Source organism: Bos grunniens, chromosome 5, assembly GCF_055505025.1.
Source record: "Bos grunniens cultivar Pamir isolate PY7600 chromosome 5, Bosgru_T2T1.0, whole genome shotgun sequence".
Classification (NCBI taxonomy): domain Eukaryota; kingdom Metazoa; phylum Chordata; class Mammalia; order Artiodactyla; family Bovidae; genus Bos; species Bos grunniens.
In genome coordinates, this window is record NC_141169.1 from 102,498,865 (window position 1) to 102,643,043 (window position 144,179).

Genomic DNA, 144,179 nt, shown 5'->3' on the forward strand with positions numbered 1-144,179 from the left:
TGGGTTCGATCCCTGGGTTGGGAAGATCCCCTGGAGAAGGGAGTGGCAACCCACTCCAGTATTCTTGCTTGGAGAATTCCATAGACAGAGGAGCCTGGCTGGCTACAGTCCATGGGGTCACAAAGAGTTGGACACGATTGAGTGACTTTTACTCACTCAGCCTTCTTTATGGTCCAACTCTCACATCCATACATGACTACTGGAAAAACCACAGCTTTGACTATACGGACCATTTTCAGCAAAGTGATGTCTCTGCTTTTTAATACACTGTCTGGGTTTCTCATAGCTTTTCTTTCAAGGAGCAAGCGCCTTTTAATTTCATGTCTGCAGTCACCATATGTAGTGATTTTGGAGGCCAAGAAAATAAAAATCTGCCACTGTTTCCATTTTTTTCCCATTTATTTTCCATGAAGTGATGGGACCAGATGCAATTATCATTGTCTTTTTGAATGTTGAGTTTTAAGCCAGCTTTTTCACTCTCCTCTTTCACGGTCATCAAGAGGCTCTTTAGCTCCTCTTCACTTTCTGCCATTAGAGTGGTATCATCTGCATATGTGAGGTTGTTGATATTTCTCCTGGCAATCTGATTTCAGCTTGTGATTCATATAGCCCTGTATTTCTCATGGTGTACTCTGTATATAGGTTAAATGAGCAGGGTGACAATATACAGCATACTCCTTTCCCAATTTGGAACCAGTTCATTGCTTCCTGTCCGGATCTAACTGCTGCTTCTTGACTTGCCTACGGGTTTCACAAGAGGCAGTTAAGGTGGTCTGGCATTCTCATCTCTTTAAGAATTTTCCAGTTTGTTATGATCTACACAGTCAAAGGTTTTAGTGTAGTCAATGATGCAGAAGATGTTTTTCTGGAATTCTGTAGCTTTTCCTATGATCCAAAATGTTGGCAATTTGATCTCTGGTTCTTGTGCCTTTCCTAAGTCTAGCTTGAACATCTGAAGTTCTCGGTTCATGTACTGCTAAAGCCTAGCTTGAAGAATTTTGAGCATTAATTTGCTCCCATGTGAAAATGAGCAAAATTGTCCGGTAGTTTGAATATTCTTTGGCACTGTCCTTCTTTGGGATTGGAATGAAAACTGACCTTTTCCAATCCTGTGGCCATTGCTGAGTTTTCCAAATTTGCTGACATAATTTATTAGTTGATGAAAAAGTAATTGTGGTTTTGGACCGTGAATTTTAAATCATTATAACTAGGCTCAAGCTTTGCACAGTGGCAGTATCGTATTCAGTGAGGTTTATCCAAGGCATGGTTATTGCCTCCCCCCCCCAAAAAAAACCCAACAAAACCTAAGAACAAAAACATTTATTAATTCAAAATAGGAACCATTTCAATCAACACATTTTTGCCAATGAGAAATAAGTTGGTTTCATCCTGTAGTATAAAATCCATGCTTGACAAACTCTTGGAAAGCATTTTCTGTCTCCTGCTGACTGTGGAAGTGTTTTCTCTGCAGAAAGTTGTCAAGATGCTTGAAGAAGTGTAGTTGGTTCTCAAGAGGTCAGTTTAATATGGCAGATGAGGCAAAACTTCGTAGCCTAATTCGCTCAACTTTTGAAGCTTTGGTTGTGTGACATGCGGTCGGGAGTTGTCATGGAGGAGAATGGGACCGTTTTGTTGTCCAATGCTGGCTGCAGGTGTTGCAATTTTTGGTGCAGCTCATCAATTTGCTGAGCATACTTCTCAGATGTAATGGTTTCACCAAAGCTATAGTGGATCAGACCAGCAGCAGATCACCAAACAGTGACCATGACCTTTTTTTTGGTGCAAGTTGGTTTTGGAGCCTTTTCTCAGTCCAACCACTGAGCTGGTCATTGCTGGTTATTGTATACAATCCACTTTTCGTTCCATGTCACAATCCACTCGAGAAATGGCTTATTGTTGCTGTGTAGACTAAAAGAAGACAACACTTCAAAATGACAAATTTTTTTTTTGGTGCGGTCTGCTCATGACGTGAGACACTCCCTTATCAAGGTTTTTCACCTTTCCAGTTTGCTTCAAATGTTGATGACTGTAGAATGGTCGACGTTGAGTTCTTCAGCAACTTCTCATGTAGTTTAAGAGGATCAGCTTTGAGATTGCTCTGAATTGGTCGTTGTCAACTTCTGGTGGCCAGCCACTGCACTCCTCATCTTCAGTGCTCTCATCTCCCTTTCAAAACTTTTGGAACCACTGCTGCAGTGGTTCATTAGCAGTTCCTGGTCATTCATTAGCAGTTCCTGGTCCAAATGTGTTGTTAATGTTGAGAATTGTTCCTCCTACTTTACAACCCATTTTGCATTCAAATAAAAAAATTTACTTGAATTTGCTTTTTGTTTAAGATCATTTCCATAGTCTAAAATAAATATAAACATCAAGTAGTAAGTCATTAGCAAAAAACATAATGTGCATTAAAATGATGTATTATAACTTCAGTTCAGTTCAGTTCAGTTCAGTCGCTCAGTCGTGTCTGACTCTTTGCGACCCCATGAATCACAGCACGCCAGGCCACCCTGTCCATCACCAACCCCCGGAGTTTACCCAAACTCATGTCTATCGAGTTGATGATGCCATCCAGCCATCTCATCCTCTGTCGTCCCCTTCTCCTCCTGCCCCCAATCCCTCCCAGCATCAGGGTCTTTTCCAATGAGTCAACTCTTATAACATTGCTGCTGCTAAGTCGCTTCAGTCGTGTCCGACTCTGTGCAACGCCATAAACGGCAGCCCACCAGGCTCCCCCGTCCCTGGGATTCTCCAGGCAAGAACACTGGAGTGGGTTGCCATTTCCTTCTCCAATGCATGAAAGTGAAAAGTGAAAGTGAAGTCGCTCAGTCGTGTCCGACCCTCAGCGACCCCGTGGACTGCAGCCTTTCAGGCTCCTCCGTCCATGGGATTTCCCAGGCAAGAGTACTGGAGTGGGGTGCCATTGCCTTTCCGCTTATAACATTACCACATTTATTTAAGAATGTATTCCAATATCAAACAGCAAGTTCAATAATGCAAAACAGCAATTACTTTTGCACCAATCTAATATCTTAAAAATACCTATGGGACTTCCCTGGTGGTCCAGTGGTTAAGAATTCACTTATTAATGTAGCGCACATGGGCCCAGTCCCTGGTCTGGGAAGGTTCTGCATGCCACAGAGCAACTAAGCCCAGGTGCCACAACTACTGAAGCCCAAGTGCCGCAGAGCCTGTGCTTCACAGCAAGAGAAACCACAGCAATGAGAAGGCCAAGCATCGGAAAGAAGAGTAGCCTCCACTCACCGCAGCTAGAGAAAGCCTGTGCAAGACAAGGAAGACCCACCCCAGTCAAAACATAGATAAATAAAATTTTAAAGGAAAAAAAAACTTACTGTAAAGTCTCAAAAATCAAGGCATTGTGGTACTGATAAAAGAACAGACAAACAGATCAGTGGAGTGGAACAGAGAGCCCAGAAAGAGACCCAGATAAATATATACAGTCAAGTGATTTTTGACAAAGAAACAAAGGCAACAAATGCAGCAGAGACAGCCTCCTCAACAAACGGTGCTAGAACAGCAGGACACACACACACATTAATGCGGGCCCAGACCTTACACCTTTCACAAAAATTAACTCAAAACGGGTCATAGGTCTGAATATAAAACGCAAAACTATAAAACTGTTAGAAGATAACGGAGGGGAAAACCCAGATGACCCTGGTTATCTCTATGACTTTTTAGATACAAAACCAAAGGCATAATCCATGAATGTGGTAACTGATAAGTTTGGCTTTATTAAATTAAAAATTTCTGCTTTATTAAATTAAAAATTTCTGACTGTAAAAACACTGTCAAGAGAAGGAGTATATAAGTCACAGACTGAGAGAAAGTATTTTCAAAGGCACATCTGATAAAGGACCATTGCCCAAAATATACAAAGAACTCTTAAAGCTCAACAATAAGACATAATAAATGTTTTTTAATCATAAAAAGTCCTCAACAATAATAAAACAAACAATCTGATTAAAAATAGGCCAAAGACCTGAACAGACATCCCATCAAAGAAGATGTATTGATGGCAAAAAAGCATTTGAAAAGATGCTCCAATTTATATCATAAGGGAAATGCAAATTAAAACAACAATGAGATACCACAACACACCCATTGCTGCTGCTGCTGCTGCTGCTAAGTCCGTCAGTTTTGTCCGACTCTGTGTGACCCCATAGACGGCAGCCCACCAGGCTCCCCCATCCCTGGGATTCTCCAGGCAAGAACACTGGAGTGGGTTGCCATTTCCTTCTCCAATGCATTAAAGTGAAAAGTGAAGTTGCTCAGTCGTGTCCGACTCTTCGCTACCCCATGGACTGTAGCCTACCAGGCTCCTCGGTCCATGGGATTTCCCAGGTAAATGGGATTTTCCCAGGAGTGGGGTGCCATTGCCTTCTCCGACACACCCATTAGAATGGTCAAAATCTGAAACACTGACAAGACGAATTGCTGGCAAGGATGTGGTGCAACAGGAACGTTCATTCACTGCTGACAAGAATGTAAAATGGTACAGCCACTTTGGAAGACAGTTTGGCAGTTTTTTACAAAATTAAACATACTCTTATGATATAATCTAGCAATCTCACTCCTTGGTGTTTGCCCAAAGAAGTTGAAAATTATGTCCACACAAAAACCTGCACACAGATGTTTAGAGTAGCTTTACTCATAACTGCCAAAACTCAGAAGCAACCAAGATATCCTTCAATAAGTGAAGGTATAAACAAACAGTGGTATATCCAGACAATGGAATGTTATTCAGCACTGAAAAGAGATGAGCTATCAAACCAGGAAAAGACAGAATTATTAAATGCATGACAGTAAAATAAGGAAACCAATCTGAAAAGGCTACATAATGTGTAATTCCAGCTCTATGACATTCGACAAAGGGCAAAATGATGGAAACAGTGAAAAGATCACTGGTTGTCAGTGGCTGCGGGTGGATGATGAGAAGGGAGATGAGTAGTTGGAGCACAGAGGTTTGTAAGTGCAGGGAAAATATTCTATATGATACTGCAATGATGATGTCCATAGAAGCCCAAGTCCTTAGCATGTCCAAGTCCATACAAGACCAAGAATGAACCCTAATGTAAAGTCTGGACCTTGGGTGACTGTGATGTACTCTCACCAATTGTAACAAGTTCTGGTGGGAGATGCTTATAGTGGGAGAGGTTATGCATTTGTGGAGGAAGAGAGTGTATGGAAAACAATCTCTGTGCCTTTCTTTTAATTTTGCTTTAAACCTAAAACTGCTCTAAAAGAATAAATCTTAATATTTTTTAACCAATTCTTTATACAAGCAATTTTCCCCAATCTTGAAAGCAGAAACTGTGTTCATTTCATTTCTGCATCTCTTTCTCCAATACCATTTCCATCACCCTCTCAGTACTTGGCACAGTTCAGTACTTAGAGTTTTTTGGAGGAATTAAAGAATTTCATTTTAGAGGCAGAAAGTTCTATATGAAAGCAAAGGTACTCTTTATTCTTACTGGTAAACCACCATGCCAACTAAAAATTTTTAATTTGTCTCCTGTCAACTTTACCAACACAGCTCATCTTTTAAGTCTTACCTAATCATTCAGCAAGGCTTGCTCCTTGTCAATTTTTAAATGAAATCCAATTATTAATATCTATTGAATAATTAATTTGCAAGAATGTCTTATGAAGAGAAAATTAACTTTGCTGTTTAATACCATACCCCAAATTTCTTTGAACAAATTGCCCTTATTTAGTACTATCTTTTCAGAAACTTCATGTTTTTAAGTCTGTTGCCAATGTCAAGTCATTTTTATTTTGTATCGAGTATCTTTTTCCCCCTTTTGTGGCTGCACCACAAGGCTTACAGAATTCTAGTTCCCCCATGAAGGATTGAATTTACGCCCTCTGCCGTGAGAGCATGAGTCCTAACCACTGAACTACCAAGGAACTCTGTGGATCAAGTACTTTTTGATAAGTGGCAGAAATTAAATTGGCTCTACCATAGCATAGTGTCATGTTTATTATACTTATTGCTAATAATCAATAATGATATGTCAGAATATGTTCTAAACAATAGCTAGGAAGTTAAAACATCCTTATGGTTGACAAAGGCAGAGCTAAAGAAAAAGGAAGAACCAGGTCACTAAGAGGGCAAAGTGAGTGTCTATGTCACAATTCAAACCAAAAACAAAACAAACAAACCACACTACTTTATACAACAGCTGCACATAATTCAGCCCCAAACTCTCCCCAATGCCACCAGCATCCCACCAAAGATATTAAATGGAAAATTCCAGAAATAAACCATTCATAAACTTAAAACTGCATGCAGTTCTGAGTAGCAGGATGGAATCTCATGTCAAGCCACTCCATCCCAGCCGGGGAGTGACATGCCAGATTAATTCTGCAAGAGAAGCAGCACAGAGAAAAGCCTCCGGGTTTGTGTTATATCTACAGAGACCCTCTCCAGTGTTTTCATAGCTGGTCTTCTTCCAGGATTAGAGACAAAAGAGGCTCTCTCTCCTGGCTGAGCTTCTCAGCTCTCCCCTGAAATGACCACTCATCACTGAAGCAGAAGGTCCTTCTCTGACACCTTCCTGTACTGTGTGGCCTTGAGCAGGAATGCAAATATCCTCTCACCCACCGTGTGCCCTTTTAACAGCCAGCGGAGACTTGGCACTATTAAGTTACCAATTTCCTCTTGTTACCTAATAATAAGTGGACGAATAGGTAAGGCGAGAGAATAATTACAGTGGCATGTAGCTGATTAAGTAGAGGATTAGAAGTCAAAAGAGTGAAATCTGAGTCCAGGTCTGGAACATGAGCTAGAGGTTAGACATCTCAACTGGTCATTTAAACTTTCTCTATTTCCCAGTTTCAGTATATAACTGGAGGCCATGAGACCCAGATCAAAGAACTGTTGGGACAGTTAAATCAGATAATGCAATGCAAGTGAAAAAAAAAAAAAACCCTGATAAACTCTAAAGCCCTAGCAGATATTCATCTAGTCAGTCATTTATGCAGTTTTCATCAACTGTACATTGAATACCTACTGTATGCTAGCTGCAGTTCCAGGCACAAGCAGTACAAATGTCACTAAGACAAAGTCCCTGTCCTCATAGAGCTTAAAACATAATATAGAAGGTATATGAAAGGTTAATTTTATGTGTTGGCCTAGCTTGGCCAACTATACCAAGATATCTGGTCAAACATTATGGATGTTTCAGTGAGGGCGTTTTTGGATGAGGTTTACATTTAAGTGACAGATTTTGAGTAAAACTTGTCCTCCATAATGGGTGGGTCTGGTCTAATCAGTTGAAGACTTAAAAAAAGAACCAAAAACTGACCCCTTTCTCCCCATCTCAACCCTGCCCCCAGCGAGGAGGAGTCTACCAGCAGACAGCCTCTGACTTCAACTGCAGCACCAGCTTTCTTGGGGTTTCAGCTTGGTGGTCTTTGTACTTCAACCGCAGCACTGGCTTCTCCTCAGTCTCCAGCCTGCCAGCCCACCCTACAGATTCTGGACTTTGCAGCTTCTATAATCACATGAATAAATCTCTCAAAAGTAACTTTTTTGTATATACAACTATCCCCTGCTTTTCGAAAGTCTGCTTTACGCTACTTCACTTGCACGAAAGATCTACATTAGTACCTGTTTTCACTAACCAACAGAAGTCAGAAGAGGCTTTTCACTTTTAGGGGAAAAGGTGAAAAGTGAAAGTGGTGTTAAGCAAGCATTTGTTTTGCAACCAGTCGTTAAAGAGACAGCACACAGCCCCAGCTTTGACAGCGCCACAGCCAAGCCAGTTCCCCAGGACCTACACTTAGTATTTCAGCATCAAGCTGCCACAGCTTTGAACTATGTCTCTGAGCATCTCCACTTTACTTTATCTGATTTATTCTGTGCGCCTGTTAGCAAGATGCATCCTAAGGTAATTACCTCTTTGTTTTGAGCCATTTCTGCTTATGAAAGGTTTCATAGGAAGGCTCTAGTCCTGGATGACTGGGAAAAACCTGTATTTACACATTTTATTCATTCTGTTTCTTTGCAGAACCCTGACTAATACACATTTTGGTACCAAGAGGTGGGGTGCTGCTATAACAAATACCTAAAAATGCAGGTAGAGGCTGGAGGAGTTTTGATATACACACGAGAGAAAGCCTAGATCACCTGAAAGAAACTGTTGGCAGGAATACGAATGGTAAACGGGATTCTGATGAAGTCTCAGAAATGAGGAACATGCTATTGGAAATTGGAGGAAAGCTGGTCCTTGTTACAAAGTATCAAGGAACTTGGTGTGATTGTGTTTTACTGTTTTGTGGAAAGTAGAATTTGTGACAAAATAAGTTATTTAGCTGAGGAGATTTTGCTTGTTCTTTTGTTTTTAAAGTCTTTATTGAATTTGTTACAATATTGTTTCTGTGTTATGTTTTGGGTTTGGGGGGATCTTAGCACCAGACCAGGGATTGAACCCCCATCCCCTGCATTGGAAGGGGGAGTCTTAACCACTAGATCACCAAGGAAGTCCCGCTGAGGGGATTTCTAAGCAAACTGTTAAAGATATGATTTTCCCTTGTTGCTTATAGTAATGTGAGAGGAGGTAGATACATTGAAGGAGGAATTGTTAGGCAAAAGGGAACCAGAAATTGAAGATTTGTAAAATTCTTAGCCTATCCATATTGCAAAAAACAAACAACCCCTGCCCTCCCCCCCACACCATCCCCCAACTTGCTCTGGAGGGGATACCAAGGGGATGGCTGGAACATCATTTGATAAAGAGACTAGGGCTGAAATTCCTGGGTTTCATCATCCATCTCGGCAGAACCTAGCAAGAGAGATGGTATTACAGAGAGACAGCCAGCAGAAACACTGCCAGATGAGACTAAAAGGTAAAGAGATTAAGACAAATTGAAGGAAGGGTATGAGACTTCCAAGATTCTACCAGATAAGGCAGTAGATCTATCAACACGTGTTATCCTTCCAGGGAAGAATGACCCTGATGCGTGATGATACTGTGGGAAAGACACCAGAGAACTGCCGCTGCCCCCACAGACTCAGAGCACATGTGCTGTCAGGGCAAGGCTAACTAACTCCTCTTCAGTGTCAGTGCGTCAGGCCTGTGTCTGGGACCAAGGGGGCAACAGGGCCACCTTGGTGGGCCTGGAGGTCAGAGCACTGAGCCAGTGAGAATTATTTATTCCTGAGACTTAAAATTGACTGGAGTATTGATTTCGTGGCTATGATACCAGAGGTACAGACAACAAAACCAAAAATAAACAAATGGGACCACATCAAACTTAAAAATTCTTGCTCATCAAAGGACACAGTAACCGAGTGAAAAGGCAACCTCTGGAATGGGAGGAAATATTTGCAAATCATGTATCTGATAAGGGATTAATATCCAGAATACATTAATATCAAAATACTAAAATAGAATATGAGCAAAGGACATGAACAGACATATCTTCAAAGATGATATAAAAAATGGCCAACAAATGTATGAAAAGATGCTAAACACTATAAATTATCAGAGAAATGCAAATTGAAAACATAATAAGGTATCTCTTCACGCTCACTAAGATGGCTACACTAAAAATAAATAAATAAATAACAAGTGTTGGTGAGGATGTGGAACTGTTGTGCACTGTTGGTGGGAATTAAGAAACACTGCAACCGCTATGAAAAACAGTATGGTAATTCCTCAAAAAATTAAAAACAGAACTACCATATGATCTAGTAATCTCACTTCTAGGTACTGAAAGTACTGAAACCAAAAGTTCCAAGAAGTATATTCATACCCATGTTCACAACAGTATTATTCACAGGAGCCAAAGGTGAGACAACCCAAGTGTCCATCAATGGATGCGAGGATAAATGAACTGTGGTGTATGCATACAGTGGATTAGTGCTGTGCTGTGCTTAGTTGTTCAGTCGTGTCCGACTCTTTGAGACCCCATGGACTATAGCCTGCCAGGCTCCTCTGTCCATGGCGATTCCTTAGGCAAGAATACTGGAGTAGGTTGCCATGTCCTCCTTCAGGGGATCTTCCCAACGCAGGGATTGAACCCAGATCTCCCACATTGCAGGTGAATTCTTTACTGTTTGAGTTACCAGGGAAGCCCACAATGGAATAGTACACAGTCTTAAAAAAGAAGGAAATGCTGGCACATCCTAAACAAGGATGAACCTTGAGGACACTATGCTAAGTGAAATAGATCAGTTAAAAAAGATGAATACTCTATGATTGTACTTTAATGAATTATCTAAAGTGTTTCAAACTCACAGAAACATAAAGTTGCATGGTGGTTACCTATAGTTGGTGAGGGGGAAGAAAGGGGACCTGTGGTTTAATGGGTACAGAGTTTCAGGGTTTTGTTTTTAAATTTTATTGGATTTAAAATTTTGTTTTTAAATTTTATTAAATTTTGTTTTAAAATTTATTGGATAAATTTAAATTTATCTATCCTCGGTAGATCAGCTGGTAAAGAATCCACCAGCAATGCAGGAGACCCTGGTTTGATTCCCTAGTCGGGAAGATCCACTGGAGAAGGGATAGGCTACCCACTCTAGTATTCTTGGGCTTCCCTGGTGGTTCAACTGGTAAAGAATCCACCTGCAGTGTGGGTGACTTGGGTTTGATCCCTGGGTTGGGAAGAACCCCTGGAGAAGGAAAAGGCTACCCACTCTAGTATTCTGGCCTGGAGAATTCCATGGACTGTATAGTTCATGGGTTTGGAAAGAGTAGGACACAGCTGAGCAACTTTCACTTTCAATTTTTAATTGACAATGTTGTGTTAGTTTTAGGTGTAGCGTTTCAGTTTTGCAAGGTGAAAACATTTGGAGACCTCTTTCCCAACAACATGAATACACTTCACACTACTCAAATGTACACCTAAAAGTGGGTGGGATGGTGATTTTTACATTAGGTGTTTGTTACTACAGTAAGAAACAAAGAAAAAAAAATCTAATGGAATTTACCTCGCCAGGTTTTGTACTTGTCTGGGACTCTTCACCTCCTCTTTCTTCCTGATTTCTCCCATTTTAGAATGGGACTATCTCACGTCTATCTTGTGGTGTATTTTGGAAGCACGTACCGTGTCTGGTTTCATAGGTTCACAGCTGGAGAGGAATCCACTTCAGGTTGAATCACACCTCGAGTCTCACTCACACCTGATTTAGATGATTTCAGATGAGACTTTGGATTGGGTTGGCCAAAAAGTTTGTGCCGGTTTACTCACAAGATGGTTATTTGAAAAAGCCGTATGAACTTTTTGGCCAACCCAATACTTGAAATTGATGCTGGAATGGGTTAAGACTTTTGGGGAGGGGGGCTACTGGGTACAGGTACCTTGGGTTGGAGGTCCCTGTATTTTACATATGAGAAGGACATGAATTTTGGTGGGCCACAGGGTAGCATCGTACAGACTGAACTGTGTCCTTCTAAAATTCATATGTTGAACCCCTAACCTCCAGGACCTTAGAACGTGTCTGTCTTTGGAGATACAGCTTTACTGAGGTTATTTAAGTGAAGTCGTAAGAAGGGACGTAGGGACTTCCCTGCTGGTCCAGTGGATGAGACTTGGCACTCTCAAAGCGAGGGGCCTGGGTTAGATTCCTGGTCAGGGAAATACATCCTGCAAGCCACAACTACAGATCCCTCATTCTTCAGTTAAGACCCAGTGCAACCAAATAAATAAACATTAATTTAAAAAGTGATGTAATCCAATGTGACCAATCTCCTTATAAGAAGAGAAAGAGACACCAGGAATGTGATACAGAGCACAGGCCTTGTGAGGACACAGCAAGGAGGCAGCCACCTGTGGGGAGAAAGGTCTCAGGAGAAGCCAGTCCTAATCTTGGAATTGCAGGTTCCAGAACTGTGAGATAAGAGATTTCTGTTATTTAAGCCAGCCAGGGACTTCCCTGGTGGTCCAGTGATTAAGACTCCATGCTCCCAAAGTGGGGGGCGGGGCAGAGGTTTGATCTTGAAGTGGGGAATCAAGATCCCTCACGCATGCTGCTGATGTAGACTATGGTATTTTGTTAGGTGGCCCTAGCAGACTACTACAACAAAGCAACACATAATGTCAGGTCATTCTGAGGGAGCCCTTAGAAGAATACATAGTCAAGGTGAGGTAATGAACAGGAGGGTTATTAAAGACAGGATGGGGAGGGAAGATGTTAGTAGAGATGACATTTGAACGGAAACCTGTATGACAAGAGGGATTCATCCTTGGGAGCATTTGTGAGAACAGCGTTCCAAAAGGAAGGAATTTCAAATACAGAGATACCAAGTGAAGAATGTTTGCTTGGCATGGTGCTAAACGCAGACCTGTAGCAGTGAGTGGTGTGAACCAGGGCCAGGGCGGACAGCTGCTGGAGAGATAAGCAGGGGTCTGAAGACAAAGGGTGTTGTGAGCGATGGCGAGGATCCTGGATTGTATTACAAATGTGACAAGAGCCAGGAATCTACAAAGCCATTTTAGGTTTCTGGGTGAAGCCATAACAAAGGTTGATTCGTGTAGTTTAAAAATGTATTTGCTATGGAATGGAGAAGATGAGAGAGGTGTGCAAACATGGAAACAAAGACCAACTAGAGGTACTGGTCCAGGTGAGAAATGATGAGGGTTTGGACAACGGCGGTCGCAGTGGAGGCAGTGAGTCACTGGATTTGAAATGTATTTTCAAGGTACGACCAGCAGGATTAACTAACAGCCTAGATGCTTGGCATGAGGAAAAAAGAAAAAAAAGAGTCAAGAATGGGTTTTGGCCAGGATTACTGGAGAACTGGAGTTGCCATTTCATTCAGTCAGGGAAACAGGGAGAGCAGAGGTCAATTTAAGAGCTTTGTTTTAAACATGTGACGTCTGAGATATGGCATTAACAGCAGTGCTGTAACAATAAAACACTCTCTTTGCCTTTCCCAGATTTTGGCAACATAAAAATTAAAAGATACACTTCCTGCCTTTATGGTCTCATGGGCAGGGGAGTGGGGGTGCTGACTGAAGACACATAAAAAACAAATTTTTAACTTAATAGGCTTTATTTGGGGGGAGCAGAGTTATGTTTATAGAAAAATTGGTTAGAAAGGATCCATATACTTTCTCAACTTCCTATTATTCGCCTCTTGTGTTAGTGTGTACATTTGTTACAACAGATAAACATACACTGACATAGCTTAGTCACCCTAAGTCCATAGTTTACATTAGGGTTCACTCTTGCTTTTGTACATTTTACAAATTTGGACAAATGTACCCATAATTTCCTGAGAAATCTATATGCAGGTCAAGAAGCAACAGTTCTAATTGGACACGGAACAACAGACTGGTTCCAAACTGGGAGAGGAGTACATCAAGCCTGTATATTGTCACCCTTATTTAACTTATGTGCAACGTACATCATGTGAAATGTCAGGCTGAATGAAGCACACGCTTGAATCAACACTACCAGGAGAAATATCAATAACCCGAGATATGCAGATCACACCACCTGTATGGCAGAACTAAAGTGCCTCTTGGACGCGGGGTTGCTCCTCTCGGCCGCCGCCCCTGACCTCGGGCGTGGGGTAGCTCCTCTCGGCTGATGGTTTAGGGGTGTCCAGGTACTCATCTTTGTCTGCATTTGGGACCATCTGTGTTTTTTTGAGGTGCAAATGCCAGCATGAAATAACTGGATATTCTTCTGTAAGAAAAACTATACCTCATTAAGTCTTTCTCTTCAAGTCTTTCTCCTCAAGCATCTAGCGCTGGTGTTGCCATAGCTCGTGAAAAAGCAAAATGGCTGTCTGAGGAGGCGTTAAAGACAGCTGTGAAAAGAGGAGAAGTGAAAAGCAAAGGAGAAAAAGATATAAGTATCTGAATGCAGAGTTCCAAAGAATAGCAAGGAGAGATAAGAAAAGCTTCCTCAATGATCAATGCAAAGAAATAGAGGAAAACAACAGAATGGGAAAGACTAGAGATCTCTTCAAGAAAATTAGAGATACCAAGGGAACATTTGATGCAAGATGGGCTCAATAAAGGACAGAAATGGTATGGACCTAACAGAAGCAGAAGATATTAAGAAGAGGTGGCACGAATACACAGAACTGTACAAAAAAGATCTTCACGACCCAGATAATCACAATGGTGTGATCACTCACCTAGAGCCAGACATCCTGGAATGTGAAGTCAAGTGAGCCTTAGAAAGCATCACCAGGAACAAAGCTAGTGGAGGTGATGGAATTCCAGTTGAGCTAGTTCAAATCCTGAAAGATGATGCTGTGAAAGTGCTGCACTCAATATGCCAGCAAATTTGGAAAACTCAGCAGTGGCCACAGGACTGGAAAAGGTCAGTTTTCATTCCAATCCCAAAGAAAGGCAATGCCAAAGAATGCTCAAACTACCGCACAATTGCATTCATCTCATACGCTAGTAAAGTAATGCTCAAAATTCTCCAAGCCAGGCTTCAGCAATACGTGAACCGTGAACTTCCAGATGTTCAAGCTGGTTTCAGAAAAGGCAGAGAGGAACCAGAGATCAAATTGCCAACATCTGCTGGATCATGGAAAAAGCAAGAGAGTTCCAGAAAAACATCTATTTCTGCTTTATTGACTATGCCAAAGCCTTTGATTGTGTGGATCACAATAAACTGTGGAAAATTCTGCAAGAGATGGGAATACCAGACCACCTGACCTGCCTCTTGAGAAACCTATATGCAGGTCAGGAAGCAACAGTTAGAACTGGACATGGAACAACAGACTGGTTCCAAATAGGAAAAGGAGTACGTCAGGGCTGTATATTGTCACCCTGTTTATTTAACTTATATGCAGAGTACATCATGAGAAACGCTGGGCTGGAAGAAGCACAAGCTGGAATCAAGATTGCTGGGAGAAATATCAATAACCTCAGATATGCAGATGACACCACCCTTATGGCAGAAAGTGAAGAGAAACTAAAAAGCCTCTTGATCAAAGTGAAAGAGGAGAGCGAAAAAGTTGGCTTAAAACTCAACATTCAGAAAACGAAGATCATGGCATCTGGTCCTATCACTTCATGGCAAATAGATGGGGAAACAGTGGAAACAGTGTTAGACTTTATTTTTTTGGGCTCCAAAATCACTGCAGATGGTGAGTGCAGCCATGAAATTAAAAGACGCTTATTCCTTGGAAGGAAAGTTATGACCAACCTAGATAGCCTATTAAAAAGCAGAGACGTTACTTTGCCAACAAAGGTCTGTCTAGTCAAGGCTATGGTTTTTCCAGTGGTCATATATAGATGTGAGAGTTGGACTGTGAAGAAAGCTGAGAGCTGAAGAACTGATGCTTTTGAACTGTGGTGTTGGACAAGACTCTTGAGAGTCCCTTGGACTGCAAGGAGATCCAACCAGTCCATCCTAAAGGAGATCAGTCCTGGGTGTTCATTGGAAGGACCGATGCTAAAGTTGAAACTCCAGTACTTTGGCCACCTCATGTGAAGAGTTGACTCATTGGAAAAGACCCTGATGCTGGGAGGGATTGGGGACAGGAGGAGAAGGGAATGACAGAGGATGAGATGGCTGGATGGCATCACTGACTCGATGGACGTGAGTTTGGGTAAATTCCGGGAGTTGGTGATGGACAGGGAGGCCTGGTATGATGCGATTCATGGGGTCACAAAGAGTTGGACACGACTGAGCGACTGAACTGAACTGAAAAGTGCCTCTTGATGAGGGTGAAAGAGGAGAGTGAAAAAGCTGGCTTAACACTCAACATTCAAAAAACTAAGATCATGGCATCTAGTCCCATCACTTTATGGCAAATAGATGGGGAAACAATGGAAACAGTGACTTTATTTTTTGGGGCTCCAAATCACTGCAGATGGTGATTGCAGCCATGAAATTAAGACACTTGCTCCTTGGAAGGAAAGCTTTGAGCAACCTAGACAGCATATTAAAAAGCTGAGACATTAGTTTGCCGACAAAGGTCCATCTAGTCAAAGCTATGATTTTTCCAGTAATCATGTACAGATGTGAGAATTGGACCATAAGGAAAGCTGAGCACCGAAGAATTGATGCTTTTGAACTGTGGTGTTGGAGAAGACTCTTGAGAGTCCGTTGGACTGCAAGGAGATTAAACAAGTCAATCCTAAAGGAAATCAGTCTTGAATATTCATTGGAAGGACTGATGCTGAAGCTGAAACTCTAATACTTTGGCCACCTGATGCGAAGAACTGATTCATTGGAAAAGACCCTGATGCTGGGAAAGACTGAAGGCAGGAGAAGGGGATGACAGAGAATGAGATAGTTGAATGGCATCACCGACTTGAAGGACATGAGTTTGAGCAAGCTCTGGAAATTGGTAATGGACAGGAAAGCCTGGCATGCTGCAGTCCATGGGATCGCAAAGAGTTGGGTATGACTGAGAGACTCAACTGAACTGAACACTGAAGGACATCTTGGTGGCTTCCAAGTTTTGGCAGTTAAGAACAAAGCTGTTATAAATACTCGTGTGCAAGTTTTTGTATAGATGCAGCTTTTCAACTCATCGATAAATACCAAGGAATGTGATTGCTGGATTATAAACAAGTACTTTAAATGTCAATTTCTATACATGTGCCAACAGGGAACCCAGACTATCGCTTGTAGGAAGCAAAGAGCTTTTTTTGAGTTCCTTAAGTTATTCTAGCAATGCTCTAAAACTATAAACATCCTTCCTTTTCTGTATGACTATTAGTCTGACACTATATCATCAGGATACTCCTGCAAGGCTCACTTACAGGAAGGCAGCCACTAAACAGATAACCAAAGTGTTCACGCTGACTCACATCCACCCTTTCAAAGAACCATACACAAGTGGCAACCTACTGATGAGGGCGGAAGTGAAGTCACTTTCAGTACAATATTTCATAATTAAAGGTCTGTGTTCTTTGAGCAGAACTCTTCCCTAACTCTGGTAAGCCTAATTTCTCAAATAAATTCCATTAAGTTCCAGATGAAGAAAAAGGCTATTGAAGCTCTTTGTTGTTGTTTTTCAGTAGTTCAGTTGTGTTCAACTCTTTATGACCCCATGGGCTGCAGCACGCCAGGTTTCCCTATCCTTCACCATCTCCCAGAGTTTGCTCAAACTCAGTGTCCATGGAGTCCATGATGCCATCCACTGCCTTTCAAGAATGTTGAAATGGCGAACCACTTCAGCATTCTTGCCTTGAGAATTCTATGAACAGGATTGAAGCTCTTGGGTGGTGTTTATTCACAGGGAGTTCTAAGGCAGACCAGGCAGATACATAAGCCCCCTAAAAGTGAATAAAAATATTGTATTTCGGTACACTTTTCTGAGGGGAAGGGGTCCACCAGCTCTTATCACAGTCTCAAAAAAAGTGCAAAACTGAAAAACAGCCAAAAAGGGCTGCCAAACCCTGGGTGTGGAAGAAGAGGGAGGAGAGTTCTGACCTCCCTGACCAACTACAGAGTAAAGGCCTCAGGCATTGTCTGTTTTCACAGGGCTTCACCGCCCACTCTTAGGAAGGTCTGGGCTCTAATCCCCCTCCCAGGAGTGGGGGAGGGTAAGAGTCTGAAGTGCCCCACGAGTGCAGGGAATAGTGCTCCTTACTTCCAGTGTACTTTAGCAAGGAGCAAAATCAATCCTCAGAACAGGGAGTAGCTGGACAAAAAATCTTCGCCTTTGCTCATCCAAGTGCTTGCTGTAATATTTTAGCATTGCCTTTAACAGGCAGTTCTTCCTCTGCCTTTAGGAGCTCTGAAACAATAAAGGCAGAGCTCTTTTGAGCTAAACTGAGAACTGTGAGTTTGCCTCATCAAAACTGTTCACACTTCATGCAGTCAACAGATTTTGTCCAGGGCCGAGCAGGTGCGACAGGGTTCCAGCCACTGTTGTTCTATGTCCCCCACATATGCTTGCTTTACCAGCACCATGTGTGATCTTCCTGTGCTGTGAAAAACCAGCTTCCCTAATTTACACAACTTTCTTATGATAACTGAGGCCATTCTGACTTCTTGTTTTCAGCCACAAACTGAGTCAGGCAGTCACAGAAATATTTGGATGAGGCGGGCTCAGAAACCCAAGAATCTCTTCTGGTCTGTGCCCACCCCATAGGGGAGCCCCGCCTGCCCGCGTTTTTTCTGTTTTTTTTCTTTAGGTGGCTGCTACGTCAGAGAGTGTAGACGTGCTTTGTAGACCGTACACCGTCAGCCCCATCTCCGTGGCGACCACTTCCATCACTCAAGTCTCATGACCCTTTATTCTTCAGTTTCTCCCCTCCTCCAACGGCATTTATGTTGTGCTAATGCTACCCAGGGATGCAGGCAGTATTTTATCTTTCTTATTGTCCTGTTTCCCTCATCCTCTTTGGTTCTTCTCCCTTGGACATGAATCTGCACAATCCCATGGTGTAAAATCCTGAGTCCTTCTTGCATGGTGGGATGCCAATTTGTTGAATGAAAATGTACTTATTTCAAAAACTCTGATGGCCTGATGCTATAATCCTATAACTGTTTAAGTGTTCAAATGGGGGAAGGGGAAGGAGTTACTTTGATTATAATCACAGTCTAAATTCTTTAAATATTAAGTTCCAGGTGGACTTTTTAATCCAACTTAATTCCAATTACATGTAAATGGTTGTTTTAAGCTACTTGGAAATAAACAAGTTTATACATGTTTTTATAAAATTAAGAGGAACAAGATAATCCCTTAAATCTCATACTCAGACAAGTGGACTTTTAGGAGCTTTGAGCCTTAGCTTCATACTCTCTGGCCAGCTCCTTCTCCATACCATTAGCACAAAAAGATCAAGCTACTGAGAGCAAGAGTGAAGAAGACACACAAATAGCCTTAAAACCCCACAATGGGATATAGATCTGGGTTAATTCATCTATGTCTTCATTTGGATCTACTATGTTGCCAGGCCCAATTTTAGATACTGGGGATATTGTGGTGGTAAGAGAACTCATTTCCTGCTTTCATGGAGCTTAAATTCAAGTGGATTGGGGTTATGCACATGTTTTTACCTTTTATTTCTAGTTTTTTAAAGTCTTTATTAAGTTTGTTACAATATTGTTTCTGGTTTATGTTTTTGTTTTTTGGCCAAGAGACATGTGGCCAAAAGAGGAGAGACAGCTCCCCAAGGAGGGATTGAACCCGTACCCCCTGCACTGGAAGGCAAAGTCCTAACCACTGGATCTCTAGGAAAGTTCCCTATTTCTATTTTATTATTATTTTAGAGAGTTCCCTGGCAGTCTAGTGGTTAGGATTCGGCAATTTTACCACTATGACCTGGATTCAGTCCTTGGTCAGAAAACCAAAATCCCACAAGCTGCGCAGCACAGCCAAAAACAACAACGACAAAATTATTTTCAAGCAAGTATAGCCAAGAACATGAAGCCTGGAGCCAGGCATCCTGGGTTTGAATCCTAGCTCTTGCATTATTGTGGTTTGGGGACGATCATTTGGCCTCACTGTGCTTCTGTTTCCTCACCTGCAAAATGAAGGCAATAATAGAGTCTACTTCATAAGATCTGTTATGAGGATTAAATTAAATCATTTAATATGAATAAAGTACTCAGAACAGTGCCATTAGTATGTTAAGTGTCATGTAAGTGTAAAATTAAAAAAAAAAGAAACACATATATCTATTTAATTTCATAGTGGAGTAACATGCTCAGAGATAAAGAAGCTCATGCAGGTCATGAATTAAAGAATCCATGCAGGTCATGGATTAAAGTCTAAAACCCCATTTTTTAAAAGAACCTAAAGACTTTCCACACATTTTCCAATTACACGGGATAAAAGCTCAAACAAATAATCTCAGAACTATTCTATAGTAATAGTTAGTGGTACTTGATAAACTGAGGGCTTCCCTGGTGGCTCAGATGGTAAAGAATCTGTCTGCAATGCAGGAAACCTGGGTTCAATCCCTGGGTCAGGAAGATCCCCTGGAGGAGGGAATGGATCCCGTATTCTTGCCTGGAGAATCTCCTTGGACAAAGGAGCCTGGTGAGCTACAGTCCATTACTAAGTGCCTGGTTCTTATCATGTGACATCATTCACACTAGTTTAAATTTCATATTATCATTTAAAAAAATTATTTATTTGGCTGCTCTGGGTCTTAGTTGTGGCCTGCAGGATCTTTAGTTGCAACATGTGGAGTCTAGTTCCCTGATCAGAGATTGAACCCAGGCCCCCTGCACTGGAAGTGTGGAGTCTTAGCCACTGGACCACCAGGAAAGTCCCTTGATCATCCTGATTTGCCATGAGAAATCTATAAATAATTTGCTCAAGGACCCAGGGTTGGGGAAGAACTGTCTGACTACAGCATATTCCTGTAGATTAAGAGAAAGGTACGGCCAATATAGCTTCAGAGAAAAGTATGTAGGATATAGCTAGTGTTTCCTTATTTTTACCCCCTACCCCTTTCCTCTTAGGAAACGGGGCCTATTCTTCCTCTCTTCTTAAAACAGCTGATCATAAACAGGACGCCCAGCTGGTGTAGTAAGTCTAGGGCTGAGGATAAGTGGCTTAGGCAGACTTCCTCCTAGGTGGAGCCCACCTGAGGGTAGAAAAGCTCCTGCTACCTGTCAGGGTTGTCTCTGTCAACAAGAAACACCAGAAGGAGAAAAAAGAGGAGTATTCTTCGGGAATGATGGATTTGGACATCCAATGCCTGTTTTTGTACCACTCACAAACTAAGAATCATATTTACATTTTTAAGTGGCTGGGGAAAAAAAAAAAAAACTTTCATGGCTTGTACAGACTGTATAAAATCCAAATTTCAATGCCCACAGGTAAGGTTTTACTGGTACCCAGCCACACTCATTCATTTATGTACTGTCAATGGCTGCTTTTATTCTACAAGAGTAGAGCTGAGTAGTTATGACAAAGACTCTGTGGCCCACAAAGTCTAAGATATTTAGTATCTGATCCTCTAAGTAAAGTTTGCCAGCTTCCAAGTTACACAGCTAGCTGATGAATAACATGGAATAGAGCAATAAAGTTGTGAAAACCCACAGACAGGTATATACTAGGCCCAAGTCAGAGGGGGGCTTCCCAGGTGGCGCTAGTGGTACAGAACCCACCTGCCAAGGCAGGGCAACTTAGGAGACACCGGTTCCATCTCTGGGTTGGGAAGATCCTCTTGAGGAGGGCATGACAACCCATTCCAGTATTCTTGCCTGGAGAATCCCATGGACAGAGGAGCCTGGAGGGCTACAGTCCTTGGGGTTGCAAAGAATCAGACACAGACACGGCTAAAGCAACTTCGCATGCACCCAAGTCAGGGGAAAGAACAGATGGGGCAGTGCAGCAGAAGACAGTGAAGAGAGAGGGAATGCATCTGAAAGGGACACAGACATCTCAAGGGAGTAAAAATCCTCTGAGAAGAGAATGCAGCAAAGTGGGCCCCCCAAGATGGAGATGCCAAAGGCTGGAGACCAGGCAAGAGGAAATTATTCTCCAAATTTCTCGCATACTACATAATAGGGACTGGGAAAGACACTTCCCAAGGTTGAGCATGACCTCCCAAACCTGTTCCCTAGGTTCACTCCCAGCTCACACTTCCACCTGTTCTTTTCATTTATCTAGACATACAGTGCCAGCTTCCCTGGTAACTCAGTTGGTAAAGAATCCACCTGCAATGCAGAAGACCCTGGTTCAATTCCTGGACCGGGACAATCCCCTGGAGAAGGGTTAGGCTACCCACTCCAGTATTCTGGCCTGGAGAATTCCATGGATTGTATAGTCCATAGGGTCGCAAAGAGTCAGACAAGACTGAGCAACTTTCACTTTCAGACACACAGTACAGATATTGTCACACACCTAAGTCCCTAAGCGGTTACTCTGAACATAGTGCTACCTTCGAAACATTTTTTTTCCATTTGACTGAGATATAACTGACATACAGCACTGCATGAGTTTAAGGTGTACAGCATAATGATGTAACTTACACGTACATGATGAAATGATTATCACAGTAAGCTTTGTGAACACTGATCACCTCATATAGACCTAAAATTTTTAAAAATTGAAAAAAACTTTAGTGATGAGAACCCTTAAGATTTACTCTCAACAACTTTCATTTAAAACATTTTCTTGTTCAGTCGCTAAGTTGTGTCCAACTCTGCAACCCCATGAACTGCAGCCTGCTAGGCTTGCCTGTGCTTCACTATCTCCTGGCGTTTGCTCAAACTCACGTCCACTGAGTCAAAGAAACCATCCAACTATCTCATCCTCTGTCGCCCCCTTCTCCTCTTGCCTTCAATCTTTCCCAGCATCAGGGTCTTTTTCCAACATGCAGCAGTGTTAATTATATTTACTTACTTATCTTGTGACTGGGAGTTTGTTTCCTTTGAACATCTTCATCCTGTTCCTCCTCCTGTCACCCCTTCCCTCTGGTAATCACAACTCTGATCTCGCTCTTTTTTTTTTTTTTTTAAGAATTTGCTTGTTTTTTTGAAGTATAATTGACTTACAACTGCCTTCCAGTTACTAAGGAGAGGAAAACTCAGAACTGGTTTAGAGAAGTGGCTAATCTAGTGGCTAACTTAGTGGGCTCATGTCTAATCTTCAAGTTCAGTCTCCCTAGCTTCCTTAACTACATGGTCATTTTCTGTGACTCCCCCCAAAAGGTAGCAGTTGTTCGGCATTTTATATCAGTGTCAAAGATGGTGCAGGCAAGTGAGTGTAGGGATGGCTGGAGTGTACAGTGATGCACTGTTAGACTGTTGCCAGGAATTTCTGTGTCTTCTAGTATTTCTTTTTCTAGCTGGAAAGTAGAAGTCACAAAAGTTGGGGCTGGTAACTGGAGCCAAAATGTTACCATCTGCACCCAATTACCTAATGAAATCAAGGGTGAGGAAATAGGATGTGGAGACTAGCAGAGGAGCAAGGACATTAGTGAAATCAGGTTCCTCAATAAATAATTATATACAGAATATATTATTAAACCTAGATCACTGATCTGCTTATTCTAACACTTACTGATTTCTATCACTCCTTGCTGCTGAGTCCTATTTTAAAAAGCACACCATGGGCACCTGTTTTTAAAAATAAAGCCAATCTCCAAAAAAAAAGTCCAACAAAAAAAGTCAACCTCTGTATAATTTTTAAAAATCCTGTATAATTCTATAATATAAATGATTGTTCTAATTAACTTTTTCAAAAATGCAGATTTTAATGTGGCACAATAGGTGGGTTTAGTGTAGAACATGCTTGGATTTTCTAATGATTAACTTTCCACAGTATGTCAGATGCTGTTTTGAAGATGTATGCATTACATGCTGATTATGATTACCAGAAGTTCTAAAAAGTTTACATGACGTGTTGTGAAAGGGCACCACCAAGTCCGTAACTAAACTATAAGGCACAAAAACAATGGCCTGATTCTCACTTGCATAAATCGCCTCATTTTAAAAACACGTGGCGCTGCTTGCTTTTCTCCAGGGAAACACCAACAGAGGAATTTATTTACATCTCACCTGAAGGGAAAGTGAGGGAGGTAAAGAAGAGTCCTTGATTTAGAGATATTTTTTCCCCCTTCCTCAGATTCCACAGGTTCCTCTCAGGCCCCTCTTCGGCCATGGCCTGCAACCTGTTTTTTATCCATTTCCCTACACATATTTACGCTCGTCTTTGATGCCGCCGTTAATTCTTAACGGCTCTTGCTCTGCCGATCTCGACACATCTTTCTCAGTGTTCCGATTCGTTCTAAATCACCTTTTCTCTGGGTACCAGCTCTGTTTCCCTTCCCCTGAGCGCTCCCTCCCTCTCCTCCACCCACGTCTCTCCACGCGGTTTCCAAGCCCCCTCCCCGCTCCCTTGCGCTCTACTCTTCTTCTACCCACCCCACCCTCGGCCCCCTCCCACTGGCATTTCTCCCGCAATGGCCAAAATTGGCACGACACAAGACTGAGAGCCGACGCGCACGGGAAAAACGTGCGCAGGGACCGTCTGGGCGGGGGCGCCGGGTCGGGGGCGGGACAGGATGCTGCGCCGGGGGCGCCGTGTCTCCCCGCACGTCCGCGCCCGCGCCCGCGCCCCGCCTCCGGCCAGATGCTGAGGGGGCCCGGCTGGGCGCCGCCCGGGTCGGCGGGGAGAGCTCTAATTTCCTGGAATCTGAAGCATCTCTAGGGAGATGCAAAAGGTCGCACAAGGGTTCTGCCTCTAGGGCAGGTTTTTGTTCCAGGCAACTAATCCCAAACCGCCCTTTCTGCCGCTCTCACCCTGACTGTTTAGCCAGGGGTCTGCCTGGTCTGGTCTTATTTTCTGTTCTTTTCTCTGCCCTTCTCCCTCCCTTCTCCCCTCTTTTCTCTTCTCTATATATTTCACATTTCCACACGGCCTCGGATCTTTACAAAATCGTCCCCTTCTTTAAGAACCTGCAGTATCCTAGTCTGTTTTGTTTTGTTTTGTTTTTAAGTTAATTTTGTTTACACACTGGGTGTTCAGGTCAATGACTTCTGACAGATAAATGCACCCATGCACCCACCGCCCCACAGATTTGCATCTTAGGAAGTTCCCTCAGCGCCCTGATTCCTGCTGCAGTTCTGTCATTTTTCAGTCATACTATATAGTTTTAGTCTTAGGCTTTCATTCACCTTTTTCATATATTGGCAAATATTTATTAAGTACCTTCTATGAAACAAGCATTGATGTTACAGAAATTAAAAACTAGAACTAGTCGGTTTTAAAAGAAAAGACCGAGTGGGACTGCTGTCCTTCCACCTACTTATTTCTGATAATACTATCCACCACCCCCACTCCCCCATCCACCCCCCTATCCCCTTTCGGACCCTTAGACAACTTGGTCAGCTGACCAACCCTTCCTGAGAAATAAATTGACTTTTTTCCTGTTTTCTTTTTTCCTCAGGAAGGCTGAAGGTGAACGAAACACACTAAACGCAGAATAGCTGCTGAGGGGATAGCACTAAAATGTGTGGAATTCCCTGAAGGGCGGGCGGGAGTCCTACTGAGAGAGTGGGAACTGTCACAGGCACTGTTCCCAAACCAATGAAGTCTGAGAATGCAGCTGTAAAGTCTTCTGGGCAGGGGGCAGGATGTGAGTGCTTGGAACAGACACATAAAAGAAGTTGCAGCATATGCCTTTGAGTTTAATGAGACACACTTAGAAAAGATGGGGAGGTAGTCTACTGACCAGAGATGAAGAAGATTTGAAGACTGCACCCCTTCACCCCACCAGCTCTCACAAAGAGTATGCTGTTTGGTGGGAAGGGCGAAAAATCAATCTAAGAAAAGTAAGCATGGGAATTCCCTAGTGGCCCAGTGGTTAGGACACAGCAGTCTCACTGTACAGAGCCGGGGTTCAATCCCTGGTCAGGGAACTAAGATATAAGCTGCACAGTCAAGAAAAGAAATGAAAGCAAGAGACAGAGGCAGAGAAAGAAAGATATAGAAAGAAAGTAGGTATAAGGACACAAAATGAAAAATAAGAAGGAAGGAAAAATGATAACAAAGATTTGTTGCGATATTGTTGTTAACCTAGCCCTCTTCCTGAGCCAGTGACACAGGGTTTCCACTTCCCTTTACTGTCACACGTTGCTCAAGTCTAGAAACTGAGAGATCTGAAAACTAACTCCTACCAAGGGGATAACCTCTAGACCCACACAGTACGTGTTCTAATTACAAAACCGTGCTGAGCTGCTTAGAGTTGAAACGTTTCAACATAAAGAATTTGTCTTCTAGTGGTGTTAGAAGTGAGGGTGAGTTCTTTCTTCCTTTTATGTCTTGTTCTCTGTTTACTGAAGTACAAATATGCATACAGTAAAGCAGGTAAAACTTGCATTAATGTTTAGTGTACAGCTGGGTGAATATTTACTACCCAGATTAAGATCTAGATTCTAGAATACTTCTCCCCAAAAGGTTTCCTTGGGCGTGTTCCAGTCTACAGCCTCCCTCCCCAGAGGTACCCACTATACTGACTTCTGTCATCATCAATTAATTTTATTGTTCTTGATCTCTAAAAAAATGGAATCATATAGTATGCTTTCTTTTGTGCCAGGATTTTTTTTTTCACTCAGCATAGTGTCTGTGAGTGTTGCATGGTATGAATCAGCAGTTCATTCCTTGTTACTGCCAAATACTAACCATTTATGGATATGTCAGAATTTATGTAGCCAGTCTCCTGTGGATGTATACATTCACGCTCCTCCATTACTGTTTTTAGTTTTTAGCTATTATAAAACATCCCTGTCATTTGCCACACTTATGGATTCTTTTCTCTTGGGTATATATTTAGGAATTGCATTGCTGTGTTGCTATTTTTTTGGCAATAAATAATACATTTTATTTATTTATTTTTTTTAAAACATAGTATGATTATATTTTAATACACAACCAAAATACAAAACACCACAGTAAATTGACAGCAATAAAATATGGTATTTCATTTGCACTACACTTAGACATTGATATACCAAGGAAAATGAAAGGAAAAAAAAAAACAGAGCAAAATAAAATAATGCAAGAGACTGTAAGGATTAAGCATATATGAAGATGACAGACTGAACAGTTACAGAAGAAAGGCAATTTCTTTGTAACATCATATTGCCAAAAAATAAAAATGTAACATTTATACAGTTTTAGGAAATATATCCACATAAACACTTGTAGATAAGATTGATGAAATCCTGTCTATATAATGGGGTAAATAATACATTTTAAATACAAACAAGTGAGCTACTTCTCTGTCTTAATATGTGTACAATATTGTAATATAAATATTTTATGTACATTGTTTCAAGTGATCTTCAATACCTTTTTGTGAAGTAAGAAGAGTAGGTAATTCACTGAATGAGTTTCCCTAGCAGGAGCTGTATCTGGGCTGCTAGTGTGTGTTCCCTTACGATTTTGTGTAATTTGGCTGGTATCTATCTACATAGTTTGTCTGTACTCTGTTTCAGGACTCAGTCAAAAGGTCACCCTGTAATTCCAATCCAGCTTCTCACTGTCCCTCTAATTCTAGGCTCTCTCTTCCTTCCTGTTCCCCTCATTTTCCCCCAGAGTGGAAATGGGGATGGAATCACAGTAAGCCAACTGATAAAGAAAGCAGTGACAGAAGTAGAATGGGAGAATGCAGAGAGAAAAATAAAAGACTAAGGCAAAAGGAAAAGGCACATAGAGGAGACTTGAGGCAGTCAAAGAGGAACTGCACAAGTGATAAGATACCATGAACAACTTGCAGAAATGAGCAGAGACATCTTGCCCACAGTTCGAGGAACAGAGCAGAGGCACCAAGGCAGTGGGCGTCAGCAAACCCAGGAAGTTGAAACCCAGGGAGTCGAAGGAGGGGAAAGACGTAGTCAGGTCTTGAAGTAGGTCATGTAGGATTCTGGAGAAAACAGTTGCAGCTGCTGACGGAACCTTGCTAAGAACAGAGACAGTCCCAAGGAAGTATTTATTTATTCTCATATGCCTCTCTGAGTCATTTCGATTTCCACGGAAGGGACCAGCAGGAGGTTATAAAGAGGGTACTCTTACTTCTGTATTGTTTTCCATTTCCTTTTCTAATGTGTAAAAAGGAACCTCCCAAAGACAAGCAAAAGCTAAGATCTTTCCCTTAGATGTAACCCTTTCAGTCTCTTGACTGTTCTTTGTCTGTCTCAATATTTGTATCTCAAAATTTCAACAATTCCTTCTATTTCTTTTCTTTCCATTTCTCCAGATATAAGCCACTATCTTCAGCCTCCTTCAGTCTCTCCTATTCTCTTTTCCAATATTCCCTGCATCTATAGTCAAACTTGTCCTCACATCTTAGCCAGAAACTTCGCTTCTTCCAAATCCATTCTCTATTCTTGCCTCTAAGCTGCATTCTTGGACCTCTTGATCTTTGGACAAGACAACATCTGATAAAAACAATAAGAAACAGCAGTTTTCTAAAGCTAGGATTTTTTTTTTTTTGGCTGTGCTGAGTCTTCCTTGTGGCATGCGGGTTTCTCTAGTTGTGGCGCCCAGGCTCTCTACTTACAGCTCCTGGGCTTAGTTGCCCCTTGGCATGTGAATCTTAGTTTCCCAACTAGGGATTGAGCCCATGGCCCCTGCATTGGAAGGCGGATCCTTTCATTTATTTATTTTTGGCTGTGCTGGGTCTTCACTGCCGGGTGCAGGCTTTCTCTAGTTGTGGCGAGTAGGGGCTTCTCTTGTTGCAGAGCACAGGCTCCAGGCACTTGGGCTTCAGTAGTTATGGCTCCTGGGCTCTAGAGCACAGGCTCAGTAGCTGTGACACACAGGTTTAGCTGCTCCATACCAGGTGGAATCTTCCCAGATCAGGGAGGGAACCAGTGTCCTTTGCATTGCTAGGCAGATTCTTAACCAATGAGCCACCAGGGAAGTTCCCTTAAAGCTAAAATTTACTTTTTTTAAGGCAATTTTTAGAAAAATTAAAATATATACGTAACATAGATACTGAGAGAGCCTATAAAATTGTGCAGCACTTTGCTGAACAATGCAAAGGCCCCCAAGTTCCTGCCCTCGGGTTGATCAGTCTGGTTCATGGAAGGAACCAGAAAACAAAGTCAAAGAATCCAGAGATTTTATTCATGTGGGAACAATCCAGAAAGGCTTCTGAAATTAGAATCTTCCAGAAGTCAGAATCTGAACTAGTTCTTAAAAGATGGGTAAGAAAAGAGATAGGCAGAGGGACTTTCCTGGTGGTCCAGTGGTTAAGACTTCACTTTCCAGTGCAGGGTTTGCAGGTTTGATCCCTGGTTGGGAAGCTAAGATCCCACATGCGCTGAGTTCAGCTCAGTTAGCTCAGTTCAGTTCAGTCACTCAGTAGTGTTCGACTCTGCGACCCCCTGAGCTGCAGCACGCCAGGCCTCCCTGTCCAACCAACTCCCGGAGCCTACCCAAACTCATGTCCATTGAGTCAGTGATGCCATCCAACCATCTCATCGTATGTTGTCCCCTTTTCCTCCTGCCCTCAATCTTTCCCAGCATCAGGGTCTTTTCAAATGAGAAAACTTGCCCTGAGACCAATAACCAAAACATCATACGTAAGGAATATTGTAACAAATTCAATAAAGACTTTTAAAATGGTCCACACATTAAAAAAAAATCTTTAAAAAAAGAAAGAGAGAGAGATTAGAGAAGGGCATCTCAGGAAGATGGAACAGCCTGGGCGAAGTAATTGTGCTAGGAGGTTTGTGCAGAAGTTCGGAGAAGACTGCTTTTTTGGATCTTGCTCGAGAGTAGAGCCCTTATAGGAATCCAATAGCAGATTATGTTTTTCTAAAACCAAGCTCAGGCTCTGCTATGGCAGTCTTTAAATACCAGACATGCTACTTTGGCGTAAGCCCTTAGGTGACGCAAAATCTTACTGCATATTTTTCTTTTTTACAATATCAACATACCGCTTGCACTCCAGAGACACCAAATATGTCACTTTATCTTACATGCTTCACAACAACTAAAATACGGTCTCCTTGCTCTGTGCTTTTTCTAATCTCTTTTCTCCATTGCTTCCCTCCCTCCCAACTATGAACCCCAAACTCTGCTGCTTCATTTCATTATCCTATCTACTGTGTCAGCCAGACGGCTTTCTGGATAGAAACCAACTTGGTACAGTAGTGGAAAGTGTTTCCTGCAAACAATCTTCTCTCATGTCTATTTTTAGAACAAAGACAAGGCTGAGAGTTAGAAGACCCAGGTAGCAGCTCAGACTATGGCACTATCTTGCTGTGCTATGGACTGTGCTAACATTTATGTTGTTAAACCTCTGTCTCAGTTCTCTAATTCTAAAAAGTGGTCTTGGACTTCCCTGCAGGTCCAGTGGTTAAGACTCCGTTTGATCCATGATGGGGGAACTAAGATCCCATATACTGAGAGGTATGGCCAAAAAAAAAAAAAGGTGATCTTAGGGCTGAAGGGGAAGGACTCCAACTGATTTATTCTCTGCCACCTCCAACACATCACCTACACAAATACCTGGGGATTCATGCATGTAGAGCAATCTCCCCATGGGAGAAAGGGGATAAATTATGTAAATATTTTGACTACTAATTAAGTATGCACTTATCATACCTCTTTCAAATACACACTCGAAATTCCCAAATCTTTCGAAGTTTCCCTGGTTCATTTTTGTGCCTGGTACATATAGACACATTCAGCAAATATCTGAATGAATGAATGACTCTCCAGCTCTAAAACATAAAGGTACTGGGGAAGTCACTAGATTCTGAATGATATCACAGTTGTAATTTGAAATATCAGAAGCACCTGAAAGGAGCTAACTAGTTGCTGTTTCTGGGTCTGGCTAAAGAAAGAATTTATTTTTCTCCTTGCATTTCAAATTTTCCACCAACTTTTGCTCCCTTCAGGTACCCTGAGAATGAAGCTATTTACCACTATCTCCCTAGTTCTTCTTTGATCTTGACAGCTGCCATCAATATCAAGAAATCAAACAACCCCAGGGAAAAACTGGACCTGTTCCCACCATGGTGCACGTGCAGTAAGGAGCATTCTTCTTCGTTCCCACACCCCTGCCTCAAAGTACAGCCAGTGACAGGACAGCGGCTCTGCTTTCAGCTCTCTCACTACTGGCCAACTAGTGAACCTGTCAGCACTGCCTCGTCCCAGAATAGCTGCATGCCTCACTGGGGCACCTGAGCGATAAGGTGAAGAGAGCGATAAGGTGAACGGGTTTCAGTTGTGTTGTATTTATCGAGTATTGAGATATGAAAAAGAAAAGCAGGATTATTCCTCTTCTCAAGAAACATGACCTTTCTGCTGGAAAGCATGAACAAAATATGGGGAAGAGAAAGTAAAAGTTCAGAAAGGGCAATGAAAACATGATTTTGCTTTATTTATTAATTTTTTTGGGGGGGCTGTATCTCAAGGCTATCGGGATCTCAGTTCCCCCACCAAGGATTGAACCTGGTCCACAGCAGTGAAAGCTCTTAATCCTAATCACTTGACCACCAAGGAACTCCCTGCTTTTGCTTTGAATAAGAGCATATGAAAATAAAGTCCAGGGTCCTGGTGGTCCAGTGGTTGAGAATCCGCCTTCCAATGCAGGGGATGCAGGTTAGATCTGTGGTTGGGGAACTAAGATCACACAAGTCCCTGGGCAACTAAGCCCTTGAGATGCAACTATGGAGCATTTACCCTTCAGAGCCTGTGCTTGGAGACAAGAGAAGCCCATGAGCCATATTGAAGACCCAGCACAGTCAAAATTTTTTTTTAATTAAAAGAAAAAGTCCTAATGTGATCACTGAACATTGTTAACATTTCTAAAAGGATGAGATTGGGAAGGGTGACGGAAAATTGGGACTATGAAAACATCTTCTTGGATGACAAAAAGTGCTTCAATATTGTCCTATTAAATTATAGAAAGATTATCAACAGATGGTTGGCACATGATAAAGGGAAAGAGCAGTAATTAGTTGGAAGCAGAATTAATTCATTGAGCTTAAATTGTGTTGATTTTTTCACACAGGTTTTACTAACCTTATTTCAATGAGGTTAGTAAACAAGATTGGGGGAATACCTGACCAGAGTCCTTTCTAAATAGAGGAACTATTGACGTTAGGGGCCAGGTAACTGTTACTGGGGCTTGCCCTGTGCACTGTGGGATGTTTCACACACCCCTGGGCCCTCCCCAACTACATGCAGGTCGTGTTCTCTTTGCTACAAGCCACAGCCACCAAACAAGTCTGCAGAAATTGCCAAATGTTCCTGGAGAGCAAAATCACTGCTGGTTGAGAACCAGTGCCCTAGACTGAGAAAATCTCTAACCAGATCCTTTTGTAAAGGACTGAAATACCTTACCCACCTTGAAATCAACTATTTGGAAAACTCACTTATTTTGAATATAGATTAGAAAGGCAAAGTAAGGGAAAATTTTTTTCTCACTAGAGTTCAAAATTTTACTCATAGAAAGGCTCAGGTGGCCCCTCATAGAAAGCACATTCTCTCCCTTTTAAATTACTAGAAAATATTCCAAGCATACAAAGCAAAATGTTAATGTCTGATACAGAGCATAAGTTGGTTATTTGAGTTTCAAACCAACAGCAGATTAGAAGAAAATTAGAAGAAACGTGTATGCCTCAGGCAAGGACCCTAACATACTAATGACAAGACAGAACACAGACAAGTTATTAAAAGTGAACATATTTCCGAAAGAACAACAAATTAGAGGGAAATTTTGGGCCATGTTATTCAGGTCATTTTAGTCCTTGGCATCCCACTTTAAAGATATGACCAGGATGTTGAAGAATCTGGAAACAAGGTCATGCAGAGCAGCTGGGGAACTAGGGTTATTTAGAGAATAGAAGACATTAGGGGAGAACACGCTAATTTTCTTAAAATATTTGCTATGTTTCCTAAAACATAGGTAGTAAATTTCTCACTGCTGACTCACCTCCTGATTTCTGGAGTCATAGACCTATAGCCTGTTTGATATCTCTTTTTGAGTGGCCATCAGGCATCTCAAACTAAGCATAGCCAGAATAGAAGAATTGGTTTCTCTTCCAATTCCCCAAATCTTTTCCTTTCTTAGTCTTCTCCATCTAGAAAACATTATCACTATTCACCCTTTTGCTAAAGCCCAAATGCTAGAAGCTCTACGGGATTTCTCTCCCACCTCCCACATCTCATCCAACAGCAAGCTTTACCTCCAGAATCTACCTAGATTCCTTCCTCTCTATGTCCACCACAGCAACCTTGTCAAAACCATCAAAATCTGCCATTTGATCCACCACAATTGTCTCTTAATCACTCTTACCGATTTGATTCCTATTCTTCTATTACTCATTCTTTACAGAGGACTCAAAACCATACCTGGCCTCTTCCCCTTTATACTGCCTTATTATTTATCACTATTCCCCTGATTCATTAAGTGCTAGCCACATTAGGTTTGGTGGCTTTTTTTCCCCCCGTCCATCTATTATATCAAGTTCATTTCTGGGACAAGACCTGCCTGGAGATGTCTTCACAAGATTTTCAAATGTTTGAGTCCTTCTTGTCATTTAGGTCTTAGCCCAGGCCTGTTTCTTAAAGAGGCCTCCTTTCTTGGGCTGTCTGTGTTATCCTTCTGCCCACTCATGATTTATCACATTTTTCTGTTTTAATTTTTTTCATAGGTCTTATCACTATCTGGAATTATTCCTTTGGTTATTATCTGACCCCATTACAACAAGGATCTTGTCCATCAACCTTATTTGTTCCATATACTTAACATATAGAAGGAGCCTGTACAGACTAGATGCTCAATTAGTATTTGTTGGATAAATGAGTAATAATATAGATTTATTAATAATAATATAGATAAACTGGATAATTGTTCCTTAATTTGGTAAAAATTGGATTAGATGATTACAGATTTCTGAGCATTATTAATTTCTTAGTGAAATGGGTGACTATGAATTTATAACGGTTCCATGATCTTCTAAGTTTATGTTAAACCAATTCTGCGGATTTTTCAGGTGGGTAAAACACAAGGACTGTTGGCCAAGGGACTCATTCAACCAAGCAGTTATCTTTGCAGGTTTTACTGCAGGAAAAGACATCTCTCTACAGAAGCACTACTTAAGGTGTTAGGGTGTGGGGAAAACACTGCATTCAGAAAAACAAATGTTTTCCCAGCCTCTTCAGATTTTACTCTCAACTCTGTTTTCTCCATTTACCCAGATGACCAGACTCCCTGTTTTTTTTCAGCAAACAGATTTTGCTAATTTTCATTCCTTATGCGCACCTCACCTCTAAGTCATTACTTCTAGAATCCTGCTTATTTTAGAGATTTCCATCCTCCTCTCCGTATCTTACCTCACCCACACCTCAGGACTCTGTTCTATCCATTATTCCCATTTCTGCCTTAAATTTTTCACTTCCTGCTCTGTCTCCCTGCTGCTAATGGGATTCTAAAGCACCCCCTTCCTGAAGCTCTCTCAGTCTGCCATTCCTCTGCTTCCCATAAGGTCCTTCACTATCAAAATCCCCCAAGGAACCACTTACACTCTGTTTCTATTTATTTCCCTCCCATTCAGCATCAGCATATTTCAGAATGTCTTGTGGATGCACAGAAATTCAGCCCTCTATGTGAAATTACGCATCTGCTACTAACAATATCTTGGGCACAATGGGAATTATTTATTTCACTGAAATAATGACTATCTTCCTTTGGCCACATCCTGGTACAATTTCTCCCTGAATTAAGTGGACATTCCCATATCTAGAGAAAAGAGGTGGGTCCACAGAAAGAAAACCAGAACTCTCACACATATGTATAAAGAAACTTGACCTTGCTCCCTTAGACTTTAAGTTTAGATGTGTTTAAGGACCCTCCCAAGGGGTACTAGGTAACAGTGGTCTCTGATAAATGGAACTAGGCTGGAAGCTTCTCAGGAAGATAGCTCTGTAATGAACCACCTCACTAGAAGAGAAACATCTATTGTCTATAACTCTCATATTCTTTTTTTTCTTCTTTAATCTCCTCCTGGTCTTTAGAAAGTTTTGCTGCAACATTCCAGGTTTATCTCAGTTTTGTTAAGTATTGGACCATGAAGTCACAATCCAAGGAAAAGAGAAGCATTTGGCATTTTTTGTGCTCCTGCCCTTAGGCCACTAAGATGGTAGTTATAGTCTTTAGAAATAATTTCCAAGGAAAACATGTTCTTTTTTTTTGCTTAAAGGTTCAAACACTCTTCCTCATATTCCATTGCAACCTCTCTATTGAAGCTTTAGCTGCAAAAAAACAAACACAAATGACCTAACTGTAGAACCTCCTTGGCTATAACCTCCTTGGCTATGATCCTAATCAAACTCTCTTCATCATTTAAATTGCTAATGAACTCCCCTAATCTCTCTTAGCATCGCCACCATTCTTCAAGGAGCCTTCTCAGCTTCTCTCATTCTTAATTCTTTTTCATTGACTCTTCCCCGTCAATGACACTTAAATGTCAGGTTTATCTCTGTCCGGATTCTCCATCATCTCAACCTTTCCCACAGAGGAACTACTGCTACTGCTAAGTCACTTCAGTAGAGTCCAACTCTGTGCGACCCCATAGACGGCAGCTCACCAGGCTCCCGCATCCCTGGGATTCTCCAGGCAAGAAAACTGGAGTGGGTTGCCATTTCCTTCTCCAATGCATGAAAGTGAAAAGTGAAAGTGAAGTCGCTCAGTAGTGTCCGACTCCTAGCGACCCCATGGACTGCAGCCTACCAGGCTCCTCCATCCATGGGATTTGCCAGGCAAGAGTACTGGAGTGGGTTGCCATTGCCTTCTCCCCCTACAGAGGAAGGGGATTTCAAATCTGTGGTTTTCACTCCAAATATTCTTTTGAATTCCAGACCAAATTTATAATTGCCTGTTATGAACTGCCACATGACTATCCTGTAAATATCTCAAATTAAACATGCCCAAAGTTCAGTTCAGTCACTCAGTTGTATCTAGCTCTTTGTGACCCCATGGACAGCAGCACGCCAGGCTTCCCTGTCCATTACCAACTCCCAGGGTTTACACAAACTCATGTCCATTGATTCGGTCATACCATCCAACCATCTCTTCCTCTGTCGTCCCCTTCTCCTCCCACCTTCAGTCTTTCCCAGGATCAGGGACTTTTCCAATGAGTCAGTTCTTCGCATCAGGTGGCCAAAGTATTGGAGTTTCAGCTTCATCAGTCTTTCCAATGAATACTCAGGAACGATTTCCTTTAGGATGGACTGGTTGGATCTCCTTGCAGTCCAAGGGACTCTCAAGAGTTGTCCATCTCCCAAAGCTGCTCCTGCTCCTCCTCCTCTACTTGATTTGCCCATATTGGTTAATGGTATTACTAGTTATCTAGTTTCTAAACAAAAAAAAATTTCATTCTTCTATCTCCTTAACCTTCTAGTTGTCAAGTCCTTTCAAGTCTGCTTTCAAAAAATGTACCTCAATACCTGACTAGTTATTGACAAAATCAAATCTTGTGTTGAAATGATGCTGTAACAATTGACTATCCATAAGCATAAGAATGAAGTTGGATCCCTTCCTCACACCATAAATAAAAACTAACTCAAAATGGACAATAGATCTAAATGTAAAACTTTCTGACCTGAGTTAGACAAAGCCTTTGTGATATGACATCAAGAGTGCAAGTAACAAAAGAAAAATTAAATTAACTGGATTTCATCAACATAAAATTTTTTGTGCTTCAAAGAATATCACCAAAAAAGTGAGAAGACAATCCATACAACATGAGAAAATATAACTCATAGACCTGATAAAGAGCACAACCAGAATATGTAAGACTTTACAACTCAACAAAAAGACAATCCAGTTAAAAAATGGATAAAGACATGTCTTCAAAGAAGGTATACAAATGACCAACAAACAAAGAACATGCTCAAGATCTTTAGCCACTGAGGAAATGAAAATCAAACTCATAATGAGAAAGCACTTTACATCCACTAAAGTGGCTGTAACTTTTTAACAAAGATACATAATAACAATTGTTAGTGAGGCTATGAAGCAATTAGAACCCTCATACATCACTTTGGGTATGTCCCATGGTACAGTGCTTTGGAAAATAGTTTGGTAGTTGTTCGGTAGTTCTTTATAAAGTTAAACAGAATTACCATATGTCCCAGCAATTTCACACCAATACATATACTCAAGGGAACTGTAAACCTGTGTCTGCATAAAAAACTTGAACAAGAATGTTGATAACAGCATTATTCACAATAGCCAAAAATGGAAAAAACCCAAATGTCCATTGACTGGTCAATGGATAAACAAATGCAGTAATAACCATCATGCAATGAAATATTATTTATTCATAGAAATGAAGTAGTAATACCTGCTACAACATGGATGAACTTTGGAACATCATGCTAAGTGACAAACAGGCCAGTCACACTAGATTACGTACTTTATGATTCCATCCATGAAATGTCCACAACAGAGAAATCTATAGATATAAGTAGTTTAGTGGTTGCCAGAGGCTGGAGGCAATTATGGAGGAATGCAGAATGATTGATAATGGTTATGGGGCTTCTTGTGGGGGGTGATAGAATGTTCCAAAATTGATTAATGGTTGCAAATCTCTGTGAATATCCTTAAAAACCCCAAGAACTGCAACACTTTAAATAGGTGTATTGTAAGGTAAGTAAACTATATCTCAGTAAAGGTGTTATACTTTTTTTTAAAGTCCCTAAATTTATCTTCTATTTCCCATGCTCATAGCCACAGCCTCAATTTACAGTGAATAACTAACTGATTTCATTTTCTTAAATTTCCCCAACATACCCCCTTACCCATCAAATACCACATAACTATATTTGCTTTTTTAAATACAGATCTTTTTTAAGCAAAATATGTAATATGTGAATTATAAAAGACAAAAGTTATAACTACGTAAAATTAAAACTTCCTATCGTGATAAAATGTTATCAAAAAATTTTTAAAGAAAAACTGGCAAATATGTGTCCAAATCATATGACTAAGGCTTCATTTACATAATACACAAAGAGAAAGGAACAATAAAATAAGAACTATATAATAAGAAAATTGAACAACAATGGACAAAAATAGGCTAAGCACGGAACAAGCATTCATAAGGAAAGAATCAGTAACTGTCAAAATGAAAAAATATCCAAACTTACTAAAAAATTATTTTTTCTTCCTACTTCATAATTTCTTCCTACAGAGATGGGTAAAAATTATGAAGACTGAAAATACTTATGCCTGGCTAAAGTTTTAGAAAACAGACAAAGTGAATGTAACATTGTTAACTTTTTAAGGAGGCAGCTTGACAATATCTATTGAAATTTATCAAGAGGCAGATCAGGTGGTCTGGTATTCCCATCTCTTGTAGAATTTTCCACAGTTTATTGTGATCCACACAGTCAAAGGCTTTGAAATAGTCAATAAAGCAGAAACAGATGTTTTTCTGGAACTCTCTTGCTTTTTCCATGATCCAGCGGATGTTGGCAATTTGATCTCTGGTTCCTCTGCCTTTTCTAAAACCAGCTTGAACATCTGGAAGTTCACAGTTTACATATTGCTTAAGCCTGGTTTGGAGAATTTTGAGCATTACTTTACTAGAGTGTGAGATGAGTGCAATTGTGTGGTAATTTGAGCATTCTTTGGCATTGCCTTTCTTTGGGATTGGAATGAAAACTGACCGTTTCCAGTCCTGTGGCTACTGCTGAGTTTTCCAAATTTGCTGGCATATTGAGTGCAGTGCTTTCACAGCATCATCTTTCAGGATTTGGAATAGCTCAACTGGAATTCCACCACCTCCACTAGCTTTGTTCGTAGTGATGCTTTCTAAGGCCCACTTGACTTCACATTCCAGAATGTCTGGCTCTAGGTCAGTGATCACACCATCATGATTATCTGGGTCATGAAGCTCTTTTTTGTACAGTTCTTCTGTGTATTCTTGCCATCTCTTCTTAATAGAAATTTGTATGTAGGTGAGGAAGCAACAGTTAGAACTGGTCATGGAACAACAAACTGGTTCCAAATAGGAAAAGGAGTATGCCTAGGCTGTATATTTTCACCCTGTTTATTTAACTTATATGCAGAGTACATCAGGAGAAATGCTGGACTGGAAGAAACACAAGCTGGAATCAAGATTGCCGGGAGAAATATCAATAACCTCAGATATGCAGATGACACCACCATTATGGCAGAAAGTGAAGAGGAACTCAAAAGCCTCTTGATGAAAGTGAAAGTGGAGAGTGAAAAAGTTGGCTTAAAGCTCAACATTCAGAAAATGAAGATCATGGCATCTGGTCCCACCACTTCATGGGAAATAGATGGGGAAACAGTGGAAACAGTGTCAGACTTTATTTTTCTGGGCTCCAAAATCACTGCAGATGGTGATTGCAGCCATGAAATTAAAAGACGCTGACTCCTTGGAAGGAAATTTATGACCAACCTAGATAGCATATTCAAAAGCAGAGACATTACTTTGCCAACAAAGGTCCGTCTAGTCAAGGCTATGGTTTTTCCTGTGGTCATGTATGGATGTGAGAGTTGGACTCTGAAGAAGGCTGAGCGCCGAAGAATTGATGCTTTTGAACTGTGGTGTTGGAGAAGACTCTTGAGAGTCCCCTGGACTAGAAGGAGATCCAACCAGTCCATTCTGAAGGACATCAGCCCTGGGATTTCTTTGGAAGGAATGATGCTAAAGCTGAAACTCCAGTACTTTGGCCACCTCATGTGAAGAGTTGACTCATTGGAAAAGACTCTGATGCTGGGAGGGATTGGGGGCAAGAGGAGAAGGGGACAACAGAGGATGAGATGGCTGGATAGCATCACTGACTCGATGGACGTGAGTCTGAGTGAACTCCGGGAGTTGGTGATGGACAGGGAGGCCTGGCGTGCTGCGATTCATGGGGTCGCAAAGAGACACCACTGAGCGACTGATCTGATCTGATCTGATTGAAATTTAACTCTTCCGCAGTTTGCAGTCCATAATTTCTATTCTGGAGGGGTTCTACAAAATACTGCCACAGCTTATATGGATAAAAGTATAACCATGATCATTGTGGCATTATGTCATATGAAAAATTTGGAAAACAACATAAATGTCTAAGAGAGTTTGTTTTAAAAAATTTATGTGCAATCTCACTTGCACTATTACACTCTTTTTATTTACCAGTTACAACCACACTGATATATACTTTTAGATTAATTTTTTGTTTTTTGCTGCACTGGGACATCATTGCTGCTTGCAGGCTCTCTATAGTTGTGGCGAGCGGGGGCTACTCTTCGTTGTGGTGCATGGACTCCTCATTGCAGTGGCTTCTCTTGTGGAACACACAGGTACATAGGCTTCAGTAGTTGCAGCAGGGGCTCAGAAGTTGTGGCACTCTGGCTTAGTTGCCCCTGGGCGTGTGGAATCTTCCTGGACCTGGGATTGAACCTGTGTCCCCTGAATTGGCACGTGGATTCCCATCCACTGCACCATCAGGGAAGTCCACACACTGATGTTTTTTCAATTCTGCAGGAAACACCAAGATCTTTTCACCTTCAGTTCAGTTCAGTTGCTAAGTTATATCCGACTCTTTGCAACCCCATGGACTGCAGCACACCAGGCCTCCCTGTCTATCACCCAACTCCCAGAGTTTACTCAAACTCATGTCCATTGAGTCGGTGACACCATCCAACCATCTCATCCTTTGTCGTCTCCTTCTCCTCCCGCCTTCAATCTTTCCCAGCATCAGGGTCTTTTCATGTGAGTCAGTTCTTCGCATCAGGTGGCCGAAGTATTGGAGTTTCAGCTTCAGCATCAGTTCTTCCAATGAATACTCAGGACTGATCTCCTTTAGGATGGACTGGTTGGATCTCCTTGCAGTCCAAGGGACTCTCAAGAGTCTTCTCCAGTTCCACAGTTCGAAAGTATCACTTCTTCAGCACTCAGCTTTCTTTATAGTCCAACTCTCACATCCATACATGACTACTGGAAAAACCATAGCTTTGACTAGATGGACTTTGTTGGCCAAGTAATGTCTCAGCTTTTTAATATGCTGTCTAGGTTGGTCATAGCTTTTCTTCCAAGGAGCAAGCATGTTTTAATTTCATAGCTGCAATCACCATCTGCAGTGATTCTGGAGCCCAAAAAAAGTCTGTCACTGTTTCCATTGTTTCCCATCTATTTGCCATAAAGTGATGGGACCAGATTCCATGATCTTAGTTTTCTGAATGTTGAGTTTTAAGCCAGCTTTTCCACTCTCCTCTTTCACTTTCATCCGGAGGCTCTTTAGTTTTTCTTCACTTTCTGTCATAAGGGTGGTTTCATTCACATATCTGAGGTTATTGATATTTCTCCCGGCAATCTTGATTCCAGCTTGTGCTTCATCCAGCCCAGTGTTTCTCATGATGTACTCTGCATAGAAGTTAAATAAGCAGGGTGACAATATACAGCCTTGACGTACTCCTTTTCCCATTTAGAACCAGTCTGTTGTTCCATGTCCAGTTCTAACTGTTGCTTCCTACCTGCATTCAGATTTCTCAAGAGGTGGGTCAGTGGTCTGGTATTCCCATCTCTTTCAGAATTTTCCACAGTTTGTGATGATTCACACAGTCAAAAGGTTTGGCATAGTCAATAAAACAGAAATAGATGTTTTTCTAGAACTCTCTTGCTTTTTCCATGATCCAGCGGATGTTGGCAATTTGATCTCTGGTTCCTCTGCCTTTTCTAAATCCAGCTTGAACATCTGGAAGTTCACGATTCATGTACTGTTGAAGCCTGGCTTGGAGAATTTTGAGCATTACTTTACTAGAGTGTGAGATGAGTGCAATTGTGTGGTAATTTGAGCATTCTTTGGCATTGCCTTTCTTTGGGATTGGGATGAAAACTGACCTTTTCCAGTCCTGTGGCTACTGCTGAATTTTCCAAATTTGCTGGCATATTGAGTGCAGCACTTCCACAGCATCATCTTTCAGGATTTGGAATAGCTCAACTGGAATTCCATCACCTCCACTAGCTTTGTTTGTAGTGATGCTTTCTAAGGCTCACTTGAATTCACATTCCAGGATGTCTGGCTCTAGGTGAGTGATCACACCATCATGATTATCTGGATCGTGAAGATCTTTTTTGTACAGTTCTTCTGTGTATTCTTGCCACCTCTTCTTAATATCTTCTGCTTCTGTTAGATCCCTACCATTTCTGTCCTTTATTGAGCCTATCTTTGCATGAAATATTCCCTTGGTAGCTCTAATTTTCTTGAAGAGAACTCTAGTCTTTCCCATTCTACTGTTTTCCTCTGTTTCTTTGCACTGATCATTGAGGAAGACTTTATCTCTCCTTGCTATTCTTTGGAACTCTGCATTCAGATGGATATATCTTTCCTTTTCTCCTTTGCTTTTGGCTTCTCTTATTTTCACAGCTATTTATAAGGCCTTCTCAGACAGCCATTTTGCTTTTTTGCGTTTCTTTTGCTTGGGGATGGTGTTGACCCTTGCCTCCTGTACAGTGTCATGAACCTCGGTCCATAGTTCTTCAGGCATTCTGTCTATCAGATCTAATCCCTTGTATCTATTTCTCACTTCCACTGTATAATTGTAAGGGATTTGATTTAGGTCATACCTGAATGGTCTAGTGGTTTTCCCTACTTTCTTCAATTTAAGTCTGAATTTGGTAATAAGGAGTTCATGATCTGAGTCACAGTCAGCTCCCAGTCTTGTTTTTGTTGACTCTATAGAGCTTCTCCATCTTAGGCTGTAAAGAATATAATCAGTCTGATTTCAGTATTGACCATCTGGTGATGTCCAAGTGTAGAGGTGTCTCTTGTGTTGTTGGAAGCAGGTGTTAGCTATGACCAATCCGTTCTCTTGGCAAAACTCTGTTAGCCTTTGCCCTGCTTCATTCTGTACTCCAAAGCCAAATTTGCCTGTTACTCCAGGTATTTCTTGACTTCCTACTTTTGCATTCCAGTCCCTTATAATGAAAAGGATATCTTTTTGGGGTGTTAGTTCTAGAAGGTCTTGAAGGTCTTCATAGCACCATTCAACTTCAGCTTCTTCAGCATTACGGGTTGGGGCATAGACTTGAATTACTGTAATATTGAATGGTTGGCTTGGAAACAAACAGAGATCATTTTGTTGTTTTTGAGATTGCATCCAAGTACTGCATTTCAGACTCTTTTGTTGACTGTGATGGCTACTCCATTTCTTCTAAGGAATTCTTGCCCACAGTAGTAGATATAATGGTCACATATACTCCCATGGTGACACTACAGAAGACTGTGCTCATGGTGTCTGTAGACCCAGATGACCACTCATATCACAGTTCATGCTATCGTTGCCTCCCCTCCCCCAACCCGGTAGTGCCTGACTTCTGGTCTTGGGTGGAGGACTTGGGGGAGAAATACAAAAGTCAGGCTGGAGGAAGGGGTGTGGTGGTGTCCGGAAGGCTTCCCCTTTGAGAAGGTAGGTTGAGAAAGACCTGAAGACTCCGTGGCAGTTCCCCTGCAAAGTAGGAGGGAGGGAGATAAGAGAATGAGGGTACAGAGTGAGAAAGGGCTGGAGAGTTAGACTATGGTGTGTTTGTGGTCTTGCAAAAATGTCCACATGGCTGAGGTGCAGTGGGCCAAGGGCAGAGAATAAACTGGAAGTGAGCAGGGATTGTATTACAAATGTCCTGATGCCAGGTGAAGGTGTCTGGACTATGAACTTTATTCTGAGGATGACAGAGAGGCAGTAGGTTAAATACGGTAAGAACGTGAACAAAAATTTTAGAAAGATGATTGCCTGACTGTACTAAAACTAATTAGGAGCCTTCTATAATAGATGACAATGGCTTGAACCGAGGTACTGGTAGGAGACTCCGAATATTAGGCATCAGAAAGACAGAAAAAGTACACTGAATGCAAACCTTTGTTTTCGAGGAAATTTCTTTAAGAGGCAGATCTTTATATCTTTCTATTTGATTTTGCTTTTCCAAAACTACAGATGGGAAAATACAACAAAGAAATAGTTGTAACAAAGCAGGAAAAAATACAGAACCCGACCTTGGGGAAATCATTCAATAAACATCTACTGATCAACCACCATTGATACATACTGCTCCTTGGAACAATTCTCTGTATACCCTAGAAAGTTATAGAAAGGCTTAAATTCTTTGCTAAGCTTCAGGATATGTGCTATCTGATGGAAAAGGGCATTTCTGAGCGCTGGGGGCCCTTCTTATAGGATAAAATCTTTTAGAAAATATTTCAGCTATTTCTCAGTTTGCTTCACCAGAACAGAGGCAAGCTTACATACTCATGAGAGATTGGGAGCTCCTCTTTAACATTCTGGATCTCGAACTGGATTTGGAAAGATAACCTTATGTTTATTCACTGCAAGAAGCCTGAGTGAGTTGACCTTCCCTTCTCTTTCTCCTATGTTGGAAAGAGCTATTCCTCCTCCAACTTGCCACAGTTTTCACCAAGGGGACTTGTCTGGGGCAGGTTTATTTTCATCTTGAATTGTTCCATGTCACTTTCTCTTTCCTGCTTATCACCGACCCAGTGGAGCCATAGATAACACTTTATAATTTAAGAACAACAACAAAAAAAGAAGAGCAAAAGATATTTGGAATGTTAGGTACTGAGACAAGGAGAGATGTCTGGGATGGATAGTAGGCAAGAAAAAGGGAAAGGTGAGGTAGGCTGACATCTCCTGGCCGTAGGTGCAGGAATCCCTATCTACAAAGTCCTCCTTCTCCTTGCCGGGAGACACTGGTTCTTGCTTAAAGGTCTGGAAACTTTAAGAATTAGATGATCTCTAAGGTCCTTCCCAGTTTAAAAATTTTACAACTCTCGTTGGAAGATTTCAGCAACATACCTTTTTACAGGGATGACTTGTAAAGAAAGCTAAATGATTCTTCATTAAAATTAGGCCTGAGGACCTGAGACTCATAGATAAACCTGGAAATAGAAGTTAAATCTCTGGGATCTCCTACAGTCCCTTCAGTCGATTTTTATAAAAGTTACCCCAAACATCAACAACATTTTGCTTCTAAATTTTGGCCTCTCTTACTAAACCAAACACCAGTAGGACAAAAGAGTATGAGGGAAGGGAACTGAAGTTGTGCAATGTGTTTTGAAGAAAGTAAATTATTTTTAATATGTAGGATAAAAGAAACTGGCAGAGCTGTCAGATCTAGCAAAAAAAAAATGCTATTAAATTTGGATTTCAGATAAACAACGAATACTTCTTTTAGTATAAATGTGCATTTATATTAAGTCACTTTAGTTGTGTCCGACTCTTTGCGATGCTATGGACCGAAACCCACCAAGGCTCTTCTGTCCATGGGATTCTCCAGGCAAAACAAGAATACTGGAGTAGACTGAAACTTCTTTTTCCAATATGTCCCATGAAATGGTTGGAACATATCTATGCACAGAACTTGGAGAAGTATTTTATGTCACAACTCTAAAAAAGTAGCTAAAGTTCTGTTCCATCTCACAGGTTGTTAGAAGGATTAAATCAGATCAAGTGGAAGAAGTGCTTAGCACCATATCAATAATTAAAAGTTCTTTTTGCTTTCTCCTTAAGCTGAGGAATATATTGGTCATTTTCAATTGTCCATGTATAGACTCGCTGTTAAAAAAGTCAAACACCAGTCACCCTGCATACATCTGCTTCATTTTCCCCTGCTGTTCATCTGTCTCAGCTACAGAAATGAAAAAAAAAAAAAAAATACTAAGCATTGGATGAAACATATTTAGAAAGGGAAATCTGCTAGTGGATATTAAAAAGTCATAAATTATTATAGTTTAGTCACGCAATGGGGCTTCCCTGTGGTTCAGCAGTAAAGAATCTGCCTGCAATGCAGAAGACGCAGGAGACCTGGGTTCGATTCCTGGGTGGGGAAGATCCCCTAGAGGAGGACATGGCAATCCACTCCAGTATTCTTGCCTGGAGGATCCCATGGACAGAGGAGCCTGGAGGGCTACAGTCCATAGGGTCGCAAAGAGTAGGACACAACTGAAGCGACTGAGCACATATGCATGCAATACTTCCACAAAGTATTTCACAAAGCACAAAGAACTGGCTTTATATGGGGGCAGTTTCAGATGTTAAAAACATTTATGGTGTAAAGCAAAAGGCCCATTCCCAACTGCATGACCTTGGCTGATCAGTAGAATGGTGACAGGCATGGAGTTATTGGGAAGATTAAATAATATAGATTCAAGTTCTTTGAAAACTGTAAAGCAGTAAGTTGTCACCGTGCTGAATCCCACACAGTACAGGAAGTCAGGATCCCTTGAACCAGAGGTCATGCAACGACTGATCCCACAGGCAGACTTTTCTCAAAGGCACTTTTCTCTATATGTAGCTTGGGAAGTCAGTCAGCGTCATTTGCCCAGTAAGTAGCATGACTTCATCACTCTATCACTTCCCAGAATAACCTCTTAACTACCACTCTTTACATTAGGCAACCTATCTTTACATCCTGTGAAGACAGTTGTGTCAACTCCAGTTCCTGCTTGTTTTCTGATGACTACCCACCCACCCTTGTTCCCCAGATGGTTGATCGGCAATGCTGGGACCATAAGAAGAAATCTAAATAGGTCATGGGATATACCCACAGCTTCATATTCTTGATCTGGCTGTGAGGCCTTTTTACCTTAAACATTTACCACTGTTCCTTCTAGTCCGTAAATGCTCTTTGTTAAGACATCAGCCTAATAACATGAAATACACAGACTTTTAAAAAAGTTGTAATTAATTTGTCGTATTTCACACACAATTTTACTACAGTAGGCTTCAAACTGGGCTTTTTAAAAAATACATTATCAACACCCCCACCAGAATGGTACACTGCTTACAGTGGATAAGCCTGCACAGTTTCCATTAGCGTTTACTCTTGGTGGTGTACAGTCTATGTGCTGGGACAAACGTGTAACGACTCAGATCTAGCATGCTGGTGTCACACAGTGTACTTTCACTGCCTCAAAAATCCTCTATGCTCCACCTAGTCATCGCTCCCTGTCTTCTCCACCCATTTTTGATAAAAATAATTTCCCAAGACTTCAGCTTTCATGAGTTTTCTAAAATTGTTTTTCTTAAGAATATGCCTGGTTGACCCTTTTTTCTTTCTCATCTTCCTTTCCACTGCTTTCTCCTACTTTGTAAAAAAAAATAGGATATCTCTAACCCATCTTAAGTTTTTACTACGGTGCAACAGGCACAATTTAAGAGTGCATAGTTACTGAGAGATAGAGATCTGACAGTCAATATGGTATTGATGGGAATAATTAAAGGGGGAAGAGTCTTCCCAGTGATAGTCAGAGGGTGACCATCCATGGATGGGTGACATTAGCATCTCCTGGGGGCTTGTTAGATGTGAAAACTGACAGTTCCACTCCAGACTTGCTGGGTCAGACTCTCTGAAAGGTAGGGACCAAAAAACTCGTAGTAACAACACCAAGCCTTCCAAGTGACTCCTAAACATGCCAAAGTTTTAGAAGCATCAACTGGTAAAAAAAAAAAAACAAAAAAAAAAAGCCCTCAACAAAGTTCCGGAACATCTGTCTGAGTTGAGAAGTAAGACGGTTGGTACAGGGACAGAAGTTAACATTTTCATTTGAAATAAGAAAGTCAGAATTTTTCTGACACAAACCAAGTATGATTTGGCTTACTGGCTTGCCCATGGACAATGGCTTTGTCATGCAGTTGATAATTCTACATATGCAATGAGTTATGTTTGTAATCAAAGGTTTTTAAAAAACAAACAAAACTCTACAGGAACCCACGTATATGGTTGTAATTTCTTATTTTTAAAATCTTTATTTTTAAAGGATTATTTTTTATCTAATTTTGTCTCTGCCGGGTCTTCATTGCTGTGCGGGCTTTTCTCTAGTTGCAGCGAGTGGAGGCCACTCTCTAGTTGGTGCACAAGCTCTACGGTTTGTTGGCTTCAGCGGTTGCAGTTTTCTGGCTCTAGAGCACAAGCTTAGTAGTTGTGGCACATCGGGAACTTCAGCATTGGCAGGCTGATTCTTTACCACTGAGCCACCAGGGAAGCTCTTAAAGGTGGTGTTTTTTTGTTTTTTTTCCTCTTGGATGTGGACCATTTTTAAAATCGTTACTGAATGTGTTACAATATTGCTTCTATTTTATGTTTTGGTTTTTTGACCACAAGGCATGTGGGATCTTCGTTCCCTAAGCAGGGATCAAACCCACAGCCCCTACATTGGAAGGTGAAGTCTTAACCACTGGACCGCCAGGGAAGTCCCATGTATGGTTGTAGTTTAGGGGCAAGTGGAGCCTGAAATGCAGCCGCAATTACAGGCTAGCTCTGCTCCTCAACCAGAGGGAGGGGCACGTTTTCTCTGCACAGAGGGAGGGTCCTTAGAATACTGTCCATTCCGCTTTTCCCCCGAGGCACCTTTTCCTAATCTGCACAAAGGTACCAGAAAGGCTAACAATAGCCCTGAAACCCATCAAGACAGCAGAAACTAATCCCGGAAAGTAATTAAAACATTTTAGATGTCAACTTAAAAATGTGTGTGTGTGTGTGTGTGTGTGTGTGTGTGTGTGTGTGTGTGTGTATGTGTTGGGGGTGGGGGGGGGGGAAGGTGGGGGCGGCGGGGGCAGGTTGCATAGTTTTTCAAAATTATTTTCTGAGTAAACAAGCCAAAAGGGAGATCACTGTATCTGTCTCTCCTTCCATGTTGCTCAGGCACACACACCCCTGCCCAAGTCTCTTCCTTTCTCTGGTTGTTATGCCACATCAAAGCCCATCCTTTCCTTTAACCTTCTGCCTGATCTTTCGCCTAAGCGTTCTCAAGTTTATTCTTTTCTTTTGCGGGCGCTGCCAATTCACTTCTAGGACCACACACTTGAGCCTAACTAAATACACCAACCCATCATTAGCTCATCTCGGCTGGATTCTCATTTCCAACTCCTGTAAATCCACAAGAGCAGGGATGGTGCCCCAAAGGCACACACTGCCACCTAGCGGCCGACGGTTTACCAGGCGACTGGGGCGACGCCGGGACAGGCCAGCAGGGGCGTTTGGCAGGGGCACCAGCGCGGAACCGCCAGGGTTAGCTCCCTCCGCTAGGGTCATGGCCTTATCTCTGGAAACATCTTTCCAAGTCTATTTCTCTCAAAATTTATTTCATCTTTCAAAGTCCAGCGTAAACGCCATGATTTCTTTTTTCTGATCTTCCAAGGAAGAGGACCCCACTCCTCTACAAGTCTCAGAGTGGGTTCAGCTGTTTCACTGTAAGGCCTGGAGAGCCACACTGCCTAATCCCAACTCTTTCTCCTCCTCTAGTCCCTCAAAGACTCAGGGCCTCTGAAGTACGTGCCATCAGGATATTGCAGTCTGCTGATCCCCTGGGCCACTTCCCTTCATTCCCTGGAAATCTGAAAACCTGACTCATTCTCCTGGTTACACAACTCCTGCTGTCATCATTCCTAGTGGCTTCGTCATCCTTGGAAACAATTCAGCCCTGTATTGGCCTCAGTTCCTTATCCGCTCATTTCCAATCATCCTATTTTCCAGTCCACCTCGCACTCATTTTCATGGTGACACCCTAGCCTGAGTCATTAATAATAAATGCTTTTCTTCCAAAACCTCTGTTTCTTACATCTCACACTGATCACGGCCTCTCCAACAATTTTTTTCTTTTTAATGTGGACCATTTTTAAAGTCTTTATTGAAATTGATAGTGCTTCTGTTGTTTATGCTCTCATTTTTTGGCCATGAGGCATGTGGGATCTCATTAGCTCCCCGATCAAACCCACACCCCCTGCACTGAAAGGCAGTTTTAACCACTGGATAGTCAGGGAATTCTCCTTTAACCATTTCCTAATAGGAGCAGGATCTCTAAGTTATTAACTCTATTAATTTTCACTTCATCACCCTTCTATTTTTACTTTCCATATCCCCCAACTTAAATGGTTAGATTCATCACTATAAGCACTCCTTTGCAAAAACTTGGAACTCCTTAACACTTCTCTCCTTCCTGTTATGTTTCTGGGTAAAACCTCAACCCTTGGTTAAATCCAACTCTAGTTACTCTGCTTGCTTGCATTCACTAGCTAAATAAATATAACTGGAGAAAAACCTGCAACCATGCTAACTGGTATCACATTGAATTAGATGATAATCTCAAGTGAGCTCTCAAACTGCTCTGCAAAGCTTTATTTTCCCAAATCATTCACTCCCTATTGTCTAAGAAAACAATTTCACACCTTTTCCTCTCACCTCAAATTTCCAAGATGTCTTTGTCCTTTTTCACACTGAGTTGATAATCTCATTTCTTATTTCTTTGAAAAACAAAAGAAATTTCTCACCATTCTACTTCACTATCAAATCTACTGAATCCGTATCCACACTCTCAGCTTGCTTCTTGTTGAAATGGATGAACTGTCTCCTGCTCCCTGGGTCAAGAAGATGCCTTGGAGAAGGAAATGGTAACCCACTCCAGTATTCTTGCCTGGAGAATCCCATGGTCAGAGGAGCCTGGTGGGCTACAGTCTGTGGAGTCGCACAGAGTGGGACACGACTGAGCGACTGGACAACAATAACCCATCTGCTAAGGCTGGTCCCTCCACCACAGAACTGGACTCCTTTCCCTCTCACCTTACTCAAGAATTTAGTCTTAAACACATTTCCCTTATATCTTCACATTTCCCTTTCTACTAGATTAATACCATCATATCCCTTAACAACACTCTCCTTTAGATAGACAGACTTCAGAAAAGTAGATGCTTCTGAGAAGGTGAGAAGTTGGCAGGCTATCACAATACATACAAGATTCTATTTCTCAAGCAGGGTGGGTATCAGGGTGTCCATTTTAAAGATTCTTGCCTTTTTCATAAAGATGGTGCTGAAAGTGAAGGAAGTGGTGCTGAAGACATCTACATCTGCCTCTGAAGGCAGCCCAACACCCCTGGAAGAGCACTCCCAGGAGGAGCGAGCTTGACCACTGTGCCACCATCAAGGCCTGCTGACCTGGGTGAGCCATGAAGAAGACAGAAGACAACCATATACTTGTGTTCACTGTAAGGGTCAAGGCCAACAAGCACCAGATCAAACAGGCATGTCAGGGCCCTGGTCAACTTTGTCATCAGGTGTGATGGAGAGAAGTCCAACTGGCTCTTGACTGTGATGCTTTGGAGGGTGCTAACAAAATTAGGATCATCTGAACCCGACTCCAGCTGGTTAATTCTCAATATAAATTGACCATATAAAATTCTTATCATACATTCCTTCATAGTAGTGAAAGAAATAATTCTTTTCTGGACCTTAAGTTCCTTCTCAAGACAAGCGCCCTGCATCTGTGCTCCCTTTAAAGTAAATTCCACCGATTCCTTAAACCATTTTCTATTAAAAGTGACTTTTATGTAATATTATGTTAGTGATGACTTTTAAAATACTATTATGTGAGTGAAGTCAAAGTGTTAGTTGCTTAGCTGTGTCCAACTCTTTGCGACTCCATAGACTGCAGCCCACCAATTCCTCTGTCCATGGGATTCTCCAGGCAAGAATACTGGAGTGGATTGCCATGCCCTCCTACAGGGGATCTTCCCCACCCAGGTTTCCTGCATTGCAGGCAGATTCTTTACCTGAGTCACCAGGGAAGCCCATTCGCCATGTTTTTGTCCCTCCTGCTGTTTGAACTACTCCTGTCAAGGTCATCAGCAAACTCTGTCTTATCAAATCCAAGGCTCAATTCTCTATCCTGACTTGACCGCTCAAAAACATGACAACACTCATCACTCTCTTTTAAAAAAATTTTTGACTGCATCCTGAGGCATGTGGAACCTTAGTGTCCCAACCAGGGATTGAACCCTTGTGCCTTGCATTGGAAAGTGGTCTTAACCACTAGAACACCAGAGGTCCTTTTTAAAAAAAAAAAAAAAAAATTTATCACTCTGTTCTTCTTGGAATAAGTTTCTTCCCTTGGCTTTTCATACACCAATCTGTTCTGGTTTCTCATTTATCTTACTGCCTTTTCTCAGTATTTCTAAATACTGGAATGTTCCCAAGGTTGACTCCTTAAAACTCTTTCCTACACACTCTCACTCCTTGGGTTTTCTCCTCCAGGGCCATGGCTTTAAATAGCATTTACATCAAATCTCAGTCTCCAATTTGGGACCTGGTCTTTAGGCTGCAGACTTGCGTGTTTCCACATGGAGGGCTAACATAAGCCTGCTCTTATTTCTCCCTGGTCAAAACCCTTCAGCGGTGTTTCATCAGATTTAGAAAAAAAGGTGAGAGCTGCCTCCCTAACCTCACTTCCTGCCCCTCTTCTCTCTGATACATCACCCTCCGTCCCGCTGTTCTTTGAATGCAGCAGGCCAGATGCTGCCTACCCCATTTTTGTTGTTGTTAGTTTCGTTTCCTTAAGCTTTTCAGATAATTGTAGATCCCCATGTAGTTATAAGAAATAACACGGAAACCCCATATGCTCCTTACCCAGTTTCCCTTTCACAGCAACATCTTGCATCATACTCACAATATCACAGCCAGGGAACTGATAAATCTACTCACTTTATTCAGATTTTACCAGTTTTACATACGCTCATGTATGTGTGTGTGTGTTTAGTTTTATGTCACTTTATCACTTGTGTAAATTGTTATGACCACCATCGCAGTCAAGATACAAAATAGTTCTATAAGAAGGATACCCCTGAAGAAGGAGAAGGCGAGGAGGAAGTGGAATATTTTGCTTCTTTTTATAGCCAGTATCTCTTCTACAATCCCAATCAGTGGCAAACATTAATCTGTCCTCCATCTCTATAATTTTGTAATTTAAAAATGTAAATGGGACCTCTTTTAGCTTGGGTTGCCATAACAGAGTAGTATAGATGGTGTGACTTAAACAACAATCATTTATTGCCTACAGTTCCAAAGGCTGGAAGTCCAGGCTCTGGGTACTAGTATAGTTGGTTCTAGTTACAGTCCTTTTCCTAGTTTCTAGACAGGCATCTTCTCACCATGTCCTTTCAAAACAGAGGGAGACTGAGCTAGTTCTCTGACTTCTTTTAATCTATGATATTTTTAAAAAATAATTTTTATTGATTTATTTGTGTGTGTGTCTGTGTTTAGGCACAAAGTCACGTCCGACTCTTTTCAACCCCATGGACTGTAGCCCGCCAGGCTCCTCTGTCCATGGGATTTCCCAGGCAGAAATACTGGAGTGGGCTGCCACTTCCTCTTCAGGGGATCTTTCTGATCCAGGGATCGAACTGGCATCTCCTGCACTGGCAGGTGGATCTGCACCGCTGAGCCACCAGGGAAGCCCATTTATTGACTGACTGATGGCTGTGATGGGTCTTCATTGTTTCACTAGCGGGGGCTACTCTCTATTGTGGTGTGAGGGCTTCTCAAAATGGTGGCATCTCTTGTTGCAGAGCATAGGCTCGAGGGTGTGCAGGCTCTAGTAGCTGTGGCACACGGGCTTTAGTTCTTCCTCCACATATGAAGGAACACATCTTTTTGGACCAGGGATCAAACCCATGCCCCTTGCACTGGCAGATGGATTCTCATCCACCATACCAGGGAAGTCCTCAGCATATAAATTTTGAGGGAACACAGACATTAAGATCATAACAAGATCATATAACATATAACATTTTGAGGTTGCTTCTTTTCACTTGGCATAATTCCCTGGGATCCATCCAAGTTGCTATATATATCACTAGTTTGTTCCTTTTTATTGCTGAGTAGTATTACATGATATGAATGTACTATAGCTTATTGCTTAATCATTCATCTGTTAAAGGACAATCAGGTTGTTTCTAGTTTTTGGCTATGACAGATAAAGCTGCTGTAAACCCTCAAGTACAGGATTTTTATGATTATGTTTTTGTTTCTTTGGGATAAGTGCCCAAGAGAGCAATTGATATGCTAAGAGCACGTTAAGTTTCAGAAGAAACTGTCATATTCCATACCAGAGTCATTGCACCCTTTTACGCTTTCACCAGTAATGTGTGAAGGAGCCAGCTTTTCTGCATGTGCACCAGAAAATGCTGTTATTATTTTTCACTTTAGTCATCCTGAAAGGCATGTGGTTATTTCTTACCGTGGTTTTAATTTGCACTGCCCTAGCTAATGCTGCTGAATATCTTTTCCACGTGCTTACTCATCATTTGTATGTCTTCTTCACTGAAACATCTGCTGCATGTCTTTTGACCTTTTTTTTAACTGTTGGGTTTTTTTTTTTTTAAATAACAGCTTTATTGAGATATAACTCACATACTATGCAATTCACTATTTAAAGCATATAATTTAGTGGTTTCTAGCATATTCACAGGGTTTGCAACCACCACCACAATTAATTGTGGAATACTTTCATCACCCCCATAAAGAAACTCCATACCCATTAGTGGTCTTTCACCGATTTCCACCATCTACTCCCTTACTTTTTCTTCATAGGATTTATCACTTCCTTCACAAGAATAAGATCCATGAGGGGGCAGTCTCAGGCTCCAATAGTGCCTGTCATATAATATCACTTAAAGATTTAAATAAACAAATGAGTCACAGAGAACAATGTGGAAATTACATCTCTCCAGGAAAAATAATTCTACTTTTTGCTCTATTACTATTTTGTTAGAGGAACGATACTTAAAAGAACAATAGGTCTTATTCCCCTTGTGAACTGTATAATCATGTCCATGTGTCCTTCTGCCTCCATAGCTTTCCCTGATAATATGGAACTGAAGCACTACATAAGTCTTTACATTTGTTTTTTAACCCTGTACTCCTTCCTGATCTCCTTTTGAGCCTGAACTGAAATTCAACGAGTGGATGATAATGCGAAGTGAAGTGAAAGTCCTAGTCGTGTCCGACTCTTTGCAGCTTCATGGACTGTAGCCTGCAGGCTCCTCTGTCCGTGGAATTCTCCAGGCAAGAATACAGGAGTGGGTAGCCGTTCCCTTCTCCAGGGGATCTTCCCAACCCAGGGATCAAACCCAGGTTTCCCACATTGCAGGTGGATCCTTTACAGTCGGAGCCACCAGGAAAGCCCAAGAATACTGGAGTGGGTACCTCATCCTTTCTCCAGGGGATCTTCCTAATACAAAGTTACCTTTTTCACTCTATACTTGATTTCTCTTGATGGCTCTTGAATTCTGAATCTCTTGATCTGTCTATAGCTTTCCTGGGGGCTCAGATGGTAAAGAATCCGCCTGCAATGCAGGAGACCTGGGTTCGATCCCTGGGTTGGGAAGATCCCCTGGAGGAGGGTATGGCAACTCATTCCAGTATTCTTGCCCAGAGAATCCCCATGGAGACCTGTTTACAGGGGAATAATGTAGATCTGTCTATAGCGGAATAATGTAGAACAGAGGAAAAGAGAGTTTTCATGTAAAGATATTGGTCACAGGACACTCTCTTAGTGAAGCTAAGTTGTGTGACCTGAAAAATTTATCTCACGATCTTAAACCTGGTTTTCAGAGTAACATCTGCCTCACAAATCAATGCATGTAAATAATAATAAATTCTCAAGTACTTAACATCTTCTATATGCCAATGTGAGATAACAGAATATGAATATTGGTCTCTGTCCTTGGTTCCTGGCACAGAACTTCTAAAATCTTTATAATTTCCTAAGCGATAAGAACACTGGGAACATCTGTTTAATCATTGTCTTTGACCAGGTCCCAGGCTCCTTAAAGCCTTGTAAATTCCTCAGTGACAAGAGCACTAGGAGCATCTTTTGTTCTAGTGAAGTGGCTCAGGGTGGGCCCCTGGATAGGGCCAGTCCCCAGCAAGACCAAACCCTGATTAGAAGCTTGGGATTATCAGTTCACCCCTCATCCTCCAGAGAGGGGAGAGGGGCTAGAAACAGGAGTTACTGATTGACGGTGCCTGTGTGGGGAAGCCTCCATAAAACCCCAGTGGTAGGGGCTTTAGAGAGCTTTCAGGTTGGTAAACACATACAAGGGGAGGGAGACACACCTCAACTTCCTGGGGACGAAAGTGCCTATGCTTGCGACTCTGCTAGAACTTGCCCGATATATTTCTTTCTCTGGCTGTTCATCCGTGTCCTTTATCTCATTTAATCAACTGGTAAACATAAGTGTTTCTTTGAGTTCTGTGATCCATTTCAGCAAATTAATTGAACCCAAGGAAGCCCTCCCAATCTACAGCTGGTTGGTCAGAAGCACAGGTAATCTTGCAACTAGCATCTGAAGTATGTGTGTGTGTGTATGTGTATGCATACAGGGGGGCAGGGAGGACAGTGTCAGAATTGAGTTACACTGTAGGACATCCAGTTGCAGCCACAGAACATTGCTTGGTATGCGGAAAAACTGAGCTTTTCCCTTTGCAGCGAGATTCTTTGATAAGTGCTTAGACTATAGTATTAATTTAATTGTCAGCAAAGATTGATGTCATCCAAAGAGTAAATTACAGTGTCTGGCTAATAAGTATGAAATGGAACCAACTTTCATAGCTATTTGCATCTGGCTATGTCAAAATGGCCTTGTCAAAACTAAAGTTACTTTTGTTGTTGTTGTTGTTGTTGTTGCTGTTGGGGTGGAGCTGACATCAAATCACTGTTTTTAATGCCAGTAACAACAGCAACAACCATCTTAAACCTTTGCCTTTACCATTAATTCCCACTAAAATACAGGGGGCTTTGTCCTTTAATTTCTCTATTATTTGAGATGTTTCACAAGCATGTACTTCTTTTTAAATAAAATAACCACAACAATGATATATCTTAATAATGGTAAGGTTGGCGTAATTAGGAAGCCCACAAATAACAGAGATAAACTACTCTCGAGTTTTGAAATGGCAAAAACAGTAGCTCCCAATCTTAAATAGTCATATCTAATTATTAGATTAAATACACATACAGCAGTGGGGCTTAGTGGGGAGCTGGGGTGGGCAGAAGGCACAGGGGCTTTGCTCACCATTGGCAGAGGAATGAACACATAGAATGGCTCTTTGCTTTCTGTCTCACACCTCGTTCTCACAGTGTTTCCGACCAGTCTTTCCAAAATAGCCTTAATGACTATCATGTAAACGTACCATCCTTAAAAATGTGTTGAGTTTTTAGATTTTCCAAAAGATGCACTTTTTTTTTTTTGAAAATGTGCTAAGGAAGAGCAATTACTCCTCCTGTTCTTTCCCCCCAGCTCTGCTTTCCTTGGTCTGGCCATTAAAAAGACTGGAAAAGAATCTGGTCTGAGAAGACTGCCATTCAAGATCCCAGTAAATTCCGTGAGAGCAAAGCTTTTTAAAACCTTTCTAGATAATCACAAGGGGTCAACCCTTGACTTCAGGCAATAGGTCATAGTTTAGCTACCAGATAAGGCCTACCCTGCCCCCATCCCAGTCCAAAGAGTCATAAATTCTTTACTGTCTTTTTGTGAATCTTCATCACAAGGCTTTGTAAGTAATATGACTCAGTTACACTCTAGAGTCTGCTCTGTAAGAAGTCTTCTGTCTATCTGCTCATGGTATATGATTCTTCACCCCTCAAAAGTCATGGCAATTTTCAATGAAATTCCCTCTCATCCAGTTGTGTAGAATTTTACTGAGGCCTGTTTGCAATTACAGTGCTGAACATGGATAGTTTATCATGCAGATACTAATTGTGAATAAAAAGAATATGGGAAGGTACCAAGTCTATTGGCTCCAGTAGTCTCTCCCATCACCACTTATGTGAGTCCACATTAATAAGACAACAAACATTTAAGGAGATGATAGGTACTCAGATTATTAACATATTCATGACAAAACAAGCTGATACTAATCTGACATAAATTCTTAATACTCACATCCTGTTTGCTGCTCTCCATCTCTCTGTTATACTAAGAACTGACTCGCCCTCCAATTCTTCTTCAAGGTACTGCTTCCTGTAAATTGTAATTGGTGAGTTATTTATTCGCTTTATCTACTTAAGCTCCTTATGGGTGAGGCTGTAACTTAGCCCCCCAACCCACTGGCACACCAATAAAAAATACTTGTGGAAGAAGCTAAGACCTCATATAATTCTAATGTCTTAGATTAACTCAATTCTGGGGTCCTCCACAAAGCTGTTTCCAGTTGTTTAGTAGCCAGTGGGAAGAACTTTATCAAGTAAAGGGAGAGAAGGGGGAAAGAGCTGAAGATGGTGAAAATGGGACCTCTGTATTTTGAGTCATGGCTCTGGCACCAACTAGCACAGTCTCGCCATCAGCAAAAAGAGAAGGGATGAAGGGAATTCGCTGTTATAAAATTCTGTGATTTAATGTGGCGTATGCTGCCATATAAGATTATAAAACATTTTGAATAAGCCACCTCTTCAAAGCCTCACCTGAGCCTACACTGCCTCAGTGAGCTTCAGTGCAGTCAGAAATCAGGATTCGCCTTAACCAGTTATCAAGTCTGTGTCCTCCTCCACCAGCGCTCCTGACTTGAGGGCATAGTTCTGGGGCTCAGCTGGATGTATGGTGAAGCACTAGCACTGTTTCCTGAGTTTGTTAGGAGGAAGGGGACAAAGGACAGGCCATTCCTTTGACTGTGCCACAGCTTCCTTATTACACTTTCCTTTTCCCTTCTCTCTGCTGCCTTCCTCCCCACCTCCCAATCTCTCTCTTCCTCTGCTAGTTCTCCTCTTCCAGATCATCCTCATTTTGGGGAAAACACACACACAAAACCTCTACAACACTTCAAACTCAAATAAACATACTTTTCTTTGTACTTGCACTGAATAAGTGAACCATAATTTCCTAAGGAACTTTCAATTTTCATCTTGCAAAAACCGACAAAGTTATCATTTGCAAGGCACTTAAACTCCTGGTAGCTATCTTTCAAGGTCAGCACAGTTCCCTTCGCCTGGATGGCTTTTTCCTATGACTCTATCACTTTCTTCAGGTGTCTGGTCAAAAGACAGTTCCTCAGACCCACTTCGTCCCCTTTCTCATTTCTTACTGTTTTCTTCCTGAGATTTATCACTGTCTGGTATTTTATTACACATCCACGCATTTTCTTGTCTATCCCTTCCCTAGAATATAAGCTCCAGGAGGGCAGGGCCATTGCCCACCTCGTTCACGCGGGGTCTCCAGCACTTGGAGCAGGATTGGGGTTAGGGGAGGCGCTCAGGAAAGAAAGAATCAGTATTCTCTCTAGTACGCTCAGGCTACTTGCTCCGTTCTCCAGAGCCCCAGGACCCCTTCTCGCTTAGCACCGCCCAATTGAGAGTCCCCACCCACCTTTTTTGGGCTCTCAAATAACTGCAGATGGTGACTGCAGCCATGAAATTAAAAGACACTTACTCCTTGGAAGGAAAGTTATGACCAACCTAGATAGCATATTAAAAAGCAGAGACGTTACTTTGCCAACAAAGGTCCATCTAGTCAAGGCTATGGTTTTTCCAGTGGTCAAGTATGGATATGAGAGTTGGACTGTGAAGAAAGCTGAGCGCCGAAGAATTGATGCTTCTGAACTGTAGTGTTGGAGAAGACTCTTGAGAGTCCCTTGGACTGCAAGGAGATCCAACTAGTCCATCCTAAAGGAGATCAGTCCTGGGTGTTCATTGGAAGGACTGATGCTGAAGCTGAAACTCCAATATTTTGGCCACCTCATGCGAAGAGTTGACTCATTGGAAAAGACTCTGATGCTGGGAGGGATTGGGGGCAGGAGGAGAAGGGGACGACAGAGGATGAGATGGCTGGATGGCATCACCGACTCGATGGACATGAGTTTGGGTAAACTCCAGGAGTTGGTGATGGACAGGGAGGCCTGGCGTGCTGCGATTCATGGGGTCGCAAAGCGTCGGACACGACTGAGCGACTGAACTGAACTGAACTGAACCCACCTTCACCGGAGCCCAGCTCGGAGGCTAGTCCTCTCGCCTGTCCGCCACTAGGACAGCGCAGCGCTGCCACCGCGCGGACCGGGCAGCTGCGGTTGGGCCCAGAGGCGCCGCTCAACCGCCCATCTCCGGGCCCAGCCACACCGCTCCGCGGGTCCCAGGCCGCGGCGCCCGGGGGATGACAGCGATGCCGCCACCGCGCTTCCGTCCGCCTGGCTGCGCAGCCGTTAGGAGCCCCGCGCCGCCACGAGATGTCCAGGATTCTGTTTTGAACGATCCGTTGATGCGGGAGGAAAACGGGACTCGTTTGTCAGCGAGACGCAGGCACCCACCCGCGGCGTGGGCAGGGGTAGCGCTCGCGGGTTCCCTCAACCGCGGCACCAGCCTGACCTCACCTTCAAGCCAAACTGACTCGCTGGGCCGCCGCCGCCCACCCGGCTCCCACCCGGCGCCCCTGGCGTCTTCGCCGAGAGCTCAGGGAAGCCTTTACGGGGAAACGGCGCTGGGCCCCACTATCCTCAGCGCCGCCGTTAAGAGAATGTTACCATTTCTGTTTTAAGAGATACGTTTTCCCCCACAACGCCTCTGCGCCCGGGAGGTGGTGTCCCCAGTTAACTGCGGGAAGGGCCAGAGATGGGCTGGGAAGATCGAGGGCAATTTCTAATAGTTCTTTCGGACCGGTAGCTCTTTTCTGATGAAGAGCCCCCAGCTGTCTTTCTCTCCGCCTCCCGGAAAGGACTCTTTAAAATTTGGGATTAGGAATAATAAAGGTCATCCTCCATTGCCTCGTGCATGCTGCCCCAGTGGAGAGATTGTTTTTCCTTCTCCCGCCTACCCAATTTGGAATTGTTTGGAAACTCCTAACAGCATGGCCTTGAGCAAGGGTTGAGTCAATAGTGACACAAGTTTTTTAAAAGGTCTACACCACATTTCTCAAAAGGGAATATTCCCAGTGAGCAATAAACTCGTGAAAAGTGTGCAAGTGAATTGGTCATCGGGGACCTTCAACTTATTAAAACCACAGGAAATTCCACTGCACACACACCAGGATGGTTAAATGAAGGAGGAGGAAAAGGAGAGAGAGGTGGTGTTGGTGTTGGCGATGATGGTTGGGCTAAGTTGTGCCTGACTCTTCTTTGACCTCATGGACTATAGCTCTCCAGGCTCTTCTGTCCATGGGATTTCTCAGGCAAGAATACTGGAGTGAGTTGCCATCTCCTTTTCCAGGGGATCTTCCTGACCCAGGGATCGAACCTGCATCTCCTGCATTGGCAAAGGGGTTCTTTACCACTGAGCCACAGGGAAACCCATAGTGGAATATTACTCAGCTGTAAAAAAACAATGAATTAAAGTCATTGCAGCAACATGGATACACCTGGGGATTATCATATTAAGTGAAGTAAATCAGACCCAGAAAGATACAATATCATTTATATGTGGAATCTAGGGAAAACAATGATAGAAGTAAACATTTATGAAACAGAAATAGACTCACAGACATAGAAAACATGGGCTTCCCTGGGAATCCACCTTGCAATGCAGGAGACACAGATTTCATTCCTGGTCTGGAAAGATCCTGCACTCCTCGGAGCATCTAGGCCGGTGAGCCAAATCTAGAGAAGGCCCTCGCTGTACCAACAAAGACTCAGCACAGCCAAACATAAAAAAAAAGAACACATGCCTACCTTATGACCCATGATTCTATCCCTAGATATATACTCAACAGAAATGCATACACATATTCATCAAAAAATAGGTATTAGAATATTAATCTCAGCAGTATTTGTGACAATGCCAGACTGGAAATAATCCAGGGGTCCAGTAACAGGAGAGTGGATAATGACATTGTGGTATATTATGGAATATTATGGAGAATATTATACAATGGAATATTATGCAGAAATGAGAGTGAATGTACTACAGTATATGGATGAACCTCACAAAGTTGAGTGAAGGAAAACTGTCATGCTCCATGCGTGGGCTTGAAAACAATTTCCAGCCATGAGGCAGTATGAGAGGAGAATAGAGTTTATTAGAACAGGAGATGCTGTTAGAACAGTGGGCCAGCTCAAGTGAGAGCTGAAGCTTTCTGTGGGCTAGTAGGCAATTTTTATAGCTTCAAAAAGAAAATTCCTGCTGGAAGAGTGGCATTGGGTGACTGGTTCAGGTGCTATAGGGTGAGTATTTTTACCTAACATGGGATCAGGGAGCAGGCTGGTTTAGATGGGGGGCTCATGGCAACGGTTGCTGCGGGACACACTCTGTTCCAGAGAAGACCTTGGTACTGGGCTCCACATCTGTGGCCTTGGTACAAGGCTTTATACCTGTCACCTTGGTACAGGGCACCACAGAAACCAGGTCCAAAAGAGGACATGTTGAATAATTCCATTTATATAAAGCTTCAAAAACAGGCAAAACTAATCTATGGTGTCATAGACTTAAATATGTGGTTATACTTTGAGAGGCTGTAACTAGGAAGGGACACCAGGACTTCTGGGATGTCTCCAGTGATTTTGTCTGGGTGCCATTAGCTTTGTAGAAACAAATATCCAACTGAGCATTTTTCCATATGTGTCTCACTTTAAAATTTTTTTCAATTAAGAAACAAAAAAGTCTGAACTATTATTTGTCCAAGTTCTCTTCTACTCAATTCAACCTACCTTCATTTTATTTTTACTGTCACTATTGCCTTATTGCACACAGCACTAGGAGGACTGTGGAGTCCTGGAAAGATATCTCTGGCTCCCAGGAGTTCAGTCTACGAGGTAGTACAAATAAAAAGTCATTGCTTGGGAGTAGTCTTTGACATTATACGGTTAGGGAAGTCCCAAATAATTACCTTGGAAGAAAGTTTGGGGAGAGAATATGCATCCAAGAACCTATTTGCAGGGCAGGAATAGAAATGCAGACATAGAGAACAGACTTTGGACACAGTAGGGGAAGGAAAGGGAGGGACAAATTGAGAAAGTAGCACTGAAATACATTATCATATGTAATAGAGATAGCTAATGGGAAGTATTGGAAGAAAAGCTATGACAGACATGGTCCACTGGAGAAGGGAATGGCAAACCACTTCAGTATTCTTGCCTTGAGAACCCCATGAACAGTATGAAAAGGCAAAAAGATATGACACCGAAAGATGAACTCCCTGGGTTGGTAGGTGCCCAATATGCTACTGGAGAAGACTGGAGAAATAATTTCAGAAAGAATAAAGAGATGGAGCCAAAGCACAACATCCAGTTGTGGATGTGACTGGTGATGGAAGTCCAATGCTGTAAAGAGCAATATTGCATAGGAACCTGGTATGTTAGGTCCATGAATCTCTGTAAATTGGAAGTGCTCAACAGGAGATGGCAAGACTGAACACCAACATTTTAGGAATCAGTGAATTAAAATGGACCAGAATGGGTGAATTTAATTCACATCATCATTATATCTACTACTGTGGGCAAGAATCCCTTAGAAGAATTGGAGTAGCCCTCGTAGTCAAAATAAGAGTCCGAAATGCAGTCCTTAGGTGCAATATAAAAAATGACAGAATGATCTCTGTTCGTTTCCAAGGCAAACCATTCAATATCACAGTAATCCGAGTCTATGCCCCAACCACTAATGCCAAAGAAACAGAAGTTGAATGGTTCTATGAAGACCTACAAGACCGTCTGGAACATAAAAAAAAAAAAGTCCTTCTCATTCACAGGGGACTGGAATGCAAAAGTAGGAAGTCAAGTGATACCTAGAGTAACAGGCAAGTTTGGCCTTGGAGTACAAAATGAAGCATGGAAAAGGCTAACAGAGTTTTACCAAGAGAACGCACTGGTCATAGTAAACACTTTCTTCCAACAACACAAGAGACAACTCTACACATGGACATCACCAGATGGTCAATACCGAAATCAGATTATATTCTTTGCAGCCAAAGATGGAGACGCTCTATACAGTCCGCAAAAACAAGACTGGGAGCTGACTGTGGCTCAGATCACGAACTCCTTATTGCCAAATTCAGACTTAAATTGAAGAAAGTAGGGAAAACCACTAGACCATTCAGGTATGACCTAAATCAAATCCCTTACGATTATACAGTGGATGTGACAAATAAATTCAAGGGATTAGATGTGATAGATGGAGTGCCTGAAGAACCATGGATAAATGTTAGTGACATTGTACAGAAGGCAGTGATCAAGACCATTCCTAAGAAAAAGAAATGCAAAAAGGCAAAATGATTGTCTGAGGAGGCCTTACAAATAGCTGAGAAAAGACAGAAGCTAAAGGCAAAGGAGAAAAGGAAAGCTACACCCATCTGATGTAGAGTTCCAAAGAATAGCAAGGAGAGATAAGAAAGCCTTCCTCAGTGACCAATGCACAGAAATAGAGGAAAACAAAGAATGGGAAAGACTAGAGATCTCTTCAAGAAAATTAATTATAACAAGGGATTATTTCATGCAAAGATGGACACAATAAAGGACAGAAATGGTATGGACCTAACAGAAGCAGAAGGTGTTAAGAAGAGGTGGCAAGAATAACAGAAGGATTACACAAAAAAGATCTTAATGACCCGGATAACCACGATGGTGTGATCACTCACCTAGAGCCAGGCATCCTGGAATGTGAAGTCAAGTGGGCCTTAGGAAGCATCACTATGAACAAAACTAGTGGAGGTGATGGAATTCCAGTTGAGCTATTTCAAATCCTGAAAGATGATGCTGTGAAAGTGCTGCACTCAATATGCCAGAAAATTTGGAAAACTCAGCAGTGACTACAGGACTGGAAACGGTCAGTTTTCATTCCAATCCCAAAGAAAGGCAATGCCAAAGAATGTTGAGACTACCACACAATTGCAGTCATCTCACATGCTAGCAAAGTAATGCTCAAAATTCTCCAAGCCAGGCTTCAACAGTATGTGCACCGTGAACTTCCAGATGTTCAAGCTGGGTTTAGAAAAGGCAGAGGAACCAGAGATCAAATTGCCAACATCCGTTGGATCATCAAAAAAACAAGAGAGTTCCAGAAATACATCTACTTTTGCTTTATTGACTATGCCAAAGACTTTGACTGTGTGGATCACAACAAAGTGTGGAAAATTCTTAAAGAGATGGGGATACCGGAGCATCATTCCTGTCTTCTGAGAAGTCTGTGTGCAGGTCAAGAAGCAACAGTTAGAACCTGACATGGGACAATGGACTGGTTCCAAACTGGGAAAGGAATATGTCAAGGTTGTATATTGTCACCCTGCTTATTTAACTTATATACAGAGTACATCATGCAAAATACTGGACTGGATGAAGCACAAGCTGGAATCAAGATTGCTGGGAGGAAATATCAATAACCTCAGATATGCAGATGACACCACTCTTATGGCAGAAAGCAAAAAGGAACTAAAGAGCCTCTTGATGAAAGTTAAAGAGGAGAGTGAAAAAGTTGGCTTAAAGCTCAACATTCAAAAAACTAAGATCACGGTATCTGGTCCCATCACTTTATGGCAAATAGATGGGAAACAATGGAAACAGTGACAGACTTTATTTTCTTGGGCTCCAAAATCACTGCAGATGGTGACTGCAGCCATGAAATTAAAAGATGCTTGCTCCTTGGAAGAAAAGCTATGACCGACCTAGACAGCATATTAAAAAGCAGAGACATTACTTTGCCAACAAAGGTCCGTCTAGTGAAAGCTACGGTTTTTCCAGTAGTCATGTATGGATGTGAAAGTTGGACCATAAAGAAAGCTGAGCACCGAAGAATTGATGCTTTTGAACTGTGGTGTTGGAGAAGACTTTTGAGAGTCCCTTGGACTGCAAGGAAATCAAAGCAGTCAATTTTAAAGGAAATCAGTCCTGAATATTCATTGGAAGAACTAATGCTGAAGCTTCAATACTTTGGCCACCTGGTGGGAAGAGCTGACTCATTTGAAAAGACCCTGATGCTGGGAAAGATTGAAGGCCAGAGGAGAAGGGAATGACAGAGGATGAGATGGTTGGATGGCATCACTGACTTGAAGGACATGAGTTTGAGCAAGCTCCAGGAGTTTGTGATGGGCTGGGAAGCCTGGCGTGCTACAGTGCATAGTGTCGCAGAGTCAGACACGACTAAGCGACTGAACTGAATGGGAAGTATAACACAGGTAGCGCAACTGGTGCTCTGTGATATCCTAGAGGGTTAGGATGGTGTGGGGTGTGGGGGTGAGGTTCAAGAGGAAGGGGATATATGCATACTTACAACTGATTCACGTTGTTGTGTGGCAGAAACCAGTACAGTATTGTAAAGCAGTTATCCTCCAATTGAAAATAAACTTTAAAAAATAAATGGAAAAAAAAGGAATGTGCATCTACTCAGTTTCTAAGTTAGAAGGGATCTTCGTGTGTGCTCAGTTGTGCAGCACTTTGCAACCCCATGGCCAGGCTCCTCGGTCCATGGGATTTACCAGACAAGAATACTGGAATGTGTTGCCATTTCCTTCTCCAGGGGATATTTCTGACCCAGGCAGGGATCGAACTTGTGTCTCTTGCACCTCCTGCACTGCAGGCAGATTCTTTACCACTGAGCCATCTAGGAAGCCCCAGAAAGGATCTGAAGGACCTCATAATTTCCTGTAGATAGGGACCAGCATGATCAACTGTCTCAGCTTTCCTAGGACTCAGGGGTTTTTCAGGACAGGGGGCTTTTAGCACTAAATCCAAGACTGTCTTGGGCAACGTGGATGGGTGGTCACTCTAGCAGGGGCTGAGCCTGTTTCATTGTTGAATTTGTCAATGTTTCTAACACAAAGTCTAGCACATAGGAGATAATTAATAAGCTCAATGGATATCTGTTGAAATGAGGGAAAATGGTAACGTAAGTAAAGGCACCTACTTTAGGTGATGCTAGTCATTTTGGGGGCAGAAATTATGGGCAATATGGGTTAGGATCAGGTTGAAGACAATCTTGAAAGTCAAGCTGAATAGCATGTATTATAGCTTACTGATAATTGGTATCCACAGAACGTTTTCAAACAGAGTGACATGAAAAAATCTGTTTTTCCTTATTAAATCTGAATTGCTGAATGGGACCAGTTATAGAGTCTACAAGTTGAAGTTCAGGTAGAAGTTTATTAGGAGTCCAGATAAAAAGTGAAATAATACACCTTCAGAACCATTAAGGGAACTAAGAGCTTCACTGAGACCAAATTGCCAACATCCTCTGGATCGTGGAAAAAGCAAGAGAGTTCCAGAAAAACATCTATTTCTGCTTTACTGACTATGCCAAACCCTTTGACTGTGTGGATCACAATAAACTGTGGAAAATTCTGCAAGAGATGGGAATACCAGACCACCTGACCTGCCTCTTAAGAAATCTGTATGCAGGTCAGGAAGCAACAGTTAGAACTGGACATGGAACAACAGACTGGTTCCAAATAGGAAAAGGAGTACGTCAAGGCTGTATATTGTCACCCTGCTTATCTAACTTATATGCAGAGTACATCATGAGAAACGCTGGGCTGGAAGAAGCACAAGCTGGAATCAAGATTGCCGTGAGAAATATCAATAATTTCAGATATGCAGATGACATCACCTTTATGGCAGAAAGGAAAGAAGAACTAAAAAGCCTCTTGATAAAAGTGAAAGAGAGTGAAAAAGTTGGCTTAAAACTCAACATTCAGAAAACGAACATCATGGCATCTGGTCCCATCACTTCTTGGGAAATAGATGGGGAAAGAGTGGAAACTGTGTCAGACTTTATTTTTTTGGGCTCCAAAATCACTGTAGATCGTGACTGCAGCCATGAGATTAAAAGACGCTTACTCCTTGGAAGGAAAGTTATGACCAACCTAGATAGCATATTAAAAAGCAGAGACATTATTTTGCCAACAGAGGTCCATCTAGTCAAGGCTATGGTTTTTCCTGTGGTCATGTATGGATGTGAGAGTTGGACTGTGAAGAAGGCTGAGCGCCGAAGAATTGATGCTTTTGAACTGTGGTGTTGGAGAAGACTCTTGAGAGTCCCTTGGACTGCAAGGAGATCCAATCAGTCCATCCTAAAGGAGATCAGCCCTGGGATTTCTTTGGAAGGAATGATGCTAAAGCTGAAACTCCAGTACTTTGGCCACCTCATGTGAAGAGTTGACTCATTGGAAAAGACTCTGATGCTGGGAGGGATTGGGGGCAGGAGGACAAGGGGACGACAGAGGATGAGATGGCTGGATGGCATCACTGACTCGATGGACGTGAGTCTCAGTGAACTCCGGGAGTTGGTGATGGACAGGGAGGCCTGGTGTGCTGCGATTAATGGGGTCACAAAGAGTCAGACACGACTGAGCGATTGAACTGAACTGAACTGAATCTAATATATCTTATTTTTAAATTGGCATTTTCTTATTACAGCAGTTCCCTCTTATTCATAGGGGATACTTTCCAAGACCCTCAGTGGATTCCTGAAACCACAGATTGTACCCAACCCTATATTTCCTATACATAAATATACACCTATGATACAATTTAATTTATAAATTACACATATGATACATATATGTAATTACATATAAATTACATATGATACATATACACCTATGATAAATTAGACACAGTAAGAAATTAACAATAGTAACTATTAATAAAATAGAACAGTTGTGACAATATACCATAATAAAAGTTATGTGAATGTACTACTGTGACTGCTACTGCTGCTGCTAAGTCACTTCAGTCGTGTCCGACTCTATTCAACCCCATAGATGGCAGCCCAGTAGGCTCCGCTGTCCCTGGGATTCTCCAGGCAAGAACACTGGAGTAGGTTGCCATTTCATTCTCCAATGCATGAAAGTGAAAAGTGAAAGTGAAGTCGCTCAATCGTGTCCGACTCCTAGCGACCCCATGGACTCTAGCCCACCAGGCTCCTCTGTCCATGGGAGTTTCCAGGCAAGAGTACTGGAGTGGGGTGCCAGGGCCTTCTCCAACTACTGTGACAATATAGCTGAAAAAACAGCAGCTGCTAAGAGACTAATGGGTGGGCAGAAAATTCAGCATGGATTCATATATACACTGAACAATGGGATGTTTTCTGTCCAGGTGGGATGGCTTGAGATTTCATGATGTTACTTAGAATGGTGTGCAATTTAAAACTTGTGGACTGATTACTTCTGGAATCTTCCATTTAATATATTTTCAGGGAGTGATTGACCATGGGTAAGTGAAATCTCAGCAAGTGAAACTGCCAATAAGAGGTGCTACTGTATATGTTCTTTTTAGAAACTGTTTCTTCCATACCTTTCTTTCTCCTCCTTTCTTAAATGTTAGTATTTATATATAATACTAATTTTAGTTAGCAAGAAATGAAGGCCCAGCAGTAAGGTTCATTCAGCACGTCTTAAGCAGGACTGGGTAAGAAGAGGCTTTGTTTTTTTTTCCTGGCAAGGGGCAGTGATTTTACACCTGTTGTTGTGTAGTCACTAAGTTGTGTCTGACTCTGTGACTCCATGAACCGTAGCAGAGCAGTCTTCCCTGTCCTTCACTATCTTCCAGAGTTTGCTCAAACTCATGTCCATTGAGTCAGTGATACCATCCAACTGTCTCATCCTCTGTTGCCCGCTTCTCCGCTTGTCTTCAGTCTTTCCCAGCATCAGGGTCTTTTCCAATGAATCGGCTCTTTGCATCAGCTGGCCCAAGTATTGGAGCTTCAGCTTCAGTATCAATTCTTCCAGTGAATATTCAGGGTTGAGTTTTTAGGATTGACTAGTTTGATCTCCTTGCTGTCCCAGGGACTCTTTAGTCTTCTCCAGCACCACAGTTCAAAAGCATCAGTTCTTCAGTGCTCAGTCTTCTTTATAGTCCATCTCTCACATCCATACATGACTACTGGATACATAGCTTTGACTAGATGGACCCTTGTTGGCAAAGTGATGTCTCTGCCTGTCAATATCTAGGTCTGTCATAGCTTTTCTTCCAAGGACCAAGTGTCTTTTCATTTCATAGATGCAGTCTGTGTCGCCTGCATTAGCAGGCAGATTCTTTACCACTGAGCCATCTTATAAGCCCAACCTTACACTACTTCAGTGCTTTCATAGACTGCCACACCCGGACAAGGTGTTCACTGAGAAAGACAACCTACTGTTTTTCTTGAAGTTAAGTTTATCCAGTTCTTAAATTCTGCGAATGTAACCTTCCCACTTTTTTGGTGTAAAAAAGTATTACTTCTCTTATGAAATGATGGTCATAGTAGATCGCAGTTGGTAATGTCTTTCTGCAACAAAAGTCCTCTGCATCCCCTTATTGGTTTGTAAAATGAAAAAATCTTAAACTTCTGCTTCATTCTCATGCTTCTTCTGGCTCAGATTTTACATGTAGATACATATACATTTGTGATGGATATGACTGACCCATATTCTGTCTCCTTTTCATACACCTTCCTGTACTGCAGAGGCTAGAAAACCCACAACTATACATCACAGATTTTTTTGCCACTAGGATTCTGTTTCTAAATTATGATCTATCTGTAGTCTGCAAACCCAAGAGACTTGAAAAGTAGAAGTGAGGTAGGAGCCACCTCCTGGCTGCTTTGGCGCTTGCTGCTGGCCAGAACGATTGTGAGGTGCTGGGCTTTTGGCAGCAGTGTTCCGCATCCATGCACTAGCTCTTGGCCACTGAAGGCTCTGAGGCAGTGTTAGCAACATTGCCCTCTGGATCACAGCCAGAGCACTGTGTTCTTGAATTCAACAGTTTCAGCAATAAAGCTTTGTTTTTTAAAAATATTTATTTATACAAAGAGTCAGACAGGACTGAGTGACTTTCATTTTCATTTAGTTATTTGCCTGTGCTAGGTCTTTGATGTGGCATGTGGGATCTAGTTTTCTGACCAGGGGTTGGACCTGGGCCCCCTGAAATGAGTGCAGAGTCTTAGCCACCGGACCACCAGGAAAGTCCCAGCAATAAGTTGTGATTCCTCACCTTTCTTATTTTTTTTTTTAAAAAGGCTGTGCTGGGTCTTTGCTGCTGCATGGGCTTTTCTCTAGTTGCAATGAGCGGGGGCTACTCCCTAGCTGCGGCTTCTCTTGTTGTGAAGCACGGGCTCCAGAGTGAGTGGGCTTCAGTAATTGCTGCAGGTGGGCTCAGTAGTTGCAGCCCCCAGGTTCTAGAGTACAGCCTCAGTAGTTGTGGTCCACAGGCTTAGTTGCGCTGGGGCATGCAGGATCCTCCTGGATCAGGGATTGAACCCATGTCTCCTGCATTGGCAGGCAGATTCTTTACCACTGAGCCACTCAGGAAGCCTGATTGCTCAGCTTTCTGAAGCTCCCCTCCCGTGAGTGTGTTTACTAATCCCATTCTAGGAGCCATTTCTGGGAAACAGCAGAGACTCTGCTCCTTCAGTTCTTCAAACGATTTTGTAAGCATGCATGTCCCTGTATTAAGGTATTTTCTGTTTAAAATAAAAGTGATTTCTGTTTACTGCAAATAACCCTGACATATACAATACCTGACTGAGCAGTAAGTCCACTGTTTCTTCTATACTTCCCCTACTTGCCGCTCCTCATCCTCTGCCTTCCCTTTCCCTCTTCTTTCTATAATACCAAATGCAGTATAACCTGGTGTCTTCACCCTTGGTCTTTTGAGGCCCTGTAGCTGTTTCTTGAGCCTCCAGATAAAAAGAAACCCACGATGGGCTTCCCTGGTGGCTCCGTGGTAAAGAATCTGCCTGCCAATGCAAGAGACATGGGTTCAGTCCCTGAGTCAGGAAGACCTCACATGTGGAGGAGCAACTAAGCCGGTGTGCCCCAACGACTGAGCCCACGTGTTGCAACTACTGAAGTCCAGGTGTCCTAGAGCCCAGGCTTGGAAACAAAAGAAGCCATCAAAACGAGAAGCCTCCACACCACAATTAGAGAGTAGACCCTGCTCACTGCAACTTGAGAAAAGCCCTCGTAAAAATGAAGAGCCAGCACAGTCAAACATGAGTAAATAAATTAACTAAAAAAAAGAAAGTAACTCATTATCACAATATTTCACAAGGTGGGTGGGAGGTGGGAGCAGCTAGTCTCCTGGAGGTTGAGGTTTTCCCTGACACCCGAGAGGCTATCTGACTCAGTGTCTCAGGTTCTCACTAATCAAGATGCCAGTGGCTTATCTTTACCCACTGGAGGGTTTGGGTCTGTGATGAGGAACAATAGCAGTTTATTCCTTGGATTCTAGGTCCCCTGAGACACAATTTCTAGTTTGACTCACTGGGCATCATCATCGTCGGGAAAGTGACAGTGCTCTACGTGTATGAATTATTAACCTAAAACTAATATTATATGTTTCCATATTCTTTTAACATTTCTAGGAAAAAACGCTTTTCTCTCATAAACACAATTCTTTTTTTTGAAAGTTGTAATGTGTTTTCATTGATTAGAATTGTTTACAGTGTAATCATTCCATCATACCTATAATATACAGTCATAATCAAATATCTGATACTAAAGTAACTTACTGATAAATTCTAATATTGAACATAGAGTACTTCCATCTCTATTAACAATAAAAAACAAAACCACTGAGTTTATCTCGGAAAATTTAAATTCTGGCCATTATTTTACAAGTTGGGAATCTGAGTAATCCAACTTTGAGATGACTTTCTCACTGTAGAAGTTTGCTCTGTTGGTGAACGTTTGTTTTGGGATTTCCTCTTGTCTCAAGCCATTCTTGCAAACGACGCACTTTGGGGATGGGACCTTTCAATCGCCCTTGCCCTCTGCCTTGGTCAGTGTTCTGGACCTGGCCTCTCAATCCCAGCTTTTTACCCTCCGCCTGAGTATATTTGCAGAACACTCCTTGCGCCTTCCCCAGTGTTTCCTAATCCACTGATACCAGCGTGTCCTCTTCTGCCATGCTGATGCTCACCCCTCCTCATCGTCCTCTCATGCAGCCAGGACTGCCTCTGCAACCACTGTGCCAACGGTTCTCCCAGGTGCGCAATCTCTGTGCCCAGAAAGCTTAGACAAACAATTCTCCAAAAATTTTTTAAAATCTCCTTCCTCCCTTGTCCCACTCCTACTGCCACTTTGCTATAAGCAACACATAACAATACCTTATTATGCCAGAATGGTGATAGCCTATAGTTTTCCCATGGTACTCTTACTACTGCAAATACAGCTGCCTCTTGTTCCTTCTCCTATCTTTAAACTATGGCCATAGTGATACTGAAAGGCCAATATGATAGACTCCCTTGTAAACTACCTGGCCTAGGATATCCTGGACAATCATAAAAAGATGGGATCGCCTTGGACAAACTGAACATACCTGTTACTGAATCTTGACCCAGAGCCCTTGCAGGCTCTGCAGTGGGGATAGTTATAATACTAATGGAAGTCCTCACACTGGTCCCTCAATTTCCAAAGCACAATATTTAGACAATGTTAAAGCATTGCTGAAATTTAGCTCTAAGAAAAAGTCTGGACTAGGGAAAAAAATAAAAAAGGTCTATTAATGCTGGGAAGCAAAGGAATTGCATAATTTACAGTATAGATGTCATCTCTCAATTCAAATAGTTCTTCCTACCCTGGAATTGCTGATTGTAGGTTAAACACCTTATTTTTCATTCACTGGATCCATCTATCTTTTCAATATTTTTAGGAAGTTACCTTAAGGGGAAATCTGCTTCCAAATTTTAAATGCCTCAGGGTGTTAAGGAGAAAATGGCAGCATTTTCACTGGTAGCTTTTCACAGGTAGGTAGCTTCTCCCAGGTAGATTCAGGGAGCAGACTTATCTTTCAATTTATGGCTGGAACAGTCCAGGTGGTAAATGTGAAACATTTTTCCAGGATCATAAAACTGCCATCACTTCAGTTCAGTCACTCAGTTGTGTTTGATTCTTTGCAATCCCATGGACTGCACCACACTAGGCTTCCCTGTCCATCACCAATTCCCAGAGCTTGCTCAAACTCATGTCCATCGAGTCTGTGATGCCATCCAACCATCTCATCCTCTGTCATTCCCTTCTCCTCCTGCCTTCAATCTTTCCCAGAATTAGGGTCTTTTTCAATGAGTCAGTTCTTCTCATCAGGTGGTCAATGTATTGGAGTTTCAGCTTTAGCATTAGTCCTCCCAATGAATATTCTGGACTGATTGGCATAGACACCTTGAAAAACATATTTCAATGTCTGCAATATTTAGAATGTGTGCCACATACTTTTTAAACGTCTTATTTTCTTTGGGTTCACAACCTGCTGTGTATGAGATACTGCTAGGCACCGGATATGCAACGATGCATAATATACATTCCATATCCTAGAAGGGGACAGAGGATGAGATGGTTGGGTGGCATCACCAACTCGATGGACGGGAGTTTGAGCAGGCTCCGGGGGTTGGTGATAGCCAGGAAAGCCTGGCGTGCTGTAGTCCATGGGGACGCAACGAGTCGGACACAACTGAGCGACTGTACTGAGCCAAGTAGGTTTCTGTAATTTGATCAATGTCCTTCCTTCAGACAAACTTTTATAGTTTCCTTCACCTCCACCCAGCCTCTCCAATTATTTTGTGAATGGTTTCTTTAGGAACCCACCTGCTTGGATCCTGTCATCCAGTCAGTCCTTAGCTTTCTATACAAGAACCTCGGTTTCCCCATCCTTCCCTAAAGGCATGGTTGAACTCCACGTTTTTCCTTTCCTCCGTCTCATTCATCCTTTTGGGTAATACAAGTAAATGGGAAGTCTGGGACCAGAGGCTCATACGAATTTAACTATTACGTGTATTCCAGAAAACCACGGTACCCGCTGACTTCGCTGAGTAAACAGGAAACTATCGATCCCACGCAGGAAATGACCTTGTTTGAGGGCAAGGAAGGTTTCGCAGATGTCCCTTTCCCTTCAGCTCCCTACTAAACTCATTTCCGGGTTTCAATCCATTTGGTCCTTCACCACAACAGCCGACTCAGTCTAACTCTTCCCAGTCCCAGCCTAGACAGCGTCCCTCAGAGAGTGGCCAATTGGCCCTTCCCTTTAGTGGACATTCTTATGCCTTGTTTTACATCACTACGAATCTCAACCAATCAGTAGTTGGGATGGGAGGTACCAAAATAAACTTCACTTCCTTCCTAAACAGCCGCCCCGCGCTTGCGTCATCTTGATAGATTACTTGTGCAGCCAACCAGCAAGCAACCTTGGGCCCGGCCTACCTTAAACCCAATCAATTAAAATGAAGACGGGGAATTGGGCGGAGAATGGAAAACTTGCCCCCACTTTTGGAAATGGTTTGAAGGAGACGCGTACGGACCTCTTAAACTTAGAATTTGCGACCAATTTTGCCTACTGTATGTCTCAGACGCCCCAGTTCTGTCCCCCCTCAGCCGCACCCCAAGATGAGCCTCCCACCCCATGTATCTCCCCCCAGCCCTCATCTCAGTAGAACACGTTCCCATCCCGAGTCTTCAGGAAAAGGACCAAACCCCAAAGGGCCGAGCTGTCCTTGCTCCTCCCCGCGCCGCAGAGCAGGGGGAAGGAGAGACCCCGCAGACTCCCGCGCCAATCTTTCCATTCAGTGCGTCTCTCCTCCCATCCCCACGTTCCCGGGTCGGAGCTGACACGGGAGTGGGAGGAGCCGAAGGCCAGCAGGGCCGGCGGAGATGCTAACGCTTCTTAAGGTGGCGCCGAGCTGTGAGGTGCCTGGGCCTCCAAGCGACTGGGATGTGACGTTCTCCTGCCTCCCAACTTCGCTTCCCATGCAGTTTCTCATCTCTGGTCCCCTCACCTTACGCCTGATTTTATTTTCAGAAAGAATAAACAGGTTAGGTAGAGAATACAAACGAATTAAACTTACAACAATAAGTTACGTAAAAGAAAACCAAACCATGGAGAGAACTTTTACGAGTAATCTCATCTTCTGTGTTCTATTCTTTTCTCCCTGAGAGTTCCTTTTAAAGTAGCGGGTAGATGTGCAAATGTGGGCTCCAATTTTGTCTGATAAATATTTCTAAGTGAATCATTTATGTGTTTGCTTTTTGTCTCCCCACTAGATCTGACGGCAGTCGCTAAAGGAAGCAAGAGCCGGTTGCTTAGTGGCTGTGGGTTACCGCCTACTACTCTTACGGAGGGTCCCCTGGAAACTGGAAGAGCGGAGGTGGTATATTGGGCCTCCTGCCAGTCTTGCCTCTAATTCAGTCTTATCATTTGTAAAATGGGAATAATAATAGCTACCATATACGTTCAGTGTGAGTACTAAAATACTTCGTGTAAATAAAAACACATTGTGATCTGAAAGGTGTAAACAAACATCAGATAACATTACAAATATAAAGCATACAGTAAATATTTACAAGGGCTTCCCTAGTGGCTCAATCGGTAAAAGAATCCCCCTGCAATGCGGGAGGCCTGGGTTGGGAAGATCTCCTGGAGGAGGTCATGGCAACCTACTCTAGTGTTCTTGCCCGAAGAATCCCATTGACAGAGGAGCCTGGCGGGCTGCAGTCCATGGGGTCGCAAAGACTTGGACACGACTGAGCTACTAATACTAAGTACACGCAAATATTGACAATCGTTCGATAGCTTTTTAAACAGTATTAAAAAACTACCTTGTAAAAATTCAAACACATGCAGAAGTAGAATAGTATTAAAAACAGATGCTTGAAAAAAAGCCCATGTTGTCATAAGCAACATTTGGCTAGTTTCTTATTATCTATACCTCTTTCCTTTATCACTTGATTATTTTGAAGCAAATTTCAGGCATTCCATGACTAAATTCTTTAGTATGAATCTTAAAAAGATAAAGATCTTTAAAAAATAATAGCATAATTCTTTAACATATCTAAAATATAGCAATAATTCTTTTATATCATCAAAGTCAGGATTGAAATTTTGATTGAGAAATTGGTGTCTTTCCCAGTTCCTTTGTTCAAATCAGGATCCCCTGAAATGTCCATATATTGTATTTGACAGGTGTGTCGTGTCTCTTGATCTGTATACATTGCATTTGGTTGCTATGTCTTTTAAGACTCTTCCAACTTCTAGGTTCCTCTTCCTCCATGCATGTATCTAAGTGCATTCTGTGCGTGGAACCACAGTCCCTCCCCAGCACTATGAAGTAGGTGATATTATTATTCCCATTTTACTGATGAGGAAAACTGACTACCAGAGCAGTTAAATGACTTAAGTTCTGTTACTGAGTGTCAAAGCTGGGATTTGAATACATGAATTCTATCTACTTTACCATGTTTCATGTAACACACAAATGTTTCATAAATGCTTCCAAAATATGTGTTGTGGTATATTGGTCACAAATATTAGAAGAAGCATTTTGCTCAAGGTAGAATAGCACACATGAATAATTAGACACTAGATTCTATTATTGAGAAGGGTGGATCCTTTACATTTTTATTCTGTTCCATATCACCTTCCTTAACAGAAAGTAAATGGAGAATGAATGCAAGTGCTTCTTCCTGTCTCAGGGGAAAAACAAAACAAAACTAGCTTTTCAGGTTCTTTTTTAATCAAACAAAACAAAACACATAAGCAAAAACCATACAGATAGTAATTATAGATATAGTGGAAAATGAGAAATTATAATAATCTTTAAGCTTACATTTTTGGTGTATATCCATCTATGTGTGTGTGTGTATGTGTACATACACAAATATATACATACAGATGTCAATACATATATATTACAAAAATCACCTACATAATCATATTATACAAACTTTTTTTAACATGATATTCTCACTGGAAAATATTTAGATGTATGAAAAAAATTAGTTCTTTAAAATAATAACATGACTATTGCAAAATAGCTAAATGGTAAAGACATAAGAATTAAAACAATTACTCACTAATTCTACATTCCAGAGTGAAATATATTTACTCATTTAAAAGCTAAGTAGTATTCTATTACGGAGAAGGCAATGGCACCCTACTCCAGTACTCTTGCCTGGAAAATCCCATGGACAGAGGAGCCTGGTAGGCTGCAGTCCATGGGGTTGCTAAGAGTCAGACACGACTGAGCTACTTCCCTTTCACTTTTCACTTTCATGCATTGGAGAAGGAAATGGCAACCCACTCCAGTGTTCTTGCCTGGAGAATCCCAGGGACCGGGGAGCCCGGTGGGCTGCCATCTATGGGGTCGCACAGAGTCGGACACGACTGAAGCGACTTAGCAGCAGCAGCAGCAGTATTCTATTATATAGCAGTACCATAAGGTATTTAACAGTTGCCTTATTATAGATGTTTAGCTAATTTCCTACAGCTATATATAGTGCTGCAGCAAATATCTTGTATAGGTCAAATAATTTCTTGACCTTTTTACTTCTCTCAATTTCTAGAAGAAGGATTCTAAGCCTTCCCTAACTTTCTCACTTTCAGTACTTTGACCTCTCTACCCCTGATCCTCAAATTTCATATACATAAAAAAAGTCAAAAAGGATTGAAGAAAGAAACGTAACAAAACCTGTAACACAAAGTAAGAAACATCTGATGCCAAATTATCTGTGTGTGGGCGAATGAATCAATGTTTCAAAGAGGAGAGAAAAAGACGATTTTAATTCTGGATGTTGTAAGAGAGAAAAGGAAGAGAAGGCTCAGCTGGAATTGACTGCCTTTAATTACAATTAAAGGAATGACTTTTAGTTCTGACAGCTCAGGAAAATGGGATAGAAGAATCATTTGGATTTTGAATTTGTTAATTTCAGTCCTGATTTTGCATTTTACTAATAATTTGAACTCAGACACAATCTATGGCTCTATTTCAGCTTTCTCACCTGTAAAATAGGCTTAATAATAGTGCCTTATGGGATTGGGAAGAATTAAATGTGATAATACATGCATAGCTCAGTCAATGCCTGGCACATTATAAATATAAAATACAGTATTATATATTTAACCAGAAGAGGAAAAAAACTTTAATATATAAATATGAAATGTAGTGATCAAGCTGTAATCCTGAGTATTCTGCCTTTTTATTTTTTGAGCAATTAAAACATTTCATGGATAATATTGTTTTCTTATTTAACAGAAAGTAGAGTGGTTTGAGAAAAGTTCAAGAGGCCAGATGATGAAACACATAAGAATTTGCAGAAGAATTTGCAGCATAACATGAGTTCAAGAGGAAAAATGGAGGTAGTCATCTGGTGGTGTTTTCTGTCTTTGGGTGGGGATTATTCTGTTAAGGGCAGAGGATAAGAACATTCTATACTGTGACCCGGATAAGATATGTTATAGAATTGCCAAGTGAATTGAACAGTATTCTTTACACATTTATGTACAGTGGTTTAAAAAGCATTTCCACATAAATGAGATCATTAGATTCTTGCAGGAGCCTTATTGGGTGGGTAAGGCGAGTATAAGGACCTCTTCTTCGCCGCCCTGGATGCCGTAGAACTTGGCCTTGCACAAGTTTAGATTCTCCTAAATTTTCTGATGTTTGGTCCAGAGTTTTCTCGGTTGCACGGTCATTGATCACCTTTTACATTCAGTCGTTCAACAAGCATTTACTGAACTCTGGGATGGTATCAGTGTAATATACTAACTTCGGCTCAATCCCATACCCCTTTAAAAGCTATTCAGGGAAAAAAGGAAACCTATCAAAGGCATTCCTGGGAAAACCTATGTTCATCTATATATGGAAAACAATGAACTAAAAAAAAAAAAAAAAAAATCAGTATGGCAGAATTAGCGTGGAACTGAAATTGACAGTTCCTGCGGCGCAAACGAGGGACTCTCCCGACAGACAGCAGTGGGTGTCGTCTCTGGCGGATGGCGAGCTGCAAGGGAACCAGTGGCGACCGGAGGGGAACGCGGGGTGGGGGGGGGGGGGGCGCGCGTCCCCAGGGCCGCGGGCGGCGCGCGTCGGTCCCCCGGGAGGTCGGGGCGCGGGGGGCGGCGGCGCGGCTCACCGGGCGCAGCGCACCCAAGGCTCTGCGCCGCCCGCTCCTCCTTAACCCGCGCGGGGAGGCGGTGGCGGCGGCCCGGCGGGCGGGGGCGGGGGAGGGGCGCCGAGCGCGGCGCGGAGGCCGGGGAGGAGCCGGGGCCTGCAGCGGAGCCGCGCCGAGCCCGAGCCCCGGCCGAGCCCTGACACCTTCCGTCCGCCGCCTGGCTCCCCGGGGGAGTCCGGACTGGCCGGAGCCCGAGCGGCGGCGGCGCGGGGAGCCCCACGCGCCGGCGGGAGCGGAGCGGACGCGAACGGGACGAGAGGAGGCGCGGCCGCCGCAGGGACGCGCGTCAGGAGCCGCGGCCTCCCGGCCCCGGCTGCCCAGGCCAGCTCCGGGAGAGCGGGGAGCAAGCAAACCCCACCCTTGGAGGCGCCCCGGGAGCGGAGGCGGGAGGGGGACGGGAAAAGACCCTTCGCGCCCGGGCGAGGGACCGAGGAGACCCCGCTAGGGGGCGAGTCTCTCCTTCCTAGAGGCGAGGAGGATCCCCGCACCGTCCCGGGAATGGAGCCTCCAAAGTAGAGGGGTGATCCTTACCGAGGAAGCGAGTGAGCAGCCCCGCGTGCCTCCACTCCTGCAAGCACACTCTCCTCAGTTCTGGACTTTTGGGGGCCGGAGAGAACGGGGTATGCCTCTGGAGTAGGCACCCTGCCGCCCAGCCCGTGCTCACGGGGGCGAGGACTGCTCACGTTCAGAAGCAGAGGACACCCCAGGGAGAGAAGACGACTCGGCTTCCAGCCTTCCAGGAGAGGGGAAGAAGTCCCCCCAACTTCCCTGTACCCGGACGGTGGAACAGGGCAGAGCCCCTCCGCTCCGATCTCCAGCCGACAGAAAGAGCCCTCCACTCCCGACAGATTCAGTTTGGGGGGGAGGGGGACTCCCCCAAGGGGGAGGAGACAACTCCGGGTTGGACGAGGCTCCTCCCCTCCTCCCCAGGGTCGCCGGCCGAGTGTGGGGGGTGTGCCACCTTCCCCAGGTGGGACCTCCTTCTCCCCCTCGCCCTCCCTCCACTCCTCATCCTCGGGGGACCCAGTTCTCCTCCCCAGCTTGGGAGGCTCAGCCAAGAACGGGAAGAGCCACTGAGGATGAGGCTCCGCATCTGCCTTTGAAGAGAGGGGTCCCTCCAACCCCAGACTCCAGTACCAGGTGGTCCCCGCCCTCTGCTGCGGCTGACGTGGAGGCAGGTTAGTGCTTTCTTTCATCTTCTGTCTTCTTTAGACACTAGTGGGTGTAGGGGGCCTGAGATGGTGCCTCTTGAGATGGGTTTCGTTACTGGGATGGTAGAGCAACAACTCAGAGACTCTTCTGGGAAATGTGTTCCGAAGCTATTGGATTCAAACCCTCATCTTGCTGCAGAGGCTATGAGAAATGGCTTTCTTAGTGTTGGGGGGACTGATGGGATGGGGTTCATTGGAGGTCCCTAGGAAAATGTTTGTTTTCATGCCCAGGGCAAGGGACATCAGAAAACCTCTGCATCTCTAGCACTCCATCCGTACAGTGTCATGATGAGACACACCCCAACCGGACTGCCACACCACCCTCTATCCTTGGGCCTTGTCACACCAAGAATGGGCTCTCACTGAAGTCATGGTGGCATCTTGTGGCCTGGCCTTGTCTGGGGCTTCCATTGGTATTACATTTTCTTACCTGTAACCCTAGGTCATTTAATGTCCACCAGAGCTGTTCTCCGGAGAAGGCAATGGCAACCCACTCCAGTACTCTTGCCTGGAAAATCCCATGGACAGAGGAGCCTGGTAGGCTGCAGTCCATGGGGTCGAGAAGAGTCGGACATGACTGAATGACTTCACTTTCACTTTTCACTTTCATGCATTGGAGAAGGAAATGGCAACCCACTCCAGTGTTCTTGCCTGGAGAATCCCAGGGGTGGTGGAGCCTGGTGGGCTGCTGTCTATGGGGTCGCACAGAGTTGGACACGACTGAAGTGACTTAGCAGCTGCAGCAGCAGCAGCAGAGCTGTTCTCTCCAGCCCATGGTGATTACTGCTCCCTTTATAAGAAAAGTGGTCTGTCTCCACTCACTGTGCTTCCCAGCCTCCCCTCATGACATCTCCACTCCGGGCTGGAAGTATAACATCCACAGGGAAAATGGAGATCCCATGTCCCAAGGCAAGAAAAAAGTCTGCAGGGAATGCCAGATCCTGGGTTGAAGTTTGTCCCTAATGCTGGCCGGCCCCCGCTGTCCCAGTGCCCGACACTGCTCCTGTCCTTTGCTGACAGTTCCTCAGGAAAAGGCAGACCCTGGAGAGGAGGAGGGGAGGGGTGATGCTCAGCCTACTTCCAGTCTTCAATGGAAATAAGCTGACTGCCAGGAAGATTTGACCCCCGAGGAATTTCTTTTCAGAAAATCACCTGATAGCTTCATCCTATCTCTTCCTGTTTCGTGTGCAAGTTCTGGGTGTCTGGAACCTTGAATGTATGTTATCTTTCATAGGAAAATAGCAAGAACCATCAAAGCCCAGGATCTTCAGAAAAGGCAAGAAAAAGGTGCCAGGACATCCTTCTGGCGGAGCCTGGGCTGTGGGTTTAGTAGCGCTCTGCCTGTCAACCTGGGGTCCCCAGCTAGGTGCCTGTGTTCCTGCCTCACCGCTAGGAAATACTTTGTCTTCTGTAAGGAGCATTAGACCCCACAGCGAATCCAAGTGAGAGGCTTCATCTTTCTTTCTTTCTCTCTCTCTCATTTTTATATATTTATTTGGCTGCTCTGGGGCTTAGTTGCAGCATGTGGGATCTAGTTCCCAGACCAGGGATTCAACCCAGGCCCTCTGTGTAGAGAGCACAAAGTCTTAGCCATGGGACCACCAGGGAAGTCTCGGGATGCTTCATCCTATTTGGGTTTTTATGTTTCCTCCTTTGGCCATTGGGTGAACTGCCTGAATCTCTAAGTACATTCACTGTGTCCTGGAAGCTACCTGTTGGTTGTGGTCCATGAGAGGGCTGTAATCTGGGTTTGTGGGGCTGCGCTGTAAAATAACGTGCGTCTGTTTCTTACTTCACATGGATGTGGCTCTGTCCCCATCATGCACCAAGGCCAAGTCTGTGTGTGCTTTTCAGACTAGGCTCCAATTACCTAGAATTGTGTGTTTCTGGTAGGCCGCTTAAAACAGGTGCGCCAGTGCAGAGAAGTGAGGAGAATGCTGGTAATGATGCCCAGCTGGGAGGACAGGGTTGGCCTGCCCCAGCCAATGGGAGCCCTCGTGAGTGGCTGCAGCCCGATCTCTGGCTGGGACCACTTCTGCTAGGGCTGATAGAGAGCGTCAGCTCTGACATCTCTGGTCTAATAAGCATGAGGATCCTCGGCTGTTTACTCTAGAACTCCCTTCCCCATTTTTGTTTGAAAAGAGCTGGCTCTGGAGAACAGCAGCCTATTTCCCAGAAAGCACTTTACCAGATGCTGGAGGGCTACTTGTTGAATGGCCCAGAGCCACCGGGACCAGAGCACGTCCAGATGACCCACTGCCACACAGCCTAAGCGGCTGTGCTGGGACTGAGTCTCCCTGATTCTCCTCGCCTCCGTGGAATCAGTTAGGGGCAGACAGCTATTGGGTTGGATTAACTATGACTTGGTGCTATTTTCCAGATCACATCTTATGACTCGACCTAGTCCCCTGTGGAAAATAAGAGATGATATTCCCCCATTTCTTTATACTTGGGAATTTACTAGTCGTGGCCCCGGTCAGTCCTTAGTGGAGTGACACTCACCGCAAAGGAAAGTTTGAGATTCTGACATCCTGAAAACTATTGTGAACTCATTGTAGGTTTGCTACTTCTTCCAGGCCTACCTGTATGGTCTGTCCATTTTTCTAATTTTCAATGTCTATTATTCTCTTTTTTTTTTCTCATTCAAAAATAGTCATTGCTACACGTATATAACACTCACTAAGTGCTTTAAAAATTTTAACTCAAGGTAATCCTCCCAACAACCCTATGTATATACAAGTTATCATCTCCATTTTCCAATGAAGAAACTACAACACAGGTTAAGTAACTTGCCTGAGGTTGCACAGCCAGTAGGTAGGCTGTGGTGCCAGGACTGAAACCCAGACATCCGGGCTGGTAATCAGCAAGGTGGCAAACTTAGCCACTGCTCTGTTAGTTTCTGCATTAGGTACAGAGCAGGAAGTTATCATTCCTTAATGCCTGACCTTGGCACTGTACAGAGAACAATTACTGGCCTTTCGGAGAAAATGGGGAGAAAACTGTGCCTGTTATCTGGGGTCTTACACGTCTCACCTGGGATCAGTCTTCCCCTCCACCAGAATGTCTTTCTGTTTTTCTCTTTCTCCCAGTAGTGAAGTCTTCATTAGACGTTCCATGGATGTGATGGAGCCTGCCCTTTGGCTGCCTTTCCCAGTTTCTATGGGTATTTCCTTTCAGTCTTCCAGCTTGCAGAGAAGAATGTAGCCTGACTCAGGTTCTGCCCCAGCCCTGTGGCACAAGGCCCACCTGGAGAGAGAGGTCTGGGTAACTGGGTTGGTTGGACTGAGAAATGGAAGTACCTTTTATGTACCTTTCTAATAATAGCCCCGAACACTAGCCTGGTGCCATTATTTTGGGGGAATGTGGAATGTGTGGCAGCCACCAGCTCTTTAAGCTTCATTCATGTCCCTCTAGGAATGAAGCTTTGACAGTGTTTGTGATGGCATCCTTTTATTGAAGAAGGAAACTGAGGCAGGAAGGCTTCAGGGAGGCAAGGGGTGTTTAGGGAGACTCAGCGTGTAGGTGTCAAGGTTCATAATAGAACCAGGGAACCTCATTCTCTGAGGTTCTACACGCTGGGCTGCCCTTCAAGAATGGGGAAGTGCTGGGGGCAAGGAAGTGGGATGGGTTTAGGGAGAATGGTGCTGAGAAATCAGGATCTTTTGCTGTAAGTGGCTTGTAGCTGGTAAGATTGGAAGATATTTTGAGTGCTGGGGCGGTAGCTGGAGGGCTGGCTGGGAGGGTGCTGGCGAAAGGTTAAATTTAACCTCAGTGTCCTAACCTGGTGCTGGGGAAATGCTAGGGAAGGGCACAGAACCAGCAAAAGGCTGAGGGCACTTCCGTTTATGGAATTCACAGTGATTGGCACCTGCCAAGTGGGTTCTGTAAACTGCTTTGATTGTATTCTCCTGTCTCTCCCTATCCAGTGTTGGGAGGGTTGCAAATGAAATGTCCCCTGAAGACTTCTGTGTTCTTTCCTTCTTTTATTATTTTTATTTCTGGCTGGGCAGGGTCTTCAGTGCTTTGCGTGGGCTTTCTCTCCAGTTGCACTGAGTGGAGGCTACTCTGGGCTACCGGCCTCACCCTGCAGTGGCCCCTCCTGTTGCGGAGCGCTGGCTGCTGTCGTTGAGGCTCACAGGCTCTAGAATGAGGGCTCAGTAGTTGTGGTTCATGGACCCAGCTGCTCCGTGGCATGTGGAATCTGTTCACAGATCAGGGATGGAACCTGTGTCCCCAGTGGTGGCAGGCAGACTCTTATCCACTGTGCTTCCAGGGAAGCCCCTGCTATGTTCTTAAAGTGAAACTTCCCAGGATCTTTAGCAGGAGATAATAGGGTAAAATTTCCTTAGAAACCCAGGAGAACCCTGGTCATTGTGAACCTGCTCATTGCCGTGTTCCCATTCAGCTGGGCTAACGTAGCTCCAGAACCAGATGGCTGCGGAATGCACGTTACCCCAGTAGCTGCTCTGCTCTGCCTTAGTAAATTGCCAGGAGCTGAGGCTTCCTGGAATGATTCAGTGTCCCTGTTAGTCTCCAGGTTTCCACGGTTTTAGGGCAAAATGGTGGTGGTGGGATGGGAAAGGATGGTGGGGAAAGGAGCTCAGCATAAAGGGGAATCCCCTTTGCGATGCTATTTATAAAACCAACCTGGGTTGCTGTTGGGTCTCACGCTGCCCAGGCCCCCGAGGCACTAAGGTGTTTCCTTGAGTACAGAGTGGGCGGAGTTGATGTGTTGCTGGTGAGGAGCTCCAGAACGTGCACACGCATGCAGAGACTGTGTGGGTGGGGAACTGAGAGATTAGGGGATGAGTGAGCTTGCTGACCCTTGGGAGAAAGTCTCCAGGCCAGAGGAGTTAAGAACTAGGAGAGTGAGCCCAGAGATGGAGGCAGGAGACTGGGCCCATGCCTGCAACTGAGCTTCTAACTACAGTGTGTGGATTTGCGTGTAGTTGTATGTAATGCTGGTGCACATTATGTGAGTGGATTTAGGCATTACACACCCAATGTGTTTTCTGTCCAGGATTCTGAGACTTGTTAGCCTTGGCTCCTCAAGAGTGATTACCCCTTCAGCAGGGGTCGGAGGAAGAAACCCTAGCTGGAACCTGGCCAACAGTGCAGGCACAAGGTGGTTCGGCAGCAATCATGGATTGGGGGTGGGGTGGCGGGGTGGGGAGGGGCAGGGCGCTTCCCTGGAGGGCTTCCCTGGTGGCTCAGTGGTAAAGCATCTGCCTGCCAGTGCAGGAGAGGCGGTTGGATCCCTGCGTCGGGAGGTTCCCTGGTGGAGGAAATGGCAACCCACTCCAGTATTCTTGCCAGGAAAATCCCATGGACAGAGGACCCTGGTGGGCTATACAGTCCATGGGGTCGCAAAGAGTCAGACACGACTTAGCGATTGAGCATGCAGGCACAATTAATGTATGTTTGTGTGTCTGGGCGGGGTTGGGAGGGGTAAAGGAATGGGGTAGGGGGGTGAGGGGGTAGGGGAAGGGGGGTGGGACAGAGTCGGGGTGGTGGTGGAGTGGGGTGGGGTGGTGCTGGCTTCCACCCTAGGGGAGTGCCAATGGCTACCACGTGGATCATGCCACTCTTTCCAGCCCCTGCAATGCAAATCTCACCTACTGTCCTTCACCTTCCCCCACCCAGACGTCACTCTGGCTGCACCCCTCCGTCTGAGAGAGTGCCCAGGCCGCGTGGGTGGCGGCAGGGTGTGCAGACAGCCGGCGTGGGAGGGTTGGCAGCGCCAGGAGTTTGCATGGAGGTGCCGCGAGCGTGCGTGCCTGGCCGGGAAGGCAAGAGAGAGGAGGAGGAGGCGGCAGAAGGGGAGCCAACCCTGAGCCCCAGAATGGCTATTTTTAGCTGCCTATCTGATTGTTACCGGTGCGCGCACAGCTGGGTGTCTCCCTGGCTCAGTGCAGCCAGGCAGGCCGAGCGGTGGGAGGGCCGGAGGGCCTCTGCAGTGACTTCTTCCTGGTGTCGCCGTCTGTGGGCGGGAACTCGCGAGGGGGCGGTGCTTTAAAGGTGCGAGGGCAGCCGTGCTCCGGCTCCTGCCCTCTGTGTTGTGAGTCTGTGCCCCGTGGGTAACGTATGCCGTGTATCTCCTTGTGGTTTCTGGTCACGGGCTGCTGTCTGTGTGCCATCCCTGTTTGGCTGGTTGTCACACTTACGTACCTAATACTCCTCGTATTAGGCACATGGATGTGGGATCCAAGGGCGAGCACTGGGGATGGAACTAATGTGAAATACCTTTGGAAGTGTTGATGCGTGCTTCTTTAGGGTATACTTGTGTTTACTCTGATTGTTTTTCTTTACACGTTTGCTCGTGCTGTCTCTCTGTGGATGTTGAATGTAAATATAACATGTGACACATAATTGGAGAATAGACTTTGGCAGGTTTTACCTGCTGTCTAAGTGGTTTTTTAAGAAATCGATTCGACACAGGTGTTTTTGTTTTTTTAAGATTTATTTATTTTATTTTTTGACTGTGCTGGGTCTTCGTTTCTGCACTCAGGCTTTCTCTAGTTTCGGTGCACGAGCTGCCGAGCACTGGCTCTAGCGTCAGTAATTGCAGCCTGTGTGCGCAGTTGTTGTGACTCCAGGGTTCCAGAGTGCAGGCTTAATAGTTGTGGCGCATGGGCTTAGTTGCTCTGCTGCCTGTGGGATCTTCCCAGATCAGGGATCGAACCGGTCTCCCTTGCATTGCAAAGCCGATTCTTAACCACTGGACCACCAGCAAAGCCCTCCACGAAGCTTTAAAATACTATGTTGTAGGGCTTTAAGAAAGGAGAATTGAGGAACAGCTCGACTTGCTGGGTGGTTTGATCTCCCTTTTCGTCCTGCATGAAGCAAGAGGCCTCTGCCATGTTCCATGCGAAGTTGCAGGATAAGTGCCAGTCTGTCATCTGGCAGGTGATTGACGTATGCATTTGAGGGTTCTGGGAACCTGGTTATCTCATGAGTGGAGTCTTCTATAGGAATTAGAGTGAGAAGAAACTCTCCTTCCCCTAAAGCCCTAAGATTTGGTATTACTTGCCACAAGTGACCACAGGTAACACTTGTCTATTTTATTTTCCTCTTCTCTGCAGAATCCAAAAATACCATGGCTTCTGACCTAGAGAGCAGCCTCACCTCCATAGACTGGCTCCCCCAGCTGACCCTCCGGGCCACCATCGAAAAGCTGGGAAGCGCCTCTCAGGCTGGGCCTCCTGGTGGGAGCCGCAAATGTCCACCAGGCTCCCCCACAGATCCGAACGCCACCCTGAGTAAAGACGAGGCTGCCGTTCACCAGGATGGTAAACCCCGGTACAGCTATGCCACCCTCATCACCTATGCCATCAACTCCTCTCCAGCCAAGAAGATGACCCTCAGTGAGATTTACCGCTGGATCTGTGACAACTTCCCCTATTACAAGAATGCAGGCATTGGTTGGAAGGTGGGACAGCTTCTATGCCCTGAGATGGTTCTTAGCCTTGACAACATTTTCCTCTACTTTTGTGTCTTCCTGTAACCTGGTCCACTTCACTCTGAGCTGTCTCAGAGATGTGTGAACTTAAAAATCTCAAATCTCCCATCCCTTACTTTTTTTTTTCCAGAGTTGAACAACTTTCATAAGGTGTATCTGGGAAATTCTAGTGATACCAAACCTCTGAGTATAGTTACGGTATGGCAGGATGCTGATGCTCACCATACTCTCTTTGAAAAAAAAAATTGTTTATTTATTTGGCTGTGCCAGGTCTTAGTTGCGCCATGTGAACACTTAGTGATGGTATGCAACATCTAGTTCCCTGACCAGGGATTGAACCCAGGCCCCCTGCATTGGGAGCACAGAGTCTTAGCCACTGGGCCACCAGGGAAGTCCCTCATCCTACCCTCTTGTCCCTTGGTTTATTTCACAGATATTTATTGCCATTCTGCTCTGTTGAAGTCACATGCAAGGCATGGCATCGCTCCATCCTACCTAGAGATCAAACCTCATCTGGTTTGCAGAACTCCATTGCACACAGTCATTATTTTTTTAAAAACTATGTACCAAGGAAAAAAAAATAATGTAATTAGGTCCTTCCCCAGCAGCTCATCCACCAAGCAAGGAAGGAGAGGATAAGTGGTTTGGCTGGAGGTGAAGGAAAAAGGGGCCTTCTCTTCCACGCATAGAAGGAAGGCTGATGTTCTCAGTCCTTGGGAGCAATCACTCACTTGCCAGTTGTTGAGTAGAAACTGGGATTTAGTGTAGCTGTGTCACTCTGTAAATCATCAGCTCACATACAAGCCAGATGATGAGCTGGAGACTGTTGAAAGCATTCAGTTTTTCCCTTATAAATATGTTCCTGCTAGCTGCCACAGCCCCCACCAACTTCACCCAAGGCATGTATGCAACAATATTTCTTTCCTCCAAATGTGACCATTCCCTGGGCTCTTGAGAAGACAAAAAGGTGAATTGTACCTAGTTTCACTTATAATTTATATTTTGTTATCATTTACATCATTACATCATCAGTTTTGTATTTTTTTTCATGGCTGTGCCACTGTGGCTTGTGTGATCTCAGTTCCTCAGCTAGAGATCGAACCTGTGCCCTTGGCAGTGAAAGCTCGGAGTCCTAACCCCTGGACCTCTGGAATTCCCACATCATTAGTTTTAAAATGTTCTTTCACTGTTGATAGAATTAATTAAGGAGCTGAGCAGATGTGATTCTTTTTTAATTGACGTATAGTTGCTATACAATATTATTAAGTTAAGGTGTACAGTATAGTGATTCACAGTTTTAAAGGTTATACTTTAATTTATAGTTAATATAAAATCTGTATTTATTCTCCATATCGTATCAATACAATATATCCTTGCAGCCGATTTTATATATAATAGTTTGTACCTCTTAATCCCCTACCCGTGTATTGCCTCTACTTCCTTCGCTCTCCTCACTGGTAACCAATGGTTTGTTCTCTATATCTGTTAGTCTGCTTCTTTTTTGTTGTATTTACTAGTTTGTTCTATTTTTTAGATAGCATGGGTAAATGATATCATGTAATGTTTGTCTTTCTCTGTCTGACTTATTTCACTAAGCATAATGCCCTCCAAATCGGTCCATATTGCTGCAAATGGCAAAATTTCACTCTTTTTAATGGCTGAGCAGTATTCCATTGTGTGTATATGTGTATATATGTATATGCCGTATATCTATATGCCACATCTTCTTTATCCATTCATCTGTGGATGGGCACTTAGGTTTGTGCAAATGTGATTTTGAGGCATTTATATACCGTCATCAGTTGGGTGTGATTTGGGTGGAAAGATTGAAAAAACTATATATAATCAGCTCTCTAGAAGCACCAGGTAGTCAAATTTACAGCAGTTAATCTCTCATCAATTTACTTGCTTTTTCTTATCTCATTGCTCTTGCTATCTGATAGGCGATTTCCTCCATCAGTATGGTTATGAGGTGCTCAGTTTACCCTGACACTTGCACTTTAGCGTGTGTTATTTCCCTTTGTGTCCTTTTGTGAACTATTGGAAAATTTCCTGCTTTGCATGATACTCAAATCTAACTTGCTTCTGTGCTTCCTCAGAATTCAATTCGGCACAATCTTTCTCTCAACAAGTGTTTCCGGAAGGTGCCCAGACCACGGGATGACCCTGGAAAGGTGAGATTCAGCTGTAATTGGAGAGGGGAGGACCAGGAAGGAAAGGAGAGTAGTTGACAGCTCAGAGTCCTGTGGCTGTTTTAATTACCCAGAAGAGGAAATCGTATTAATTAGAGAAGCAGCTTTATTTTTCTCTCAGAGGAAGAGCTTGGTTATCAAACTTATGGGTCCTCACAAGAATGAATGACTAAGGAAAGCTGTGAAATTTTTTCTTAATAGAAATATTTATGAAAAAATTGACTTCGATGCCCTCTTTTGGTGTATCGGGCTCTTTCTAGATGTAAAATAAGCTTTGGAGGCATTTTTCTATAGAAAAATCTCGTGGTTTTTATCTTCGAAGGGGAGAAGTGATAGATCATCCTCTTTGTTGGACAGCCATGGATGCTAAAGTCTCAGAGAGTTTTGCCTTAGATCACATGGAAGGGGTAGGTTGGTTTGGGCATTTGCAGCTCTTTGAGGTGGATGCTGTGTTCTGCATCTTCATTATGACCGAGACCTGTGTTTGGACCACAGTGGGTACCTCTGACATACTCTGTGATTTAGTACAGATTTAGTACTCAAAAATAGCTGTTACTCTCAGGATTCTATGTGAATTGCCAGTCATTTTTCTTAATATAGCTCTTATCTTATATGAAGAAGTGATAGTCGCTCAGTCGTGTCTGACTCTTTGTGACCCCATGGACTCTTTGCAAGCACACCAAGTTTCTCTGTCTATGGAGTTCTCCAGGCAAGAATACTGGAATGGGTAGCCATTCCCTTCTCCAGGAGATCTTGCCAACTTGGGGATCAAAACTATGCCTCCTGCATTGCAGGTGGATTTGTTATCATTTTATGGTAGGGCCTATTTTATATGAAGCCAGGGAAGCCCAATTTTATATGAAAATCCTCTCAAATGTCTACTTTTCCAGTGGGCGGTATTTCCATATATAATGATTTTTTTTTTCTCTCTGGCGATGGGTTCTTCTAGGGTTCTTATTGGACAATTGATACTTGCCCTGACATCTCCCGGAAGAGACGACACCCTCCAGATGATGATGTAAGTCTCTACCTCAATGAGATGCCATTTCTGAGCCCGCTGCTCCTCCCGCATCTCCCAGTCATTTCCTAAACATGGGGCAAAGGTCAGACACCAGCAAGGATGGAACCATGAATCATGTGGGGAGGTTTAGCATCTGCTTATAGACTGCTCTTTTTTCACAACCCTCAGCTGTCTCAGGATTCACCAGAACAGGAGGCCAGCAAGAGTCCACGGGGAGGGGTTCCAGGGAGTGGAGAAGCCTCACTGCCTCCTGAGGGGAACCCTCAGATACCACTTCAGAGCCCCACATCGATTGCCAGCTATAGCCAGGTAGGAGGTGGAGGTGGCAGGAGGCATAAGGGATGGATGGACGGGTGGATGGGTGGGTGATTGAATAGATTGATATGTCTGTCAGTTCAAAATTATGTATTGATTGTCTGTGCTATAGCAGGCAGATAAATTGGGAAAGAAGGAGAAAGCAAAAGAAAGAAGCAGAGAGAGGGAGAGAGCAAAAGGCAGAGAGAAACAACGTTTTAAGAAAGATCAGAAAAATAAAAATGGTGAGAAGACAAGAAAGGGATCAAAAAAGTTTCTGAGAAAGGAAAGACGAGCATGGATGCAACACAGGGGAAGGGCAAGAGACTATATCAAGATAGGAATGAGAAAAGGAGAAAAATGATGCTCATTCATTGAAAGGATGGGAGAGGATGAAAAGGATAGGCAAGAGAGCTTGGTGTCCACTAAAGTGTCGTATGGGTCCCTCACATAGGACATGGACCAAGTCTTTCTTGCCTCTTCCTCTAGGGCACAGGGTCTGTGGACAGCGGAGCGGTGGCAGCGGCAGGTCCAGGTCGAGAGAGCACCGAGGGGCCCCCTCCCCTGTACAACACCAACCATGACTTCAAATTCTCCTACTCGGAGATCAATTTTCAGGATCTAAGCTGGTCCTTCCGCAACCTCTACAAGTCCATGCTGGAGAAGTCCTCCTCGTCTCAGCATGGTGAGTCTGGGCTGGGGAGGGGAGCTGGGATGTCCTTGTATTTTCTTTTTTTTAATATTTATTTGGCTGTACCAGGTCTTAGTTGTGGCATGTAAGCTCTTGTGGCATGTGGGATCTAGTTCCCTGACCAGGCACTGAACCCAGGTCCCCTGCACTGGGAGCGGGGAGTCTTAGCCCATGGACCACCAGGGAAGTCCCTGTCCTTGTATTTTTGAACAGATGGTGACATTCTCTTCTCTCCCTTTTTCCTACGTGTAACACGAGGAGAGGGCGATCACTGGTCAGGGAAGAAAGTGGGTCATGAGCCAGAACTGTCTGGAGTCAGATCTCTTCTGACTTAGTACTGAAGGACAGCTGTCTCAAGAGGCAGTGGGCTGGCTCCTTAGCTGCAGTAAGTGAGCTGGAGGAATCCCCCTTCTAGAACCAAGGGCTGTGATTTAATGGCTGCTTCAAGTCATTATGAGGATGGCCACTAGGGGACAGCAGTTTCTTTTTTTTAAGAATCTCTGTGTTTGTGAGAACAACTTAATTAAAAAAAATTTTTTTTAATTAAAATTTTAAATTTTAATTTTGGGGCTTTCTAGATGGCTCAGTGGTAAAGAAACTGTCTGCTGAGCAGGAGACTTGGGTTCAATCCCTGGGTTGGGAAGATCCCCTGGAAAAGGAAATGGCAACCCACTCCAGTATTCTTGCCTGGAGAATCCTCATGGACAGAGGAGCCTGGCGGGCTGCAGTCCAGGGGGTCGCAAAGTGTCAGACACGACTGACCGACTAAGCACAGCACATGTTTGGAACTCTATCTGATGTCTGATGTCTTTGGAAACTATGATTCCTACATCAATATCCTTGAAAAATAGCATAAAAAGGTGCATGTTGACATTTGGCTAAAATTCCAGTAGTTGTCCTGCTGTCAAGACCCTTGTCTGTCTGTCAGTTATACCTGCCCAGGGGCTGGAGGGGACCAGGGCTGGAGGGGACCCTGCTGTCCAGATTGTCCTTACCCTTCGTCGGCTGCCTTTTCTGGGTCTCAACCCCGTGGAAATCCTGACCCACTTTGCCTGACCCACCCCCACCCCCCCGCAGGCTTCTCGTCTCTCCTGGGGGACCTGCCGCCCTCCAACAACTACTACGTGTATCAGCAGCAGCAGCAGCCGCCGCAGCCGCAGCCGCCGCCCCCGCAGTCACAGCCGCAGGCACCCGCCCAGGGCACCTCTGCTGTCGGGGGTGCGCCGCCATTGCACACCCCCAGCCCCGACGGCTGTACCCCACCCGGGGGTAAGCCAACGGGATCCGAGGGCTACGGGCCACCCCCGGTGATGGCCATGCACCCGCCCCCGCTGCAGCACGGAGGCTACCACGCCCATCAGCACCACCCCCATTCCCACCCCGCCCAGCAGCCGCCGCCACAGCAACAGGCACAAGGCCAGGCACCCATCAACAGCACTGGCTTTGGTGAGTAAGCGAGGTACGCGGAGCCCCGGAAGGACTGCCAGCTGACCTTCCTGTTCTGACTCTGGAAGGAGAGGGGATTGGTTAGGAAATTAACAGCGGGTCTTTTATTTATTTGTTTCCGTGCCTACTGGTATTTGGGATCTTCGTTCCCCCAGGAGGAATCAAACCTGCCCGGCCCTGCATTGGAAGGGCAGTCTTAACCTCTGGACTACCAGGAAAGTCCCAATAGTGGCTCTTTTAGCCTTACTCTCCCCCCAGAGCTCCTGTGGGCAACAGAAGTTGCAAATTGGAGCTCTATATTAAGAGAATTTTTAGACAAATTTGGATTGTTTTACTTATTCTCTTGTCTGTGAGCTGGGCTGTTTGTAATTACAGCATCAATAGCTCGGTTTGTCCTAAATCTCCAGGGAGGGAAAGTCCAAAGTTATCTTGGTAATGTAACTTGCATCTTGTAGATGCAAGAATCTTGCATTCATAACTCAGACTGCTGTCAGCTGGTGGCTGTCTCATCACCCCTCACTCTGTCTTATTCCCCCATCCCCTTCCTCTTCACAGCCTTTCCTCCAGACTGGTGCTCCAATATCGATTCCTTAAAGGAAAGCTTTAAGATGGTGAACCGGCTCAACTGGTCCAGCATTGAGCAGTCACAGTTCTCAGGTTGGTGACTGAGTGATGGTGCCTGAAATAAGAAAAAACAAATAGAACGGAAGAACCGGTGGTGCCTGGTGGTGGGGGTGGGTGGGTGGGTGGGTGTTGAGGGATGTAAGTGGAAAAACCCAATGGAAACTGGAACCAGAGGGGATGGTTAAGTGAAGCTTGTGTGCTTGGTCATGTCCGACTCTTTGTGACCACTTGGACTATAGCCCGCCAGGCTCTTCTGTTCATGTAATTTTCCAGGCAAGAATACTGGAGTGGGTTGCCATTTCCTTCCCCAAGTAAAGCTTGAGGATGGAGGATTTCATGTTACACAGGTGGAGAATATTGATACCTTCTTCAAGTTAATCTTTAGTTCAGTCTCTCAGTTGTGTTCCACTCTTTGCGACCCCATGGACTGCAGCACAGCAGCTTCCCTGCCTCAAACTTATGTCTGTCCAGTCGGTGATGCCTCCAACCATCTCATCCTCCTGCCTTCAGTCTTTCCCAGCATCAGGGTCTTTTCCAATGAGTCAGTTCTTTGCATCAGGTGGCCAAAGTATTGAAATTTCAACGTCAGCATCAGTCCTTCCAATGAATATTCAGGACTGATTTTCTTTAGGACTGACTGATTTGATCCCCTTGCAGTCCAAGAGACTCTCAAGAGTCTTCTCCAACACCACAGTTCTAAACCATCAATTCTTCAGTACTCAGCTTTCTTTATGGACTAATTCTTACATCCATACATGACTACTGGAAAAACCATAGCTTTGACTAGACGGACCTTTGTCAGCAAAGTAATATCTCAGCTTTTTAGTATGCTGTCTAGGTTGGTCATGGCTTTTCTTCCAAGGACCAAGCGTCTTTTAATTTCATGGCTGCAGTTACCATCTGCAGTGATTTTGGAGCCCAAGAAAATAAAGCCTGTCACTGTTTCCATTGTTTCCCCATCTATTTGCCATGAAGTGATGGGACCAGATGCCATGATCTTTGTTTTTTGAATGTTGAATTTTAAGCCAGATTTTTATCTTGATTAATTTTTGCCTTTATTCAAAATGACAGTGGTTTATTCTACTCAGTTTTATCTTTGGGAGAAGGAGGACTCTTTATTCAGAAGCCCTGGATCACCATTTTATAGTTTTGCCACCATTTATTGACAGTATGGGGGCTTCCCAGGTGGCACCTGGTAAAGAATCTACCTACCAATGCAGGAGATGCAGGGGACATGGGGTTCGATTCCTGGGTTGTGAAGATCCCCTGGAGGAGGAAATAGGAAATGGCAAGCCACTCCAGTATTCTTCCCAGGAAAATTCGTGACTGACAATATGACCACGGCTAATTCACTCAGTTACTTTGAAACTTTTATTCACCAGTAATATGGAAATTATATGAGTTTGGTAAGGAAGAAATAGAATGAGAGTTTGAAAATGTAGATGTCAATTATTGGGGGTTGTTGTTTAGTTGCCAAGTTGTGTCTGACTCTTTGCAACCATATGGACTGTAGATCTTACCAGACTCCTCTATCCTTGGGGTTTTCCAGGTAAGAATACCAGAGTGGGTTGCCATTTCCTTGGTAACACGTATAATCAGTGGTGTTGATTGACAGTGTGACTGGAGCAGTGACTTAGGTATAGAACCACTAGGGATGTTGGGGCTCTGGCAAGGTTAGCATTTCTTTTTTTTTTAATGGACTACACAGTTTATTTTTCATAATGCCTGTCAAGCAATAGATAAATTCAGAAAGCAAAAATTAAAATTTGAAATCTCACCATTCATTGCAAAAATAGCAGGAGTTAGCATTTCTTGCTTCTTTACTGGCAGAGCTGATGGAGAGCCTGCGGCAGGCAGAGCAGAAGAACTGGAGCCTGGACCAGCATCACATTGCCAATCTGTGTGACTCCCTCAATCACTTCCTCACTCAGACTGGTCATGTGCCCCCCCAGGGAGGCTCCCACCGGCCACCCGCCCCCTCCCGCATCGCGGACTCCTGTACTCTCACCAGTGGCAAGCAGGAGCCAGCCATGAACCAAGGTACCACACGAAGCCAGTTGCCAAGGAGGTGGAGACTGGATGATGTGAAGGAAGGGGGATGAGAAGGGTGGAAGAGAACTGAGAAACATCAGCTTATGGGCACTGATCCAAAGGCCAAAGAAATAGACTGTATCTCCTTTTAGGTTTTTTTTTTTTCTTTTTGGTTGCTCTGAGTCTTGGTTGCTGCGCACAGAGTTTTCTCTAGTTGCAGTGAGTGGGCGCTGCTTTCAAGTAAAGGTGGGTGGGCTTCTCACTGTGGTGGCTTCTGCTGATGTGGAGTGCAGGCTCTAGGACTCACAGGCTTCAGTAGCTGTGGCACATGGGCATAGTTGCCCCATGGCTTGTGGGATCTTCCCGGAGAAGGGATCGAACCCGTGTTCCCTGCATTGACACGTGAATTCTTAGCCACTGGATTCCAAGGGAAGTTTTCCTTTTAGATCTTGATCTGGGAGGTCAGGGTTACTTAGGAAAAGGGAAGAGAAAGTCCCTGTTCTAAATCTGTGTCTCAGGAAACTCCTCCCTGGATCGTATCACATAGGGTCATGATCGGCAAACCAGTGAAGTGAGGGAGAGTCAGTGATGAAGGTTCTGTGTTTATCACCCTGCTGATAGCTGTAATATTGCAGGGGCTAGTATTGGGTGCCTTTGCCTTTGTACCCTAAGTGACTAGGACTGAGAGCTTCTACAGAAAGCACTGATGCCCACAGGAGCTACAGAACAGAGCGGGTAAGGGAGAAGAGCTGAAGGTGATGGGGAGTATGTCACCCTCTCTATCAGACTCTGCTTCCTTGAGTACAGGGGTCCCACTCACTTAACTCTTGTCTTGCTTTCACAGCAGTGAACTCTTATGTGCACCCTCAAGCCCCCCATCTCTACCCTGGCCCATCACCAATGTACCCACTCCCCACCCAGGACTCAGCAGGATACAGTCGCCCAGGTAAGAGCCAGGAGACTTGTTTTAAGCACCAGCGAGTTTGTTTGGCTTTCCTGTGGCTCTGAGCCTGCATTATCAGCCCTTTTGCCTGCACCTGCCAGAGCGGGTGAGCCCTCCTGGTTCCTGAGACTGAGGGTGGGCCACCTGTTGGGAGGTGTATGTCATGGGAGACAAGAGAAGATCAACGAGCTTTAAAATTAGCCCGTGCCTACCATGATGACAGAAAGTAGAAGCATGATTATAAACAAAAGATAGACAAGTAGAACATATATGCTTCACTTCGGAATCTGGATGGAAGATGCACTCAGACAAATGAAATGAACATGTTATATACATGTACCTGCTTTGTGCCCATGTCACCTGACCTCTAGTATCAGGGGTCTGGGACTGAACTATCTCTGTTGGTGTGAGTAGGCGTGGATACCCTAAATTGTCATGAATAGTGCAAAATGAACAGATCCTTCACCTTTAAATGCATTTTAGAAAAACCACTGTTATCATCCTGCCTAACCACAGTGTTTTCAATTTAGGGGGTCTTTGTCCATGTATTCCTTCTTATATACAAATCTCTGTATTGCTATTTCAAATAGTAGTATTGCTATTTCTGTATGTTTTTGATGTTATTATATGATCTTTGAAAATATAATTTTTTTTTTTTGACTACTCTACGTGGCTTGTGGGATCTTAGTTCCCTGACCAGGGATTGAACCCCGGGCCCTAGGCAGTGAAAACAAGGAGTCCTAACCCCTGGACAACCAGGGCATTCCCCATAAGTATAATTTTTAATGGCTGTTACATTTTACTGCTGTTACATTGTCATATGGCGCAGTTTACTCTAGTTTCTTTCCTGGGACCTCACTGAAGTGGTAGCTGGCAGCAAAAATAACTCTGGGCTGATAAGGATGGTAGTTTCCCCAAACCTTCCCCCTGGGGGTGCTTGGGGTTGATCACCGTCCATCGAGATGGACAGAATGGCCTCCATGCCCTCTCCTCTTAATCTCCTTTTCTCTTTCCACAGCACACCACATGGTCCCTCGGCCACCAGTCCCACCTCCTGGGGCCAGTGAGGAGATCCCAGATGACTTCGATTGGGACTTGATTACCTAGTGCATTTGAGAGCCCGGCCATCAGCCCAGGGTTGGGTGGTGACATAGGGCAGTGGGGGAAGCCCAGCCCCCGCCCACTCTTCCGCCCTTGCCTGTATATAGATATATATCCTTTTTTTTTCTTTCTCTGCCAGAGAAGCCACCGCAAGATGCTGCCGAAGATAACCCCCTCTTTCCTGCCTCATTCTTCCTCTTCCTTCTAGTTTTTTCCCCTATTCTTTTATTATTATTCTTATTATATTATTATTATTATTATTGGTTATATGCTGTCTCCAGTTTCCTGTCCCCACACCATTGTCCATGTCCACCTCTTGCTAATTTAAAGTCACCTGGCTGGAAGGTGAAGCCATGAGAGCCACAGTGAAAGGTCTCAAATTTTGATTTACCTTTCTCTTTGGGCAATTCAGTGCTAATCCCACCTTTCAGCCCTATGTTGTTTTCCGTGGATATCAGTTCAATCCAGGGCTGAAGAGGCCACATTATTAAGTAGAAGGGATTTAAAATGCTGCTTGGCAGCCATGAATTTGCAGGTTTTACTTAATGGTGCTAATTTTGTCCTCTGAGCTCTTCCTTGTCCCTTTATATCTCCAATCCTACTTCTGCTGGTCCTCATTCCCCATCAAGGGTAAGAGTGATGGTGGTGGAGATAAAATCCTAGTGGAATAAGAGGTCTGGGTTGGGTAGAGTAGAACGCTGTAGAGGGGTGATGAAATATAAAACAGTCAGAAATTGGGTCTCTGCCACTCTTGTCAAATAAACTGCCATTGACTTATTCCTGGCCTGTTCTCTATAGGACATAGAGTCAGTCCTAGCCAGAACTCTCCTTCTCTTCAGGGCTTCCCAGGTGGCACAAGGTGGTAAAGAACCCGCCTGCCAAGGCAGGAGACGTGAGTTCCATCCCTGGGCTGGGAAGATCCCCTGGAGGAGGGCATGGCAACCCACTCCAGTATTCTTGCCTGGAGAATCGCATGGACAGAGGAGCCTGGTGGGCTACAGTCTATAGGGTCACAGAGTTGGACACGACTGAAGCAACTTAGCACGGATGTGCTGCGTCTCTGGTGAAAATGAGGACAACCCTTCAGCATAGGGTCAGCTTTTTGGAGAGGGTTTCTATTGAACCATTCTGGCTTTTTAAACATCATGTTCCCTGGAAATTAACTGGCTTTTATTTGCATTTACTAGTTTTCCTTTCATCCCCTTATCTCATTTGGCAAATATTATTTCATCCTCTTTCGGTTGTCTGCCCAGCTCTTCCACCCATCAAATTTTCTTCTCCCGTTTTCTGGGATTCTCAAGAAAGAAGAGTAACCCATGATTCCTTTTAGTCTCACCATGTCCTCGGGCAAGACTGGAATCTGTTTCCCATGGATCAAAGCAGAACCAAACCTACAGTACGGGTGGCAGGAGGGTGAGAGAGGAAAGGGGAAGTGGTGTAGACATGCACAGGGAATATTTCAGTTATTTACCTATGTAGGCAAATGCTTCTCTTGGAATCCAGATCACTGGGGCTGAAGCTTTTGCAATCAGGTTTTTTGAAGGATGAAGGAACTTGGGAGAGGGTAATAAATAACTGAATACAAAGAGCTTCATGAGGGCCAAAGAAGGACCCCCCCCCGCCCCCTCCCCCCAAAAAAAGGTACAGGGGAAACTTATCTCCTTTATCAAGGAGTGGCCATGGTTTATGGCTGCAAAGTACTTAGCATATATTGGATATTAATTGTTGAATTCTAGTTCTGAGAAGGAAGAACAGTTTTATTTCCGTTTTTACTTTACTGAATGGTCACTTTCTTAAAGCTGTAGGACAAAATGTGCGAAATGGACAAGGCCATTTTCTCTGTGATTTCTGGTTTTTTCCCTGTCCTTTTATTTACCCATGCTTTCCGCTCTCTTGCTTTTCCCCTCATCCTCCCCTTCCTTTCTTCGTAAAGGGTTCTATACTGAGAGTTTGTTGAAGTGAGGCTGAAGTCAGGGGGGGCAAAAAAGGGCAGTTAACTAAACAGCACTTTATTTCTTTGAAGTTCTTAGTAAGACGTGGGGGTGTGAGTAGCTTGAACCCCCTGTCGTGTTGGAGGGCAGTTTGTGGGGTTGAAGTATGGCGTAAGATTTCCCACTGGGGAAAGGAGAATTCCTCTTCCAGGGTGGTGACACGCCTTAGCCCAGTGTCCCCCATCTGAGGCGTGTCTTCCTTATCCTTCCAGTCAGGGTGCCTCCTACACACAGCGTCCCATCTGTTCTTCCTAAGATCTCCTCTCTTACAAATCATCACGTTTCTCAACCCCTCTTCTACCCAGATCCACACAAGATTTGCCAGGGTAGACTAAATCAGACATGGAAATGTCTCCTGTGTATAGTTCATCTGTGTCTTCTGAAAACGAGAACTCTGGCGGGCAGCCAGTCACTGAAGTTTAGGGCTTGGGCTGGAGATGGGCCATCAGGCCTTCGGGGCCTTTAGCCCCCCTCTCCGCTAAAACCAGCCTCGCCAAATGGCACAGGACAAACCCAACTCTCTTTGGGCCTCAGTTTCCCCTCCCCTCCCTGAAAGGGAGAGAATACTCCTTTTTCTTGTCGATCCAGCATTGCCAGCCTTGAAAGTTTAGTCATTGTTGTCGTCTTGGGTGACATGTGCAGAACTACAGGAGCTCACTGCCAAAAGAGGAAATAGAGGAGAGCGTAGGGGAGAGGGACGGAAGGAGCAATTCTCTGGTATCCATCCACCCATCCCTGCCTTTCTCTCTTCAACCCCCATGTTTATGGTTTGGTGAGTCCTTCATACCACCCATAATGCTTTGCATTGGCGCAGGCTGGGAAGGGGGGGTGTATGGGCTCACAAGTTGTTGTTGTTGTTGTTTTTTGCATGCTTTCTTAATAAAAAAAAAAAAAGAATGTTTATGGTTTTATCTTCCTGGTGCTGGTGTCGAATTTCTTTTTTGCCAGAGTAGGGAAAAGGGAAATGTGAAATCATTTGTTTTCTACTTCCCCTCCTCCTCGTTCCCCCACAGGATCTGACTGATGTTTTTGGTAATATTGATAAGAAAGGAAGATTAAAAGCATGGCTCTAGCATTTTTTTTATAATGCTGTTAATTATTGCAAAATATTGTTGGGAGAGGCAGTCCGTCCCACCTTGCAGCTTGATGTGTGGACTAAACTGCCTTGCTTGCATTCTGGGGTATTTTAAAGATTAAAAATACTACAATTTGAGAAGGACTTGGCTCTCCCTCTGGGACTTTGGGCAAAGCTTACAGGTACTGACCAGAGTTTTACATTGAAAATGAGGGGATTCCAATTCTAGTGATTTCTTCAGAATACATTTCCAAGGGAAACACAACTCTCAAAAGGAGCCCAGAAATGTCAACTATTGAATAGGTATGCCAACTTGGGATAATTATGCCAAGATCATTCACCCTGGTATCCTGTACACTAGCCCTAAGAGTTTGAGATTTCTATCCAGGGTCCCATGAGAATGTTGGGGTTTCCAGAAAACTAGCTAATCATCATTACAGCAAGCCTACAGCTACCCACTATGAGGTTTATTTGCTGTATGTTTAGAGATTATGATATATCCTGAATGTCAGTTAAAAGGATCCATGAATCTCTGAGCCTTGCAAGGAACTGTGGAGAAAGAAAGCATTTATTCACATCAAATATATGAGCAGATTAAATTGGAAAGTAGCATGACAAATCACATCATCTTGGATATCATTATTGCACAAGTGAGAGCATTCCTAATGATTTGAAAATTTTCCACATAGCACTTTATACCTCATTTGTAGTCCAGACCCTCCCCTCCACCACTTAACAAGGAACAGTGCTTTGCAAGTCTAAAACATCTCATTTTCTATGTTTCAGGTTAAATCACTGGGCTCAGATGAGGTTAAGTTGTAGTACAAACAAACCTGAAAATGTAGAGGCTTAATATCCATACATAAAACTTCATATACAGAAAAAAACGAGAAGGTGATGGGGTTGGAGAATGCTTTTTTAAAAATGAAAGAAGCGTGGTTGGAATGGATCAGCAAAGTAGCAGAAAATGTGTGCTTGTGAACAAATTAAAGGATGATGGTTAATGAATATTGGGATGCTGCATAAACACAAAATATGAAGGAGTTTAGAAAAAATTCTTCCTCTTCCAAAACAAAAAGACATTTATCATGTACAAAAACTAGCATCATAAGGTCATGACTTAGAAATATGATGGGAAATTTCAGAAAGAATATCTCAGATTGTGGTTTCAAGGGTTATCTCTGGGAAGTGGGAGTAGGAGGAAGGAGAAGCTGGCCAGAGTGGGGCAGGAAACCTCTTAGATTTCATTATGAGCATTGGTTTCTCTTTAAAAAACTGTGTGCATGTATTACATTGGTAAAGATAAAGATTAATTAAACCCCAGATACATCTGATAATTTTAGTGTGAAAAATACACATCTACAGTCATGTTTTTAGGAGTTGGATGGGTAACAAGCCCAGAGGGTACTCAGCTATTTTGCAGTGAATTCAAGAATAGTTGCCTCATCTTCTACTCTTTGTCCTTTTGTTTTAAATAAGTTTCTTGGGAAGTAGTGAGAGCAAATGAGTCATTTGCGTGTTATGAAAGTATTGGTTATTAGAGGCAAAAAGCCTGGAAGAAGATTTCGAGGCAGGAGAGAAGTAAGGGAATTAAGGAGCTTAAGAAAAAGAATGAAAGACAGATGCTTCTATCAATAAGCAGTTAGAGCAAACAAACGGAGGAGCCATCTGCCCAAACTGTGACTTATATACCGTTTCATGAGAAAGTTCTTAGGTGCCCTAAGTAGTCTTTACACAATAGATGCTTATTCAGCTGAAATGAAGGCAACTCAGAATTCCTGTGTCCTGTATCCAGAAAATTCCAAGTAGCAGGCATCTGGCATTGTACTCTGCTCCCAACTTAGTCTCATAACTCCTTGTTTGTTTGTGTTTCACATGTTGCACCAACTGTATTCAGAAACAGTCCTTTTAGAGCTGTTCCTTGTTTTTATAGACTTTTTCTTTTTGCACCTTTTTTTTTTTTTCATTTAAAACCATCACCACTGCCATCACCCCAACAAAGCCATTGAATAAAAGATTATCTTTCACTCAGGGAGCACAGGAAGAAATGGTTTTAAATTGAATCAGGAAGGAAATTTAGAAAATATTTGACATTGGAAATATTATTATTTTCTTTTGAAACATCATTTTTAAGCAGACTGCATTCTCATTTATCTCACGTGCTTTTGTTTGGGATTGAAATAAACTATCTTTACAGTGATTCCCAAGTTTAGCATTCATCAGAAACAAGAGAGCTTGTGCAAACACTCTTGGGACCCCACTCCCAGAGATTCAGGTTCAGCCAGCCTGCAGGGGGAAGGGCTGGAGAGTTTGTACTTCTGACAACTTTCAAGGTGATGCTCATGCCCCTTGTCTGGGACCACGCTTTGAGAACCTCCAGATGGATTCTTTGACGGTCTCTGCAAGAACCCCGCTGCTCCCCATCTCGCCTGTCTTTTAAGAAACACGTTGCATTCGCCTAAGAACCTCTGCTTAGGTCAATGGCTCCATGTTTTCATACAACTGTACTGATACTGTTTCTTTCGAAAGAGGTTTTGTTTTGGGGGCAGCTGGTAGAGTGTGTCACGTCCTCACTGAAAGCTGCCTCCAGAATTCCCTGCATGGACTGTCTTGCTTTTCTCCTAAAGTCCTTTCCCAGGAGAGCATAGAGGAATGGATTGAAGCAACTATTGGCAGATGCTAGAGCAAGAGACACATGGTCCCAGGACAACAGAGATTCCCCAGAGGGAGTGTCTGGGTCAGTAAACAATAAGAGGACTCCAACAATGTGGTACGGAGCCCAGCAGACAAGGAAGACAACCACCACCACCATAACCACTCTCAAGAGTTTGCTCCGAGACTTGGTGAAGCGGCTCCGACGCATTTTTAAGATAATGAGGCTGTAACAGGCCACCATGATGATAAAGGGCAACAGGAAACCCACCACTAGCCTACTGATGGTTATGGCTACCTGGGGTGCTGGCACTTGATGATCATATGCAAACTGGCCGAAATAATCATCCTGGAAACCTTGTGATAGCTCAGATGTGTATAACGAATCACTGGAGGCATTAGAAAAAAACTCTAAATCAGCAGGGAGAAAAGAATTTGAGTTCTCCAGGGGGTGAGTTCTGTGATCTTCAATGGGAAAGTCACTGGAGAGTGTAGCTGAGACTTTATCAGCAGACTGAAACAAATCATAATGTGGTTGTTGAACAGATAATCTAGCTGAATTCATAGGGAGTGAGTCTCTAGAAGTTCTTTGAAATTCTTGGGAATGGAGGCCAGTGGTGGCTGCCCAAGGCCGATCCTTGGTTTGCGAAGAGAAGGAATCTAACCTGTCATCCATTTCTCCAGGCGGATAGTTGTCAAAAGACCCGTTTTCCAATAGATCATAGGTGAAGTCTGGATAATCTAATGAGCCATAGTGACCAAAATTGTAGCTACACATACTCTGGTTGTCTATAGTGAACGTTTCCCGATATACAAACACAGGTATGCACATTACCAAAGCCACCACCCAGATACAACCACAGATAGTGCAGGCTGTTCCCACGTTGCGATGATTCTGGCACCAGATTGGCCTGAGTACCAACAGACAGCGGTCCAGGCTAATGGTGGTCAGCAAGAAGACGCTGGCAAACATGTTGAGGATGATGATGGAGGGGATGAGCTTGCATAGGAACCAGCCGTAGGGCCAGTGTCCTTGGAGAACCAAGTGGACCAGGGAGAAGGGCAGGGAGAGGCAGCAGATGAAGTCAGCCAAGGTGAGATGGAGAAACCAAACTGTGTTCACTGTCTGTTGCATCTTTAGGCCAGCCACCCACAGAACCAGCCCATTGCCTGGCAACCCCAGTAGGAAAGTGATGCTGAGGATGACCATGGAGAGAATTATGTGGGGTTCATCCCAGGGCTGTGAGTGTAGGTCAGTTGAATTGGTCTCAGCAGAGAAAGACTCCATTGCTCCAACTTCTGTAAAAATATAAACAAAAATATTAAAACTAAAAAAAAAAAATGCATATTCATAGAATTCTAACTTAAAGATGGAGAGCCACAAAGACCCTAACACTGGTTTATTTTATATTCCTTAACTTCACACTGGATTACTCAAAAACATACTCTGAAAGACAATGTAAAATCTACTGTACTGACATAGAGAACAGACTGTGGTTGCTGAGGAAAAGGGGAGTATTGGGAGTTTGGGATTAGCAGATGCAAACCAGTATATATAGGATAGTTAAACAACAAGGTCCTACTGTATAGCACATGGAACTGTATCCAACATCCTGAGATAAACCATAATGGAAGAGAATATGAAAAATTCTGAATTTTTCAGAATATGTATGCAGAATATGTATAACTGAGTCACTTTGCTTTACAGCAGAAATTAACACAATATGGTAAATCAACTATGTGCTGTGCTAAGTCGCTTCAGTTGTGCCCGACTCTTTGCGACCCTATGGACTGTTAGCCCTCCAGGCTTCGTCCGTCCATGGGATTCTCCATCGAAGAATAGTGGAGTGGACTGTCATGCCCTCCAGATTGTCATGCCCTTCTCCCAGGAATCTTCCCTACCCAGGAATCAAACCCATATCCTTAAGTCTCCTGCATAGGCAGGTGGTTCTTTACCACTAGCACCACCTGGGAAGCCCTTGATTTCCTTACGACCTATCATTGCTTTCTTATTTGTTTTTTATGAATATACCTTGGGTAAAATAGCTTGATTATTATAGAAACAGAAATAATTCATGAAGAAAATTGGAAAACATAAACAAGCAAAAATAAGAAAATAAAAACATACCACTAGTCAGTGATTACTCTTAAATATCTTTTTTAAAAAATATTTTTATTTATTTGGCTATGTCAGGTCTTAGTTGCATGTGGGATCTTTAGTTGCAGCATGTGGGATTTAGTTCCCTGACCAGGAGTTGAACCCGGGCCTCCTGCATTGGGAGAGCAAAGTTGTATCCACTGGATACTACTGGTGGGCTGGTGGGCCCTGGTGCCTGGTGGGCTGCACTGGTGGGCTGCCTGGTGGGCTGCCTGGTGGGCCCTGGTGCCTGGTGGGCTGCTCCAGGGAATTCCCACACTTTTAGTACCTTAATTTACATTTTTCTGGATCTTTATTCACATTCATATGTGTGTACTATATGTATATATATTTTTTATTAAGAAAAATTTAATGAAATTAGATTACACTGTGCATACTGGTATTTAAATTGTTCTAATTGTGGTGAAATACAGTGGCTCAGTTGGTAAAGAATCCATCTGCAATGCAGGGGATGTGAATTTGATCACTGGGTGAGGAAGGTTCCCCTGGAGAAGGGAATGGCAACCCACTCCCGTATTCTTGCCTGGAAAATCCCATGGACAGAGGAGCCTGGAGGGCTACAGTTGGCTTGCAGTGAGTCAAACATGACTGAGCGACTAAACCACCACCACCACATGTAACAAAATTTACCATCTTAACCATTTTTAAGAGTACAGCTCAGTAGTGTTGGGTTTTTTACATTATTGTACAATTTCTAGAACTTTCTCATCTTGTAAAGCTGAAATTCTCTATCTTTTAAAAAACAGTTCCTCACTTCCCTTTCCCTGAAGTCCATGGCAATCACCAGCCTACTTTTGGTTTCTGTGCGTTTAACTACTCTTAGTTGTTCAGTCGCTCAGTCCTGTGCAACTCTTTGCAACCCCATGGACTACAGCACACCAGGCTTCCCTGTCCTTCACCATCTCCCAGAGCCTGCTCAAACTCATGTCCATTGAGTTGGTAATGCCATCCAACCTTCTCATTCCCTATCATCCCCTTCTCCTCTTGCCTTCAATTTTTCCCAGCATCAGAGTCTTTTCCAATGAATCAGATCTTTGCATCAGGTGGCCAAAGGATTGGAGTTTCAGCTTCAGCATCAGTCCTTCCAATGAATATTCAGGACTGATTTCATTTAGGATTGACTGGTTTGATCTCCTTGCAGTCCAAGTGATTCTCAAGAGTCTTCTCCAACACCACAGTTCAAAAGCATCAATTCTTCGGTGCTCAGCTTTCTTTATGGTCCAACTCTCACATCCATACAATGACTACTGGAAAAACCATAGCTTTGACTAGATGGACCTTTGTCAGCAAAGTAATGTCTCTGCTTTTTAACATTCTGTCTAGGTTGGTCATAGCAAGCGTCTTTTAATTTCATGGCTGCAGTCATTGTCCGAAGTGATTTTGAAACCCAAGAAAATAAAGTCTGTAACTGTTTCCATTATTTCCCCATCTATTTGCCAAGAAGTGATGGAGTCGGATGCCATAATCTTCATTTTTTTGAATGTTGAGTTTTAAGCCAGCTTTTTCACTTTCCTCTTTCACTTGCATTAAGAGGTGCTTTAGTTCCTCTTTGTTTTCTGCCATAAGGGTGATATCATCTTCATATCTGGGGTTATTGATATTTCTCCCAGCAATTCTGATTCCAGCTTGTGCTTCACCCAGCCCAGGTTTTCGCATAATGTACTCTGCATATAAGTTAAATAAGCAGGGTGACAATACACAGCCTTGATGTACTCCTTTTCCTATTTGGAACCAGTCTGTTGTTCCATGTCCAGTTCTAACTGCTGCTTCTTGACCTGCATACAGGATGCAGGTAATGTGTCTGGTAGTTCCATCTCTTGAATTTTCCACAGTTTCTTGTGATCCACACAGTCAAAGGCTTTGGCATAAAGCAGAAGTAGATGTTTTTCTGGAATTCTCTTGCTTTTTCTATGATCTAATGGATGTTGGCAATTTGATCTCTGCTTCCTCTGCCTTTTCTAAATCCAGCTTGAACATCTGGAAGTTCTCGGTTCACATACTGTTGAAGCCTAGCTTGAAGGATTTTGAACATAAATTTGCAAGCATGTGAAATGAGTGCAATTGTGCTGTAGCCTGAACATTCTTTGGCATTGCCCTTGTTTGAAATTGGAATGAAAACTGACCTTTTCCAGTCCTGTGGCCACTGCTGAGTTTTCCAAATTTACTGGCATATTGAGTGCAGCACTTTCACAGCATCATCTTTTAGGATTGATTACTCTAGATCCCTTGTATAGATGGAATCCTACAGCATTTGTCTTTTTGTGACTGGCTTATTTCACTTGGCAAAATGTCGTCAAGGTTCATCCATGTTGTAGTGTGTGTCAGAATTCTCTTCTTTTTTAAGACAATAATATTCCACTCTATGTGTGTACCACATTTTATTTATCCATTCATCTGTCAATGGACATTGGAGTTACTTCCACATTTTAGCTATTGCAGATGCTACTGCTATGAACGTGGGTGTAAATGCATATTGTTTTATATAAACTGCTTTCTTTGATCACTTTTATCACTTAGCAGTCCCCATATTTACAGTAAGACTTACCTTGATGAATATTCAGACTTCATCCTTTTTTTCCCGCTATCCCCAAAATATCCCTTATAGCTGATTTGTCAACAATTGTATCCAGTTAAGGATCACACTTTGCATCAGGATATTTCTTAAGCCTTTTAATTTAGCAGCTTCTCTTTTTCAAGGATACTGGTTTGTTTTGGGGTCTGTGTTCTCACCAGTTACTTCTTAACCCTTTGTAATTAGTCTTCTATCCCATTACTCTGCTAAAACTACCTCTAGAGAGTAAATACAAGCATCTTTTTCTCTATCTTTATCCTCCACAATATCTCTATTACTTTACATTGGCTTCTTATCACTCTCTTTCTCTCGGCCTCTGTGACATAACTCTTCCCTAATTTTCTTTTCTTTTTTTTGGCTGTGCTGGGTCTTCGCTGAATAATGTGGGCTCTGTGGTTGTGGCTCATGGGCTTAGCTGCCCTGTGGCACGTGGGATCTTAATTTTGCGACCAGGGATTAAACCCACCTACCCTGCATTGGAAGGCAGATTATTAATCACTGGACTGCCAGCGAAATTCCTGTAATTTTTGACATTCCTGTAAACATACCTTACTTTATAGCTTTCCTGAACAACTCACTATTCCAAGTCAATGCCATTTTCTTACCTTGGCGACTGCTGTTCACTTCTGTCTGGAATGCTGTTCTCTACCTTAACCTCCTCTTTCCTCCATTCTTAATCACTATCTGTTGAAATCCTAGTTATGCTGAAATCCTAGTCATTCTTCAAGATCAAGCTCAAGTATATTTTCCTTGAAACCTCTCTTATAATCCCAATCATAATTTACTTCTTCAGCCTCCTAAATTTTGTGTGTGTATGGTGGGGTTTGAACCACTTTTTGTATTCTCTGGGCAACGTGCCTTTTGTTCTGCATTACAATTATTTTCATGGCTGTCTTGTCTATTATTCTAGCCTTAAGTTTCATAATGGTAAAAAAATATCTTATTTCTAAATGCTTGCTCCACAGAATTTAGCACAATGCTTTGTAAGACGTAAGGATTAAAGATTACTTGAATGGATGGATGCTCATACTTGGGGTTTCTTTTCTTTTTCTATTAAATAAAAATTTTAATTCTTATTTGTTTAATTCGATAAGGATGCTATCTCTTCTAACTTCCTTTTTTTTGTTTTCCAGTTCCCAATTCTTGTTGGCTATAACAGCATTTTATGTTTCCTTTGGTAGAAACCCAGAATACCATATGACTTGTTCTGCTGAGTTGACTAAATGCTAGCATAGGGATTAGCAGAAGTTAAAATAACAAAACAAAATAACAAAAAAGAAGAAGTGCTTCCCATTCTCCATTCTGTAGCCTTGCTTATTCTAATATTCGAGGCCTGTCAGGTTCACTTCCTTTGCTTTTGTGCATGGCAGCTACCTTGACCACCTGTCCTACACACATATTCACGCATCGATTCATAAAATATAGAGAGATGGAGAGAGTTCAAGGGCTGAAAAGAAAGTTAGCAATTATTTCTTCTTATTTCTATTTTTATAGTTTTGGACACTGAAACTCAACAAATTAGGGGACTTTTACATAGTCACAACTAGGAGTGATCTCAAATCCTAGGTCCAATTACTATCAGGCCAAAACTCTTTTTACTACAAATAATCACATAACAGAAAAGCCTTTGGTATTGCTAATAGAGAAAGGCATCAAGAGCAGCACAGTAATAAAGAATAATAAGTAAATAATAAAGATTGAAAAGAGAAAAATTCTAATGCAAAGAAACTGAATCATCTGGCATACTATACTTTAAATATCATATTTTGCAATGAAAGTGTATCTGAATCAGAATCTTAAAAATCTTTCAGTTCAAGGTAACTTTTTATATTTCTCCAAGTGTTTGGTTGAAAGGTACCTCTCTTTCTATTTTTTTTAAGTTTTCAATACGAAATTGGTTTTGGTTGAAAAGTAACTCTCTCTATATACATATTTTAAATTTTCAATACTGAATTGACCAATCAGAATTAAAAAGATAAGTAAAATCCTGAAACTAAAATTCAGCTATAATAGGGAAAGAAAAGTAGATACCAGAATCAAATACTAATAACAGGATGACAGAATCAGTAGCAATAAAGAATGTGGAAAAAAATAAAAGAGAAAAAGAGCGAAATGAAATAGAAAAAATATATATATTAAGAAAAATACATAATCACTGATTTGGAAAATGGAATTATTGGGAAAAGCTGGAATCAAAGATCAGAAGGAGAAACAGCCAATTTAAGAGCAGGGAAAATGATGTAAAAATTCAATATTAGTTCCGGAATGAAATGTAAACAGCAAAGATAAATAGAACATGGAATAGTTAGAAAAAGAAAAAGGTGGACATGGGAATAAAGCAAAAGAAATAACAGTTGGGGAAAGAAGGGGGAATAGAAAATAATGACCTTCAAACCATTATCTAAAGAGAACAAGCTGGGCATAAATCATCAGGTGCATCTAGATTTCCTTACCAAAAACCCGAGATAATAGCTGAAGGCTTCTGCATAGGTCTGGAGGTCCCCACTTGTCCCGTCTGGTCCCCGCCCTTGACCACAGTCAAGTCCTGAAGTACAGTTAGGAACTTTGATGAGCGCCTCCTCTTTCCTCTCTCCGTTTCTGATGATAAACCAAACCCAACACTTTCCACTACCATCTGACTCCACAGGAAGAGTTTCAAAGTGAGTCATTTCTGAATGTCTCAGATAAGAAAAGTTAAAAAACAGAAGCGGAAGAGCATGGTTCTCAGAAGTTTTCAGCAGTACAGAGCATGGTTAGAGAAAGCACTTTTATACATGAGCTTCCCACTTGATAGGGTTTTGCTTTTTTGTTTTGTTTTAGAAAATGGTCCAGTGGTATATGAATGTGGGTGAGGAGTAACTAAGGGGAATGACCCTCAAAACCCCATGTAATAAATCTCAACCAACATCTCTTATACGCTTAGTATGTGTCAAGGAATGTATCATGCAAAAATCAGAGTTTTTTGTATCATGCAAAAAACTATATTCTTATTTCTACAGAGTCACAATCTGGTGTGAATATGCACCTATACAACAACAACAAAAAATGCTGTAATACAATCCAGACCATAATGATAGAAGTAGCAGCAGAAGTAAAATACTGAATAGTAGAAAATAACAGGGGTGTATTTAGCCAGGGGCAATCTAGGAACGTAGAATTAAGATCTGGGCAGGTCCTTCAAGAATTATGGGATTTCTCTCAAAAGAGGTGACAAACTATTTTACTTATTTATTTATTTGACTGCGCTGTGGCATGTGAGCTCTTAGTACCCCAACCAGGAATCGAACCTGTGACCCCTGTAGTGGAACCTCCAGGGAATTCCTAGTGACAAGCTGTTTAGAATGTTTAAATGGCACACAGTGGCATCTGGCCCCATCACTTCACGGCAAATAGATGGGGAAACAGTGGAAACAGTGGCTGACTTTATCTTTTTGGGCTCCAAAATCACTGCAGATGGTGACTACAGCCATGAAATTAAATGGTGCTTACTCCTTGGAAGGAAAGTTATGATCAACCTAGACAGCATATTAAAAAGCAGAGACATTATTTTGCCAACAAAGGTCCGTCTAGTCAAGGCTATGGTTTTTCCAGTAGTCATGTATGGATGTGCTGCTGCTGTTAAGTTGCTTCAGTCCTGTCCGACTCTGCAACCCTACAGATGGCAGCCCACCAGGCTCCCCCGCCCCTGGGATTCTCCAGGGAAGAACACTGGAGTGGGTTGCCATTTCCTCCTCCAATGCATGAAAGTGAAAAGTGAAAGTGAAGTCATTCAGTCGTGCCCGACTCTTAGCGACCCCATGGACTGCAGCCCACCAGGCTCCTCTGTCCATAAAGAAAGCTGAGCACTGAAGAGTTGATGCTTTTGAAATGTGGTGTTGGAGAAGACTCTTGAGAGTCCCTTGGACTGCAAGGAGATCCAACTAGTCCATCCTAAAGGAGATCAGTCCTGGGTGTTCATTGGAAGGATTGATGTTGAAGCTGAAACTCCAAAACTTTGGCCACCTGATGCGAAGAGCTGACTCATTTGAAAAGACCCTGAAGCTGGGAAAGATAGAGGGCAGGAGGATAAGTGGACGACAGAGAATGAGATGGTTGGATGGCATCACTGACTCAATGGACATGAGTTTGGGTAAACTCTGGGAGCTGGTGATGGACAGGGAGTCCTGGTATGCTGTAGTCCATGGGGTCACAAAGAGTCGGACACGACTGAGCAACTGAACTGAACTGAACTGAGTCACCTTGCTATGAAAATTTGAGGTAATTAGAATTATATTCTCCCTCCACATATCAACTTCAAATGTTTATGTGTATAAGTGACATTGTTGTGATTTATGAAATTGTCTTTCTTGATTGTTTTTCAGTCCCTAAATTGTGTCTGCTTCTGAGACGCCATGGACTGCAGCCTGCTAGGCTTCCCTGTCCTCTATCTCTCGGGGTTTGCTCAAATCAAGTCCATTGAGTCAGTGATGCCATCCAACCATCTCACCCTCTGTTGCCTCCTTCTCTTCCTGCCTTCCTGCCTTCAATCTTTCCCAGCATCAGGGTCTTTTCCAGTGAATCGGCTGTTTGCTTCAGGTGGCCAAAGTATTGGAGCTTCAGCTTCAGCATCAGTCCTTCCAGTGAATATTCATGGTTGATTTCTTTTAGGATTGATTGGTTTGATCTCCTTGCATTCTTGATTATTACTGTAAAAAATATAAATAAATAAATGCAGCATAGTCAGAGTCTGGTGGGTGGGTAAGAGATTCAAACATTGGAAAACAGGCAGCAGTCTAGTTAATTGAATTAAATTAGTAAATTAATTACTTGGATTAACTAATTCCTTGGATTAATTAGTTTCATCAGGAAGGAGTGCAGAAGACTGAAGAGGGACCTTGAGCAGTGATTTCTCCTCAAAGTAGACCTTGAATGCAATTCTCACTCACACTATCCTTTTACATATAAACATGTGAAATAAAGGTTTCACATGGGTAAACTCTGGGAGCTGGTGATGGACAGGGAGGCCTGGCGTGCTGCGGTTCATGGGATAGCAAAGAGTTGGACACGGCTGAGTGACTGAACTGAACTGAACTGATGCACAGTTTTGAAAGCTATGTCATTTCCCACTAAGGAGACTCTACCAGGTTATATGCCCACCAACAGTGGAGAGGGTAACTATTCCCCTTGCAAAAGGTAGGGCCTTTATCAATAAGTTCAGTACCATAACAAGTACTCCGCTCTTACTATAAACACTATGTAGTTTACACTGTGGGAGATTGAGAAAACAAACAGCTGTGTATATACAATTATAATAATACAGTAAGGGCTGTTAGCAGAGTAACCCTGGGAACAGGAATAGGGAATGACTAATTCTCACTGAAGCAAACAGGGAGATAATGCACTGAAGAGCTGAGCTTTAACAATGGGTAGAAATTTGACAGATACTAATAGTGCTACAAAAGAATTTATCCCTGGGTTGGGAATATCCCCTGGAGTAGAAAATGGCAACCCACTGCAGTATTCTTGCCTGGAAAATCCCCTGGAGTGTTACAGTCCATGAGATTGCAAAAAGAGCTGGACCCAACTGAGTGACTGAGTACATGCATACATATGTACATAATAGTGCTGTAAGAATTTATTTCTGTATCCCGGTAGACCAAGAGTTTGCTCCTATCTCCAGTGCCTGCTGCCATGCTTGGAATAACCTGTGTCTGGAGAACCAGTAAAGGAATAAATGAAAATGAATGTTTAGTTGAAAAGGATGCTGGCTTTCGAATATATAATCCAAAAATTAATTCAGGTCTTTAAAGTTATTTCTGGTGTGGATCCAGTTTTACTGATGCCTTTTTCTCAAAAGATTATACAGCAATTAAAACCAGGTGGAGGTACCTCCCTGGTGGTTCAGAGGCTAAGACTCCTCTCTCCCAATGCAGGGGACCTGGGTCAGGGAACTAGATCCCACATGCCACAGCTAAGGGTTTGCATATTGTAAGGAAGATTCAAGGTGCCACGTGTCACAACTAAGACTCAGAGCAGCCAAATAGATAAAAATTAAAAACAAAAGCCAGTTGGAGAACTTTCCAGCTGTATTACTTAGATTTGCAGATCAAGAAGGAAATTACTGAAAGCACCTTGTGAATAGGGCTTTTATTTCTGGAGGGTGTCTGTCCCTTCTCACAAAGTATTAGTTGTTTTATGGTGTAATATGGGCTTCCCTTTTGGCCCAGCTGGTTAAGAGTCTGTCTGTAATGCGGAAAACCTGGGTTTGACCTGGGTTGGGAAGATCCCCTGGAGAAGGGAAAGGCTACCGTCTTCAGTATTCTGGCCTGGAGAATTACGTGGACTGGATAGTCCATGGGGTTGCAAAGAGTCAGACATGACTGATCGACTTTCACTTTCATGGTGTACTATGGAAAAATTGGGGGCAATGTATGTGATTCTCCTCTGTTTTGTTCCTTTTTAGTATCTAATTATAAACTTCTAAGCAGAGATCAGGTATTTTGGAAAGACTGAAATTTTGAATATATGTTGCAACACAGTCATATTAAAACCTTTTACAAGTCACTGATTAATTCTACATTTTCAATAACAGAAATCTGTATTCACTTGGTCAAAATAAAAGTTTTAGAATTGTAGACTCTCTGTCTTGCTCTGTCTGAGAGAATTAAAAATGAATATATGACAAATTTACTGTCTTTAATGAAAAATGATTAGATTCATTATTAGACCATATACGTGCAGGCGTGCATGCTAAGTCGATTCAGTCGTGTCCGATTCTTTGTGACCCCATGGACTGTAGCCCATCAGGCTCTTCTGTCCATGGGATTCTCCAGGCAAGATTACTGGAGTGGGTTGCCTTGTCCTCCTCCAGGGGATCTTCCTGACCCAGGGATTGAACCCGAGTCTCATATTTCTCCTGCATTGGCAAGCAAGTTCTTTACCACTAGAGCCACCTGGGAAGCCCATTAGACCATATATAATTATACTCTAAATGAAAAATAACCAAATGCCAAATACTATGATAATGTAGACAGATGCTATGGCTAGTTAGCAAAGGATGAAACTGATGACGACTGGCTGAGTTTAGAATTAGCTGGAAATTTTTTCATGGAAGAAAACTCTTGAGGTGAAAAATGCTCTAGATTAGGAATCTGAATTCTAGTTTAATTTATTTTTCATTTTTTTCAAAATAAAAATAAAGCAAGCTTTATTTAGAAGATAGGGGCTTCTCTCGTAGCTCAGTCGGTAAAGAATCTGTCTGCGATGCAGGAGACTCGGGTTTGATTACTGGCTTGGGAAATCCTGATAAAGCTGGTGGTATCCATTTTGGTTAATAAAGTTCAGCTCAAGTGTTTTAACAGGTCTTTACTGCCATCACAGACTGACATGCCAAGGGCATTCTGAATGCCAGTTGCAGATTGAAGTTATTTCAAAATCCAAGATGGTATCAAAAGCTGTTGGAGTTTGGATTTTTCTTAAAGTTAGACTAACACACTTTTATGGTAAAGAGTCTGCCTGCAATGTGGGGAGACTGGGTTTGATTCTAAATCAGGAAGATCCCCTGGAGAAGGGCATGGCAATCTACTCTAGTATTCTTGCCTGGAGAATCCCATGGACAGAGGAGCCTGACAGACTACTGTCCATGGGGTGGCAAAGAGTCAGACACGACTGAGCGACTAGCACACTTTTATGTGAGTGACTAGATTACTTTGTTTTGAAAATGAAAATGCTACAGTGAACAAGTCTCCTCCACAGATCCCTGAGGCAATGGTGCAGTTGCCTCTGACAGCCAAAATCTCAACATTTCAACAGAGGGGAGCTAAGAGGAACTGGGAAAATGAAAAGCAAAATTAATAACTGTAATTGTCATTGATATAGGCAGCTGTTACTTGTGGCAAACCGAAGCCTAGTCTGATGTGTATTCCTATTTCCTCACATTTCACTAACACCTTACCAGATGGTAACAATATTCTTGAAGTAATGTACCAAGTCTAGAGTTGGAAGGCCCAGACTGTGAGTGGACAGAATGCATTTTTGCATCCAGTTGCCTTAGGTGGTACAGTTCACTAAGGACAAATACGCAGTGGGAAGACCCACTAGCCAAACGTAACTAGAAAAAAGGATAGTAAATGCATAATCAGCACAGTGAGTTCTAGTTTTAGCCTTAACTACTTGACCTTGGGCTGGATGCTTGACCTAGAATTTTTTTTCTTAGATATAAAATTAAAGGATTGGACTGAATGATCTCTAACATTTACATTTGACAACCCATAATTCTCCCATTTCAAGCAGGGGCAAAACACACATTAAGGTGGAGGGAAGGCAGTGGCACCCCACTCCAGTACTCTTGCCTGGAAAACCCTATGGACAGAGGAGCCTGGTAGCCTGCAGTCCATGGGGTTGCGAAGAGTCAGACACGACTGAGTGACTTCACTTTCACTTTTCACTTTCGTGCATTGGAGAAGGAAATGGCAACGCACTCCAGTGTTCTTGCCTGGAGAATCCCAGGGACCGGGGAGCCTGGTGGGCTGCCGTCTATGGGGTCACACAGAGTCGGACATGACTGAAGTGACTTAGCAGCAGCAAGACCAACATTGGACTTCCCTGGTGGCTCAGGCGGTAAAGCGTCTGTCTACAATGCGGGAGGCCAGGGTTCAATCCTTGGGTTGGGAAGATCCCCTGGAGAAGGAAATGGCAATCCACTCTAGTACTCTTGCCTGGAAAATCCCATGGACAGATGAGTACTCTTGCCTGGAAAATCCCATGGACAGAGGAGCCTGGTAGGCTACAGTCCATGGGGTCACAAAGAGTCGGACACGACTGAGCAACTTCACTTTCACTTTCAAGACCAACACGAGTGGTAGATACAAATCAAGCAGGTTGCCTTGAGCAAAAATCATATGTGGGAGTTATAGAAGCTACGTACAGAGCCCGAGTTTGAATCCTAGTTCTGCCACCTATTAATTGTGTGATCATTCAGGAGTTATTCTGGCTTTCCAGGTGGCCCCAGTGATAAAGAATCCATCTGTCGATGCAGGAGACAAAATAGACGTGGGTTCGATCCCTGGGTCGGAAAGATCCCCTGGAAGAGGGTATGGCAACCCACTCCAGTATTCTTGCCTGGGGATTTCCATGACAGAGGAGCCTGGCAGGCTACAGTCCACGGGGTTGCACAGAGTCAGACACGACTGAAGTGACTTAGCATGAACACACAGGAGTTATTTAGTCTCTGTGTTTTCACTTCCTTGCCTGCAAAACAGGGATTGTGTCAGATTTTTATTTATTGATATTCAAGCCCATTTCCATCCTTTCTTGTTATTTCTCTATGAGAAGCTTGGGTATTGCATTTCCTAGACCTTCACTTTGGTAGGGTCTGAATAGGCTCTGCCAGAGGGGTATGTTCATATGCTCTTGGGAAGTGAAGGCAAAAGGGAATGATTGCATTAAAAAAGTTAATTTTTATCTTAGTGTAGTTGATTTACAATGTCAAGTTAGTTTCTGCAGTACAGCAAAGTGAATCAGTTACACATATACATATATTCACTCTCTTTTAGATACTATTCCCATAAAGGTCATTAGCGTGTTTAGTAGAGTTCCCTGTGCTGCACAGTACCTTATTAGTTATTTATTTTATCCAGTCTTCCAATTTATACCATGCCCCTTTCCCCCTTAATACCCATAAGCTTATTCTCTACCTCTGTGTCTCTTTCTGCTTTTCAAATAAGTTGTCTGTACCATTATTTTTAGATTCCATATATAAGCGATAGCATATTTATCTTTCTCTGTCTGACTTACTTTTCATCAGCATGAAAGTTTCTAGGTCCATCCATTTGCTGCAAATGACTATCTTTTTTTATGGCTGAGTAATAGTGTGTTGTATATATGTACCACATTTTCTTTATCCATTCCTCCATCTATGGACATTTAATTTTTGTGCAAAGTTTGCAAATATGTTTTTAAAATAAAAGAACAAAACCTATAACATAGAATAAACATTAAAAATATTAAAATATGAAAGAGAGACTGAAAGAGGAATCATTTAGTTTCTGACTTCTGCAGCCACAGACAACTCTGGTGGGCTTCTGCAACGAAGATGACAGGGAATCTTGGCAGCTGCTAGTGGCTGTGGGCTCTGGCCAGGATTGCTAGTTTTGTTACTGAAAGGTGTGGGGTCCAGTTACTTGCTGCTCAAAAGCCAATAAATGGGTCAGGTTGATGGAAATGAAAGTTTGCTTTGTTTTAGATGTTGGTAGCCACCCAAGGAAGAGAGATTGAAAGGGAAGTAAACTGAGTGTTTCTTGAACATCCTTTGTGACTTTAGTTCCATGAAACCCAAAATGGACAAGAAATAAGGCTTTAGTTTATGTTCATCTAGTCTAATGAGAGGCCGTAAGAAAATTGGTGGGGGTGGGACAGGATTCAGGATTATTGAGGGGTAGACGGCTCTCATAAATGTTTGAAGTGTAGATAAATTTTTGAGTAAATTTTGATGGATCTTTTAGGTTATCTATCTTATTTGTGCACTATTTAGAAAATGTCCTCTGTTTCCTTTCTCCTTTTGCCTTTTCTTCCCCAGTGTATTTCCACCAGAATGTGGGCAAGGCAGTGATACAAAATGATACTGGTTTGAAAAACCACCCAGTTTTCCCCTCTGTGCAGGGAAAACACCAGGTCTCCAGCTCCCATATGTCTCTTTTGCTTTCACACAGGACATTTCACTTTTGACACTTATGGTCACCAAAGATGTGTGTTTTTTTTTTTTTTCTTTTTTTTGCTGCACTGTGGAAAACTTACCTGATGAGGGATCAAACCAGCTGTACCCCTGCAGTAGAAGCATGGAGTTTTAACCCCTGGACCACTAAGGAAGTCCCCAAATGTGTGTGTGTTCTTTCCCCACATCAAATAATTCTGCAACACCAGCTGGCTGCCCTACAATTTAACCCAATTCTGACACTATCTACCTGGAGATAGCATCACATTCTACAGGTTAAGGGCTGAACTTCCCAGGTGGCATAGTGGTAAAGAATCCACCTGCCAATGCAGAAGACACAAGACACCTGGGGTCCATCGCTGGGTTGGGAAGATCCCCCTGGTGGAGGAAATGACAACCCACTCCAGTGTTCTTGCCTGGGAATCCCATGGACAGAAGAGCCTGGTGGGCTACAGTCCATGGGGTCACAAACAGTCATACATGACTGAGCATGCATGTAATTCCATAAGACTGCTCCCAACTTCAGATGCCAATCACAAGTTGTAGGTTCCCCATGTTACCCACAAATTCTGTCTGTCTTGACTACAAATTAGGGGTTCTCATGATTTTCTTCCCTTTGTGTTTGATTATCTGCTAGCGTGGCTGACAGATTCAAGGAAACAGTTATTTGGCAGTAATTTGTTTAATGGATGAACTGCAGCTCTCCAGGCTCCTCTGTCCATGGGACTCTCCAAGTAAGAATACTGGAGTGGGTTGTCATTTCCTTCTCCAGGGTATCTTCCCCACCCAGGGATTGAACCTGCATGTCTTACATCTCTTGAGTGGGCAGGCAGGTTCTTTACTACTAGCGCCACTTGGGAAGCCCCTGGGAAAAAATATTTAGGTTTACCAGTTTGTTAAAGGACATGATAAAGGACACAGATGAACAGCTAGATGAAGGGGTCCATAAGGTGAGGTTTAGGAGGGTCCTGAGTGCAGGGGCTTCTGTCTCCAGTAGACTTGGGATGTGTCACCCTTTCATGGATGTAAAAACATGGATGTGCTTACCAATCTGAAAATTCTCTCAAACCCATGTTATTGCAATTTTTTGGAGGCCTTATCATACAGGCATGTTCAATTATTAACTATTTCTAGCCATTTCCCTTTTTCAAGAGCGTGCAGGGTGGGGCTGGAAATTCCAAGCTTCTAATCATGGTTTGGGCTTTCCTGGTGACTCAGCAGTAAAGAATCCGCCTGTAATGCAGGAGACACAGGAGGCTTGGGTTTGATTCCTGTGTCGGGAAGATCCCCTGGAGGAGGACATGGCAACTCAGTCCAGTATTCTTGCCTGGAGAATCCCATGGGTAGAGGAGCCTGTTGGGCTACAGTCCATGCGGTCACAAAGAGTTGGACATTATGGAAAAACTGAGCACTCACGAAATCATGGCTTGGTCTTTCCAGAGCCCTAATCCAGGAGCCATTCAAGAACCCACCTAGAGTCACCACAAGAGTTTCCCTTGTGTCAGAAACTGGGATCAGTGACCAAGTGTTAGAACAAAAGATGCTGTCTTATCACCTAGGATATTAAATGTGGGTTTTATATCCTTTTCAATATTATTCTGCTGCCAAGTCGCTTCAGTCGTGTCTGACTCTGTGCGACCCCATGGACTGCAGCCTACCAGGCTTCTCCGTCCCTGGGATTCTCCAGGCAAGAACACTGGAGTGGGTTGCCATTTCCTTCTCCAATGCATGAAAGTGGAAAGTGAAAGTGAAGTCACTCAGTCATGTCTGACTCTTAGCGACCCCATGGACTGCGGTCTACCAGGCTCCTCCATCCATGGGATTTTCCGGGCAACAGTACTGGAGTGGGGTGCCATTGCCTTCTCCCAAGTATTATTCTATGTATGTGTAAGTATATGTGTATTTTTGAACATTGCACATGTATACATGTAAAAGTATACATGTAATTCTGCAACTCTTCATTATTTAATTTTTACCTTTTGGACTCTTCATTTTATCATAATGAAATACTTAAAACAGACAAATGAGTATACAAAAAAATATTATTAACATCAGCTTTATCAAGTTGCAACTAATCAGCTTTATTAAGATCTTAAATATTTTGATATATTTACTTAAGTTATTTTTTAAAGATGTATATACTCCTATCCCAAATCTTTTATCTTCCTTTTTCCCCAGATGTAATGATTTTTCTTTCTGTGTGTGCCTTTATACTTTTTCTATGTATCTATGACTCTGTAAGAAATATGTGGTTATACTTTTATGTTTTAAAATTTTGTGTGAACAGTTCTTGATTTACTTTGATAAGTTATTATAACCATTATAAGAAGGGTATAAAATGGGAAAGAATTTCCCTTTCCCCCCTTTTTTCATTTCCCAGAAATAACCGTCCTTGTTAAGTGTCTCAGCTATAATTCCATAATTATTTTATGCCTATCAAACCTTACTACTTTTAACACAGTTTTATACAAATGACTTAATATTATACTTTTTCTTCTGTTTCTTGCAGTTTTCCCTTATTAGTTTACCTTTTCAGATCAGAACATACAGATTAATTGCAATTTTTGACAGACACAAATAGTGCTTCATTGATAGATGTACTATAATTTACTTACGAAATTGATCAACTCCAGATTGATGGACATTTAAATTATTTCTACTTTTTAACTGCAAAAGTACTGTAATAAATATCTCATATATTTTTGTGTACTTGGGAAGCTATCTTTAAAGCTTATAATAAAAAGCAAACATGTGCACAAAATTACACGTGTACTATTTTTGAACCAGTATGTTGTGTGCTTCTTGTATAATGTGAGGTGGTAAAAAATAAGTTCCCCAATCATGAGACATGAGGTTCCAGTCCTCACTGTATCACCACCTGTGTCTTTAGACAAATCCTTTAATAAGTTTAGTATTCAAGTCTCTCATATGTAAAATGTGGGATTTCTCATTAAAAAGAATAAAGTAATGTCACCTGCAGCAACATGGATGGACCTAGAGACTGTCATACTGAGAAGGAGACAGAGAAGGAGAAATAACTTCTGACGTCATTTATACCTGAAATCTAAAAAGAAATGAAACAAATGAAGTAATTTACAAAATGATACAAATCAAGTAATTTACAAAGCAGAATCAGACTCACAGACTTAGAGAAGGAACTTAATGGTTGCTGGGTGGGAGGGGAGGAAGGATGGGGAGAAGGGATAGTCAGGGAATTTGGGATGGACATGTACACACTGCTATATTTAAAGTGGATAACCAACACTAACAAGGATCTACTTGATAGCACAGGAAACTCTGCTCAGTGTTATGGAGTGGTTTTCCTGGGAGGGGAGTTTGGGGGAGAATGGATACATGTATATGTATGACTGAGCCTCTTCACTGTTCTATCTGAAACTATAGAAATTATCACATTTTTAATCAGCTATAACTATCACATTTTTATCAGATATAAACTATCACATTTTTAATCAGCTATATCCCAATACAAAATAACAAAATTTTAAATGTGGGATTTCAACTACAAGGTTTCTGCTGCTGCTGCTGCTGCGTCTTCAGTCGTGTTCGACTCTGTGCGACCCCATAGACAGCAGCCCACCAGGCTCTGCCGTCCCTGGGATTCTCCAGGCAAGAACACTGGAGTAGGGGTGCCATTGCCTTCTCCACAAGGTCCCTAAGATCCCTTATAAGTAAGCAAGATCCATAAACTATGATTCAAGTTGCATTACAATTTTATAACTGCATTTGTAGCAACTCCAGGATTTAGGAAAATTGTACTTTAACAAGTATGATTTCATGATAAATAATAGTGGACTGAGAAAAAGTAGACCAGAATTTAAAAGCCTATGATAAATAACTTTTTGTGTATGGGCAAAGAAGAAAGAGCTGAGAAATATGTTACTGGTATAAGGCAAGAAAACCATGACCTCTATTTTCATGTTTAACACATCTAAAAGGAATCAAGATTTGAGATGGATAAGGCCTCCATCATTTCCAGCAAAAGTGCTTTTGTTGAGCTTGGTTAAATCACATATACTGAGAAAGTCACAAATAGTGAGAAAATTGGCTTGATTTCTAAGACAGTTACTATAGACAGTCTAGAATTTTTGAATTGTGTAGCTACTACCCTCTAGTGGTGGGCAGAGGTGAATTCCAGCCAAGACATTTGAAATTTTCTTGATTGAGAAAGGACAAATCACCCCTGTAAAGATGGACAGAAATGATCATTCATTTAACAAACAAAAAAATGTATGGAGCTTTTATTATATTCTGGAAACTATGACAAATTCTGGGGAAATACAAATATGCTTCTTTCTTTTGGAAAATAAACTTACTTATAAACAGTTGAATGCAATGGGCTAAGAACTAAAACCTAAGTATTAAAAAAAAGTTGTGAGAGCACAGAGAAGAGTGTTACTAGTTCTGTTTAAAGAATTTGAAGAGAGCTTCCCAAATTGACATTTAATTAGAATCTGAAGCCATTTTACCAAAGAATGAATGAGAAGGGCATTTCAGTCTTTGCAAATACGTTCAGCATGAATAGAGGTAATGCATTTGGGAAATTATAGCACTGTGAGCAGGTAAGTTAGAGAGGACATTGGGGATTCGAATGAGGGAGGAAGGGTGAGAAGTGGCTCTACATGAGTCTGGAAGGAAAACCTGGGGCAAGACGGTGAAGAAACATCTGCCTAAGGACATTAGACTTTATTTTACAGCCAGTGGAGAGTTTATAAGATGTCTTTCAAAAAGAAGAGTTCAATGCACATAAGGGCCTAAATAAATGATCTAATCATCAGATATACTCTTGGTCTTTCTTTAGTAGGTTTTTTTTTCAACCTGTTAAATGGTGAGCAATGTTAGACCCCTTTTTACCTTTTCACTGTAAGTTCAAATGTACTAATGGGTATTGAAATCAATTTTGTGGGTTGAGAACAACAGAAAATAGAGTAAAATATAATAGAAACTATAAACTGCCATTGGGTTTAGTTCAGTTCAGTTTAGTTCACTTGCTCAGTCGTGTCTGACTCTTTGTGACCCCATGGACTGCAGCACACCAGGCCTCCCTGTCCATCACCAACTCCCGGAGTTTACTCAAACTCATGTCCATCGAGTCGGTGATGCCATCCAATCATCTCAGCCTCTGTTGCCCCCTTTTCCTCTCACCTTCAATCTCTGCCAGCATCAGGGTCTTTTCAAATGAGTCAGTTCTTTGCATCAGGTGGCCAAAGTATTGGAGTTTCAGCTTCAGCATCAGTCCTTCCAATGACTATTCAGGACTGATTTCCTTTAGGATAGACTGGTTGGATCTCCTTGCTGTCCAAGGGACTCTCAAGAGTCTTCTCCAACACCACAGTTCAAAAGCATCAATTCTTCAGTGCTCAGTTTTCTTTATAGTCCATCTCTCACATCCATACACGACTATTGGAAAAACCATAGCTTTGACTAGATGGACCTTTGTTGGCAAAAGTTTAGTAAAAGTAGCATTTTGGGAAACCTTTGTTTCAGGCATATATATTTGAGTTTGTATGGGTGCATTGGGTTCTCATATTTTAAAAAAATGGTTTGGAAAAGACTACTAAATATGTCTAAAAGTGTTAGTCAGTCATGTCTGACTCTTTGTGTCCCTATGGACTGTAACCTCTGTCCATGGGATTCTCCATACTGGAGTGGGTAGCCAGTCCCTTCTCTAGGGGATCTTCCCGCCCGAGGGCAGTATGTCTAAAGGTCTCTCCTAATTTAAAGTTCCTGCACTTTTACTGGGGCTTCCCTGGTGGCCCAGAGAGTAAAGAATCGCCTGCAATGTGGGAGACCTGAGTTCAATCACTGGGTTGGGAAGATCCCCTGGAGAAGGGAATGGCTACCCACTCAAGTGTTCTTACCTGGAGAATTCCATGGTTAGAGGAGCCTGGCAGGCTACAGTCCATGGGGTAGCAAAGAGTATTGGGCTTCCCAGGTGGCACTAGTAGTAAAGAACCTGCCTACCAGTGCACGAGACACAAGAGACTATGGTTCGATCCTTGTGTCAGGAAGATCCCCTGAAGGAGGGCATGGTAACCCAGTTTGGAATTCTTGCCTGGAGAATCCCATAGACACAGAAGCCTGGCAGGCTACAGTCCATAGGGTTGCAAAGAGTCAGACACGACTGAAGTGACTTAGCATGCATGCACGCATGTACTTCTACCTTCTAATAATAGGCTGATTCTTTGAAAGTAAATCTCATTAATCTAATTCACAGGTAGTTTGAAAAGAACCTATAGGTAGTCTTTCAATGGAATGTATGAAATGTTAAAAAGTTTTCGGTCTACCTATATGTACTGATATAAAACGGTATCTTGATGTATTGTCAGGTAAAAATCAAAATGTGGACAGCATGCATGATTCCATTTGTGAAAATTCATAGACTCACATACATTTATAAATGCATAATGCATAGAAAATACCAGAAAGAACATTAAAAAAATTGTTTATAGTGGTCAACTCAATGGAGAACAACAGAAGGATGGATCTTGAGAAGCACGGAGATGGACTTTAAAGTTTTAAAAATACATTTTATTTAGTTGTAACTTACATATAACATAATGCATACATTTTAAGTGCACATTTTCTTTAGTCTTGACTAACATATACATTTTGTGCAACTAACACGACAATCAAGATACAGTGTATCTCCATCACTCCCTTCCCCCCAAAAGCCTCTTTCATAGTCTTTGAATTTTTTGCAAAGTATACATAGGACCCTGAAATTGGGGGATTTGGGAGAAATGGCCAAGTTCAATAAGCTAAATGACTGTACTTAAGTAGAAATCTTGTGTTATTCAACCATTATTACCTACTGTGTGAAGGGCATCATGCTAGGTGCTGAAAAGGCAAAGTTCTTGCTTTCTGTAGCTGATAGTTTAGTGGGAGATATTTGAAGAATAATAACACCTTACTGCTGCTGCTAAGTTGCATCAGTTGTGTTCGACTCTGTGTGGCCCCACTGACAGTAGCCCACCAGGCTCCTCTGTCCCTGGCATTCTCCAGGCAAGAATACTGGAGTGGGTTGTCATTTCCTTTTCCAATGTATGAAAGTGAAAAGTGAAAGTGAAGTCGCTCAGTCGTGTCCGACTCCTCCAGACCCCATGGACTGTAGCCTACCAGGCTCCTCCATCCATGGGATTTTCCAGGCAAGAATACTGGAGTGGGTTGCCATTTCCTTCTCCAGGGGATCTTCCCAACCCAGGAATCGAACTGGGGTCTCCTGTATTGCAGGCAGATTCTTTACCAACTGAGCTATGAGGGAAGCCTGTATTATACACTCATAAGGACTTCCTGGAATGTGAAGTCAAGTGGGCCTTAGAAAGCATCACTACGAACAAAGCTAGTGGAGGTGGTGGAATTCCAGTTGAGCGATTTCAAATCCTAAAAGATGATGCTGTGAAAGTCCTGCACTCAATATGCCAGCAAATTTGGAAAACCCAGCAGTGGCCACAGGACTGGAAAAGGTCAGTTTTCATTCCAATCCCAAAGAAAGGCAATGCCAAAGAATGCTCAAACTACTGCACAATTGCACTCATCTCACATGCTAGTAAAGTAATGCTCAAAATTCTCCAAGCCAGGCTTCAGCAATCCATGAACCGTGAACTTCCTGATGTTCAAGCTGGTTTTAGAAAAGGCAGAGGAACCAGAGATCAAATTGCCAACATCTGCTGGATCATGGAAAAAGCAAGAGAGTTCCAGAAAAACATCTATTTCTGCTTTACTGACTATGCCAAACCCTTTGACTGTGTGGATCACAATAAACTGTGGAAAATTCTGAAAGAGATGGGAATACCAGACCACCTGACCTGCCTCTTGAGAAATCTGTATGCAGGTCAGGAAGAAACAGTTAGAACTGGACATTGAAAAACAGACTGGTTCCAAATAGGAAAAGGAGTACGTCAAGGCTGTGTATTGTCACCATGCTTATTTAACTTATATGCAGAGTACATCAAGAGAAACGCTGGACTGGAAGAAACACAAGCTGGAATCAAGATTGCCGGGAGAAATATCAATCACCCCAGATATGCAGATGACACCACCCTTATGGCAGAAAGTGAAGAGGAACTAAAAAGCCTCTTGATGAAAGTGAAAGAGGAGAGTGAAAAAGTTGGCTTAAAGCTCAACATTCAGAAAACAAATATCATGGCATCCAGTCCCATCACTTCATGGCAAATAGATGGGGAAACAGTGGAAACAGTGTCAGACTTTATTTTTGGGGGCTCCAAAATCACTGCAGATGGTGATTGCAGCCATGAAATTAAAAGACACTTACTCCTTGGAAGGAAAGTTATGACCAACCTAGATAGCATATTCAAAAGCAGAGACATTACTTTGCCAACAAAGGTTCGTCTAGTCAAGGCTATGGTTTTTCCTGTGGTCATGTATGGATGTGAGAGTTGGACTGTGAAGAAGGCTGAGTGCCGAAGAATTGATGCTTTTGAACTGTAGTGCTGGAGAAGACTCTTGAAAGTCCCTTGGACTGCAAGGAGATTCAACCAGTCCATTCTGAAGGAGATCAGCCCTGGGATTTCTTTGGAGGGAATGATGCTGAAACTGAAACTCCAGTACTTTGGCCACCTCATGCGAAGAATTGACTCACTGGAAAATACTCTGATGCTGGGAGGGATTGGGGGTAGGACAAAGGGACAACAGAGGATGAGATGGCTGGATGGCATCACTGACTCAATGGACGTGAATCTGAGTGAACTGCGGGAGTTTGTGAGGGACAGGGAGGCCTGGTGTGCTGTGATTCATGGGGTCGCAAAGAGTCGGACACGACTGAGCAACTGAATTGAACTGAACTTAAGGACTTCCCTGGTGGCTTAGATAGTAAAGAATCTGCCTGTAATCCAGGAGACCTGAGTTTGAACCCTGGGTTAGGAAGATTCCCTGGAGTAGGAGGCACCCCACTCCAATTTCCCTGCCTGGAAAATCCACGGACAAATGAGGCTGACCGGCTACAGTTCACGGGGTAGCAAAGAGTCAGACATGACTGAGCACAGCACACACACACATACACACACACACACACAAAATCTCAAAGCATTCTATAGTAATAGATATGCCATTAACCATTTTCTGTTGATATTCATTTACCTAGTTTCTTTTCTGTTGATATTCATTTACCTAGTTTCCATTTTTCACTACTACAAACAACGCTGTAATAAACATTGTGTATATTATTTTGCACATATAAAATTATTGCCCTAAAATAGCTATTAGTGGATTTGCTACATTGAATGTTACATACAGGACATTAATTTGAAATTTACCTTCAGAAATGCTAAACCACTACCTTCCGGCAAACACTTGAGTAGTTGATTCCCCACATCCTTATAATGGCTAGACATTATGACTCATTTTTGAGTTTTAAGATATCACTTTGTATGCAGAGCAGACAAATTAGACAGGTTTTCAACCAGTCAACATGATGAAGTGGTGACTAGACCACTGTTGTAGTCAGACAGACTTGACTTGGTATATTGGTTTTCCACTTGCCCTCTGTGCTAATTAAATCAATTAGGTGACTGTTGTGGCAAGTATAAATTTGGAGTATACAAAGCAGGTGTTTATGGAGACACTGCAGTAGAATTTACCATTATAATAAAACTGAACGCAAACAGCGGCTATTAAATAATCCATAATGCTGTCCCAACTGGTCAGGGATTGAACTGATCCCATTTACAGCTTAGTGTGTTAGTCACTCTGTCGTGTCTGACTTTTGTGACCCCATGGGCTGTATCCCGCCAGGCTCCTCTGTTCATGGGATTTTCCAGGCAAGAATACAAGAATGGGTTGCCATTTCCTTCTCCAAGGGATCTTCCGGACCCAGGGATAGAGCTCAGGTCTTCTGTGTTAAAGGCGGATTCTTTACCACCTGAGCCATCAAGGAAGCCCATTTACAGCTTAACATGGGTAAAATTTCCAAACAAGATAATCAAAAGTACACACTGAATGTGTAGCAGACCATTTCAACAGGTGCCATTCTCGAAACTCTAAGATAAAAAGGAGTTATTATAAGGCAATGGATCAAGCCTGGCATTTTTGAAGTTTGGACTCCGGAAGATTAAAATCCACCATGTCTACGCCTGAGTCATACACTTTCTTTCAGTTCAGTTCAGTTCAGTCGCTCAGTCGTGTCGGACTCTGCGACCCCATGAATTGCAGCACGCCAGGCCTCCCTGTCCATCACTAACTCGAGGACTTCACTCAAACTCATTTCCATCAAGTGGGTGATGCATCCAACCATCTCATCCTCTGTCGTCCCCTTCTCCTCTTGCCCCAATCCCTCCCAGCATCAGATTCTTTTCCAATGAGTCAACTCTTTGCATGAGGTAGCCAAAGTACTGCAGTTTCAGCTGTAGCATCAGTCCTTCCAAAGAACATCAGGACTGATCTCCTTTAGAATGGACTGGTTGGATCTCCTTGCAGTCCAAGGGACTCTCAAGAGTCTTCTCCAACACCACAGTTCAAAAGCATCAGTTCTCTGGCGCTCAGCTTTCTTCATAGTCTAACTCTCACATCCATACATGACTACTGGAAAAACCATAGCCTTGACTACACAGACCTTTGTTGGCAAAGTAATGTCTCTACTTTTGAATATGCTATCTAGGTTGGTCATAACTTTCCTTCCAAGGAGTAAGCGTCTTTTAATTTCATGGCCGCAATCACCATCTGCAGTGATTCTGGAGCCCCCCAAAATGAAGTCTGACACTGTTTCCACATCTATTTCCCACGAAGTGATGGGACCAGATGCCATGATCTTCTTTTTCTGAATGTTGAGCTTTAAGCCAACTTTTTCACTCTCCTCTTTCTTTAGGTATCCAGTTTGGGATTACGGACCCGCGAATACCTCTTTTCTCTTGAAAACTACGGTTAAGAAGTGACTCTTAGAAGAAAAAAATTCGCCAGGCTTCAAAATGGTAGTCGTTCTCCCAGAGCACTGCTGGTACCTGCCGAGAGCAAGATGGCGTTTCTTCTCCTCGCTTTTCGGGGATGGAGATATCCTTAACGTGAATCACGCACTTGGAGGGCATCCTTGCCATTACCCAAAATGGTGATTCACGCAACCTCACCGTTTCCAGGTTTCAACATGGCTTCCGTAACCCGCGCCAACAGAGGTTAATCTCAGGACGCCGGCCGAACGCTCGCGGAAGTAGCGTCAGCGGAAGTGCGTCAGCGGAAGTTTTTTGGAACTCAGCTCCCCGGCTCTACGTCCCGCCCCCGCGCTGACGCCCCGCCCCCAGCGGCCCTGCGAGCAGAGCCAAGATGGCGTCCGAGTTGGAGTACGAGTCTGTACTGTGTGTGAAGCCTGACGTCAGCGTTTACCGGATTCCGCCTCGGGCCTCCAACCGCGGTTACAGGTACTAACTTCGAGTCATTGTGGCACGCGCTTACCCGGTCAGGCTTGACACTTTGTTTCTCAGGTAGCAGGCCGCCCGTCCCTGCCATTGCCTCCTCTGGATTGTTAACTTGCTAGCCTGGCCACCTGGGTTTTTGTCACCCTTTCCGCTGCTGTTTCCCCACTCTGGACTGCCGACATCCTTGTTTCCGCCTCTTAAAAAAAAATAAAAAATAAAAAGATTACCATCCTGTAACCTCCCACCGCTCTCCCCCCGGACCCCTCTGGATTACCCATCTGCTCCTCATTCTCTTCCTGTCGTGTCTGCGCCTTGGCCAGTCACCTTTCCCTTCGCTCATCCCTGCGTCCTTCAAGTTGTCACCTTTATCGTCCCATCCCTACCTCCTTGCCCCCGTACCCCCCATTTCCAATACCTGGTGCGCATTTGTTGGTGATTATTGTGTCTTAGGCCCCTCTCTGGATGAGATAATTTATCTTTTGTGCAGTTCAGTCTTGCCACCAAATACAGTCATCCACCATATACTATAGTATAGGTGATACTACAGTATTTTCAAGCCTTCCTTCCCTGTTCTCATGTAGCTTTTGCTTTCAGAGTTAACACAGCATTTTATCTGGAGGGCTAACTAACCATCTTGTAATCCAATGACTATGAGGGCCTGAGGATGCTGTCAAAAGTTACGGACATGCAGTCCAAAGAATTAACTTGCAACTCACTGGGTTACCTGTTAAAAAATATGAGTGTGAGCCCTGGCAATTTAACAGCTATGTGATTTGACACAAATCTTTTAGCCTCTCCAAGCCTAAGTTTTCTCATCTGTAAAATAGAAAAAAAAAAAAAGGGAGGGGGTGATAATAAAACCTGCTCTAGCTATGTACCTTTAGAAGTTTTTGGAGGGTTAAATGAAATCATAATAAATGTGAAAAATAATTAAAAATGAATTTCCTAAAAAGAATTTAGTAAACAGTAAAGCAGTCTATAAATATAGTATTTTGATTTCTCTCTCTGACTCACATCACCAGCATGATTTTCCTCTTGGCATTTGTTACCTCGGCTTAAAAATTACCCTCTCCCTGTGTCTTATGTTGTACTTCCTTATCAGAGGTTCGTTCATCCTGAATCAGTATCTTTGTGCTTGCTGACCTGTGCACTAGATCCTGTGGGTTGTACCCTAAAAGGTAATCCTAATTTCAAGCTTTCAATCAGACCCCTGCTGACCGTGAATAAGACTCTACATGCTTTTTGATGATAGTCACAGGGACTAATACCTGTGAGTCAGCTGAGACCTCTTCTCCCAAGCCAGCCTTCCTTGACCTTTCTGTTCTGGCTTAGGTGTGCTCTGTGTGCCTCCGTAGTACCTGTTCTTGACTCTCTCACTTGCCTTCCTTCAATGTACTAATTTTTTGGTTGTTGTCCCAGTTCTCCAGACTAGACTATGAACAACTTGAGGTCTTCTTAAACTTAGATCTTTTAAACATTTTCTAGGATCTAGCACAGTTTCCTGCACATAGTGGAGACTCTGTAAATGTTGACTGAAAAGAATAGGTTACACTTAAATTAGCATTGATCGATCTGTCAAATAAGGTAAAATAGCTGATGACCCCTAACTTTAGGTATTAAGACTTCCTTAAAGATATGAAACATTGAAGTGGGTTTCAGTTCTTTTTCAGTCCGACTTTTTTCGACTCCATGAACCTGCCAGACTCATGGAATTCTCCAGGCAAGAATACTGGAGTGGGTTGCCATTCCCTTCTCCAGTGGATCTTCCCTACCCATGGATTGAACCCAGGTCTCTTGCATTGCAGGCAGATTCTTTACTGACTGAGCTACCAGGGAAGCCTTTTTCTTCTGCTTCACGCTTTTAAAAACACCTTTTACCCATCTGCTTTCTCTGTCTTGATTTTAACTTTATCCTTCATTCTTATGTCAGTTAACTGCACTGAGCCGTCAAAGCAATTTCTTAATTTTCCTCTTACCCTTTTCCTTGTCATTCTATGTTTTCCATGCTTATTAGTGACATTTTATCCTACAAGAGGCTTTTTATATCAACCACTGTTAGTGAAGAGAGCAGAATTAAATTTGAATTGTGAGTCTCATTTATTTGCTGGGTTACTTCTGGCAAGTCACTTAAATCTTTTGAACTTTAGTTTTCTCATCTATAAAGATGAGTATAATATTATGTACTTTGTGAGATTCTTTCAGTTTTCACAAGAATGGGCATAATAACTCCTGGAACAGGTGCTTGATAAATAGTGCTTTTCTGTCTTTGTGTAATCTTTTTTGTTGTTTACCAGAAGTCATTTTATATTATGAGCATGATTTATCCTCTAGGCTGCTGTTAAAGGAAAAACTGGACTTTATAGGAATCAGAAATGCTTTCTTTGAGATGAGAGGGAATAATTGACTTTGATTCACCTGTATAAACTGTCGATTCACCTGTAAAGCTGTCACTTCTTGGACTTTCACTGACCAGATTTATAGAAGGAGAATGGGTTGGTGGGAAACTTATAAACGATTAGAAAATGGTTCTTAACCTGTAAAACCTTATTTTATTTATGATTACCCTTTTCCTCAACTAAATCATTACTAACCATACACTGTGTTTTAATGTAATGAAAAGAATACTGGACTTTGAAGTTAAGGATTGTTACTGTGTTATTGTCCTTTTCTTCATTTAGAGAGAGTAGTTTTTTCAATCTCCAGCCATCTTAGTGAGCTTCCCTGGTATCTTAGTGAGCTTCCCTGGTGTCTCAGTGGTAAATAATCCCCCTGCCAGTACAGGAGATGCGAGTTCAATCCCTGGGTTGGAAAGATCCCCTGGAGAAGGAAATGGCAACCCACTCCAGTATTCTTGTGTGGGAAAATCCATGGACAGAGAAGCCTGTTGGGCTACAGTCTATGGGGTCCCAAAAGAGTCAGACACGACTGAGTGAATGTACAGCAACAACACAGTAGGCTTTCATGCCTATTCCACATAGCTGCTGTAAGATTTATTGCCAAGGTAGATGAAAATATGTGAAGTTCGTTTCGAAGACCAGTAAAAATCAAGAGTACCCCTGGCTAGGTCTGGGGAGTTGGAGAGGAGTTAAGGTTCAGGGCTGGGGGAAGCTGCTGTGTGAATATCCATTCACTTACTGAGAATTTGTTAAATATTGGCCACCAGACATACAAATAAACCGAGGAACCTGTCCAAAGAAGTGCATCTGGTAAACTTGTTCCTAGTATTTTCAGTAGCCCATTCACACTATGTCTACCTCATGACAGAAGAGTGGAGTAAGTAACGACTTATTCAAAAAATTTAATAGATAAGGACTTCTAGAGCATGCTCTGAACTGGATCAGATTCAGGTACTTGGGGGTCTTTGAGACAGGACATCAAGAGAGAAGGGCATGATGAAGATGTATGTTGTAAAATCCTGTTCAGAATTTGTCCTAATTTAAATTTTCATGTCTTCCTGTCTACCATTTACTTACCATCTTGTTAAACATATGTTTACCCAGATATACTTTATTGTTACCTTCTTAACTGCAGGTGTTAGTCTCTAGGTTCCCACGGGATGAGTTATTAACTTTTACCTTGCCCTCCCTTTTCCACACTGCTTGCAAAACAGAATCACAAATGCAGTGTTTTGTAAAATTGGTTCATGTTTAAATGTCTTAGATTTCATTCAAATTCATCTAGAACACAGATTATAAGTATTCAGTGTTTTGTAATGTTCCCATTTGTATCTCTAATCTACATGTCTTTCTGAAGTCCAGCTTCATATATTCACATGTATGCTCTGTATCTCCTCTTGAAAATCTATTAGACATCTCAGACTTAACCGAGCCAATGCTGAACTACTACTAATCTTTCTTTCCAGAGATGTTCTATCTGTAGTCTTTCTCATCTCAATTATTGGCAACTCCTCTGTTCAGGCTAAAAACCTTGGCGTCATCCTTGACTTGGTCTTTGTTGTCTCTCTTTCTCTTCTACCTTGCATCCATTCATTAGAAAATCCTGCTGCCTTTGCTTTAAATATATCCATCGTCTAGTCACTTGTGCTCCTTTCTCTTCCTGGTCACCATGGTGACTCCCCCAGATTACTACAGTAGTCTCTTAGCTAATCCCCAGCTTTAGCGTTCATATTGCTGCATCTCTGCTCTGCACAGCAAAGTAATCCTTTTGAGATAAAAGGGAGATCATGTCACATTTCTGCTTTAATGGCTTCTCCTTCACTAAGACTAAAAGCTAGAGTTCTTAGAGTGGCCTGTGAGCCCCTCCATGATGTCCCTCAGTTAGTTCTCCCACCTCATTTCCTTCTGTATTCTAATCACAGCGACTTCCTTGCTTGAGGGCGATATAGCAGGCCTGCTCCCATTTTAGCATCTTTGCACCAGCTGTTTACACCTGGAATGCTTTTCCTCCAGATATCTGCATGGGTAACTCTCACTTCACATTTTGCTCACATTTCACCTTGTTAGTCAGGCTTGCCCTGACCACCCTTTTGAAAGCTGCAACCTATTCATTCTCCCACTATCTTCCTGAGCTCCTTTTTCTGCCCTGGGATTTTCTTTTTACCTTAGCATTTAGCACCTTCTGAGCTATTAATGATTTTACGTATCTATTGTTTGTTTTTTATTATCTATTTCCTGTTAGATTGTAAGCTTCCTGACGGCTTTAAACTTTGTTCCCTCTTGTATCCCAAATACCTAGAATAGTGCCTGTGACTTAATACACACTCTGTAAATATTGGTTGAATTCAGTGAAAGATAATACATTTAGGGATTTGGGAGGCTTCTGTTACCCAGTATATTTCATTTAGTAGGCTTTGTTGTTCCCTGATCAGCAAAATACTATTATATAAAATACTATCCTCAGTATGAAAATAGTGTCATTGTGATACATTTTTAAATTGCTTTTTTGGGTAATTTTACATATTTTTATTGATACTTATTGGACTTAAGTAGTAACATTTCTTCTATTTGCTTTGGACTGTGTGTAACCTGAGGCATCTTTGTAGAGAGAATTATGAATTAGTGTTTTGATTATTTAATAGGCAGAAAGAGTAAGTAATTCAGAACAGGGAAATAGAAATATGGCAAATGATTGTGTGTAGGTTTTCGGTAAATTAAAGACATAGACCTGAGGCCTGAGACTTTCCATTTTTCTATCCTAGGGCATCTGACTGGAAATTAGATCAACCCGATTGGACTGGTCGCCTCCGAATCACTTCAAAAGGGAAGGTTGCTTATATCAAACTCGAGGATAAAGTTTCAGGTAATCTACTCGTGACCCTCTACCATATTAAGGATGTTGGTTTGGTGTTCTTTTATGAATCTCTTCAGATTGTGGATTGGAGTGGAAATACTTGCTAATTGAATTTTAGACTTTTTGCTTCCTTTGCTTAAAGAAGTCTTTTTCTTACCTGTCAGGGGAACTCTTTGCTCAGGCACCAGTAGAACAATATCCTGGTATTGCCGTGGAGACAGTGACTGATTCCAGCCGCTACTTTGTAATCCGGATCCAGGATGGAACTGGTAAGGGATTGGGGATTTTGAATGAATTGAGATTTGGAAAATAGTTAATGCACATCAACGGAAATGTGTCCCAGTGCATTTATCTTACTTCAGTTTACTAAAATTTTTCTTCTCTTTGTCCAAAGTTAACTCCAGTTGCTAGAGGAAAAGGATTAACATGTTATTTGTAATAGTTATAAACACAGGTTCAAGAGGTGATTAAAAGTAGACGTAAATAAATCAGAATATATGTCTAACCAAAGAATTGGCAAATACTGCCTGTTCATTGTTGCAGGGCTCTTTGTGGGACTACTTTACCTCATCTGTGTTTATGGCAGGCATCTTTTTTCCAGTCAGAGGCTGGCAGACTTTTTTTTAAAGACACAAGATAATAAACATCTCTGGGCCACATGGGCTCTCGCAGCTACTCAGTTCTGTCACAATGGTGTGAAAGCTGCTGTGGATAATATTAGACAAACTGGCATGGCTTTGTTCTCGTGAAATTTTATTTAAAAAAACAAGCTCTGACAGCATTTGGCCCATGGGCTGCATGCAGTTTGCTAGTTCTCAGAGAGTCTTTTACATTCACAGAGGTTGTCTAGTTATGGTAACTATTATATTTTCATTGAGTAGCATTTGCCCCAGGCATGCTTCCTGTTGGGAGGATTCTTATCCTTTTCACAGGGCGAAGCGCTTTCATTGGCATTGGCTTCTCAGATCGGGGTGATGCCTTTGACTTCAATGTCTCTCTGCAAGATCACTTCAAGTGAGTGAAGCGTGTCCTGAGTTACCAGGTTGAGTGTGTGGGGAATGCTGCCCCTCCATTGAGTGGGCACTGTCTCTTACCTCCTGCTTTCATTACTTGGTAGACTAGGTCTTGTGACTGTGATTGTCCCGTTCACTGTTTTCTTCCATTATCTTTGTATCTATTCTATCCTTATAGCTGGAATATGTTTTTAACCCATTGTACACTGGTTTGGGAAGATGCTGCTGTTTATACCTCTGGGGAAGTTGCCCGTAGCTCTTAGGGGGCTGAGGAGGGGCATAACAGTAATAGCAGGGCTTTCTGTGAGATAGTGGGGAGTTTCGTGCCAGATTTGTCACTCCATGTAACTGACATGTTTTGTGCCTCTTGCGGTATTTCTTCAGCCCATTTGCTTTTGGCTTAGCTGTGGTGAATAGCACCATGCACACTGGTAGAAAAGGGCAGGTTTTTCTGCCTCAGAACTTTCTGAAGTTGTGGAAAGCCACCCATTCAGTGAGGGGGCAGCTGGCCTGCCCCGTCAGAGGTGGTCCTCAATCACAGGGCTGGGAATTGGTGGCCAGGTGCTCTCTCGTGGAGGGACATGTTTAGTCTGCCATTGTGTATAGTTCCCCAGTGGTATTGAACTCCAGTTGTCCTCTTCCTTGGCTTTTCTTCCTTTCCTTTCTACGTCTGATGTTCCCTTACTCTGCTTTCTGGAATCATGTTTCACATAAGTTAGCCACAGATTGATTTGTCAAACTCTGCTCTCAGGGAATCCTAATTAAAATAATGTGCCCTTTTATTGAAGGTGGGTAAAACAGGAATCTGAGATTTCCAAAGAATCTCAAGAAATGGATAGTCGTCCCAAGTTGGATCTGGGCTTCAAGGAAGGGCAGACCATCAAGTTGAGTATTGGGGTGAGTATGGTTCCCCTCACCTCTCCTTGTATTTCCATAAGCCTATGACTTCTCTTTCTTTTTCTCACCCTCCTTTTTTTCTTTTGTAGAACATTACAACCAAGAAAGGAGGTACTTCTAAGCCCAAGACTGCAGGGACCGGGGGCCTCAGCTTACTCCCACCGCCACCTGGAGGCAAAGTCACAATTCCCCCTCCATCCTCCTCAGTTGCCATCAGCAATCATGTCACTCCACCACCCATACCAAAATCCAATCATGGTGGTAGTGATGCAGGTAAATCTCTCTAGTACTTTTAACTTTGAGAAATCATAGCTTAGGGTTTTATTGGTAATAACCTGTTTGCCAAAGAGAGTGTCAGTGGTTTTGCTCTTAAAGGCACTTGGCACTGACAAGTTGACTCTGGTAGCCTTCAGCAAGGGATTAAAGCTTTTCTAGTGAGCTGAGAGTCATGGTATCTGGTTGATTTTTTGGCTAAAAATGGGTAGATATTAAAAAGACTGTTTCCTTCATTGGACCTTGGTGAAATGCTAGTAGGCCCAGGAGTCAGATGGACCAAGATTATGGTCATAGCTCTGTTAGTTTTTATCTGGATGTGTTTGGTAACATTTAGGTTCTGTGAGTCTCATATCCTTACCTGTAAGATGGAAATGTAGAACTTAGCTCAGGACTCTGAGGGTAAAATGATGTGATGGCGCTTAGCTCAGTACTTGGCATGTAGTTATCATTCAGTGAATGTTATTTCTCAATCCTTTCCATTTCTTCACAGGGCAGTTGAGAGGAAATTAGACAACATCTGGGTTTATGAGTACATTTTTGTTCTTACTGTCTAGTGGGAAACAAGAAGAGATATAGTCATTTCCGTTTAAAAGATGAGAAATTAGAATTTGAAAAGGAATTTTCCTGAGATTAGAGAACCTAGTGTTAGAATCTGAAAGTTATAACTTATTTGAAAAGGAATTTTCCTGAGATTAGAGAACCTAGTGTTAGAATCTGAGAGTTATAACATATCATTAATTAATTATAACTTAATATTATTTGTTTAAAATTATATCATTAATCAATTATAAGTGTTTTTTTATAGGAGCAGACTTTCTCTTTCTGGAATTTTTGAGGTAAAAGTGGTTCTAGGCTGCTGCTTTTGCTAAGTGTTGCCAGAAGGCACTGAGGATAATATCTAAGGTTTATTTTTATTTTTTTAAAAAATTAAACCTTTTGTTTTGAGATAATTCTAGTTTCACATGCAACTGTAAAAAATAAGAAATCCCATGTACTCTTTATCCAGTTAACCTCAATGGTAACATTTTGCAGAATTGACAGTGAGACTGTCTACCTATCTTCCTTAGATTTCTTCATGGTTAGGTATTCTCATTTGTGTGTGCAGTTGGCCCTTGAACAATGCAGAGCTTTTGTGCACTGATCTCTTGCCTATTCCTGTCCTGTGCAGTAGAAAATCTGTGTATGATTTCACAGTCAACTATCCATATCTGTGGTTCCACATCTGTATATTAAATTAACTACGGATCATGTAGTACTGTACTGAGTGTTTATTGAAAAAAGTCCATGCATAAGTGTACCCATGTGGTTCAAACCCACATTGTTCAAGGGTCAGCTCTAGTTCTGTGCAGTTTTATCAGGTGTAGGTTCCTGGATCCACCACCAGGCTCAGGACACCAAACAGTTCCACCAGGACAAAGACTCCTTGTGTCCCCCATTTTTAACCACACCTTCCTCCCTCTTCACCCCCACCCCTGTTCCTAACCCTTGGCAATCAGTCACTAATCTGTCCTCCATCTCTTAATTTTGTCACTTAGGAATGTTAATGGAATCCTGCAGTATATAACCTTTGGGATTGACTTTTGCCACTCAGCATGATTCCCTTGAGATTCATCAGGTTGTTTTGATATATATCAATAGTCTGTTTATTGCTGAATAGTAGTCCATCATATGGATGTACCACAGTATGTTTCACCCACAGAAGAACATTTGGGTTGACTGCATTTTTGGCTATTACAAGTAAAGTTGCCATGAACTTTTGTGTAGGTTTTTGTGTGAATACAAGTTTATGTTTCCCTGTTTCTGTTTCTTCTCTTACCTTGTACTCAGATATCCTTTTAGATTTGGATTCTCCTGCTCCTATCACGACACCAGCACCAGCTCCAGTTTCTGCAAGCAATGACTTGTGGGGAGACTTCAGCACTGCATCCAGGTATTAATGTAGGGAAACCACCATCCTCTCAACTGGTCTATCAGTGATGTGTGCCAATGTAATGATATCTCTGATCTGGGAAAGCAGGGCATCTGTAGGTCATACATGGTGTTTGGCAGGAATTCTAGGTAAGGAGTGCAGGAGTGCTGGGATGGTGGCATAAGATCACTATGGGATGGAGCTTGGGCTTCCCCATTGGCTTGGTGGTAAAGAATTTGCTTGCAGTGCTGGAGACACAGGAGACGTGTGTTTGATCCCTGGGTTGGGAATATCCTCTGGAGAAGGGAATGACAGCCTACTCCAGTATTCTTGTCTGGAGAATCCCATGGACAGAGGAACCTGGTAGGCTACAGTCCATGGGGTCACAAACGGTTGGAAACGACTAAAGCTACTTAGCACGCACACACGCAGGCAGGATGGAACTTGGGTAGCCTGATGCAGGGCTTGGTGAGCACAATTGCTCTGAAGTACAGTTTCAGGAATTCTGGGCAGAGATTTCTTGGAAACTGTTAAGAATGGAGTCCCTATCCTAATATGCTTCTGGCTGTCTCTGTTCTCTCTTGCAGCTCTGTTCCGAACCAGGCACCACAGCCATCCAACTGGGTCCAGTTCTGAAGAGCACTGGTGGGATGTTCAAGAGAGACGTGAAGAATAACAATGACTTTGAGGGCACCAATCTGAGAGGGGGGGCTCGGAGCCGCTTCCCTCCCCAGAACCAAAATCCTGGACAATCGTTCTCATAGCTTCTCCATTGCATTCAGGCTGGTGGTGTCACCCTCCTGTGCTGTTCCTTGGAGTGCAGCCAAGAAAGTATTTCCCGGCTCCTGTTCCCTGTCAAGGCAGGGAAGTAGTGGGTCTTAATGATGCTTGTGGCTGGCTCTACAGGGCTCAAAAGGCCAGGGTCTCTGAGGGGGAAATAGTCCCTACCATCTCTAAAAATTTTCCCCATCTTTAAATTCTTATTTCAGAATTATCTCAAGACCCTGGCATGCCTCTTTGTGAAGCCCTTTCTAGCAATTTCAGGGGAGACAAAAACCTTGGAACTTCTTTTCCATTAGCCGAAGACTCTAAAAATGGACAGACTGACCTCAGTGTTTACAGATTCAGAATTTTGATAGGGGGTAGGTGTGAGGAAAGACTTGCGTCCTGGGTCTCTGCTGTGTGCCCTCCCCCAGGCTTGTCCTGTGAGTGAGCAGCCGGTGTGGGTGCAGCCCCCTTACCCTCTAGCGCAAACGTTTACACGTCCCTTCCTGTGATAAGAGGGTTGTGTTGGTGGCGCTTCCACTCTTGTGTCTGTCAAACAGTGCAGCATCTTTGATCAGTGGTGGTCTTTTGGATGAAGGAGGCTCAAGGGGCTGTGTTTTCCTAGTTATATTCTAGAGAAGCAGTCACTTTCTTGCAGCTCCATCTTGCTGCTGCCTCTGAAGCCCGGCGTTACTTTGTTATGGCCCCATTATTTGACTGAAAGTTTAAAGGGTTTGGGGTTTTTAACCTCACTTGTAGAGTAGAGAGGTTGAATGCACTTAACTGTTGATCAGTACCCACATTGCCTTGCTGCCTGGGTATCTGGCCCCTTTTCATAAACATTTTACTTTGTGAATCCACCAGCTCTTCAGCAGAAAGCTGCTATATTACATGTATTGTCATTGATGAAGGAAGCTGGAGAGCCATGGCTTTAGCTGTGATAGTTTTTGCCCGGATGAGGGCTGTGATACTTGCCACCAGGGGTATGTGAGAAGCAAGTAGCTCCCCTGCCACTTTCCCTCTGCCCACCATTCCTTTTACAACGCTGTGAAGGGGTCCCGCTCTTGAGTGAACGGGCTCCAGCTATCTGATTTGTCAGGGGGCAATTTTGAGAGTGAATGTGAGGATCTCACCTCTTCCCTTAGTACCTATTTGGATATTACTGGCTGAAGAGAGTCCTTACATTTAGTTTTTAAATAGATTCTCTCTCTTAGATTTCCTTCTTGACTCTTTTTAAAAAACTTTGGGTCCATTTTGTTTTCATTGCTTCCCGTTCCAGGCAGCTCTATTCTTACAGAGCCATGGCAGGACATTTAAAAATTCCAATAGAAAACACTAGAAGGAAAGTCTATAGAATCACTAGTGACTAATAACTACTGGGAACCTATTTTCTCAATCTTCCTGTATGTTGTGTTCTTTGTATTCTCAAGATGATAATATATTATGTATTTGAATTGCTGAAAAGTTGAGAATGATGTTTAAGATGTATGTATATAAAGCATATGTATGCTGTATTGGTGCAATAATGGTAATTAAAAGTACGGAAAAAGGTAGCGTCTCTTTTGTCTTTTCATTTGCTTGTTTCCTTTTCTTTTTAATTTAATTGACCCAATATAGGTGGGCCAATAGGTAATAAAAGGAGACTTTATTAACTCTTTTTCAAGAGATGGAGCCTTTAAGAGGTGAAGGCTCAACCTCTGTCCTCATGGCTCTCAACCCACAGAGGCTTGTTGTAGAGACCGTTTGTTTTAATTATTTGCTGGTACAGTTAATTTCATTTGCTTCAAGTTATCTTCGTGATCTAGGCCACCTTTCATATTCCAGAACTATGATTGGCAAAAATAAAGGGAATCAATGCTTGTGATAGAACCAAAGTGAGAGTCACAGACTTTGGAAGCCAGGATTTTGGAGTTGTCATTTAGTGATTGTCACAGGAGATGAATCAGAATGATACCAGTGCTTCTTTTGCCTCTTTCAGTTTAACTCATAATGGGACTTCCCTGGTGGTCCAGTGGTTTAAGATTCCATGCTTTCAATGAAATGGGTACAGGTTCTCCAGGGGATCTTCCCAACCCAGGGATGGAACCCAGGTCTCCCGCGTTGCACGCCCATTCTTTACCAGTTGAGCCACAAGGGAAGCCCAAGAATACTGGAGTGGGTAGCATATCCCTTCTCCAGTGGATCTTCCTGACCCAGGAATTGAACTGGGGTTCAGTTCTCTGCCTTCAATGCAGGAGACGTAGTTTCAATTCCTGGGTTGGGAAGATCCTCTGGAGGAGGGCATGGCAACTGACCAGTATTCTTACCTGGAGAATTCCTAAGGATAGAGGAGCCTGGCAGGCTGTAGTCCATAACATCACAAAGAGTTGGACACGACTGAAGTGAGTTAGCATGTGCATCGTGGATAGAAAAACATTAATCCTGAACTTCAAGGGGGTTTTGGGGCAGAAAACGTGGATAATCTTTTTCCAGCTCAAACCCCCTCAGACATTGACATCTGCCTTCAGGGTTGTCAGGTGAGCTTTTCTTACCACTCCCTTCCTCCATTCTGATAACCTAGGTAGTCTTCTTGCTTCTAGCTGCCTCAGCTCCGTTCAGCTTCCGTGTTGCCACCAGAACACCAGGGCTGAAACCAAGCCCTGCTCGTGCCCTTTCTTCCCTACTCATTAATTGCCTTTAACAATTTTCCTTCACTTCAGATTAATGTCCAAAGTACCACTTCATCCTCAACTCTCAGGTTTCCCTTGCACTTAGTTTACTTCAGCACACTGATTCTTCATATGCTGTCAGCACCGTGGGCATTGCATGCTTACAGTTCCCTCTGCCTAGAATTCCTTCCCTTCTCTACCTGCTTGGTGAAACACCCTTCCTGTCCTGGAAGGATGGCTTACGTGCTGCTCATGGAATGTTACTTATCCTCTCAGTCTGAAAGATGATCTTCCTTGTTTTGGGGAAGGAAAATTTCAATTTGCTATTGAAATTCTCTTCTTAACTAGTTTGTAAGCTCTTGGGTATAAGGATCATGTCTTCATTTTTATCTACTCGGTACTTTGCATATACCTTTCAAGGTAGTAGATACTCATTAAATACTCGGTAATGGTGATTTTAGAGAAGTGTGACTAGGAATCAGTAAGTTGGGCTTTTCTTTTTATGACTCACTCTCACTTTGGCTTTTACTAGCTGCATGCCCTTAAGTGTTCCTTGAATGCTTTGTCATAGTTGCAGAAAGTCTCATTTGTATGCTCCAGAGTCAGTTAATGTTAGGGCCCAAGAAAGTAGTGTTGAAGATGAATTTTCCTTTAGTACATAGACTCCATGGCCTGGGAAAAGGAAATCTGGATATCTTGTAGCCCAGGGCTGATGAATTTGGTGGCTTACTGTCTCAGTTATCAGAACTGGCTAAGATTATATTGCACTTCAGTTATGTTTAGCTTTTTCTCTAGCTTTTAAGAAAGATCATTTCTGTTATTGCTTTTTAACCATACATGTGGTTTGTGACTAGAACTCATGAGCTCCCCATCAATCACTTGAGAAA

At 42.8% G+C, this 144,179-nt stretch overlaps 3 protein-coding genes, 3 long non-coding RNA genes and 1 pseudogene across 8 annotated transcripts; 4 read left to right on the forward strand and 3 right to left on the reverse strand.

Moving 5' to 3' along the window:
• Nucleotides 1–7,775: 7,775 nt before the first annotated feature.
• On the forward strand, nt 7,776–30,747 carry LOC147372801 (uncharacterized). 2 transcript variants are annotated; one of them, XR_015164312.1, is made up of 3 exons: nt 7,776–7,913; nt 29,725–29,786; nt 30,278–30,747. It is a non-coding gene; the product is annotated as an uncharacterized LOC147372801 (long non-coding RNA). The 2 variants fall into 2 exon arrangements; XR_015164311.1 differs by lacking the exon at nt 7,776–7,913 and adding an exon at nt 25,548–25,663.
• An 11,061-nt stretch (nt 30,748–41,808) lies between these two features.
• LOC147372802 (uncharacterized) lies at nt 41,809–59,630 on the reverse strand. The gene is made up of 3 exons (XR_015164310.1): nt 59,154–59,630; nt 57,133–57,210; nt 41,809–42,855 (listed from the first exon to the last, which is right to left on the reverse strand). It is a non-coding gene; the product is annotated as an uncharacterized LOC147372802 (long non-coding RNA).
• Nucleotides 59,631–71,644: 12,014 nt separating this feature from the next.
• LOC147372803 (acylphosphatase-1 pseudogene) lies at nt 71,645–72,109 on the reverse strand (annotated as a pseudogene).
• A 2,593-nt stretch (nt 72,110–74,702) lies between these two features.
• Nucleotides 74,703–78,374, forward strand: LOC147372804 (uncharacterized). The gene is made up of 3 exons (XR_015164313.1): nt 74,703–74,867; nt 75,097–75,200; nt 78,084–78,374. It is a non-coding gene; the product is annotated as an uncharacterized LOC147372804 (long non-coding RNA).
• Nucleotides 78,375–79,129: 755 nt separating this feature from the next.
• FOXJ2 (forkhead box J2) lies at nt 79,130–100,917 on the forward strand. Of its 2 annotated transcripts, none has more exons than XM_086402078.1 (11): nt 79,130–80,180; nt 87,296–87,642; nt 89,772–89,846; nt 90,814–90,882; nt 91,054–91,194; nt 91,669–91,864; nt 92,948–93,316; nt 93,872–93,973; nt 95,771–95,980; nt 96,816–96,917; nt 97,933–100,917. In XM_086402078.1, the coding sequence occupies exons 2-11, from the start codon at nt 87,310–87,312 to the stop codon at nt 98,019–98,021; spliced, it is 1,686 nt and encodes a 561-aa protein (XP_086258204.1). In that variant the 5' UTR covers nt 79,130–80,180; nt 87,296–87,309; the 3' UTR covers nt 98,022–100,917. The 2 variants fall into 2 exon arrangements, with proteins under 2 accessions (XP_086258204.1, XP_086258205.1); XM_086402079.1 differs by lacking the exon at nt 79,130–80,180 and adding an exon at nt 85,883–86,090.
• Nucleotides 100,918–101,631: 714 nt separating this feature from the next.
• On the reverse strand, nt 101,632–110,987 carry C3AR1 (complement C3a receptor 1). The gene is made up of 2 exons (XM_086402080.1): nt 110,917–110,987; nt 101,632–105,032 (listed from the first exon to the last, which is right to left on the reverse strand). The coding sequence occupies exon 2, from the start codon at nt 105,019–105,021 to the stop codon at nt 103,576–103,578; it is 1,446 nt and encodes a 481-aa protein (XP_086258206.1). The 5' UTR covers nt 105,022–105,032; nt 110,917–110,987; the 3' UTR covers nt 101,632–103,575.
• Nucleotides 110,988–130,433: 19,446 nt separating this feature from the next.
• Nucleotides 130,434–142,195, forward strand: NECAP1 (NECAP endocytosis associated 1). The gene is made up of 8 exons (XM_086402082.1): nt 130,434–130,537; nt 135,693–135,793; nt 135,949–136,053; nt 136,717–136,798; nt 137,586–137,694; nt 137,784–137,967; nt 139,798–139,900; nt 140,467–142,195. Exons 1-8 carry the CDS (start codon nt 130,443–130,445, stop codon nt 140,513–140,515), a joined length of 828 nt encoding a protein of 275 aa, XP_086258208.1. The 5' UTR covers nt 130,434–130,442; the 3' UTR covers nt 140,516–142,195.
• The last annotated feature ends 1,984 nt before the right edge of the window (nt 142,196–144,179 follow it).

Bases quoted from the DNA above. Each gene is read 5' to 3' on its own strand.
- FOXJ2 (XM_086402078.1), top strand. From the start codon at position 87,310: ATGGCTTCTGACCTAGAGAGCAGCCTCACCTCCATAGACTGGCTCCCC. The intron at 91,195-91,668 runs GTAGGAGGTGGA...CTCTTCCTCTAG, and splicing joins CGATTGCCAGCTATAGCCAG to GGCACAGGGTCTGTGGACAG. The intron at 91,865-92,947 runs GTGAGTCTGGGC...ACCCCCCCGCAG, and splicing joins GTCCTCCTCGTCTCAGCATG to GCTTCTCGTCTCTCCTGGGG.
- C3AR1 (XM_086402080.1), bottom strand. From the start codon at position 105,021: ATGGAGTCTTTCTCTGCTGAGACCAATTCAACTGACCTACACTCACAG.
- NECAP1 (XM_086402082.1), top strand. From the start codon at position 130,443: ATGGCGTCCGAGTTGGAGTACGAGTCTGTACTGTGTGTGAAGCCTGAC. The intron at 137,968-139,797 runs GTAAATCTCTCT...CCTTGTACTCAG, and splicing joins TCATGGTGGTAGTGATGCAG to ATATCCTTTTAGATTTGGAT. The intron at 139,901-140,466 runs GTATTAATGTAG...TCTCTCTTGCAG, and splicing joins GACTTCAGCACTGCATCCAG to CTCTGTTCCGAACCAGGCAC.